Source organism: Carassius carassius, chromosome 25 (assembly GCF_963082965.1).
Source record: "Carassius carassius chromosome 25, fCarCar2.1, whole genome shotgun sequence".
In the NCBI taxonomy this organism is placed as follows: Eukaryota; Metazoa; Chordata; class Actinopteri; order Cypriniformes; family Cyprinidae; genus Carassius; species Carassius carassius.
In genome coordinates, this window is record NC_081779.1 from 21,061,169 (window position 1) to 21,205,347 (window position 144,179).

A 144,179-nucleotide genomic window follows, 5' to 3' on the forward strand; every position below is an offset into this window, starting at 1 on the left:
TAAAAGCATACTTTCCCATTTTTAGTTTAAAAGAAGTATACCAATAGCACACTTGAATAAACTTCTTTTTCGTAAGGGTTGTAGCATTTGACCATAACTAAATTTGTTGAACAGCAATATTGATGACTCATGTTGCACTTATTAGATTATTGTCCAATAGAATGCCCTCTAGGCCAGGCTGGTACGTCCGAGGGTTCCCCTGACCAGGGGAATAGCGGTGGTTGGTAGCCGAGTATGCACTGGAAAGGTGTGAGTCCGGTGGATGGTTGGCGCAGGGAGTTTTGAGCGTACTAGGCCCATTCATACTAGTTCCAAGAGTCCTGATGGCCGTGACAGAAGGAGGAGAAGGAGGAAGCGACCGATCTCTTGGATCTTCCTCTCCATCTGCCCATTAGACTGCAGATGGTACCCCGAAGATAGACTGACGGCCACACCTAGGAGCGAGAAGAAGGCTTTCCAGACTCTTGAGATGAACTGTGGTCCTCTGTCCGACACGATGTCTTCAGGGATGCCAAAGTACCGGAATATGTGGTTGAACATGAGCTCCGCAGTTACCATGGCGGTAGGTAGTCCCTTTAAAGGAATCAGACAACAGTGACAAGTACAACCCTTCGAGAAGGAAGGTCTGTGATGAAATCCACTCTTAGGTGTGACCATGGTCGGTTGGGAACGGGCAGAGTTTGGAGCTTGCCTGATGGTAGATGGCGCGGGCTCTTCGAGATGGCGCATTCCTTACATCCTTGCACATACCTCCTGGTGTCAGATGCCATGTTGGGCCACCAGAAGTGCTCTTTTAGCAGTGAGAGGGTTTCATGGTGAGGATGGTGAGGTTTCAGGAGGGATACGTGGAATGTGGGGTGAATGCGGTACTCAGGTGGGAGTTGAAGTTTATATGTGGCGGGGTTGATCTGCTCCGTGATGGTGAACGAGCCAATGAACCTGGGACTCAGCTTACGGCATGGTAGACACAGGCGAATGTCCCTAGTTGACAGCCAGACCTTCTGTCCTGGTTGATAGGTTGGGTCTTCTGAACGGTGGAGGTCTGCTGTCATCCTGCATCTACGTAGGGCTCGTTGCAGCTGGTGGTGGGCGGAGTCCCAGACCCTCTCGCTCTCTCGGAACCAGTAGTCGATGGCTGGTACGTCCGAGGGTTCCCCTAACCAAAGGGAATAGTGGTGGTTGGTAGCCGAGTATGCACTGGAAAGGTGTGAGTCCGGTGGATGGTTGGCGCAGGGAGTTTTGAGCGTACTCGGCCCATCCATACTGGTTCCAAGAGTCCTGATGGCCATGACAGAAGGTGCGGAGGAAGCGACCGATCTCTTGGATCTTCCTCTCCATCTGCCCGTTAGACTGCGGATGGTACCCCGAAGATAGGCTGACGGCCACACCTAGGAGCGAGAAGAAGGCCTTCCAGACTCTTGAGATGGATGAACTGTGGTCCTCTGTCCGACACGATGTCTTCAGGGATGCCAAAGTACCGGAATATGTGGTTGAACATGAGCTCTGCAGTTTCCATGGTGGTAGGTAGTCCCTTTAAAGGAATCAGACAACAGTGACAAGTACAACCCTTCGAGAAGGAAGGTCTGTGATGAAATCCACTCCTAGGTGTGACCATGGTCGGTTGGGAACGGTCAGAGTTTGGAGCTTGCCTGATGGTAGATGGCGCGGGCTCTTCGAGATGGCTCTTCGACATTCCTTATATCCTTGCACATACCTCCTGATGTCAGATGCCATGTTGGGCCACCAGAAGTGCTCTTTTAGCAGTGAGAGGGTTTCATTGACCCCCAGGTGGCCAGTGCCTAGTGAGGTGTGAGCAGAGTGGATGAGTGGAGTGCGCTAAGTCCTGTTGATGTATAGTCTGGAGGGCAATCCGGCGGAGCATTGGTGGGAGTCTCGGAGGAGGGAAAGGTTTCTGGGGACCAGGAGATCGGGCTGACAATGAGCTTTTCGGGAAGTATTGCGTCGGGTTCTTCAGGGCTTTCTTCGTGTGTGCAGCAACGGGACAGGGTGTCTGCCTTGACGTTCCTGGGTCCGGGACGATAGGAGATCGTGAAGTTGAAAAGGGTAAAGAACAGCGCCCACCGGGCTTGTCGAGGATTGATTCTCTTGGCCATCCGAAGATATTCCAAGTTTTTATGGTCGGTAAGTACCAACAACGGATGTCTTGCTCCCTCCAACCAATGCCTCCGCTCCTCGAGCACTAGCTTGATGGTCAGAAGTTTGCGGTTGCCGATGTCATAGTTGGCCTCCGACGGGTTGAGTTTGTGGGAGAAGAAGGCATATGGGTGGAGTCTGCTAGGACCTGCTGCTGGGAGAGTACCGCTCCAACTCCGGTGGTGGATGCATCGAGTCTCCTGGGATTCCCCTGCTGCTGGGAGAGTACCGCTCCAACTCCAGTGGTGGATGCATCGACTTCCATGGTGAAGGGCTTGTCGGGGTCAGGATGAACCAGGAGCGGAGCGGTAGTAAAAGCTTCTTTCAAGTTGTTGAAGGCTTCATTGGCTGCAGGGGTCCAGGACATAGACTTGGGCTTATTGCGGAGGAGGCAGGTAAGAGGACTGGCAATGGAAATGTAATTTTGGATGAAATGGTAATAGAAGTTAGAGAAACCAAGGAAACGTTGGAGTTTGTTGATGGTTGAAGGAGTTGGCCAGTTTCTGATGGCATACACCTTCCCCTCATCCATCCGGATGCCACTGTTGTCGATGATGTATCCAAGGAACTGCACTGAGGGCTTATGGAAGGAGCATTTTTCCGCTTTCAGGTAGAGTTGGTATTCCCTCAGGTGTTTCCGGACCTCCGCAATGTGGCGACGATGTTCGGTCAAGCTCCGGGAGTAGAGTATGATGTCGTCGATGTACACCAGGACAAATTGTGGAGGAACTCCCGGAGCACCTCATGGATGAAATCCTGGAATAGGGAGGGGGCGTTGACTAGGCCATACGGCATCACCAGATATTCATAATGCTCTGTAGGTGTGATGAAAGCTGTCTTCCACTCGTCCCCCTCACGAATCCGGATGAGGTTGTACATGCTGCGGAGGTCCAACTTGGTAAAAACAGTGGCACCACGGAGATGTTCCAACACTGCTGGGATGAGAGGAAGGGGTTATCTGAATTTGCAGTGATGTTGTTAAGGGGTTTGGTAGTCAATGCATGGCCACAAGCCTCCGTCCTTTTTCTCCACGAAGAAGCAGGGGATGTGGATGGAACGTATGTAACCTTAGGCCAGAGCCTCCTCTATGTATTCCTCCATGGCCTTCTCCTCCGGGATGGAAAGTGGATAGATCATTCCTTTTGGCACTGGCTCACCCAGAAGTAGATCAATGGTGCAGTCCCATGGCCGGTGTGGAGGCAGCTTAGAGGCTGAGGCTCTTAGCGCAGAAGACGTCGCTGAAGGGGCGTAACATGAGGGAATATCCACTGACCATTTCTCCATCGGGCTCTCAATGTAAGTGGCACAGACAGAAAGCTGTTCAGGAGGCGGAGAGGATGGAACAGGAAATCCGGATAGGCATTCCAGGAAACAGTTGTCGCCTCACTTCAGGACTTCCAGGAGATGACTGTGTTGTGCTGCTCCAACCATGGGCGCCCAAGGATCACGTCAGCGGTGTACTCCTCCAGAACCAGTAGTTCTCTTTGTGGAGTATACTGATTGGCAATGTAAGTGGGCCGACCCGACGGCGGACCTGTCTTCTGCTTAGCGGTCGTCCAGTTATGGAGTGGATTTGATCGTGGTTGTAAGGTTAAGCATGTTGATGGCAGAGGGCGCTAGAGATGAAGAATCGAGGAGTGCGTTAACTGGAATGGAAACATCAGCAGCAGTAAGTGTTACAATGGGGGTGAGTGGCTTCATTTGATTTGCGGAAGGGATAATGGCGCTCACCATGGGATGTGGAGGACGAATGGGGCATGTGGAGAGAATATGCCCAGGAGATCCACAGTACAAACACAGATTCTGGGTCAGGATCCAAACGCTGACGGTAGGTGGTGATGAGGGTTGTTCGTTCCACCCGCTTACGGCAGCGAGAGTCCTGAACTTAATCAGGAGCATAATCATTAACAGACATCATGCCTTGTTTTAAATTATATAGTTTCTCACCAATCGATGAATCCCACACGGGTTTTCCAAAGACTTCTCTGAAGAGGTCTACAAAACTGGGGTAAGACTGAATGACAGGGTTATTTTGAGTCCACATAGAATCCGGCCATTGATGAGCTTTACCTTGCAGTTGGGAGATGAGAATCGCCACTTTGCTTGGCTCATGCTTGTGTAAGACGGTCTTGGTCCGCTGTTACAGGAAAGAAGGGTCGGAGACAAGAGATGGCAGGTAATGGTTTTATTTACACAAGCAGATATAAGATGAATGGCTGAGAGGATATCGGGAAGTGATACTGTCATTGGAGAAAGACGATGGTAGAGATGGTGATGAAGACAAGGGAGACACACACACGATATGGTCTTGCAATTATAAAATGCATAGTTGATATCCTACATTCAAAAAATATCTTATACATTTAATAAATATATTCTTAATATTTGTTGTTTTTGTTTTGCTATAGCAATCAGACGGGGTACCTAAACATTGAATGCATACTAAAAAATTTATATTAATGGTTTGTCTGAAAGGGTTAGTTTATAGGCCTTATAATGTGAGTCACATTATCAAATGATCATCAGGATACACATACACCAGTAGGCAGTTGCCCACCTTACCGTGACCACGATGTTTACACTTATAAATGTGTTTATTTATAGTTTACCTACCTATTTTTTTAACACTACACCTCTGTATACAACCCTACCCTAATAGTCAAATAATATTTTTTTGTAATCATACCCTTCATACTCTTATTGGGGGCTGAGCCCCCCTAAAATGAAAATCCTAGAATCGCCCCTGCCTCTAGGACAATGTCCTTCCTCCTAATACCACCGGAATATTATATATATATATATATATATATATATATATACACTGTGTGTGTGTGTGTGTGTGTGTGTAGCTGTTTAAAGAAGAAAGCATCTAATGTAGAGAAAAACTAAATAAGAACAAGAACTGCAGTATTCATGAGGTTTTAAGTACTTAAAATCCTTTAGTTTTAATTGTGATATTGTGATAACTTTTTTATGTCTCTTTAAATTTTTTTACTATTTTTTCTAGTTTAGAAATGCTACATTAAATATAATTCATCTGTTTTGACCTTGTGGCTCACGCAGTCATGCAATCAACATTTTCAACAGTGATAATGAAAATAAATTTTCCCTGAGCAAAAAATCTGTATATTAGAATGATTTCTGAAAGATCATGTGAGTCTAAAGACTGGAGTTATGATGCTGTTTGGATCACAGGAATAAATTACATTTCAAAATATATTAAAATAGAAAACAGTTATTTTAAATAGTAATACTATTTTACATTATTACTGTTTTTAGCCTTCGTGAGCATCAACGTTTTTATGAGCTTGTTGTGCAAAAGTGTTCAATCAAAAATTGTTGTCAATTCTAATTTGTTATATATAACTGTTGAAATCTAAAATTATTAATTAATGGAATTGTAAAAGACCAGGAAATGCTGCATTGACTGATGTAATCAGAGACAGAATCAATATATTCCTCACTATATCGCTGCATCACTTTCCTCTGTGTTTTCTCTGATCTCAGGCTGGATATCTGCTATAAAAAGCTCTCCTCCTGGGGCTGCCTTTTTTTTACTGCAGTAGCAGCAGCAACAGCCGCTGGGTTTCTCTGGTGGCCGCTGGTGCAGAGCGGAGTGCACCTGCCCTCCACACAGCCCTGCATCTGCTCCCACCCATCCAGACCGGGGCTCCGACTGCCAGAGACACCCGCACAAGAGGAGAACAGTGTGCAGAAAGTACTTTAACCTCCCATTTTTCCATCCTTCAGCTGAAGATTGAGACTCAAGGAGAACAGACACATTGTCACAAGGTCTGGGTGTGCATGTCCTGACTATTTCTTTTTGCCAGAAGCTTTGTTCGAGAAAAGGCACAGTAATAATAGAATAATAGAAATGCCCTGCAGTATGATGTTCACTTTCTCCATCCATCTCTCAGTGCCACTCAGTCTTTCACTTTTGACCTTTCTTCTCCTTTTTGACCTCCTTTTTTTATCCTTCTGTTTTCTCTCAGAGCGACGGTCTAAATGAATGAATGGTCCAACTGAATGGACTACAATTCAACAATTTATCTTTGCATGCTCAAAAAGGTAAAGAGATGACCCTAAATAATTGTTACCTGAAGGTCATTACTTAATGACACCTTTTTATTTTGCTGTTAAATATTTTCTCCTATCCTAGCTTAATACTAACATAACATTATTGAAAAAATTGCAACAAAAAAAAAATTCGTGCAGATTCTTGAAAAATAATTTTCTGACTGTTTCTTAGTATGTACAATAGTATGCTTTGACCTCAAAACACTTTTACCATAGTTCATGATTTGCAAACTAATAAAATTTTACATTTGTATAACATAACCAGCTCCAGACATCAGGCTTTCCTGAGGTAGTAAACCTGCTCGGTAGCTCACCTGGTACAGCACTAACTTGAGATGCACTCAGGTAAACAAGACTTGTAAAAAACAAAAACAAAAAAGTTAAAATGTCATGGGTTTCATCAAATGTGTTGTTCTCTCATGTTTTCTTTTGTTTGCACTATCACTTTGGTTTAGGGTAGGGTTTATGTAGGTGATACATTATTTTCAAAAACAACAGAGAATTATCCTTTTAGTGTTACTTACCAGGCACTCGATTTCTGAACTGCCATGATATGTACAACCACCAACATAACAAAACATTGCCAGATTTAAGTTTATCTGTTTTGGAGAAAACTGAATGCACTTTTATTGCTAATCACTGGACATTTTCTGTGGCGCTTCAGACCGAAGCCTGCTTAAGTAAAGAAAGCAGAAAGAAAACCTAATGACAGATGCTGCAGATAATCTGCCCTCACACGCACATAAACAGTTCAAAATCTTTAGCCATCAAAGAGTGAAATACTTTCAATCAGCTGGATCTTGCTGCGGGGGTGTTTTTTCTCCATTCTAGAACTCACTCATGTGGCCTCTGAAGAGCATAATATTTAATTTGGCATTGTCTTTAGAGAGTGTGTATGATTGTGTGACTACTCAACATGTGTCAACATGGACACACATGACCATAACAAAATCTCTGATGTGGCATGGCAGACCTCTCAGAAAAGCCTTTAGGGTTTTAACTGGATGGCCTGAATGCACAGTCCATTATTGTGGACACAGACTAAGCTAGTTATTTTTTAAAATGCACTTTGAAGAGACAAAATCTGAGATTATTATTATTATTATTATTATTATTTAGTAGTGGTGACACTTAATCCTGTTCCAGACAATTCTCCCACATCTTTCTAGAAAATAGTTACTTGAATTACATTTGATTATTTATATATGACTTGAAAAGACTTGATTGAAAAGGCATTTCCATGATTGCTTCAGCTAACTTGTATAGCATTGAGGATCATGATGTATTCAGAAAATCTCAACACTGATTAACACATCTCAATCCATCAATTAATTCTCCCATCACTAACATCAAAATGTATTTTAAAATAAAATACCTTTATTTCAAGTGTATTAAAATAAGCCACAAAATACAGTAGCCACTCCAAGTATCAAAATAAACTACTGTATTTTTGTATTTTAAAAATACTTTTAAAAGGGTGCATGGAATTTCTTTACAAACCTTCCATCAATTGGACTATTTGATTTGTCCCTTCACCTTTAAACTGACTCAGCTGATTAAGTAAACAATGTTTGATATCAACTGCTTTTCTCCTTCCTAGTCATGCAATAAATCTAACATATGCAATCAGTTAACACATCAAATATTCACATATCCCTGTGATCTCCCAAATGAAAGTTAGTTTTAAAGTAACCAACAGTTTATTGTTTAACAGTTTGCGAGTTACTCATAACTGCATCTTAATTTAGTTACTTGGTGATTGGTAATGAGAGCCTACTTTGCATCAGCAACTCAATGACAAACAAATCATTCATAAGAAGACAACTGATGGCGCCTGTATTCATAGCCTGTATTCCCAGATGTCCTTCACTCCGGCGCCGGGACCCCACGGACCCTGGGTGCATCCACAGCGGAGGACACGAGCCAGGCCCCGGGCGACGACTTCTCCCCCTCCGGTCTTCGAGATCTCCACACGGAACCGCTGTGCTCCCCTCAGCGAGACAGGATGCGACGCTGTGATCATCGGAGACTCCATCGTCCAACACGTCCGTGCTACGTTAGTCGAAGGTAAAGTGCACACTCATTGTTTCCCTGGTGCTCGTGTTCTTGATGTTTCTGCGCAGATACCTGCGATTCTGAACGCTGGGGTTAACGACACCACACTGCGGCAGACGGAGATGCTGAAGAGGGACTTCAGCAGCCTGATCGAGACGGTTCGCAGCATGCATGAGCCCCGTCAGACTGGTCGTGGCGGAGGTGTTGCAACAATATATAGTGATATTCTCAATGTTACCCAGAAAACGGGATACAGGTTTAACTCATCGAAATACTTCTGCTTAATGTTACACTGTCAGACATGCAAAAGAATTCTAATGTATCCCTTGCTCTGGCTACTGTGTATAGACCACCAGGGCCGTATACAGAATTCCTCTAAGACCTTCTGGTTACAGTTGATAAGGCGCTAATCATGGGAGATATTAATATTCACTTTGATAATACAAATGATGCATTAGGTCTTGCGTTTACTGACCTAATAAACTCTTTTGGAGTCAAGCAAAATGTCACCCACTCATCGTTTTAATCATACACAAGATTGAATTATATCGCATGGAATCGATCTCATGCTATAGATATCTTACCTCAATATTACAGACCATTTCCTTGTATCGTGCATGCTGCATATCACTGATATTAACTATATGTCTCAGCGTTACTGTTTGGGCAGAACTATTGTTACAGTCACCAAAGACAGATTCGCAAATAACTTGCCTGATCTATCTCAACTGCTATTTGTACCCAAAAATACACATGAATTAGACGAAATGACTGACAACATGGGCACTATTTTCTCTAATAGATTAGAGGCTGTCGCCCCCATCAAATTGAAAAACGTTAGAGAAAAACGTACTGTGCCATGCTATAACAGTAATACTCACTCTCTCAAGAAAGTAACTCGTAGTCTTGAACGCAAATGGAGAAAAACTAACTTGGAAGTTTTTAGAATTGCATGGAAATACAGTATGTCCAGCTATAGACAGGCTCTAAAAACTGCTAGGGCAGAGCATATCCACAAACTCATAGAAAATAACCAAAACAATCCAAGGTTTTTATTTAGCACAGTGGCTAAATTAACAAATTACCAGACGCCACCTGATTCAAATATTCCACCAACGATAAATAGTAATGACTTTATGAATTTCTTCACTGATAAATTTGTTTACATTAGAAATACAATAGCGAATGTAGATCCAACAGCGTCTAACACTCCAGTTTCATCCATCGCACCCAAAGATAAACTGCAGTGCTTTACAAATATAGGACAGGAAGAGCTAAATAAACTTATCACTGTATCTAAACCAACAACATGTTTATTAGATCCTGTACCCACTAAATTACTGAAAGAGTTGTTACCTGTAGCCGAAGAACCGCTTTTCAATATTATTAACTCGTCGTTATCTTTAGGTCACGTCCCAAAACCATTCAAGCTGGCGGTTATTTAGCCTCTTATTAAGAAACCAAAACTAGATCCTAGTGAACTGGCAAATTATAGGCCTATTTCAAATCTTCCATTTATGTCTAAAATTTTTGAAAAAGTTGTGTCTGCTCAATTGAGCACCTTCCTGCACAAAAATGATCTGTATGAAGAATTTCAGTCAGGTTTCAGGCCCCACCATAGCACAGAAACTGCACTTGTTAAAATTACAAATGACCTGCTTCTTGCGTCAGATCAAGGCTGCATCTCATTTCTAGTTTTACTTAATCTTAGTGCTGCGTTCGACACCATAGATCATGACATACTCATAGATCGATTACAAAACTATACAGGTATTCAAGGGCAGGCTCTAAGATGGTTTACATCCTACCTGTACGATCGCTACCATTTTGTTTACTTAAATGGGGAGTCATCTCATTTATCATCAGTAAAATATGGAGTGCCACAAGGATCCGTCCTAGGTCCCCTTCTATTTTCAATATACATGTTGCCCCTTGGTAATATTATTAGAAAATACGGAATTAGCTTCCACTGTTATGCTGATGATACTATATATCTCAACGAGACCAGATGAAACCTCTAAATTATCTAAGCTAACATAGTGTGTTAAATAATGTAAAAGATTGGATGACCAATAATTTTCTCCAATTAAATTCGGATAAGACAGAGATATTAATTATTGGACCAATAAACACTACACAGAATCTTGTAGATTACAATCTGCAACTAGACTGATGTACTGTTACTTCTTATACAGTCAAAAATCTGGGTGTTATATTAGACAGCAACTTGTCTTTTGAAAATCATATTTCCCATGTTACAAAAACTGCATTCTTCCATCTTAGAAACATTGCCAAGCTACGAAACATGTTGTCTGTATCTGATGCAGAAAAGCTAGTTCATGCATTCATGACCTCTAGACTGGACTATTGTAATGCACTTCTAGGTGGTTGTCCTGCTTCTTCAATAAACAAGCTACAGGTAGTCCAAAATGCAGCGGCTAGAGTCCTCACCAGGTCAAGAAAATATGATCATATTACCCCAATTTACACAAAATTGGTCACAAAACGCTGGACTTTTGGTAGTTCCTAGGATAGCAAAGTCCACTAAAGGAGGTAGAGCTTTTTCACATTTGGCTCCCAAGCTCTGGAATAGCCTTCCTGATAATGTTTGGGGTTCAGACACACTCTCTCTGTTTAAATCTAGATTAAAAACGCATCTCTTTCGCCAAGCATTTGAATAATGTATCTTAAATTGTGAGTATAGTTGTATTTGACCAAATGTGCATTCTTATTCTTTAGCTTGGGTTAAACTAATTAATTTTACTTTGTTGGATCAGCAGCTATGCTAATGATGTCTCTATTTGTTTCTATGTTTTGCCACGGGACTAGGATTTACACAAGCTCCAGTCTGAATCCAGAACACCTGAGAAGAGATGATGCTGACTTCAGAGGACCCCAGATGATGCTAACCCTGAATCAACAACAGAACTAACAAATATTGCTACAAGTGTGACAGCATCATATAATAATTATTAATTATTAATAATATTAATAATGTTCATCATCTGGCTGACTACGACTTGTATAAATTTTTCTACAAATCCTGTCATACGTGCACAAACTGACAGTCACCACTTATAAGCTATTACTAAATATTGTAGAAACATAATTTTCTGTAAAGTTGCTTTGTAACAATTTGTATTGTAAAAAGCGCTATACAAATAAACTTGAATTGAATTGAATTGAATAGCAACTAGTTTTTAACTAATTCACCATTCGATTGTTAACCATAAATATAATAATATATTATGTGTCAAGCAGTCATTCATGCAATGGTATGCAAAATCATGATCCTACTCCATAGCTACTCCAATAGGGACATCTATTTGGAAGTTAAAAACTTTAAAAAAAAATTGCATTACGACAATTATTAAATAATCAATATGTTTTGATTTTAAATGTAGCCAGAAATGTCATCAGAAAATTGCAATAGAACTTGTCAAGGAGTACTTACCCAACTACATCTCCTGTTGAAAATGAATGGCCCATAATGAAACGGAAAATCAGACAAAAACAACTATGGACCGTTGAGCAGCTGAAGTCTTGTATTAAACTTAAGAATTAGCATCCATAATTACCAGATTATTTAAACGTGTAATTAAAAGGAACGGTGATTTGACACAGTGGTAAACATGACTCTCTTATCTTATCTGTGTCATGTTGGACATTTGAACTCAACTGCATCTTGGGTCCAAAAAGCATCTTCTTCATAATCTTACATATATAGTTAACTTTTTTCACAATATAGGCCTGTAGAGGGAAGAATGCGCTTTTTAGCATTCAAAATGACAGCTTCACTCAACAAATGCACTCTGGTATAAGACAGTTCAACAGTTCATTATCAATATATGTTTAGTTGTTTTTGTGATATCTGTACAATTAGGAAAATTTGTGTATTTCAGACGGATTCATAAAATGGCATGCTTTCTGTGTCGATTCACAGCACATATGGGTGTGTTATCTAAATGTACATTCATATGTATCCTTTTGCCTCTTGTTTCGGTGTGAAGTATACAGTCACAGATAGGAAATATTGAAGGGTGTTATTTTTCAGCTCAGTGTGATATTCTTGCTTTCCCCGTGTGTCCTACTGAGCCTAACCTGAGGTGTGATTGTTTTTGGAGGTGTCTGGCAGACATTGGGCCGAGACAGTGTCTGGGACTCATGCAGGGCCAGGTGCTGAAGCTTCATTCACTCACCCCACAGTAGAGAGAGACAAACAGCCCAGCACAAGTGACTCATCATTCACACATCCCATAATCATTCACTGCGCTGTGTTTAAGAGGACCAGAGGACTGTGTTTTAGTCCTCTAATACCTGGGTATTCACACACACATACACATCCGAAGAAATGCACACGTAAACACACTCCCACTCACAATGCAGAGTCAGCAGCAATAGAAAGCAGTAAGCTGAAAATATATTCAAACTCCACAGTAATTACAGTGAATATACCTGACGGTGGGCTTTTCAAATAATTAGGGGTTTATTTCTTCTTTGGAACTTTTTGTAATATTTCCAAGAAGTGATAATCTTTTCAGTTTTCAAACTGAATATGAAATATTTTTGAGAACTATTTTCCAGCTGTGAAAATGTCCACTGGTTTTGATTGTAATATTTTGATACACTGGGACATTTATAATTATAATCAAAAACGAATCTATTTTGCATTATGTTCTACAATAATTAATGCAAATGAGTTACTTGAACTCATGTAAATATCAACAGTCTGTATTTGTTGTCAAAACAAACCTTTTGTCTTTGTCACAACAAAACAGTGTCTATGATACAGCATTATGATAAGAACATATACGAGAGAGAGAGAGAGAGAGAGAGAGAGAGAGAGAGAGAGAGAGAGAGAGAGCTTTTAATGATTAAAAACCTCAGCACAGATTGCACATGGTGAGAGAAGAAGTCAAGAAGATGAAAAACAATTAAAAGTCAGATGAAGATAAATACTGAACAGAACAGTCTGGAAAACCTCACAGGTATTGAAATATTTGTTTAGTGAGATTCATTATAAGAGGAATTTACACTAGGTTTTTTTTTTTTCAAAGCAATTTTATCTAGTTTGTCAGTTAAACATAATAAATTGGTTGAGTGAAGCACAACAAAAGTCATTTGAAGGAAGCTGGAGGGAAATTAAGCAAAGCCATCTGACATTGTAATATAACAAAGGGACCTGGGAGTTGACTATACTACAAACCACAAGAGCAAAAATTACATTTAAAGAACAAAAACACCCAAAAACAAACAGTTTGTAATAACCGACTGACCTTCATTTTGTTCCAAACCAGACTTCCTTTGTTCTGTGAAAAAAAAAAAATCATTGCTCTTTTCCATCCAAACACAATGAACAGGGACTGAAGCTTTAAGGACATAAAAGCATAATAAGCTTTATTACGATACCACAGCTTTATATATAAAGCTGTGGTATCGTAGTAAAGCTTAATTTTAGCCACTGATTCTTTATAGCCTCATCCTTTAAAAGTGAAAATAAATCAAATTCATTTTCACAGGGCAGAGCACAGCATATTCTTGATATTATGTTTTCCACATGAGTTACAGTATTTGAAGTTTGTTTTCATGGGATGTCCACACGGAACAATATGTAAGTGCAAATGACAAGTCTCGGTTAACCTAAAACTACACGTAGCAAGGTTGATATATATATATATATATATATATATATATATATATATATATATATATATATATATATATATATATATACTGTATATATAGATTCACACTGAAGGCATCAAAACTATGAATTAACACATGTGGAATTATATATGGAATTATATACATAACAAAAAAGTGTGAAACAACTGAAAAAATGTCATATTCTAGGTTCTTCAAAGTAGCCACCTTTTGCTTTGATTACTGCTTTGCACACTCTTGGCATTCTCTTGATGAGCTTCAAGAGGTAGTCACCTGAAATGGTCTTCCAACAGTCTTGAAGGAGTTCCCCGAGAGATGCTTAGCACTTGTTGGCCCTTTTGCCTTCTGTCTGCGGTCCAGCTCACCCCTAAACCATCTCGATTGGGTTCAGGTCCGGTGACTGTGGAGGCCAGGTCATCTGGCGCAGCACCCCATCACTCTCCTTCTTGGTCAAATAGCCCTTGATGCCTTCAGTGTGACTCTACAATTTTCATAGTCATGAAAATAAAGAAAATATGTACATATAAGGAACAGCTGGAGGACCAATTTGCAACATATTAGGTAAATTGGCAACATGATTGAGTATAAAAAGAGCCTCTCAGAGTGACAGTGTCTCTCAGAAGTCAAGATAGTGAACAGAAAACATTGTGGGTGAACACAATCCACCGTGCCATTCGCCATTGCCGGCTGAAACTCTATAGGTCAAAAAAGAAGCCATATCTAAACATGATCCAGAATCGCAGGCATTTTCTCTGGGCCAAGGCTCATTTAAAATGGACTGTGGCAAAGTGGAAAACTGTTCTATGGTCAGACGAATCAAAATTTGAAGTTCTTTTTGGAAAACTGCGACGCCATGTCATCCGGACTAAAGAGGACAAGGACAACCCAAATTATTATCAGTGCTCAGTTCAGAAGCCTGCATCTCTGATGGTATGGGGTTGCATGAGTGCTTGTAGCATGGACAGCTTACACATCTGGAAAGGTACCATCAATGCTGAAAGGTATATCCAAGTTCTAGAACAACATATGCTCCTATCCAGACGTCGTCTCTTCCAGGGAAGACCTTGTATTTTCCAACATGACAATGCCAGACCACATACTGCATCAATTACAACATCATGGCTGCGTAGAAGAAGGATCCGGGTACTGAAATGGCCAGCCTGCAGTCCAGATCTTTCACCCATAGAAAACATTTGGCACATCATAAAGAAGAAGATGCGACAAAGAAGACCTAAGACAGTTGAGCAGCCTGTATTAGGCAAGAATGGGACAACATTCCTATTCCTAAGCTTGAGCAACTTGTCTCCTCAGTCCCCAGACGTTTGCAAACGGTTATAAAAAGAAGAGGGGATGCTACACAGTGGTAAACATGACCTTGTCCCAACTTTTTTGAGATGTGTTGATGCCATGAAACGTATTTTCCCTTAAAATGATACATTTTCTCCATTTAAACATTTATTATATGTTGTATTCTGAATAAAATATTGAAATTTGAAACTTCACATCATTTAATTCTGTTTTTATTCACAATTTGTACAGTGTCCCAACTTTTTTGGAATCAGGTTTGTGTATATAGTATGTATGTACACAAAGAAAAACAAGTATATAAAATCGAAATAATGAAACTATTTTCATTTTTGTCCGAATGCTCCCTTTAACTATAAATAACATCTGCACTTGGGCTCCCAGGGGATTTGTTTATGGTATCAGAAGACCTTTTACTTTGACAGTATTAGTATTTATAGTCCCATTGATCCTCAGGCTCACAGAGTCTCATATTTGAAGATTCATAATGTTGAAAGAGCCCTGCAGCTGGAGACAAAGGATTCTCAGTATGGATTTATGAGGACTGGCCTGTTTCTAAGGGTCTAGTGATCAGGCAGGACCAGGGTTTGGTCCGGGCGAGACTGATTTAGTGAAGGAAAAAGGAGATGTTGGCCCCAGGCCTCCTGGACTCTCATGTCCACTGATCCAGGATAACTATGAGGATTTATGTGCACAGCCGCCTGACTAGTGCCGCTCAGTGTAATAATGAGATCACCTTCAGGGGCAGCAGCTAAGACTCTTCTCTTTACACACTTCTCTCTTTCTATGTGTTTGGCTTGAGCGGTCCTCCAAATAGATTCTCTTTTATGAACTCTTGACTAATTAGCATGTTTATTGTCTACAGCTGATCCTCTGATATGCATTCACTTTATTCTTTTAGTCAATGCCCTTTAAGTTCACACATTTCTGTTTATTTCTCATTTATAGCAATAATGAATGTCATATTGGCCGTTGCTTTCAATTGAATTAATATGCTTATTTTTCATGAGAGGAAATATAAACTGTAATTTGATAAATTGTCATTTATTAAATGTGCCTGGTCCTTGTATAATAATGTATTAGAGGCCTGCAAAGCAGTGACACTTTCTTAAGGATCTTTATAAATTTTCATTTGTATCCAATAATTGGGCTGCACTGATCTGAGACAGTTAACATAGCTAAGTGTTTTCCGGTGTAAACCCCTCCCTTTGTCGCATCCTGCTGTTTACAGCTTTGAGCTAAGAAAATGTAGCATGAGGAGAAAGTTTTCTTTCACTGTGTATTTTAATCATGGCAATAAAATCTGTGAAAGTGAAAATCAATGCTTCTTTCTTTGGTAAAAGAATTCACTGTAAAAAGGGCAGAAAAGCTCTTTAAATAAAATGCATTATGCAGTATATTTTAAATCTAATGAATCAATGCGTGACTTCAATTAAGTTGTCTATAACTGAAAATCTGAAATGATGCACTGATGCATTATTTTTAGATCACAACAGGGAAGTTTACCAGTTAATAATGACTTAAGTTTCAGTCTGTTCCTCACATAGCGTTCTCATATGACTTTTAAAGATGTGTGATATAACACACAAGTAATATTTATAGTGTTTTACATTAAATAGCCCTTGTGAAAAAGAAGCACACTTAACTGTAGGCCTATTGAAAATGCATTTGTAGTTTGTACTTAAATGTGTACTTTAAATCTCAAAATCTTTAAAATAAATGTTTTTTAAACTGTTTAATTAAATAAAAGCACACTTTCATGACTGTTTCTTAAAGTACATTTTAAATAATTGTTTTAAAGCACATGTAAACTATTTGATTAAAATGTGTAATTACAAATAAATTTAAATACATGACATACAAGTTTCAATAGACTGTAAAAAGGTTAAATAAATAAATAAAATGAACATAGGTTTTACAAGAAAATTCTATTTCAGTTTTTCAAAATTACAAAGTTAATTCAGTGAGTTGCTTGCTGTTTCTTTGTAATTCTTTGTGAAATTTACTAGCAATTTCTGAGTGAAAATTGTTAGTGTAGAAATGGGGGAGAAAAAAAGAAGTATATTTTAGTTAGACAAAAAAAAAAGAAAAAAGGTTTGTAGTACTTTGGACGATACCCTTTAACCATATTTCAAAGACAATATGAAATTACTTATAAAAGTTCTGCATTAGTGGAAAATCACTCTGTAGTAAGTACTCTTTTTAAAGTGTACTTCTTTTTCACAAAAGAATGTCTATATGAACTGTCCTTGAATGTAAAAGAGCGTTTTAAGATTCTTCAGCAGCTCACCTTTTGTGTTCCACAGAAACAAGACAACAGCACACTGGTTTAGAACAGCATGACAAACCTTACAATTTTGGGGGTGAACTATCCCTTTAAATGCAAGCCCTGGAGTTCATCTAAAAACACCCAATTATAGCATCAAAGCCTGTCACTCAAAATGATGGCTCACGTTGTCATATCTGGGTGCCTGGTGGTTGAGAGTGACTCTAGCAAAACTTGCACCTTGCTTTTGTGAAATCTTGCACAGCTGGACCATCTCTCTCTCTCTCTCTCTCTCTCTCTCTCTCTCTGTCTCTCTCTCTTATATTTCTCAACTATACTCTTACAGTGTGCTATCTCTTGTGCCACCTTGCTGGCTCCACATGAAGAGAGACAGATAAAGAGGGAGGTGGGGAGTGAGGAACGGTGTGAATTTAATTTTATGGTTTATTAATAAAGACGTATCACTTTCTCTGTGCCCACACCCACACCTCTGTTGAGTAGCTGCACCTCCCTCTTCTGCTATCTGGATCTTTCTTTATTAGGAAGAGACAAAGCTCTGCTTGCAGGGGATCCAAAGATAGACGTCTGTGTGACAAGCAGTCAACTCTCATTTTGGAGTACGTTAGAGGCTGGTCATTAGCATATGCTGTAAAACTGAATCAGCAAATTAGAAAGTGCATTCACTGTCGTGCCTTCCAAAGTGCTTTCGATGGTTATCTTGTTATTTTGCAAATGATACATTGAAGGCTTGATAAGCCAAAATTAATAAGCAAACTACATGGTCTATGAGGTTGCTTTCATCAACAAGCATACATATACAATAAAAAATGAGAACAGCCGGCATGGTATAATTAAATGAAGTCTAAAGGGAACTTAATCTGTATTTAATCTTAATTACTAGTTGGCTCTGTAATGCTAGATGCCACAGAAGTACTGTCAAGTGTAAATGTGTGTGGACTGGTTATTGATTAGACGTACAAGACAGCTGGCATGCTTAAATAAATATGCAGGAGTCTTACTTCCTTCCTTGGTGTGACTTTATGGCTCTATGAATTCACTGTTAGGGCACAAATGCAAATTTTATCAGAATACAAGATTTAAATCTTTCAAAATGTAAATAACTTTCTATTCGTGGAGCGGAAACAGGGTCTGACAAATGCAGAAAAACTCATTTTTGTATAAACAATAAGAGCTATGTGTGTGCATTGTTACACAGCTTTACTGAAACATATTGCCGGATATAGGAATTTCTTGGGGTCACAGCTTACCTTTTGAAACATGGCACTGATAAATGGCTCTGTATTATTTTCCCATTCTTTTAAACTGCCTAGCTACACAAGATCAGGTTTGAAGGTCCTTAAATTAGGAATTGGTGGAAAACTGTAAAACACTGCAGGAAAACTGACATCAGCAGTGTTTTTCCAGGGTTGCAGATGTGAAGACCCTATACATTTAATTATTTCACATCACACTAAACCAAAGCTTAGTCGCTGTTTTACTATGCATGCTAATGTAAACCCACAGTGTCTCAGCAACATGATGAAAATCTCTCTGTGTGGTGCATCCCCTTTGGGGCCTTCACTGAGTTAATCCAACGTTGCCCCCAAGTGTTCATTGAAAGCAATGGCATCAGGGGCCCAAACACTGGAGCTGTACCATAATTTATCGCTACATGCTTGCAGAGAATTGAGTGCAAGTGCCTCACACTCTGTTATTGCGTCACATTCAATTTGTGCCGAGCCGAGCGCATTAATGGAGTCACAAGTCTGCGAAGACAATCCACTGTGAGCTCCATATTGCCACATTCAGGGCAGAGTAAATGTGTACGGTCTGATGCAGAAAAGAAAGGAAAAAAGAAAGAAAGACTAACATAAGTTCTAATAAAGCCTTATCAAAATATTGCATTATCCACTAATTTTGTGATTGGACCTAATTATAAAGTGATTTAGCCTATTGCAAAACAGAGCCTGTTGAATCAGGCTCATCTTGTACAATATCTTTTCAGTATCTTGGAGATCAGCTGATGATGAATTTTTCATCATTAATAAATAAGTTTCAAGTTCAAGTTAAAATATGTTTTTCAGCAGGCTATTTTCATTATAGATTACATAGATTTATTAAAGATTATATAATTATAATTAGCCTATATAAAGTAATAATAATGACAAAAAGTAGCCTATTTTTTATATTACTGGGGTAATTCCACATAGCCTGCATAAACTGAAAAGTTTGATATGACTTTAAGCAGATATCAAGTCAAGTCAAGTCTGCTTTATTGTCAATTCTTCCACATGTACAGTACATACATACAGAGAATCGAAATTGCATTACTCTCAGACCCCTGGTGCATGCAGATAACATTAATAGTAGAGCCTAAAAATCTAGAACAAAAATATAAAATATAAGATACAGCTATACAATAGGGGCATGTAAAAAAAAGACATATAATAAAATTAAAAATAAAGTTTACTAAAGCAGCACAAGGTACATGGCAGATAGAGTGCAAATCAGTGAAGTGAACAAACAGCGCAGATAAAAAGATTTTTAGTGCAATAAATAAATAAATAAACCTTATTCTGTCTGATTAAAGTGACAAAGGGCTCAAGAGCAGTTATTTTATTTAACTGACCGGTGAGGTAGTAGAATGACGTTAGTTCCATGCTGAATGAGGTAGTGAGCAGACCAATGCTACACAAAGTGACTGGTGCATTTCATCGTATGTCAGTGGGAGGCGGGAAGGACCTGGGGATGTGGGATTTTTTTTTTTTTAAATTTAGCGATTTCAGTTTCCTGACAGCCTGATGGATGAAGCTGTCCTTCAGTCTGCTGGTCCTGGCCTGGAGACTCCACAGTCTCCTCCCTGATGGCAGCAGACTGAAGAAGCTGTGAGACAGAGGGCGATGCAGAGGGCTTTGCGAGTGAGACGGGTTCCATAAATATTCTGCAGGGAGGGGAGAGAGACACCAATGATCTTCTCAGCTGCTCTCACTATGCGCTGCAGAGTATTTCGGCAGGACGTGTTGCAGGCGCCATACTACACAGTGATGCAGCTCGTCAGGATGCTCTCGATGGCTGTAGAAGGTGTACATGGTGGGGGTGGGGCTCTGGCTCTTCTCAGTTTGCGGAGGAAGTAGAGACGCTGTTGTGATTTCTAGGCCAGTGCTGCAGTGTTGTCAGTCCAGGAGAGGTCCTCTGTGATGTGTACACCCAGTAACTTGGTGCTGCTCACTCTCTCCACAGTCGCACCATTGATGGTCAGAGGAACGTGCTGAGTGTGTGCTCTCCTGAAGTCAACAACAATCTCCTTCGTCTTCTCCATGTTCAGAGAGAGATTGTTGTCACTGCACTACCCGGCCAGGCAGCTCACCTCGCTCCTGTAGTTTGTCTCATCTTTGTTGCTATTGAGATCCAATAGGTTGGAGCTGTGTGACGGTGTGCAGTCGTGGGTCAGCAGAGTGAAGAGGAGGGGGCTAAGCACACATCCTTGGGGGGCTCCAGTGTGATGGTGTTGGATGTGTTGCTGCTGACCCGTACTGCCTGAGATCTTCCAGTCAGAAAGTCCAGCAGACAGTATATATATATATATATATATATATATATATATATATATATATATATATATATATATATATATATATATATGTATAGGCTATTATTATAGGCTTCTTCTTTATGCACCTTTTTATGTTTAGGTTTTCTTAGTATTTAATAATTGAACATTTCTCCTGGTGTTTTTTTTTTTTGTTTGTGTGTTAATATGCACAAAATAATAAAAACAATGTTTGCTTTAGCCAATTTTTGTTGACACTATTTGTACTTCGTGTAAGCGTAATTAGCTAAATTGACCATGCAATAAGCCTGTTTTAGGGAGAAATTCATATTTATCCAATAGGTTATTTTCATAATTTGTAATAATTATGTTGCAAATCACCAAAATGTTAGAGAAAATATAAAATATCATTACGATACAACAGTGATATAAATATAATATGGTGTCCGTTAACTTCTGATACATCATGACAACGATGCGCTTGCATTTTGCTCGTTTGCTCAGCGTTTCGTAGAACAGAAATAGGAAACGCTGTCATTAAGTTTGTCTCCGTCGGCTCTCCGTAGATCACCGACATATTGTTTGTGAGAAATACATTCTGGAAGACAAGGAGAGTGTTAAGATTACAACGTTTATATAACCCGTAATCAAAGCGTACATCAGAAAAGAAAGATGGGTAAGTATCAAACCTATACTGTATTTGACGCGTTAGCTCTGCTATTTGCGGGCTTTAGGGACAAAACCCTAGAAAAGCTACATCATGTCAGTTAAAGCATGAGTGTGAAGGGCCAGTTAGCCTAGCATACCGCTGTACTCGACATATGTGTTTACCAGTGAACCTAAGAACAGATACTTGAAGCTAGAACGCCTTTATAACAGGCGCTTATGCGATTTATTGTGAGTTGACTGAGGTGGAAGTAGGTTTGAGTCTTTGTCGATGTAAACGCTTGGTCATGTTCAGCCACAGATTATGAAGTCGTCTCACGTTTGACTCTAGTACACAGTGGACGAAGAGGAAATACTCCGACATTATAAGTGGAAGAACCAAGTGAACTTCATTGTGCACATAAACAATGGCCATAAATGCTGTTTAGGTAGATGGCTGACTAGGTTTAGACAGACAAAACAAATACTCGCCTCCGATTTCAGTGAGTTAACTTAGTCAGCTGTAACATGTGACCAACCCTGATAGCTGATAGTTTCTGTTTTATATGCATTTATCAGATGTTTACTCAAAGGATGTTTCTTGTCAGAAGATGGTTATGTTGTCAGAAGGTGGTTATGTTGTCAGAAGCAATCAAACGTCACTCATGATACATTTAAATATATCTTGGGCCCTCAGTTTTCGGGAATGGTTTGTTTGAAGGTTGGGACAGGAACGATACAGATAGGATGTCAGGATCTTACTGCTGCTGACTTGGTTTTTCATTTCAATGAATCATCAAAGTGGAAATTAATGAGATATCTGACAGGTTATCCATGACAATTCAGTGGATTTCACACACACTGGCATTTCAGTTTGCATTTTTTGAAACCAGGCTCAGTTTAGGCTTCAAGCTGGACTTCTCATCGCTTTCCATGGTGCAAAACTGATACTGAAAAGATTAATTACTTTTACACACTGCTCAATGATGGGGATTTTTGTTGTTGGTCTGGACAGGCCAGTGTTTCAGATTTTTATTTGTTCTTCCAAAATAATCACACACACACACACACAAAAAAAACTTATTTGTTTTGTTTGACCTGTGTAACCCTGAATTCTAATGAATAAGGTTGTACCTGTAACACCAAAATGTTACATAAAAGTTAATTTCTTGAATCTAAATTTCAATACCACCGCAATAACTACTAGCTTAATAGACACTTCAAAAAATTATATAAGAAAAGTAAACAGTCAGTAATGAAATAAGAATAAATTAATTACGAGAAAACGCACAGATACATAGAATGGTACATATAACAGTAATATTTAGAATGGAAATATTAAATTAGAAATCAAATTAAATATAAAACACTGCATAGCACTGTGTAAATTATATAGATGGATCCTTATTAATGCTACACAAGTTTTAGTCAAAGCAGTGTGTGGTTTTGCAGGTTGAACTTTGGATAGTCTAAACCCTGACTGATCCCGTCTGCTGTTTGTCCCTAGTGCTCCGTCTTTAAGCCGTAGCATACACACTTCTTTAAAATAGTTCTGTGACGGGGGCCCAGTCCACACTGCTATTTGTGAGGCCCATGTGATGGGCAACGATGTAATGGAGTACTTGAGTCAGGTTGAGCCACAGCTTGCTTGTCATCCCATCTAAATTTGTAGAACAGCGTCATTATGATGTTCTTTCTCTTCTTAAAGGAATAGCCTAGTTCACCCCAAAAATTAACATCCTTAATGTTGTTCCAGATCCTTATGACCGTCTTTCTTCCATGGAGAACTTAACCTAAATGTAATAAAAGTGAACTGGGGCTGTTAAATTCCAGAATAACAAAAAAGTTGTTCACTGAAAATCATATCATTGCTCTACTTAGCAGTTTGATTTATGAATTATTTTTTCTCCCAGTGATTTGGTCTGAATCTGATTGAGTTGTCAAGTTTAGCTTATGTCTAAAAAAAATATGATCATGATTTTGTGTCCACTTGAAAGGTCCAGTTTCCACTCCCCATTTATTTTAGTTACATGAAAAACATCAACCAGTTACACAAACATTCATACATTGTGGGCTACGTTTTTTTACAATTTATTATTATTTTTAAATATTTTTATTTGACAAGAATGCACTTTAGTCAAAAGTGACAGTAAATACATTTATAATGTAACAAACTATTTTTATTTCAGATAAATGCTATTCTTTTGAAATGTAAAACAAACAGCACAATGGTTTTCAACATTGATTATAAATGTTTCTTTAATCAGCACGGTAGAATGATTTCTGAAGAATCATGTGACACTGAAGACTGGAGTAATGATGTTGAAAATTCAGTTTTGCATCACAGGAATAAAATACATTTTAAAATATATTCAAATAGAAATTGTAATATCTCAACTCACCGAGGACTTGGCAGAAGTGTGCATCGAGGGTGCATAGCGGCCACAAAGGGGGTAGTTGCAAGGACCCTTATGAAAGCTAAAATGAGGAATGGGTAGGGTTGCAAAAAGGTGGAAAATTTCCAGTAAATTTAGAAAACATTCCAGAAATTTGGGAAACTTTTCAGGATTTTTGGGAATATTCCAGGAATTTTTTTGGAAAGTTTCCGGAATGGGACACCTTATGGTCTCATGGACTTAACAGACACACGTACGCAGTGTTTGCAGCAGTGCAGAGATTGTTAACATACTGAGTCTATTTTTGCTGTGCTGCAGGCGCTGAATTAAAGTGAAAGCGCATTGTTCGTGGGAAAAATGAACATGGATTGACATGGAAACGCAGCCACATGGGTTCTTGGCTAGGTTTAAAACAAGAAAAAGAGCACTTTTAGACAAACAATGAAAACAATATATATATGTTCACTTTTAAGGAAGCAGAAAAACAAAGTTCATTAAGACTCGTGGGATTGCTTGTGATAAAGATTTAAATGCAAAATGCACGAGACTGTTTCTGTCTGTAGTGTTTTAATTTTAAATATTTTAACAAGAAAATTAGGCTAATTATTGTGTTTAAATGTTTTGCCGCTTGCTTGAGCAGCTTATTATACAAACCTAGAAGTAAAATGCATGAATAATGCGTTGTTTATATTTATTGAGTTTAAACTAATGTCTATATGAAATATTGTTACTGTTCTGTGATAAAAGACTTATGATGCTGAAAAAAAAAATTTTTTTTTTTTACATGATATGAAATCAAAACAATGAACAAATGTTGTGTTTGTGGACTAAACCGAAGCAGATCAGTAGCGGACAGCAAACGCGTCCTGTGTGAAAGCACAATGAGTCCGTGCTGCGGACTGCATATGCACTGCAGGCAGATTATGCATATGTAATATCATTTTTATGCAAGTGCTGTCGGGCTTAAATTGTCCCCAAAGGCGCAACTCGAGCAATTTACTCCAGCACCTTAGCCGCAAGCACGTCTTGGAATATCAACCAGCAGAAAATGCATTGTACACCTGATTATGCATGAAAAAAAACGTCATAAACCGGAAAACCGGTATAATTTTGAAAAAAAAAATGGTATATACATTTTTGGTCAAACAGCCCAGCACTACGATAAAGGATAATATTGTCCTTCTAAGACCAGTTTCAACTAATATAATAATAATGGCATAATAACGCAGGTACACCTTTTCAAAGATCAAGAAACTTTTATTTTATTTTATGACAGATTCAGAGCAAGAAATACCAACATGTTGACTTTGCTTAAAATTAATTAATTTTGTATGTTATATTATGTTTATGTGCCAGTTAAGGATGCTCATATTAACCGTTAACCGAAAGTAAACATTTTGACAGATGAAGGGGCTGTAAACATATTGCGTGTTTTGGGTGCCCAAGTTCGTTATTTCAAATACGGTATGCGCGCTCATAATGGAAGCGACGCGCTCGTTTTTTCCAGGCGACTCCGCACCGCATCTAGTTAAAAACGTACTCGGTTACTAACGTAACCTCGGTTCCCTGAGATGAGGGAACGAGTACTGCGTAAGCTAGCTTATGCTATGGGAAAAGGTCCCCTTTTCTCGAGAATATGAAGCCAAAAATTATCCTTAATTTTTAAATAATGTAAAACGCAGTGCTGCAGCACAGCAGACCCAAGCGAAGCGGCTCGCGCGCTTATTGGCTGTGCTGCGGCAACTGCAGCAACCTATGGTGAGGCGGCGGAGAGTAACGAACCAATGGGGGCGCTTCGCGCCCATTGGACGTCAGTGCGCGCCAAAATAGGCGTGGCTGGAACTATAAAAGCCACCGCTTCACCATAGGGATCAGGTTTTAAATCGACTGAAGCGATCACCCGGTCCGAGCACATAGCACGGCAGGTTACGCAGTACTCGTTCCCTCATCTCAGGGAACCGAGGTTACGTTAGTAACCGAGTACGTTCCCTTTCGAGAGTACTCTCGTACTGCGTAAGCTAGCTTACGCTATGGGAACACAATGTAAAACGCCGTGCGTGCTCGGGAACTTCGACCTGTCACAGCCCGAGGCGAGAGCTCGGGGCTTTATAGCAGGAGAAATCCCAGTCCCAACAGCCAACCTTAGTGAGCTTTATATAGGGAACGAAAAAAGGGGGACGTGATAAGGCTTAGCACGTCTATATAGAAAGTACCCTGGCCTGCAGGGCAGGGACTTGCAGATTACAGAATCTAATAAATGTGGACGGAGAGGCCCAGCCTGCCGCCGCACAGATATCATCCAGTGGTATCCCGCAGGACCACGCCCATGACGAGGCCATACCTCGGGTGGAATGGGCTCTGATGCCGAACGGGCAGTGAAGGCCCTTAGATTTGTAAGCCAGCGAGATAGTGTCTACTATCCATCGCGATAGGCTTTGCTTCGTGGTGGCGAGACCTCGGGTGCGCCCACCAAAGCATATGAAGAGCTGGTCCGACCTCCTGAATAAGGCGGAGCGCGCAATATAGGTTTTAAGAGCCCTGACGGGGCAGATGAAGCTCGCGTTGCTTTCGTCGCTTTGCGAGGAAAGGGCTGACAGCGAGATGACCTGCGCTCTGAACGGTGTTGAGAGCACCTTGGGGACATAGCCGTGTCTTGGTCTGAGAATGACTCTGGAGTCATTAGGCCCAAACTCGAGACAGTCAGCGCTTACAGATAGCGCATGTAAATCCCCCACTCGCTTGACTGAGGCCAGAGCCAGTAGAAAAGCGGTTTTGAACGAAAGAAGCTTCATATCGACAGACTGAAGCGGTTCAAAAGGGGGGCCCCTTAAGGCCTCTAGGACCGTAGACAGGTCCCAGGAAGGGATTGAAGGGGGTCGGGGAGGGTTCATCCGACGAGCTCCCTTAAGGAAACGAATGACCAGTTCGTTTTTTCCCAGTGATAGGCCGGCCACCGGAGCATGAGAAGCTGCAATGGCTGCCACATACACTTTGAGCGTAGACGGGGATCTGCCCGCATCTAAACGCTCCTGTAGGAAGGAGAGTATCTCCGTCACGTCACATAAGTGAGGGTCTAGGTTCCGTGTCCCGCACCAGGTGGAGAACACTGACCATTTCTGCGCGTATAGGCGCCTGGTTGAGGGCGCTCTGGCTTCCGTAATGGTCTTTAACACTCCCTCAGGGAGGTTCCCGGGTACCCGTTGAGGGGCCATACATGAAGGGCCCAAAGTTCGGGGTGGGGATGCCAGAGCGCGCCCTTCAGCTGCGTGAGGAGATCTTTCCGCAGCGGTATTGGCCATGGGGCTGTACTGGACAGCTGCATCAGCTCGGAGAACCAAGGTTGGGTCGTCCAGAGTGGGGCTACTAGCAGCATAGCACATCTGCTCTTCCTGACCCGATCGATGACCTGCGGTAGCATCGCGACCGGTGGGAAGGCATAAAGCGGGCTTCTGGGCCAATCGAGAGCCCTGCTCTTTGAAAAATATATTGGGCAATGAGCGTTGTCTTCTGAGGCGAAGAGGTCGACCTCTGCCCTGCCGAAGATGCTCCACATCAACTGAACCGTCTGTGGGTGAAGAGACCACTCCCCAGGGGGAACATTCGCCCTGGAAAGCATGTCCGGGCCCCGGTTCAGGATGCCAGGTACATGCGCTGCCTTTAGCGAGCGCAGATTGTAATGTGCCCATGTCAGAAGACGCTCGGTCAGGGTGTGCAAGGTTTCTGACCTGACACCACCCTGGCGATTTATGTAGGCCACCACTGACATGCTGTCTGATCTGACCAGAACGTGGTGGCCCTTTAAAAATGGGAGGAAAGCTTTCAGGGATAGTTCGACCGCTATCATCTCCAGACAGTTTATGTGTAACAGTCGCTCCGGGCTCGACCAGAGGCCGGAGGCAGACCTGCCCTCGTACAGGGCGCCCCAACCGAGGTTGGATGCATCTGTCGAGACTACTTTCCATTTCGAGACAGCGCCCGTGCTTACGCCTAACTGATACCAGTTGGCTATTTTCCAAGGGGCCAGAGCTGTGATGCAGCCGTGGGTCACCCTGATGCTCGCGCGGCCGGAAATCCAGGCGCGCGCTGGAACACGGTCTCTCAGCCAGCGCTGTAGTGGGCGCATGCGCAGCAGGCCCAGTTTGAGAACCGCAGAGGCTGATGCCATCAGACCTAGCATTTCCTGAAATCGTTTGAGCGGGTAAAGAGACCTGGCTTTGAACGACACGGCTAAATGCTGAATAGTGAGAGCGCGCTGTGACGTCAGACGCGCTGTACATCTCACAGAGTCTATGTCTATCCCCAAAAAGGAAATCCTCTGGCTGGGAGACAGAGCGCTCTTGACAGTGTTGATCGTGAGACCCAGGCATTCTAAATGGCTGAGGATCCAGGATCTGTGTGTCGTCAGTAGTTCCTCGGAATGGGCTAAAACTAGCCAGTCGTCGAGGTAGTTCAATACTCGCACTCCCCGCATTCTCAGGGGTGCGAGAGCGGCATCCATGCACCGTGTAAACGTACGGGGCGCTACGGAGAGGCCGAATGGAAGAACCATGTACTGATAAGTCTGCCCCTCGAAGGCGAATCTCAAGAATGGCCTGTGATGGGGTGCTATTTGAATGTGATAGTAAGCGTCTTTCAGATCCACTGAGAAAAACCAATCCCTCGGGCGAATTTGCGCGAGTATTTGTTTGGTAGTTAACATTTTGAACGATCGCGTCATAAGCGCTTTGTTCAAACGTCTGAGATCTAGGATGGGTCTGAGACCGCCATCCTTTTTTGGTACGAGGAAGTAGTGGCTGTAAAAGCCTGACTCGCGCTGCGCAGGGGGGACAGTTTCTATCGCCCCTTTTGCAAGAAGGTTTATCAGTTCGGCGCGAAGGGCGTGTGTCATTTCGCTTTTCACTTTCGTTTCGACCACGGCGCGAAAGCGCGGCGGTCTGCGAGCGAACTGGAGCGAGTAACCTCGTTTTATTATATTCAAAACCCAATTTGATATGCCGGGGATGGCCTGCCATGCAGCGGCTCGTGCGGCTATGGGTTGAATGTGCTTCGGGCACTGGCCGCCTGTTATGAGGGGACCAGTAGCTCGAGTATGCTGTGCTTGTGACACTGTGGTGACAGCGCTACATTTAGAGCACCTCCGGCGCGAGCGGGAAGGTGGGCATGAAAGGAGACCCGAGTGAGTCTTTGTGACACTTGGGGGAGTGTGTATACATGTAGGGGTGCGTACTGTGTAGTGGGCACACTGCCTACATAGAAAAAGCTCTTCTTGTGCTTTATTGAGGTCGCCGTGAAAACGGCGTTTGTGTGCAGGCGTGCGTGCATTGTAACAGGCTCGTTTACTGCAGTATAGACATCTCCAACCGCCTTTAGTGAGGGGATTGGAGGAAGCATGTGAGGTTTCTTGTGTGGTGGTCCGGCCGCAGCGGGACTTAACCACGGTCTTTTCAGCCCGAAGGTCAGGAGGGCTTCGGAGGCTCGGGGTTCAGCACAATCCTGGGCCGAGGTCCCCGTCTCTCTGGCGGTTTGCGGCTCGTAGAGCGAGAGCGGTGCTGGGTTTTGGTCGCTGGGCGAGACTGTAAGTCTGGCTGCGATGGCTTCGAGGTCTGAGGGGGTGGCGCATTTCTACGGCGTCCCGCAGCAGAGCTAGAGCGTTTCGGCAGGAAGTGTCTCATTGCCTGTGACGTTTTCTGAGCCTCAGTGAAGCGTTCAGCGAAACCCTTAACCGACTGGCCAAAGAGGCCGGAAGGCGAGATAGGAGAGTCGAGAAAGGCGGATTTGTCGGCGTCTTTCATCTCCGTGAGCGTGAGCCAGAGGTGTCGCTCTAAAACAGCGAGGCTTGCCATGCTTCGGCCGATCGCTTGTGCTGTGGTCTTTGTCGCACGCAGGGCTAGATCAGTAGCGCTGCGGAGATCTTTAAAGTCATAGGTATCTGGGGTAGACTCGTCCAGGTTACGGAGAAGTCTGGCCTGAAAAACCTGCAGCACAGCCATGGTGTGTAGAGCCGAAGCAGCTTGACCAGTGGAGGTGTAAGCTCGGCCAGCGAGAGCTGAGGTGGTGCGGCACGGCTTGGATGGATGCACAGGCTTCGACCGCCATCCAGCGGCTGAGGGCGGGCAGAGGTGTGCAGCAATAGCCTCCTCGAGAGGGGGGAGGCTCTCGTAACCGTGGTCTCGGGCGCCGTCGACAGAGGAGAGCGCTGACGAGACAGAAGTCTTCAAGCGTGCGGAGAATGGGGCTTTCCACGACTTCGTGAGTTCATTGTGAACTTCCGGGAAGAAGGGGGCGTTTCTTTGCGGAGGGGCCGAAGGGCGCCCCTGCAGGAACCATTCATCCAGCCTGCTTTTAGCGGGCTCGTCTGGAGGAGACCAGTCGAGCTGAAGGTCGCTGACAGCCCTTGTAAGCACGCGAGTAAGCTCCGCGTCGATATCGGCGCGTTGTCCGGTGCAGCTGGGTGCTGTAGAGGGGGGGGGGGGGGTCCGCAATGGAGCCCGACCATTCCTCACTACTGGACGCGGCGAGAGAAAGGCTGTCGTGTCTGTCCTCTTCCGCCTCAGGCGCTCCGAAGGAGAAGGGGGCGCTGGTGAGCAGGGACTGGCGCTGCTCGTCCACGAAGAGGACAGGCGAAGGAGAGAGAGCGGGCGAGGCACGCGGGGAGTGTTCCGGCGTGAGCTCGCGTGTAGCAGTATGCTCAGGCATTCTCTGATCGCGGCGTTTCTTACGCGGCACTTGAGAGAGAAGAGGCGGAGCGGGTGGAGCATCGTGGCTGGTTTGAGCTAATCGAGCCCGCAGGGTCGATATAGCCATGTCGTCGCACTCAGGGCAGCCGCCCTTGAAGAGTGCGCTCTCAGCATGCTCGCGGCCCAGGCAGGAGACACAGATGATGTGGCGGTCCTCGCTGGGCAGAGGGCCTCGGCAGGAAGCGCAGGCCCGAGGCATTTGAAACAACGCCTCGAATTCTGGAGGAAAAAAGTGTGATGCAGCGGCAAACACACTAGCTTTGAAAAGGATATAGTCACGCCGGATGGCGCAGCAGGAAGCAAGTGCTGAAGGCGGCGTCGAGATGAAGCACGAGCCGGCGTCCTCAGATCTGCGTTGCAGTGCTATCCCGCTGAGAGGCTTTTCGACGGCCTGTAGAGGCTTCTCCGGAGAAGACAGCGAAGTGCAGGTGAGATCGCTGAAGGAGATGAAATCTGATCCCTATGGTGAAGCGGTGGCTTATATAGTTCCAGCCACGCCTATTTTGGCGCGCTCTGACGTCCAATGGGCGCGAAGCGCCCCCATTGGTTCGTTACTCTCCGCCGCCTCACCATAGGTTGCTGCAGTTGCCGCAGCACAGCCAATAAGCGCGCGAGCCGCTTCGCTTGGGTCTGCTGTGCTGCAGCACTGCGTTTTACATTATTTAAAAATTAAGGATAATTTTTGGCTTCATATTCTCGAGAAAAGGGGACCTTTTCCCATAGCGTAAGCTAGCTTACGCAGTACGAGAGTACTCTCGAAAGGGAACATCAGCTTTGCAGAATGACGCAAGCGCACCAGCTTATGTGACAAGAACCGACTCAATTAGCTTCCTTCGGGGGTGAAATTTCCCATTGTTTTTGAAAAATGGGGTGCACCCAAACACTGCAGAGTTTTTTACTTTTCTTCGTAAATAAATCTTGTAGCAGAGTTACAGCAAGGGTTTTTCGGTGGTGGAAATCCATTACTGAAATTTCCTTGTTGTAACGGATATCGCAGCTGATGCTTAGCAATGATAGATGCCTCAGGAGCGCAACTGCCCGAGCGCTTTGGAAAGAAGGAGAAAGTGTGTGTGTACACACGCAAGTACACGCCAACAGACATATTTAGCTGAGCAAGCCTAATGAAGTGAGCGAAAAGTAGGCCCATTTCGGAGGAAAGGGCAACAAAGTTACTTGCAAAATATGTTACGCGGTATTAAAATAAAGCAGTAGTGCTAGTACAATGCAATATCACTTGAGAAGCAAACATTTTGGAGATGTCTGTAAAGTGTTACTAATTCATTATGTTCTGCAGAGCCTTCAGGAAGTCCTGCAAAGGATAATTTCAGAATGAACCGCTACAAGAACAAAGCGCTCAACCTGGAGGAGATGCGTCGGAGAAGGGAGGAGGAAGGCGTTCAGCTGAGGAAACAGAAACGAGAGCAACAGGTGACTGTCCACTTGCTTTGTTTATTTGGTTTCATGTTCCCTATATGACCTTTCCTTTAAAGGTAACCTGAAAATATAATGAACCCCCATTTAATTAAACATATGTTTTTGGTTTTATTTTGCACCGTTAGGCGGTGCATGTTATTAAAAAAAAAACATAATTATCCACCGATAATATGACTTATACCACTATTCAAAACTTTGGGGTTTGTAATTTTGTGAAATATTATTTTGTAACATTATCCCATTCATTCTTTTCACATTGACTTTGCTGATTCAGATGTTAAATGCAGGGCTTAAAGTTCTCCGGCACCATGCTGGATTTCTGGCGTGCAGCGTTTAATCCTACATTATTATTATTATTATTATTATTAATGTTGATTGATATCACTCTTGAGTCCATGCGTTCGCCTACCCATGGTATGAGAGGTGCAACTTTCACTCTTAACCAAACTAACATTAGTAGCCAGTCAGAATGTTTTGTTTTTATAAACATGAGACGCGCATAATAGTATTCAATTGCAGAATCGCAGCCCTAATGAATAGAGAAGCAACACAAAAAGCTGTGAGGCGAAATGGTCAAATATATCCATATAGCGCGTATTTACATAGGAAAGCAAACTATATAGCAGCGGAGCTTTGTAAACAGCTCAGAGTAATCATGTCATCTCCATAAGAATGATATGACTGCCAAAACACATTTACCGGGATTTCTGAAAAGGTCCTGTTCACACATGACCGATTAATGGTAACTTTACCTGTAATTTACCAGTAAAGACTGTATGTGTAAAAGGGGGTAAACTCTTCCTCTGTATACACTGTGAATTTTAATTGCTTATCGTAATCTGGAAATACTGTGTGCATTCTCACTAGATTTGTAACGTAAATCATTTATAAACCTTTGCCAACACAGAAGATACATCAACCTATTTCTAAATATGCCATTGCGATTTCAAAATAAATCTTTCTGCACGTGGCCAAATATTTAAATTTAATTGATTTAAACATCATTTAATCAAGCTGTTAAGGGAAACGTCACCAGGCCGTTGGCGCCCTCTGCAGGTATGTTTTAATACATAATGTACTTAAAGGGATAGTTCACCCAAATAGCAAAATTATGTCATTAATAATACCCTTACCCTCATGTTGTTCCAAACCCGTAAGACCTCCGTTTATCTTTGGAACACAGTTTAAAGGTCCCGTTTTTCGTGCTTTTTTGAAGCTTTATGTTTACAGTGCGCAATATAACGTGTTCATGTTTTACATGTAAAAAAACACAGTATTTTTCACACAATTCACCTATCTGTATACCGCTGTTTTCACTGTCATAAAAACGGGCTGATGTCTTCCTTGTTCTATGAAGTCCCTCCTTCAGAAATACGTAACGAGTTCTGATTGTGCCAGCGGTTCCTGTGTTGTGATTCGACAGCAGCTGACCGCACGCTGCCCTCCTGGAAACGCGATTGGGCTAGTTTTGGAGCAGTTTTGAGAAGCAAGTGGGCAGGATTTGTTTTGAAAACCTGGCCATCCTGATCTGAACGCACATGCTGGAGATGTACTTATAATCACAGGAGCGGTTTTACTGACGAGATGCGCATGACAATTTTTTTTGCACAGCCCTAACATCTAGTTAACCAAGCTAAACAGCGTTGGCCTTTGTGTAATAAGTTACAGAAACTGTTAAACGCACCAACTTAAATAATAAAATACACTTACCGGTTGTGGTCCATAAACAACGCCTTCTCCAGACAAAGAGGGAACTGCTCCATTTTTCAGGAATAATCTTTGTGCGAATCCAGCATTAAACTGATTGAGATTGAAGAAGCTGTCCTCAGCAAAATGTGCTGCACATAGTTTTACATGTGGATTATAATTTTCGGGAACCGAGTTAAACATAAGTTCTAAGCATTGATCTCTAAGTACAGCGTCCCTGGGAAGCCCAAACAAAGATGATTGGACTCCGAGATGAAAAAATAAGTGTTTCAACGACATGGCGACAAAAGCACTCTTCAAACGACTCTCTCTTACTCTTCTTACTCTTTCTCCGTGCGAGCGCAACAAGACCACGCCCCCTTTTTTGTGTATTCATGTGGGTGGAGGTTAGTCACTGTTTTAGTGACGTCATTACTGCAGGAACTAGAGGGATGCAGTCCAAATGGGTCGTTCGTTGTATGCGAATTCTGTTAAATAAAATATCTTGCTTGGCATTGAACTTTGAGCTTTAGAATTTTACAGATATTATTTATACTCTAACAACAACATTACACACTAACTAAAGTTTAAAACATGGGATCACGAAGAACGGGACCTTTTAAGATATTTTAGATTTAGTCTGAGAGCTCTCAGTCCCTCCATTGAAGCTGTGTGTACGGTATACTGTCCATGTCCAGAAAGGTAAGAAAAACATCATCAAAGTAATCCATGTGACATCAGAGGGTCAGTTAGAATTTTTTGAAGCATCGAAAATACATTTTGGTCCAAAAATAGCAAAAACTACGACTTCATTCAGCATTGTCTTCTCTTCCGTGTCTGTTGTGAGAGAGTTCAAAACACAGCAGTTTGTGATATCCGGTTCGCGAACGAATCATTCGATGTAACCGGATCTTTTTGAACCAGTTCACCAAATTGAACTTTTAAACTGTTCAGTTCAGTTCATCAAAGATGTCACGTGGACTACTTTGATGTTTTTCTTACCTTTCTGGACATGGACAGTATACCGTACACACAGCTTCAATGGAGGGACTGAGAGCTCTCAGACTAAATCTAAAATATCTTAAACTGTGTTCCGAAGATAAACGGTGGTCTTACGGGTTTGGAACAACATGAGGGTAAGTTATTAAATTAAATTAAATTTTATGCATTTAGCAGACGCTTTTATCCAAAGCGACTTACAGTGCATTCAGGCTATCAATTTTTACCTATCAAGTGTTCCCGGGGATTCGAACCCCCAACCTTGCGCTTGACAGCGCCGTGCTCTACCAATTGAGCTATAGGAACACAATTATTAATGACATAATTTTGCTATTTGGGTGAACTATCCCTTTAAGTTATGTTCATGTTATAGGCATATTACATTATGTATTTTAACAATGTTGTTCAATACAATCTTGTAATTTCTTGGTTTTGATGTTTTATTTGAGCCAATTATTATTTTCTCTTTGTTAGTTTATATATAAATAGTCATACTAAAGCCTGGTTTTCACTTAGATCTGTTTGTTAATTAAAAAAATAGGATTACTCAGTTGTCAAAATAATCAGTAGATAAATTGATTACCAAAATAATTAGTTACAGCCCTAGATTAGTTAAAATATTTCTAAATACAACTGCATTGTTTTACTTTTTGTAATAAAAAGACAAACATTTTATTGAAAACTTCTTAAAAACAGTATTACAATATTGTCACAATCTAGTGAACCAAGTATCTGTACTTCATCTCATCTCATTAGCTAAGTGTATTGTCACACCCCTAGTGTCTATAAGCTATGATATAGCTCATAATTTTCCAAGTGTATGATACAGTTTTCATTCTGCAGTTCAATCATATATTCATAAAAAAAAAGAAGATCAGTTTGAATAAAGAAAGCAATAACTTTGCCATAGTATCCTTTCAAATGTTAAAGTTGTCAAAGTCATTGCATGCTTTGCATGTGCTGCCCCGCCCCGCCCCCGGAAAAATGTTCAGGCTCAGGATTTTTTTTGCTCTAACCACTGTAAATGGTCTGAATGCGGTTTCATGTTAACTTTAACTGATCAAATTATTGATTCTCTCTTTTTCTTTTGGCAGCTGTTTAAGAGGAGAAATGTGGAGCTGCTGGGTGAAGAAGGGGGAATGTTTGACAGTCCACTTACAGATTCCTCCATCTCCTCCACCACAGCACCAGTGAGTTCAAACCCAAACGCATAGTTTGCTTTCTCCCATTGTCACTTTCAGGGTCTGTTGTTAGTAGTGCATTATGACCCAGTAATTCAACAAGTCAACTATTGATTTGGAGTTCTCACAGGTGCAAACCTGGGTCGAAAACAAATTGTGGGCATTGCTCTAGACCAAATTTGTCCGGTTTTTCTTTTCTTTTTTTTTAAGGATGGAGTAATTACAAGAGACATGGTTGAAATGCTCTTCTCAGAAGATCCTGAACTACAACTGGTCATAACGCAGAGATTCAGAAAACTGCTTTCCAAAGGTATCTGGCACAAACACATGTCTGGAGTTGCCTAGAAGCGTGTCTGAGTTTTAATAAATCAATCTTTGTGGTGTTCAGAACCAAACCCTCCTATTGACGAGGTGATAAGCACTCCTGGAGTTGTGAATAGATTCGTAGAGTTCCTTCAGAAAAGTACCAATTGCACATTACAGGTGAGATGTGATGAACTAAAACTAAATTAGTTTCTCCATTTAAAGTTTTAAAATCAGATCCTTTCAATGTTTTTTTTTTCCCCTTAGTTTGAGGCCGCTTGGGCACTGACCAACATCGCATCTGGAACATCTCAACAGACAAAGTTTGTGATCGAGGCCGGTGCTGTACCTGTCTTTATTGAGCTTCTCAACTCCGAGTTTGAAGACGTGCAGGAGCAGGTACAAGTTATAAAGCTGCAAGGGATAAGTTACCTTGTTTTGTTTGTGCTAAATGAGTATATATCCCATGTGGTTATGTTACTGAATCTTTGTGTCACAGGCTGTTTGGGCTTTGGGGAACATTGCGGGAGACAGCGCTGTGTGCAGAGATTATGTGCTAAACTGTAATATCCTTTCTCCTCTACTAATGTGAGTACTCAGTTTTTCTGTTGACCTTACACAAGACCACAGTATTGTCATTTATCTGACAAAGCAATGATATTAACATCATCTGCAGAAGAAAAAAACTTTTTTTTCCCTTAATGATACTTTTTCCCCCAGGCTGCTGACCAAATCAACTCGTCTCACAATGACCAGGAATGCTGTGTGGGCCTTGTCCAACCTCTGCAGAGGCAAAAGTCCTCCCCCAGACTTTGAGAAGGTCTGTACTGCTTGTCTGTCCCTTGACAACACTCTTTATTTTCCTTATGTTTAAGAAGGCACTTTATGCTTTCAAAAGGTCTCATGTGTCATAGTGTCTCATATACAAGTGAAGAATGGAGTAATGGCTGCTGAAAATTTAGCTTTACCATCGCATGAATAAATTGCGTATTAAAGGGGACATCGGTTAAAATATTTACTTTTTAGCAGTTTTTGCATTTAGTTAGGTTTCTGGCATGTCTGCCAGCTCAGAAAAGCTGAAAAGATAACAGGCAGCCAGTTTATGTACTGTCTTGAGTCTGAAACTGTCATCCAGCAAGCTTTCAGTTTCAGTTTGTAGCCGGTTTCTATGTAGATTGGTAGTTATTTGAATAAGACTTCCTCCGAGCCATTAACAGAGTCCAAGGCAGCAATTCAGGTGTCTTGGAAGACAGGGGTGGGGTGAACAGTAGCTCATTATCATTTAAAGAGAAATGCACTGAAATGAGTCGCTGTGATCATGTTTTACATGGGGAAAAAGGGTGTTGTTTTACATGTCCATTGAGGAAGTTTAACTAAAGTTATTTTTATAAATCAGTCTAGACGCTAAGTGCCACTTAATCCACAGACTTCATATTGAAAGCTGTCTTTTGCTCTTGCAGGTGTCTCCATGCCTGCCTGTGCTGTCCCGTCTTTTGTTCAGCAGTGATTCAGACCTGCTGGCTGATGCATGTTGGGCCTTGTCCTATCTCTCTGATGGGCCCAATGAGAAGATCCAAGCAGTTATTGATTCAGGGGTCTGCAGGAGACTGGTGGAGCTGCTTATGTGAGTCCACTATTGTGACTAAATTAATATTTCTAAATCATATTGAAACTACTACACTTTTAAGTTCCATAATGACATATTTCAATGTGAATCTGAATTTTCAACAGGACATTAGGCCAAGGTGTCATAATTGACTTATGAGCTGTATTTCAAATGATTTTGAAAACAAACTTTAAATTAGTATTTGATTTGATATCACATTATTTTTCTAGCTTAGTATTACAGTAGCAGAATGTGTATCGACAGATTTTTTTTTTTTTAACTTTATTTGAGCTTTACCTAAGCCAATGGTTCTCAGAAAACATCTAACAGGTCCGCCAGCTGTATTACTAGTAATAATTTAAATAAAGAAATTCTAATTTGTATTAAAATGCGGGGGAAAAAAACAGATGCATACTGAAATTATTTTTCTTATGGATAACTGTTTATATTGGGGATTTTTTTCTATATATATATATATATATATATATATATTTGGCCCAGCCTCGACTTTTAATTTCAATCTTTCTTAAAATCCTGCGTCAAAGTGTGCCTTGTTTGTAAATTCTTACTGACGGTGTGGATCTTCATTCAAATAAACTTCATCCACATTCCTAATAGGTTATTTCGCACTGCAGGAACTTTTTCATAGTACCAGAACTAATTGTGGAACTACCCACTTTTTGGTGTTTTCGCACCGCCTGAACTGGGTGCGATTTTTAGTACTGTACTGCATTTTTCGAGAACTAAATTAGCTCCTACTCCGGAGCAGGGTCTAAACAGCACAACTAGTATTACCTGTGACATAAGTAGACATTGATTGGCCAAACGCGCTCACCTGCCATGATTTAAAACACTGTGTAACATACTGTAAACATTGTCAACTTATTTCACAAGTATGGTGAACAGCGATAGATGGACGGTATGCACTTGTAGCAAATGTAGCATTGCCAGTTGTCATTGGAGATTCTTATTCCTCCTTTCCATTCTTTCAATCACTTTACGTATACCTCAACATTCCATGTAAATTATTGTGAAACCCACGAGACACAACAAAAACACAGCTCCGATCACAGCGTCTTCCATCCTTCTGTTGTTAACATTGTTGAACGCCGTGAACAAATGACGTCACTGTCGACCGCCTTACGTCACTTCCTAGTACACACTGTCGGTGCGAATGCAACCCTTTAAATTGTACTGGAAAATGGTTCACACAAAATTATCCCACTACTTTAGTACTGTAAATTTAGTTCTGGAACTAAAGCAGTGCAAAAGGCCCTAATATTGGGATCAGAATGAAGGTGATCAGAAAGACCGTTTTGTTAACTTCAGTGCATCTTTATCATTTGGTTTCTGTGCAGACTTGCGTTTGCCTCTCTCTTTATTTACACGACATACGTGAATTGGTAGGCGGGGCTGAGGAGGCAGTGCTGTAGAAGCAGGCGTTGATCATCTTCTGTGGAAGCGGGGTGTAGCCACACTATTACATCATGAAGTGGCACATTCCACAACCTGTCATTTTGAGAGATTGGCATCAATATAAGCTGTTTTTTTTTATTAACGAGGAAGTTTTGAGTTCTGAAATGTACAGTATGTTTTTTGTTTTAGTACAGTGATCTCTGTCAAAAGATCAAGGGAATTTTGATTTCTTAGTTCATGACCCCTTTAACATGAATTTGAAAGCATGAACATGAAGTCTGTGATGGATATACTTGCAGTCTTTATAATGGCATGCTCTGTATAAAGGATTCTAAAACATGTAATTTTCACAACTCGCACCTTTCGTAACTGTTTTATGGAGTTTTTGAGACGTTTTTTTTTTTTTCAGAAAGATGTTTCATCAGCTGAATAATCAGTATATCGTTTAATAAAAGAACACACTGTACTGCTATACTTTACAGCCTTGTTTTCATTCCTGTCAAAAATTAAATATGGCACTACCCTGACTAAGGTCTTTATCAGAGGACTTCAAATATTGTGTTGGACAACCGGAGACCTTTGAGTCAAAAAGTTTGATAACTGCTGTTCTTAATGATCTATTTCCTCTTGTAGGCATACGGATTACAAGGTGGCCTCTCCTGCTCTGAGGGCTGTTGGAAACATTGTTACAGGAGATGACATTCAGACACAGGTATGTTAGTATATGAGCAGATATGTTTCTTCATCTTCATGTATGATTATCTCTGGTTTCGAACAGTAGATGGATGAATTCCTTAAGCTTCAATTCTCTCTGCCCAAGGTGGTGTTGAACTGCTCCGCTCTCCCCTGCCTCCTGCACCTGCTCAGTAGCGCCAAGGAATCCATCAGGAAGGAGGCCTGCTGGACTATCTCCAATGTCACAGCGGGAAACAGAGCGCAAATCCAGGTACACCCTGACCCACACTCCACTTCCGCTACCAAGATGCACACTCACAGGGATCAGCTTGTTTATCATGTGTGGCAGGTTTGCACGGCTGTGCTCTCAAACCTTCAAAGGAGTGGTCCTGTTTATAGTGCCTATTTGGGATTTATTTTTGGATTTAAGGATAATTTTAATCCTCTGTTCTTTTTCTCACCCATCGTCATCATCTTCTGCAGGCCGTAATAGATGCAAACATCTTCCCAGTCTTGATAGATATCCTACAGAAAGCAGAATTCCGCACCAGGAAGGAGGCGGCGTGGGCGATCACTAATGCCACTTCAGGTGGCACACCTGAGCAGATCCGGTGAGCTCTGAGCATGTGCAGACAGCTTGCTTTAAGCATCTTAAGCATTCAGACTTCTGAAAAATGTGTCACAAAAAGCCCTTTCACACATACAGACTTTTCTGGAAAATTACCGGTAAATTGCCGTAAAGAGATCATGTGTGAACAGGATCTTTTAAAAAATACCAGTAAATTTGTTCCGGCAATTTACCGGTATGAGAAGTTGTAACATTACCAGTAAATTGCCGGAATTCTGCTGTGTGTGAACGCAGAAGGAAAATAACTAGGGATGCACCGGTTGACCGGCCAGGCCGGTTTTTGGTCTTTTTTCAGCCGATTTTTCCGGAAGTGCGCTCGCGTGCACAGACTACATTGTAATCGTTTGCTATGTCATTTGTGTGGAAGAGTATTTCGAAATCTGTGCGCAGGGCACATGCAGCCGATCAGTACTGGAAATGCAGAGTTTCATGTCTGAGGCACAAAAAGGAGGAAGCGAACAGGCTTTGGTGTACTGGCGCACAAATAAGAGCCTTTCCTGCGCACTGAAGCTGCACGAGCTTATACTGTACCGGTCCACGCCCTGAACACGAGTAGACCGTGAAGAGATGTTCAGATCAACTTTTCACGTGTTGGATGAGAAACGAAACGGACTAAACTGTGACAAAACTGAAATGTTTATTTATTTATTTATTTTTTAATTAGAACTTGCATACACGTTTGAAAAGCCAGAAATAAACGCCAGTTCTGCATTAGAATGATTATTTTTATTTTACCTTAAAATTACATCGACTTAATTTGATTTAAAAATCAACTGCTGTAGCACACTGAAAAAAAGTGTTTCATTCATCCAATTAAAACATTTTAGGGTAATGATTCACATCTATATTTTTTTACTTGAGACAATAAGTTAAAATTTATTTTTCATTGGCTCAAGTAAAAAAATATAGATGTGAATCATTACCCTAATTTTTTTTTTTTTAATTGGATGAATGAAACACTTTGCATCTTTGTTTTATTCGCACCAACAATTATTTATATAGCATACTTTTGTTTAGTCTCACTGGTAAAGACCTTTTTTTTATTTAAAACCAAATTTAAAAACAAATACTGAATGCTGATTAAGAAACCTCTTATTGAATGTGTGTTGATTGTGTTGTTTGGATTGTAGAACTATGCAGTTGTTGCCTTTAATTTCACATGGTTACAGTTAATCTTTTCATTTAAGGCCAGTTCTTTGTACTTTCAACCCAATTAAAAAACAAAAGCTAAATACTGATGTCTTTACCATCTATGTTTGTACTGAATGTAGGCTACTTATTGTGCAGTTACTGCTGTTAATTTCAGATGGTTACATTTATTGTTTTCAATAGCCAAAAGCAAGTTTGGCCTATTAAATACCCAATAGCTTGTTTATGCACACTTTCCTCCTTTCTTGTTTGTTGCTTAAAATAAAAAATCGGAAATCGGTATCGGAATCGGCCAGTTTGCTTGTAAAAAATCGGTATCGGAATCTGCCATGAAAAATCATGATCGGTGCATCCCTAAAAATTACCGGTATGAGCACGTACGAGTTCAGAACGCGGTGACATAAGACATCTACTCCAGGCCAATCATAACAATGTGCGCAGTCAAGCACTGTTTACGAAAAAGTGTGAAGAAGAAATGTGTCATCATCTGAGAGGAACTGTTAGTGATGCAGTAACGTATGATAAAATAACTAACTGTTAACTTTCTCCGAGAGCAACGCATTCACAGGAGTCAGATCATCAATAAACTGAAAACATTGCGTCTTAAATATCTTACAAAAGGCTTACAAAAATGAACCAAAACTCAGTGAATACATGACTCACAGACATGATCAATATATGTATAGAAAGCTATAAATTACTACTTAACGAAATAAAACAAATAAAAAAAATATTTCATTACAATCATAATCCTAATAGAAGGCGCGTCTAATGAGGAGATGACAAGTCAGGCAACTTCATCCTTGGCAGACAGACTCAGAAAACACTAGTTTATTGGTAAATAATTCAAATATCTCCTTATTATTTCCCCCGACACATTCATGGTAATAACATTTGCCGGTGCTTTGCGCCATCTTTTGAACTCAATTTTGAACGCAGAACTGTTCAGCTGCGCTGATGGCACATAGATTTTTTTGATATTAATTTGGATCAGCAAAGGCTACATTTGTGAACGCACCTTTTCTGCGATGTCGCGCGTCTTACAGACTGCAATTTACAATCGCAACTTTGTTGTGCTATTATTCCTTTCAAGCCGAATTTCACTAAATTGGTCGGCTCCCGACAGCATCAGGTGTTTTATTAATGGTGAGTATAATTATTTATATATTTATTTCAATGAATGTAATCGATTAGATACCATAATATTTAGGCTATAATGGTCTATTATAAAGCTGGTTGGTTTGTATCGGTGACATAATATGAAATATGCGTGTGGCCCATGAGTCTTGCACTTGGACCATAGTGCTGATCATGGGGAAATAAAAAGGAATTCAGAGGAACCCCAAACTAGTGTCGCCGAGGACGCATGTGATGAAGCACGTTGAGTCAGTCGGCCGACACTGATGCACCAACTTTTTTTTAGCTGCAGGTAGCTGCCTTCGGATGCTAGCGACAACAGACAAAAATTTTTCTCCTATAGTTCAGTATTTTGGTTTGAAGTCGTCTATTGCGATGTCTCTGTAACAAAAGCAGTTGCATGAATGCTAAAGTTTGAAACAAAAATGTAACATCAACAAAATTACTAACTGCATATACCCCTTCATGTTTACAAATACAAGCGCAGCTGTTTAGAGGTTAATGACGTCACAGAATTTACCGGTATTTTGGAATGGATATGTGAATGGTGCTTTTCCGGAAAAAAGACGTAATGTAAAGACGTAAAGACGTCAAATACACTGCTTGACAATAATCAATCATTTGTAATCGATATTTTTTTCCTAATGGCAATTTTATGATTGTTTTATATACTAGGCTACATTTAATTAGCAATTATTTCAATTTTTTTGCACAGAATAAGGTAGAAAATATACTTTATAGTTTCTGCTACTGTAATAAATGTCAATTAGCACTGCATCATTCATAAATTGTTTGTGGGGTTTTTTTAGTTTCATCAGTTCATTCTGCTTTTATTCAGTTTAGCTGCAGATATAGCCTGGCACGTCTATGAGAGCGAGATCGCTTCTCTTTCAGTGTGAAAACGTCTTCATCTCTATTTAACTTTTCCTCTCCATCAGCGAATGATTCTGAGAGAAAACGCGCCAGATGTCTGTTTGCTAATTAAACAAACGCTACTTTCATGCATCTGATTATCAGATAAATCTCGCGCTCTTATTTCAAGGTCGTTGTTAATGCTGTGGTTAATTTTAAAAGTTTCCTTCGTATATTCGGTTTATCCGCATTGTTTAAAAACATTTATCATTCAATGGATCTGTGCGTATGATTTAGACACTTACATTTCTGCTCCGTCCATGCAATAAATACAGCTGTCGACGGCTCCGGTAACTCCGTCGGTAAAATGCAGAGAGCCATTGACAAACTACAGAAAAGTAAAACTACTTCACGTTAGCATTACTGGCCACGAGTCCTATAGATCACACGTCAGCTGCGTCAGAGACGAACGGAGCGCGAGCGCAATCCTGTGACAGTCTCAGTCGGTAAACAGTGGAGCGCGTGAAGGACAGATAAGAGGCACGATTCACGAACACTCTTCAAGATCTCCATTAAATCGTGCGTGTAGTAATTTAATGTGTATACATTTTGAAAGCACTGAATCGCTATAGAAATCGCGATTCATTCGATTCTTAGCATTTTGAATCGATTACTGTCCAAGATCAGTGATTCACGATTCAAAAATCGTGTTTCAAGATCGATGCATATGAATCGTCAGGGTTTGTAATCGATGCATAGAGAGAACGAGTGAATCGTTACACCCCTAGTTTATATATATATATATATATATGTATGTATATACACACACACACACACACACACACACACACACACACACACACACATATATATATATATATATATATATATATATATATATATAATACACACATACACACATATATATATATATATATATATATAATACACACACACACATAAATATATATGAGGGGCCGTGCAAGACTTAATTCATTCTGGTACTCTCACACACTTACATTCTCCTTTCACATACATATATTCTTGCTTTCACACACTTACATTCTCCTTTCAGATACATATATTCTTGCTTTCACACACTTTCATTTTTCTTACACATGCATACATTTCTACTCTTACACACACATATATTCTCCTTTCATATGCATATATTTTTGCTTTCACACTCATACATTCTCCTTACACATACATATATTTCTACTCTCACATAAGAGAAGAATGTATGTATGTGCGAGAGAGAGTATAGTGGAAACGGAAGGCAGGTTAGGCGCGATCAGGGTCACCGGTACAGGTCTTGATCAGCAAGGCTGAGGCAGATGAGGCAGCCGCAGAAGTATTTCAGCAAGCTATCTTGGATTTTAAAAAATAAATAAATATTATTATTGTGAAAACTTTACATGGCCTCGTACTGTGTGCGAGTTGTGATTGAAGACGCGAGCTCAGCCTCAGTCGTGTTGCCAGATAGACGAATTATAAGCGTACAAGGTTTTTTTTCCCATTTAATTTAGGAAGTTAATTAAGTGGGATGTTGCAAGTTAGGGACAGCGATATCTTTGTTTAAATAACTCAAGACTCATTGCGGTTTATTTATTTTTAGATTTTCATTTACTTAATTTTTTTTTTCAATTGCAGCTCTGCATGCACTCAGTGCTAGACTAGTGTTCTATAAGCGCCACCTGCTGTCAGAGATTGAATTAGCAATTTTCATTAGAATCAGAAAGAGCTTTATTGCCAAGTGTTTACACACAGAAGAAATTTCGTCAGGAGCTTCCAGTACAGAAAGTACAAACATAGTGCAGACACACATATAATTAAGGAAATAAAACTAATAATAATAAATAGTAATAAAATAATATTCATTAAGCCAATCTGATGTTTTTGTTTTGTGCACTAGCTTCATGTTGCATATATTTTTTTGTTTGTTTGTTTGTTTGCTCAAGGTTAGTATGGCCAGTAAAAGAGCAAAATAAACATTTAATACATGTAAAAAAGAAAAAAAAAAGAAGAACTAAATAAATTGGCAACAAGAATGGGAATCGGCTCATTTGATTGTAAAATAAATAAAATCCTGATCAGTGCATCCTTAACTGGAATAGTTAGGCCTACCTGAAAGACCCGAAAAAGCATGGTTTATTTATTTGTGCAAAATGGTTATTTATTACAATACAATGTTACAGTCAACAATGAAAACAATAAGTCTTATTGATTGATTGATTGATTGTGGCAAGTCCTGTGAAATTTTGCTAGGGCAAGTAAAAAATAAACCACTGGCCGAACCGGACCAGTTGAAAATGTCTTTAGCATTAAGCCCTGTTAATACGATCAAAATCAGTGTCTTAGAACTTGTACACAGATCTTTAGAACACGTTGATACATAATGATATGTTAAAAATAAAAACTTAAAATATGTACTTGAAAAGAAAACAGGATGACTTTGAATAGCATAACTGTAAAATTGTGAGGAAGAGCTGAGCAGGTCTTGCTCATGTATTTCCTGGTCTGAGAGTGACGTCCTGCTTAAACAGGAAGTAATGGATACCAAAAAAGGTGTATATATATATATATATATATATATATATATATATATATATATATATATATATATATATATATGTATATATATATATATATATATATGTATATATAATGTATGTATATATATATACATGTATATGTATGTATGTAAAAGGAGAATGCATGTGTGTGAAAGCAAAAAAAAAATATGTATGTGTAAGGAAAATGTATGTGTGTAAAGCAAGAATATATGTATGTGAAAGGATAATGTAAGTGTGTGAGAGACAGTAGAAATGTATGTATGTGTAAGGAGAGTGTATGTGTGTGAGAGTAGAAATGTACTGTATGTGAAAGGAGAATTTAAGTTTGTGAAAGCAAGAATATATGTATGTGTAAGGAGAGTGTATGTGTGTGAGAGTAGAAATGTACGTGAATGGAGAATGTATGTGTGTGAGAGTGCCAGAATGAATTATGGCTTATATGGCCCCCCATACATACATACATACATACATACATATGTGTATATATATATATATATATATATATATATATATATATATATATATATATATATATATACGGTAGAAAATGTACAAAATATCTTCATCGAACATGATCTTTACTTAAAGGCAGGGTAGGTAATACATGTATAAACAACTTTCTTCCAAATTTGTTTTAAACTTTTTATATATATCAATGCATAATTAAAATGTAAGTACTCTGATAAAAAGAGTATAAAAATCGAGTGTCTCTAGACCGTTTAATCTGTATTAAACACAGCTCATTATTTCCATTTCGGGACGAAACATAGGATTGGCTTAGGCGACTCTCACTCTCTCGCAACCATGGCAACCACCCTTTTGCCACACATGACCTGCCCACTTCCGCGTGCACGTTTGATTTGAGGAAACAGCACGTTTGATTCAACAGGCACGGATCCTAGGAATACCAAAACAATGGCAGAGAAACAGCAAGCAAAATTCACAGTACCAGCCTATGCAGTTAGTGAAGGCAAACCAGGCAAAAAAAGGAAGACAGTAACAGTACAAGAAAAGGCAATGAACAAAAAGTCTTTGGATAAACAAAGAAATAAAACGCGAGTTAAAATCGGCGTGGCTTTCCAGCGATGGCGAGAACTGAGGGAACTCAAGGGGCTGAAAAGTGACTCCTTGATGGCTTTATTTCTGCTGGACAGGTAAATCTTTCTTTTTGTATTTTGATCATACATATTTTTTTCATGAAGCATGTGTCATTAGCACACGTAGCTGCGTAATATAGCTAACATAACATTACTTAGCGAGCCATAGTAGAGGCTTTGGAAGGAGCCCAGAAGGGAGGGGGTGGAGTGAATGGAAATAATGAGCTGTCTTTAAAACAGTCGTGAGAGGTCTACAGTCACTCAATTTTTATACTTTCTTTTTCAGAGTACTTACATTTTAATTATGTATTGATATATAAATAAAGTTTAAACAAATTTGGAAAAAAAGTTTTTTATACATTTCTTTACCTACCCTGCCTTTAATATCCTAATGAATATGCTAAGAAAAATTTATAATTTTGACCCATACAATGTTTTTTTGGAAATTGCTAAAAAATATACCACAGCGGCTTAAGACTGGTTTAAGGTTTTGTGGTTCAGGGTCACAAATAACAAGATAATACTTGATATCATGTAGAGGACCCCTGCTGACACTTATGAAGGTCAATAATTCACCTACAATATCAGATCATTTGACTCTATTATGACAAGACCTGGGTAGTTCAGGCTGTGAAATGTCATGTGGTGCTACTTCCAAGAGAATTACAATCTTTGAAATATTCAAAGTTGAATGAAATGTAAATTCATTCTCTGACACTTGGGGATTAGAAGCGATACAAGAAAATGCAAAAAAATTCCAGACAGTAATTTCTCTTAAGGGGGTGCATTCATATAAACCTCCACCCCAGTTTAATAATTATAATTTTCTTTAGAGCTTGTTCTGCCTGGTACAGTATTTTCTGTGCTGGCGTGTCTTTGTGTCCATCTTCAATGTGTCCCATCTCTGGCCTCTGTTAACAGACTTTGTAATATTTCTTTTACGATCTCTTGAAAACAATTGCAATGCCATTTATAAGCAAGTCTGTAACCGAGATTGGACAAAATAAATCAAACCAAAAATCAGTTGTGTGTTTAGAGCAAAAAAATGGTCAGTCGACTAGTGCATCTTGAATATGTACCCTCTTTACATGCATGTCAGACAGCCTCATTTTGTCTGTGCAGGTGATTCTTGGTCAAAATAAGCATATAATTGAGTTGGACCTGACCTCAGAAATAAATTCTCAAGATAGTTTAAGTTTAGCATGGGAGCACATTTAAGCCCATCTGGCCAAGTTGGGTCTTCTCAGAAGGCTATTAGCACAGCACAAGTGCTAATATTGGAGAAGTTGTCTTGATCATCAGGGAGCACTTGTGATGTGTTTATCCAGATTGAATTGCAGTGTGGTTTTCATGCCGTCTAGTGAGATCACACAGTCTGGAAGTATCACTATGCACACTTATAGCAAATGGATGCAGTTTTTATCAGACATGCACTTATGGTACTTAGCCACAGCCAAAGCTTCATTAAATGTATCAGTCTATAATTTGTATTTACTGAGTGCTTCCTTTGGCATAAGCGTAGCAACAACTTACCATCTAATATCTCATCTAATTGTTTATAATGTACAAGACCTGTTTTTAACTGGATTGTTGCATAAGTGTACTGTTATGACTTGACATTATTATTGATGTTTTCTTAATAAGCTTTACATTTGGATTGAGTCCAAAGCATTTTATTGAATTGTTTATTTAATTTGTTTCTTAATCTACTTTTAGACTGAAAGATTAGATTCTGGTTTTGCTTTCCTGTCCTTTCACGTTCCACATTGCTTAAATGATTTTTTTTCTAGAATGAGTGAATAAGAAAGGAAACTTGAGCCAGTTGCTTGCCTGATTTTGTTAATGTTCTCTTGCTGAACTTGGGATGTTTGACCCGTGCTCATGGCATCATCGTGTGTCTAAATCTGAAATGCAAATTCTGTTTCACAATGATTTGATGGGTATGGCTTGCCAAATATAAATCCCCTCATCTTCAGTTATTTGTATTGAGGGAAATTTAATTATGATGTTTATTTTCTGAGAAATTAAGTACTGAAGGACAAATATTGTCCCAGTCATACTGGTGCATGGCTAGTTTTACAAATTGATTCATTCCACGAATTTCACCAAGCAGCAGAGGAGGGAATACATAATATTCTGTTCCAAAAAATAAATCAGTTATTTGACTTTATTATCGAGGGCAGTACTCCAAGCACAATGTTGTTGAATTTCATTTCCTATTGAGTTAAGACAGAATATGGTGGCATACATTGCTTATTATTCCCTTACCTGTTTCTTTTCTGTAGGTATATGGTGAATTTGGGCTGCATTAAACCTCTTTGTGATCTTTTGACTGTGATGGACTCCAAGATCGTACAGGTGGCTTTGAATGGTCTGGAGAACATTCTCAGACTGGGCGAGCAGGAGGCCAAACAGAACGGCAGCGGCCTCAACCCTTACTGCAGTCTTATTGAGGAAGCCTATGGTAACATTTATTTTCACCAAACAATTGCTACAACTGCATTTTTTTTTTGAGACATCATGTCAAAGGATTTGGGGAACGGGCTCTATTTTTGGAATAAGCAGCCCAAAATTAGAGAACGCTATTGACTATTAATTAATTGTTTATTAGCATGAATATTAACAGCATATTGAATGTTTATTAGTGCTTATAAAGAACATATTAATGTTTTATTCCGCATGACCATATTTTAGATCCCTTAATTATTATTGTTGTTTCACTTTCACAGCACGTTAAAACATCACACTCTTACTGACTGTGCATCATTCGAAAGATTAAAGACTCTAGCTTCGATATGTGACCACTGTTTTGATAAAACGTTGTTGCAGTGACAGTAATTTTAAAATTTATGTCAGGAGTGCAAAATAATAAATCCGTATGTCAAATTTGGAATAGAAATTCACAAGTTCATATTGAGTCACATATGCAGGTCCCTGGGCTGTCTCTGTGTCTTTACTCATCCGTGCTCGAGCTCCGACTCAGAGGAACCTCATTCGTCTGTCAACCCGTCAATCATATTGCATCTAATAACAAGCCCCGTCTCATCCTGTCAAGCACTTCGCCGTTCATTTCTGACCGTAACAAACACAGAGAAACATCTTTACCCACAAAATATCCAAATAATAAACACACAATTACGATAGAATATGGTTTATATGTGACTTATATGGGGTGATTTCATAACATTAAAGAGTGTGTACATCTCAAATGCTAATTTGTGCAGCGATATAAAAGGCTATAAATAGCATATTTTAACATCAATAAACAACGAAATTTCACACGAGATTGCAAAATGAAGTTATTACAAAACACTCAGTGGTGGTTTAAAGTAAGTTTTGAGTAAAAGTGTACTAATAATCTCATAAATTGTCTTATGTAGCTAACGTTAGCTGTAATGCAGCTGCAGAGCAGGTGCAATTCTTCTTCATAATGTGTTTTGTCAATTCGCATCGTAAGAAAATATTTGTTGTATTGTTTTAGAAATACTTTTGATAATAGTTGGGTAAATGTATACTGGGATTGAAGCGATGTGGCTTGGTAAACCTTGTAATGCCAGAATAAAGGCTAATAATGGCTGAATAAAAACAAAAGAATAATGATAAAGGAATTATGAGGATAATGTCTCATACCTGGCGGAGGTGTGAAAGGTTCACCAAATGAGAACAATAGCATCATGAATGGGGCAGTTTGCTGGAACAGAAATTAGATGATAACACGCAGAAGAGTTTGCAAAGGGCCATAAATCTATTTCATTAGCCATCTCTAAAAACACACAACATGGTCTTAGAAAATGTTTCATAAAATTCATAGTTTTAGAGATTATGACCTGAAATTTAAAATTAAGCATAAGTAGACTTGTGGCTTTAGCTTCACCATTTTTCTAAAATCAATTTACCACAGCAACATTTTTTATACAATTAAATTTATATATATAACAGTCTGAGTAATTCTGATTCCTGAACAGTAAACATTGAAGTCTCAGCTTTGTGAACTCTATGTTGATCATTTGTCTAGTCAGAAAGACTCATAAGCAGCATCCTTATTATTTTGGGTATGTCATTTGTTTCTCCATGCCGAAAATGGGGGGTGACAGCAAAGGGGTTAACCCTACACTATACCTAAACAACTACCTCACTATCAACAAGCAGTAATTAGGAGTTGAAGGAAAACTTGTAAAGTGAGTGTGTTCCCTGATCTAAAGTGTTTCCATCAATGTTAAAAAGAGTTCTTTTTTTGTGTGTATGGTAAAAACAAATCTTTGGAGCTTTCTGTTTATCAATGTACAAGTCTTGACTGGGACTTTTTATAAATTTAGTGCATCCTTGCTGAATAAAAAAAATAAAATGAACTATCAAAGAAATCTATGCAACTCCCGCTGTCTTTCTCCTCTTGCCAGGTTTGGACAAAATCGAGTTCCTACAGAGTCATGAAAATCAGGAGATCTACCAGAAAGCCTTTGACCTCATCGAGCACTACTTTGGTGCTGAGGACGAGGATGCCAGTCTGGCACCACAGGTGGATGAGAACCAGCAGCAGTTTCTTTTCCCGCAGCAGGAGGCCCCCATGGAGGGCTTCCAGCTATAACCAGCCTTCAGACTCTTCCCGGCCGCCCCTTCCCTTTACACCCATCCCTACACCTCATACCGGTACTAAAACGCATGTCGGAATATATCTGGGTGAACCAAATTTCGACTTGACACAGACTGATTTATTTATTCACTGAGGTGTGTTTTACACAGGGGAACATATCCACTGCCCTATCACACACAAGAGAGTTGGATTTTAGGTTTGGCTAAATAATCATCGCCCTCAGGTAGAGATCGTGGCGCTGTGGCCCTTTAATTTTTTTTTCTTTTTCTTTTTTTCTCCTAAAGGGAGGTATGCCCTTTCACTAAAAGATGAGAATTTTCTCATTTCAAATCAGAAAATCTTGATCTTCATCCTTATTCTATTGATCCTGGTTTGAATTTCATTATTTTGTGTTTATAGAATTCCTTTTTTTTTCATTATTCATATCCTACTTATTAAAAAAGCATCGTTGTTTGATATGCCCATTCTTTATAAACAAATCTCATAATACGCATAATATCTCCAGATGCGTTTCATGAGGATTTAAGCACTCTTCAAAGGATTTCTTAAGCCGTTTGATTTCTCTAGTATTAGTATTTATATCAGACCATGCTGGGTGTGGAGTTTATGTAGTCTATTTGACGAGGTGGTGGGTGGTGTTGAAATAATCCAGGTATTTTATTAAGAGTATACTAACAAAGTCATTACTGTTAAGAGAAAATGACTGGAAAAGTGGGGCCCAGAGAGCCCAATTAGTAAAGATAATGGGCAGGTTTTTTTTTTTTTTTTTTTTTTTCTAGTCAGAGGTGAAATATCTAGTTGTAGGGTGTTCGTGGTGTGCAGTGTTTAACTTTGCTTTAACTTTGAAATGTGATCTGGGGGAAGTAGCGCACATCTGAGGGCCGGAGTGATGCTTAGGATGGAGTCTTAATTCTGCTCTGTTATTCTCGTCATTAATTGGAGCATTGTAAATCTGGGTGGTTCACGGTGTTTGTTCGGGGCAGCCCTCAGTATGTGCATGTTGGGGTTTTGCATGGTGTTCTGTTGGTATCAACAATCAGTTTGTATCCCTTGCCAGATCTTCATTCAATAATTAGCTTGCGCTTATTAGATAGAGTAGTTCCGGTTTCTTTAGTTTTTGCAGGTGCTGTCGGTATGGCAAGGAATACTTATTTAAATAATGAAATATGTGGGGGAAAAAAAAAAAAATATATATATATATATATATATATATAGATATTCTATATTTGCACACACCTTGCACACATGCATACAACCAGCATACACTTCATAAACGTACACAAACAGATTGGCATAAAACTGAGGGGAAATGACTTCCATAATCTCCAAAAATCATTTCTTTTTTTCTCACGTATACAAGTACGTTAATGTTGATTTGTTCCACCTTTTAGCACTTTTTGTGTTGATGCACTAAAAGTTAAACACACCTGGGTTTGATGTTGGACTGCTGTGGTTTTCAGACAGCGGGAATGAAAAGTTTCAATATTAACCTCTCACCCTGTATAAAAATTACTGTGGTTTACTTAAAACTGTGAGTAAACTTTTCATGTCGTTACGGAAGAATTTTTCCTCTACCTCCATAATACACTGACCGAAGGGTGCTTCTCTGGGTGAATGCTAGGAGTCATTAGATTTAAGATGGGCATGTATCTATGAAAACAAAGTGAGTCGTTGACTTACGAATGATCTGTGAAGTAAAAGCTCAGATCAGCATTTGTTCTTAACAGAGCAGCATCCTGTGTTTGGTTGACTAGTATCTAGAAGTCTTTTCCTTCTATAAATGTCAAGCTGATGCAATTCCTGATCAGAACTGATAACCAAAAGGAGGTTTCCATTCTAGTTCTTGTTCAAGAATCTTTTTGAAATTGAGACTTGAATTGGACTCTTTGAAAACAACTCTCCACAATCTGATGTACTTTAACAACAGATCAACAGGGTTTTATTTCATATCGGTTCAAATCCTAGTTCTGCGTGATATTAGAGGACATTTGCTGCATTTATAGGTAGTCCATCTCAGAACAAAGATTCTGTGGTCATCCAGAATTCCATACACATCAGAAAAATAAGAGCATGGGGGAAGGTTAAGCTATGCTTATTAAAATATATCTAATGGTCTACAAGACCACTGAGTGGGTTCATATGTTGATCAAATAAAAGCAAAAAAAAAACTATTAATGGAAATGCACTCCTATTCACAAAAGTGCCAATCAGACCAACAAAGACAAGAGGCTGATGCATATCAGTCTGTCTTTGATTTTTTTTTTTTATTCCATTTTATTTACTTGAATGTGCACATATATTGTGCAAATATTGCTGCTCTGTTTTATTATCTTACAAATTGGAGGTTATATTGCCTGACACAGTTTCATTAGAGATGTGATGGTCTGCTATTCGTACACCAAATTGGTAAACTCAAAGGTATAACGATAAAAATACTTAATTTATTGTGCTGGTTTAACTAATTCTTTAAACCATGGCCAATGCAATGTTAAAATGTCTCATTGTGTACTGTTTGCTTAGCTTGTTACTTTTGGATGTAGTTTAATTGGCAGAGAGGAAGTGAGAAGGATACTAACGATTGAAGGAGAAACTCCGTATATTCTTTTCTTTCTTGTTTTTGTCCTGTTCATAAGCACACTATGAGCTGAACATGTAGACCCAACTATGTTGTTTCAAGTCTGACTTCCCTCTGTAAGTAACCGTAGCACAATTACAGCAAATCCAAATCAGTTCAGGCCTCTTTCACAAATGTTTTGTTCTCATTTAAGGACATTCGCTTTAAGAAGCTAAAAGTATAAATATACATACACACACAGAGAAATCTGGTTGTCATATGATCTGTGTGCTACATTTAAACCAGAAATGTAACTGTTATATCGGCACAGTTTAAAGTTGCAGTCCCTGTACTGCTCTTAACTCCTTAAAATAACTTCTGAGAAGTGCAGAAAACAATAAAATGTTTACAAAAGGCCACAAATAAGTGAAATTGGGTCTTCTCTCCTAGATCTTGTAGATGTTGACGTTTGAAGACTTTTTGTCTCTTCCAAACCTGGAGCCGATGCATATGGCTGTGTCTAGTGAAGCTGACTCACCTGTGTTTACAGTGCTACATGTTTAAGTACTTTTCATACACAATATTAAGACTTGCCCAGGTGGATATTGTATCCTGGTTTGGTCATTTATTTCCTTTTAAATGTGTTTATATTTAAAAAAAAAAAAAAAATATTTTCCTCCTCTGCTTACAATTGCCTATACTGTGACTGACTTGACTTTACCGACAATATGAATGAGTGACCGACACACAAACTGAACGTCACAGAAACATATACATGAACAATTCTGAACAAATGTTTAAGAGGGTTTTTTTTCTCCTTTTTTGTCCAGATACAAATAAAATGATAAAACACCTGGTTTGTAAACTCATTTCTGTGAAGTCAATATAGGAGTGGTGAATACAGCCGTGCAAGAAGGAAGGAAGCATGTTTAATAACATGTATACTGCAAAATAAATTATATATTATATATATTTATAAAGGCAGTGTAGAGAAAAGAAATCTCTGATAGCCGAGGCACTCCTTAATTAAAATGTCTTTAATGAAAAAATGACATGTCCTAAATGGACAACTTTAAAATGCCCACGCGTAGCGGCATGAGGCCTTCTTCAGGGCATAGTGAAGCAGATAAAAAACTGATCTTATAATGATAAAGACACACAGGTAGAAGCAAACACACAGGTCCTGACAATCAATGTTGAAGGTCTGCAGGTAATTGCTAGGACACGCCTCTCACACGGTTCTCAGCACTAAAGCTATTAGTCACAATAATAAAACAGAAACACAGGCAACAGATAACATGCATATGTTCCAAAATCACAGAAAAGGTCTATAATCTATCTCCTCATTTAATCCTGGATAGTGGACAGAGGAGATAGATTATAGACCTTTTCTGTGATTTTGGAACATTGTTCTTTCCTGTGATTACTCACTTTTCATATGTATATGTGTATGCATTTGTATGCATGAATGTGTATACATGAATATATGCATGCTACCTGTTGCTTGTGTTTTTTCTTACATTGTGACCAACAGCTTTAGTACTGAGAATCAGGTGGGAGGCGTGCCCTAGTAATATATTGCATGAATATGCATGCTGCTGCTTCTTTGTTTAGTATTGTGACCAATAGCTTCTGTGTTGAGAACCATGTGAGAGGTATGCATGAATGTATATGCATGTTATCTGTTGCCTGTGTTTCTGTTTTATTATTGTGACTAATAGCTTTAGTGCTGAGAACCGTGTGAGAGGCGTGTCCTAGCAATTACCTGCAGACCTTCAACATTGATTGTCAGCACCTGTGTGTTTGCTTCTACCTGTGTGTCTTTATCATTATAAGATCAGTTTTTTTATCTGCTTCACTATGCCCTGAAGAAGGCCTCATGCCGCTACGCGTGGGCATTTTAAAGTTGTCCATTTAGGACATGTCATTTTTTCATTAAAGACATTTTAATTAAGGAGTGCCTCGGCTATCAGAGATTTCTTTTCTCTACACTGCCTTTTTAAATGTTCTACCTTGGACCGAAGAGCACCCAAATCAAACCTAAAAGGAATTGAGCATGCCATTCATCTTGAATCGAAAAAATTATATATATTTATATTATATTTATTTACGGTACACATAACCTTGCCTGCTCTCAAATAATGGATGTACTTCTGGCTGAATTAGTTTAGACATTGCAGATCGAGCCTACAACCCTTGAATGGGCATATGGTCTGGCACTGAGACTTAAGCACAGATCCTCTATAGATCATGGTTGTCCTGCAGAGTTTAGCTCCAATTAAACACCTGAACCAGCCAAATAAGGTCTTCCGACTGCCTAGAAATATCCAGGCAAATGTTTTGGAACTGGTTGAAGCTGAAGCCTGCAGGACATTGGCCCTCCAGAAGCAGGATTTGACACCCAGGCTAGTCATCTAGCCACCACTATTTGGTCCTTGTCAAAGTCTCAGATCTTTTTGTTTGCCTGTTTTCCCTGCTTCCAACACAAAGTTTGAGAATGCAGGTTCTCGAGAATGCAGGTTCTCGTGCTGCCTACCATAAACCACCCCTTGATAGGTGCTGTTGTAACAATATAATCAATTCACTTATTGAGGATGATCAGTGTTATATATAGAATAGTTTCCATATATGGAAATAATATGAACATGTTTTCCATTGCTTTGTTATTATGGCATATTAAGTACTGCAGTTTTTCTACACATTTCCTGAAATATATCAATTACAAAATTATAACCCTCAAATTTAAACCTTCAGATACACTGAAGACCCATGTCACTATTTTTCTCAAAATTTAACGGTTCCTCAATTTTAGTTTAATGCTAACTGTATATATATATATATATATATATATGTATATGTATATGTATATACAGGTGCATCTCAATAAATTAAAATGTCATGGAAAACTTCATTTCATTTATTTCAGTACTTCAACTCAAGTTGTGAAACTCGTGTATTAAATTCAATGCACACAGACTGAAGTAGTTTAAGTTTTTGGTTCTTTTATTTGTGATGATTTTTGCTCACATTTAACTAAAACCCACCAATTCACAATTTAAATCAATCTCAACAAATTAGAATATGGTGACATTCCAATCAGCTGAAAACACCTGCAAAGGTTTCCTGACCCTTCAAAATGGTCTCTCAGTTTGGTTCACTAGGCTACACAATCATGGGGGAGACTGCTGATCTGATAGTTGTCCAGAAGACAATCATTGACACCCTTCACAAGGAGTGTAAGCCACAAACATTCATTGCCAAAGAAGCTGGCTGTTCACAGAGTTCTGTATCCAAGCATGTTAACAGAAAGTTGAATGGAAGAAAAAAAAAATACAGAAGAATGCCTGAAAAAGGCATACAGACGTGTCAAGGAATTTGGCAACAGTTGTCATATTCCTCTTGTTAAGCCACTCCTGAACCACAGACAAAGTCTGAGGCGTCTTACCTGAGCTTAGGATAAGAAGAACTGCACTGTTGCCTAGTGGTCCAAAGTCCTCTTTTCTTATGAAGAGCAAGTTTTGTATTACATTTGGAAACCAAGGTCCTAGAGTTTGGAGGAAGAGTGGAGAAGCACATAGCTCCAGCAAGTCCAGTGTTAAGTTTCCACAATCTGTGATGATCTGGGGTGCAATGTCATCTGCTGGTGTTGGTCCATTGTGTTTTTTGAAGTCACTGCACCCGTTTACCAAGAAATTTTGGAGCACCTCATGCTTCCTTCTGCTGACCAGCTTTTTGAAGATGCTGATTTCATTTTCCAGCAGGATTTGGCACCTGCCCAAACTGTCAAAAGCACCAAAAGTTGGTTAAATGACCATAGTGTTGGTGTGCTTGACTAGCCAGCAAACTCACCAGACCTGAACCCCATAGAGAATCTATGGGCTATTGTAAAGAGGAAAATGAGAAACAAGAGACCAAACAATGCAGATGAGCTGAAGGCCACTGTCAAAGAAACCTGGGCTTCCACACCACCTCAGCAGTGCCACAAACTGATCACCTCCATGCCACGCCGAATTGAGGCAGTAATTAAAGAAAAAGGACCCCCTACCAAGTATTGAGTACAGTCGTGGCCAAAAGTTTTCATTAGTTTTCAAAAAGTTTGCTGCTAAACTGCTTTGTTTCAGTTGTTTCTGTGATGTACTGAAATATAATTACAAGCACTTCATGCGTTTCAAAGGCTTTTATTGACAATTACATGACATTTACAGGGCTTAAAGTATTCCGGCACCGTGCCGGATCTCCGGCGTGTGGCCGTGAGGGGAAACAAATTATATAATATTTGAGAGCCTGCGCATGCAGTTTAATATTTTCGAGCCAATTTATTTCTTATACCAATCATATGAGTGGAACGCAGCTTTAACTAACGTTACAAGCCTATCAGAAGCAGAGAAGGGCGTGAAGGATGATTGACGCCCATGCATCAATGTCACGTTAGCGTTGTCGGAGAAAACAAAAATGGAGCGCAAGTTTATGAAGCCTTGGGATGATGTCCTAGACTCCTAGCAATAGATAAAGGACTCAAAAATAAATGGCGCTTTTTGGCAGTTGGTACAAGAAACTGAGAGAGCCCGGGGCTTGTTTCTGCATGATTTGCTCGAGGAATTACTGTATGCCAGCAGCGGTAAGAAAGTGCTTGCTCGTTATTATTTATGTCGCGTTCCAGGCAACCCGTGTTTTCCAACCTTAAACCTGTGAAACAACAGCCAGTGTTTATGCAAGTGGTACATGTTGAAAAATAGATTTTAGGACAGTGTAACGTTGCAATAAAATTAATAATCTAGCTAAATTTCCCTGCGCTCAGAAGTCAAAAGTCGTTAGTCGTGGTTTGAAATAGTGACTTGCGAGCTAAAACCTGCCTGGAAAGCAGCACCAGACTCCGGTCATAGAGCCGCTGCCTGTGCACTCAAACTTACCACGACGTTGCTGGGAGTAGAGACCTGCGCGGGAGGGATTTTTCCGTCCCGCTCCCGCAAAAATATGTTATTTTCTCCCGCTCCCGTCCGCAAACAATAAAGTTTCGTCCCGCTCCCGTCCGCAAAATCCCGCGGGTAAACGTATAGCCTACAGTAGTTTTTCTTTTTTTTTATTCATTGCATATTCTGCCTGCTACTCTTATTTTTTCACTTGCTCCCCTGTTGAATATAAATTTAAAAAGAAACGGAAAATAAACAAATGTTTCGTATTATTTGCGTTTAATTAAAAGTATGAACATGAACAAGGAACTTAGAACATATACAATAAAAAAAGTAAGAAATGTAAATAAATATATATATATAGGCCTACCTATAATAATTAGGCTATATAGCCTTATAAATTATATAATAATAATAAACCTGGATTTATTTAAGTTTCAAAGGAAAAGTATCTTATGGGGCCTGAGCAATTCATTCAAACATTTAACAAAAAATATCCTTATTCCTCAATAACAAAATAGACCAATTTGAAATATTAAGCTAAATAAAAATAAACTGAATTGACTAAAAAAAACTGTACGACTACTTAATGTGCCCATGCAGGAATATCATGTCGTTCTCTGTTGAGAGCTTCAGTTTAATCCGTCTCTGCTCCAGTATGCGACCGCAAATACTGAAAACCCTCTCCGATGGTGCGCTGGAATACAAAGTACATGGCGTGTTTGCTTAATCTCGGAAATTCGTCTTTTCCACCACTGGAGGACATCATCCGGTCTGTGTGCTTCTAATCCATCCAATTTGACATTTAAATATATCGCTATTACGGAATCGAATTACACGTCGCTGTCTATGGTATCATCCGCATCCTCCCATTCCGCAAAGTCTATTTAATTTTATTATAAACAAAGGTCTATTTGTTTCTAGTTATTTTGTTTTGTTATTTTGTCTTTTATTTGTCCCGCAAATAATTTTATTTTCCCGCAACCCGCACACAATAATATCTTGCCGCCCGCTTCCGCATTCACCCATCAAATATTGTCCCGCGCCGCACTCGGTGGCGCTGGGTCCCGCGGTACTCCCGCGGGAGTGCAGGTCTCCAGCCGGGAGCAACTATTAGCTGACACACACCTTTGTCTATGACTGACCATGTCTGCGATTAAAAAATACGTGTGTGCACATTTATAGCAGAAAATGATTTGTCATTCAGAATTTCGCAGCCACTGGTCACCCTGTGTAGAAAACTGGCAGAAGACAAAAAAAGCGTTCAGCCTGTTGGTTTCAAATCAACATGCGAGTTACATCCCAGAAAAAAAAGTGATAATAGCCTTGATTTCATTTCTAATCTTCAGTTTAGCAGTTCAGTTCTTCAGCACTTTGAGCACTTAATTATTTAAGCACTTGTTATTGTTTAGAAGAAAACACTTTATTTGACATAGTACTTTTAAATAAATGGTGCCAAACATAATCATTGAAGAGATTCATGTCTATCTCAGTCTGTTTACCATTTTCTAAGCACTTTAAGCTCTTGTTACTGTATTTTTGTTACTATAGTCAATATTTGAATTAAGTCTGTCTGTGGAGTTTCTCTCCAAACACCCCCCCCCCCCACCCCCCAAAAAAAGTTCAGGCTCAGGATTTTTTTCCACTTTAACCCCTGCATTTATACAAAGAGTCAGTTTTTGCAGTGTTGGCCCTTCTTTTTCAGGACCTCTGCAATTCGACTGGGAATGCTCTCAATCAACTTCTGGGCCAAATCCTGACTGATAGCAACCCATTCTTTCATAATCACTTCTTGGAGTTTGTCAGAATTAGTGGGTTTTTGTTTGTCCACCCGCTTCTTGAGGATTGACCACAAGTTCTCAATGGGATTAAGATCTGGGGAGTTTCCAGGCCATGGACCCAAAATTTCAACATTCTGGTCCCCAAGCCACTTAGTTATCACTTTTGCCTTATGGCACGGTGCTCCATCGTGCTGGAAAATGCATTGTTCTTCACCAAACTGTTGTTGGATTGTTGGAAGAAGTTGCTGTTGGAGGGTGTTTTGGTACCATTCTTTATTCATGGCTGTGTTTTTGGGCAGAATTGTGAGTAGGCCCACTCCCTTGGATGAGAAGCAACCCCACACATGAATGGTGTCAGGATGCTTTACTGTTGGCATGACACAGGACTGATGGTAGCGCTCACCTTTTCTTCTCCGGACAAGCCTTTTTCCAGATGCCCCAAATAATCGGAAAGGGGCTTCATCGGAGAATATGACTTTGCCCCAGTCCTCAGCAGTCCATTCACTATACTTTCTGCAGAAGATCAATCTGTCCCTGATGTTTTTTTTTTTGGAGAGAAGTGGCTTCTTTGCTGCCCTTCTTGACACCAGGCCATCTTCCAAAAGTCTTGGCCTCACTGTGCGTGCAGATGCGCTCACACCTGCCTGCTGCCATTCCTGAGCAAGCTCTGCACTGGTGGCACTCCGATCCCGCAGCTGAAACCTCTTTAGATGACGATACTGGCGCTTGCTGGACATTCTTGGACTTTCCTTGAAGTTCTTGATGATCCTATAAATTGTTTATTTAGGTGCAATCTTAGTAGCCACAATATCCTTGCCTGTGAAGCCATTTTTATGCAACGCAATGATGGCTGCACGCGTTTCTTTGCAGGTCACCATGGTTAACAATGGAAGAACAATGATTTCAAGCATCACCCTCCTTTTAACATGTCAAGTCTGCCATTCTAACCCAATCGGCCTGACATAATGATCTCCAGCCTTGTGCTCGTCAACATTGTACTGTATATATATTTATACATTGCTGTATACATGATAATAAAAAAATACACAAAAATGTAATGCATGACCAAGATATGGCTGACAAATTGTCACGAAATAAATTAATTTACACAACACTGAAGATTAAAGTCTTTTCCCACCAAACCGCTGCACTGGAACTATAGACAAATCTAATATACATATCAACATTTCTAATATCATCATTTGAAAGCCAGGCTTGGCATCCCTGAAAATCATCCGCCATACAGTTCAACATTTTATTTTCCTTTTCCCTGAGTAGAAACTGATCTTGTGTTTCAGTTCTTCATCAATGAAGTTCTTTCCATTCAGGTCCTCTAGAAGAGCAAGCACCATTCTTCTTTCTTTGCACTCTGCTCTCGTTTCTTCATGCCTCGCTCCAATCTATCCACTCTAACCAAGACTTCACTGAGTCAGGCCTTTAGACCACTGGGATCTGCAGGCAATGCATAGAAGAGGTCCTAGGAGAAATAAGGATGAAAATGTTTATATTATAATGTTTATTTCACATCACTCATAGTCATAGCTGTTTGGTGCATAATCCATGCAAATACTCACAACATTAGGCAGAGGTTTAGTCTCTTGTAAGTTGTAACTGCTGAGAACAGTCCACTGGCAGACTCTTTTCAGCTTTTCTCGAGGTTCTTGTTGTCCTGGTTGCCACTGGTTCCTTTCTCCTTAGGAAACCTTCAAGTGTGAGAAAAGCCAGCCAACATCAGATTCACAATGTCACTCACTCACCCAAAAAAAGTCATAAAAGTTGCTTTACAGCAAAATGCCAATATCGATGAAAAGTCTTGGGCAATTTGTATTACAGTATAAACCAGGGCTACTCTGAGTTTCAACAGGTTCATTATACAATTTCTTCCTAAGGTCCACACTGAAATAACTTGCTTGGTGTCAGTATTCAGTACAAATGGTAGGAAAATATTTTTTGAATTATTAGACATTTCAAAGTTTTCAGTCACGTAAATAAAAGTCTTTTTAGCCTTTCCTAAAAGGCTGTGAATGTCACATGAAAACTATGAACAGAATTTTGTATTTGTAATAGTTTTTATTTTTATTATTCAAATATTTCTCAGAGTTACTACTGAATATGAAAATATCAGATCAAACTTTTATGTTTAAGAAAGCAATCAATACATTTTCTACATTAAGTATGTTTTACTGTAATTATAATTTGATATTCAGAAACCTAAGGTCATATGAAGTCTTATGGCTAGTTCAAAGGTGTCCCCTGAGAGAAAATATAGAAGATTTCATGTTGTAGACCATTTATAAAACAATTATAAGTATGAATTTTCATACATTAAACAAGTAACCCAGGAGGCACCTTGATATTAAATCAAATATTAGTCAAGACTCGATCAAGATGCTTGTTGACATCTGCAAGATGTATTTTTTAAGAGTATTTGCTCATCTGTAATACATCTATAGGATGTTTCCTATCAGATGCCAAATAGACATCAAGAAATGTCATTAAGATGTTTATGATTTAGAATGTAAAACTGATGTCTTATAGATGACTGTACAAAGCAGATGCTTTCCAGACAAGAGATCTTTAACACATCTTGCAGACATGTGTGTGCTTTCTGGGATGGCATGTCAAGTTTTTGTCCTCCGGTTGATTTGCATATCTGACGTCAATTTTGATGTCTTTCCAAAATATGTTGCCCACAGGGAACTGACATTACAACAGTGCATCTACTAATACTGTTATTGTCAAGTGCTCTCATAAGCAGTAGAAACACTAATTAGAAATAGTAAGAAAAAAATACTGATAACAAATCATTTAAGTAATTAACTTCAAAAAATATGTTTCTTGTTATTGTGTTATTAGCCGAAATAGTAAGAAAATGAAAGTTTAATTTTTTATTTATTATTATCATCAGATTGTATAGTTAGCTGTCGTTATCGTTAGCGGTTATTAGTCTGGCTCTGTTAACGCTTTAATGGCCTAACCATTTTATCATTACATAACACACAATATTATTAATATTATTATTAGCATTTTGCACTGGGAAACAGACTGTTAAAGTACAGTGACAATCAGAATATCTGTTCACAGATGACTCAATTATCTTATTTAAAATCTAGTATGTTTTAACTGCTTTTTTTGTTTCTGTTTATTTTAAACAGGGAAGCTGCAAAACTTTTACATTCAGAGCAACATACAAAACAATTTGGTTTAGAAGCTGTATCTTAAGATTTGTGAATATGACCTTTTCCAAGCAAGCACACGATTTTAACATAATTATTTAAAAGAACAGAGCCAGTGTTACAATCTAGAAACAGGACAATTTACAATAATGCAACTGTTATAATACAACTGTTCAGTCTTACTTTTGAAAAGTAATTCCCCAGTATCTGTTTGAATTGTGCGGTGGTTTTTACAGCACCAAGCAGCACAGGAATCAGACATATTTTCTCCAGACGAGTCTTGTGACAAACACGCTGACCAACGATGATCGGCGCTTTAAATATGAAGTTTCGAAACAGTTTGTTCGAATCTTTTGTTCTGAATCAGTGGTTCGGAACTTGTGATTTCAGAAAATGAGGCTTCGGGTTTCGAAACGAAACACTTTAATCTTGTTATTTCGTTTTTAGACTGAAATTTTTTGCATTTTTTATGTTTTTATGTTTTTTATATTTTTGTATTTTTCAGTCTTTCGAGCGCTTCGAAACTGTGAATCATTTTGCGGAGCAATGGATTCAATTAATGCTTCAATTGACTCAAAGCCTCGGCTAATATTTTGAAGAAATATTAATTCAAAGCTAACATAAAAACAAAACAATAATAATAATGAGAAGAAGAAGAAACCACTGCCATATTACAATATTATAACGTTAATAAAATAACATTACACCGGAAGTTTGCAAAGGTTCGACCAATCATATTCGGTTGTTCCCCTGGCATTTCCTGTGTCAGTTGGAAGCAGCAGTGGAAAAGGTAAACTGGGTGATAAACGTCAGGAGTCGTTTCTTTGACCAAACTAAACACTGGTAATAGTTTAAACGATATTAGCTGACAGCACAGGTGCATTCAAGGTGTTTGTTTTGTGAAACTGTAAAACGGTAGAGCGCGTCGAGCTAGTAAGCAGACGTTTAACTGAGCGTGTGGTTAGCCATGACTGCTAAACTAGTCGAGCGAGATGTTGCACAGCTACAGCTCTCAGTTACACTTCTAGTTTATCTACAGTTATAAACTGTCAGTTAAAAGTAACACGTGCTCTTTGTTTTGGACGTCTGTAAGCTGTTGACTAATGTTTGCAGGAAGCGTTTTATGATTGACAATCGTTTGAATTTCCTAGATGTGATCTGAAGTCGTTGTTTAGTGATTAGCGTGTTATGATATTATAAAGCCAATCATCTTAGTTTGTTTTTCCAGTCTCTCACACGGCAGATTCGTTCTGAAACCGGAACTGTTCAAGCTTTTAGATGCAGTGTGCCTTCTTGCATTCGTTTACCTGTGTGCTTTTGTGCCTTTTAGTATTTGTTCATAGATCAGCAATGCAGAAGATGGAGATGGAGGATCCAGTAGCTGATAGCAGTACAGATGATACAGAGGAGAGCACCGCTGCATCTGAGATGACCAACAGCCCCAAAGAAACCGTAGCACAGCCGGATGGCACACTAACCAACAAATCTCAGACAGAGGAAGTCTGTAAGTACACAAAACCCTAGTGTGTTGACTTATTCATTGCCATATTTCTTCCCACTCATTTTCTGTTTCTTGTGTTCAGTGGCAGAGGTAGAGGCTGGAGCGCATTCTGAATCTGTTTCCCGGGACATGGCTGAGGAACTGAGCAGACAACTGGAGGACATCCTCAGCACCTATTGTCATGAGGAAGGTGGTGTTGGTGGCGAGGACGTGGTGGTGGCCAACGGTCAGCCTGATGGCGTGGAAGTGAACGGACTGTCAGAGAAGGAGGATGGCAAGCAGGAGGAGGCCAAGCTGAATGGCAGTGGATTGACGGAGAAGGACCAGAAAAAGCTGCTGGAGAAGAAGAAAGTGAAGGGGCTGGGTGAGTCAGTGTGTTTGCCTGAACATGCCTTTTAATGCTCTTTTTGTGTGTGAAATCCAGTCTTTACAATAAGATCAAGTATTCCCCATACAAGTTTTACCTATTTTCAAGTTGGTCTTGTGAATTCATAATGTTGAGCAACAAAAACCTGTTTAGAAAGTGACTTATGTGTGAGCAGTGCTTCTTACATCTCTACGCTGTTGGAAAGAGACAGTTGACCACGATTTCCAAGTAGATATAACTGCAGCCCCGAGATCTCCAAAACTGGGCATGAACTCCAAAAGGAGATGGAGTCTCGACTGCGAAAGTTTAGATAAACAATGCTTCTTGCATGAAGTTAAATTAATCTTACATAAAGTTTAAGCATATGTGGATATGAAGTTATAAAATATGCTATATAACACATTTGCAAATATAACCTTTTTAAATATAAAAAGTTTTAAGTAGGGATGCACCGATAATTATATTTCATGGCCGATTCCGATACCGATTTTTTTAACAACCAAACTGGCCGATTCTGATTTTTTTTTCTTTTAGCAACAAACAAGAAAGAAGGAAAGTATGCATAAACAAGATGTTTATTTGGTATTTATTAAGCCAAAATGTCTTTTGGGTATTGAAAACAATAACCATAACCATCTGAAATTAACGCCAGTAACTGCACAGTAAGTAGCCTACATTCAATACAAACATAGATGGTACAGACCAGATCAGCATTTAGCTTTTGTTTTGAATTGGGTTGAAACTACAGAGAACTGGCCGTGTGATCATGTGAAATGAAAGTCAACAACTGAATAGTTCTACAATCCAAACAACACAATCAACACACATTCAATAAGATGTTTCTTAATCAGCATTCAGTATTTGTTTTAGTTTTTAAATTTGGTTTTAAATTAAAATAAAAAGGTCTTTACCAGTGAGACTAAATAAAAGTATGCTATATAAATAATTCCAAAATGTTAAAATCAAATAATGTTGGTGCGAATAAAACAAAGATGCAAAGTGTTTCATTCATCCAATTAAAAAAGAAAAAAGAAAATTAGGGTAATGAATGATTCACATCTATATTTTTTTAACCTGATCCAATGAAAAATAAATAACTATTGTCTCAAGTTAAAAAATATAGATGTGAATTTTTTAATTGGATGAATGCAACACTTTTTTTTCAGTGTGCTACAGCAGCTGATTTTTTTAAATCAAATTACCTTAACTCGATGTAATTTTAAGGTTAAATAAAAATAATCAACCTATACAGAACTGACTACTTCTGAAAAAGCATTTCAGTTTTGACACAGTTTAGTCTGTTTTGTTCCTCATCCAACACATGAGAAGTTGATCTGAACATCCCTTCACTGTCTCCGCTTGTGCAGGGTGCGGACAGTTAAAGTACACGCACGTAGCTTCACTGAGGGCAGGAAAGTGACTCTTTATTTTGTACAGTCGGCTGTTCGCTTCCTGCTATCTGTGCCTCAGACGTGTAGCTCTGCACTCCCAGTGCTGAACGGCTGCCCGTGTCTTGCGCACAGATTTCGAAATACTTCCACACAAATTACATGATAGCGAATGATTACAATGTAGTCTGTGCACGCGATATGAATAATACGATATGAAATACGATACACGAAAAAAAGACCGAAAAAAGACCAAAAACTGGCCGATTGCCGATGGCGTATTTTAAACAAAAACCGTCCGTTTCTGATTTATGGCCGGTCAACTGGTGCATCACTAGTTTTAAGTGAGCATAAGCCACTTATTTCTTACTGACTCCAAACTTTTGAATGGTAGTGTAAATAAGATACAATAAAGTGCTATGAAAAGTGCTGTAATGTTAAGTTACAGACAGTTGCATTATGTGCTGGATTCGATAATTGTGAAATTAGAAATAATTGTGAGATTGTTCAATATGGTGAGACGTGTGTTATTTGTTTGTTATTTGTCTTTGCTTACATGTGTTAGTGTCTGTTATTTTACTGCAAAAATATGACATCACTTACAAAATTACAGTTCATATTCAAGTCCTATGAAGTCCCTTTCTTTGTGATTCAGCGCAATTCAAAGTGAAATCACACACTTGATCTAAATGCATTTGGGCATTCAAAATGTGCTTTTCTACCTCCATTCACAGTGTAGTATTGTAAATATCATATATATGTATGTGTACAGTCGTGGCCAAAAGTTTTGAGAATTACATAAATATTGGAAATTGGAAAAGTTGCTGCTTAAGTATTTATAATAGCAATTTGCATATACTCCAGAATGTTATGAAGATTGATCAGATGAATTGCATAGTCCTTCTTTGCCATGAAAATTAACTTAATCCCAAAAAAACCTTTCCACTGCATTTCATTGCTGTCATTAAAGGACCTTCTGAGATCATTTCAGTAATCGTCTTGTTAACTCAGGTGAGAATGTTGACGAGCACAAGGCTGGAGATCATTATGTCAGGCTGATGGGGTTAGAATGGCAGACTTGACATGTTAAAAGGAGGGTGATGCTTGAAATCATTGTTCTTCCATTGTTAACCATGGTGACCTGCAAAGAAATGTGTGCAGCCATCATTGCGTTGCATAAAAATGGCTTCACAGGCAAGGATATTGTGTCTACTAAGATTGCACCTAAATCAACAATTTATAGGATCTTTAAGAACTTCAAGGAAAGAGGTGAGGCCAAGACTTTTGGAAGATGGCCTGGTGTCAAGAAGGGCAGCAAAGAAGCCACTTCTCTCCAAAAAAAAATATCATGGACAGATTGATCTTCTGCAGAAAGTATAGTGAATGGACTGCTGAGGACTGGGGCAAAGTCATATTCTCTGATGAAATCCCTTTCCGATTGTTTGGGGCATCTGGAAAAAGGCTTGTCCAGAGAAGAAAAGGTGAGCGCTACCATCAGTCCTGTGTCATGCCAACAGTAAAGCATCCTGAGTCCAAAAGTGATAACTAAGTGGCTCGGGGGCCAGAATGTTGAAATTTTGGGTCCATGGCCTGGAAACTCCCTCAGATCTTAATCCCATTGAGAACTTGTGGTCAATCCTCAAGAGGCGGGTGGACAAACAAAAATCCACGAATTATGACAAACTCCAAGAAGTGATTATGAAAGAATGGGTTGCTATCAGTCAGGATTTGGCCCAGAAGTTGATTGAGAGCATGCCCAGTCGAATTGCAGAGGTCCTGAAAAAGAAGGGCCAACACTGCAAATACTGACTCTTTGCATAAATGTCATGTAATTGTCGATAAAAGCCTTTGAAACGTATGAAGTGCTTGTAATTATATTTCAGTACATCACAGAAACAACTGAAACAAAGATCTAAAAGCAATTTAGCAGCAAACTTTTTGAAAACTAATATTTATGTAATTCTCAAAACTTTTGGCCACGACTGTATAGTGTGTGTGTGTGTGGAGAGAGAGATAATGCCAAAATATAAATTCATCTAATAATGTGTTCAAAAAAAAAAATATATAGATAGATATAGATAGATAAATAAATAAAAAAATAAATAAAAAAAAACATATATATATATATATGGGATTGTGTTGGGCAGGTCATTCCACCAGGAGGGAACATTTATTTTAAAAGTCTGTAAAAGTGACTGTGCTTCTTTGGGATGGCACAATCAAGCGACGTTCACTTGCAGGATGCAAGCTTCTAGAGGACACATAAGTCTGAAGTAATAAATTTAGGTAAATGGGTGCAGAGCCAGTGGTAGTTTTGTAGGCAAATATTAATGCCTTGAATTTCATTCGAGCAGCTATTGGTAGCCAGTGCAAATTGATAAACAGAGGTGTGACGTGTATTCTTTTTGGCTCATTAAAAATTAATCTTGCTGCCGCGTTTTGGATTAATTGTAAAGGTTTGATAGAACTGGCTGGAAGACCTGCCAAGAGAGCATTGCAATAGTCCAGACTGGACAGAACAAGAGCTTGAACAAGGAGTTGTGCAGCATGTTTCAAAATAAAGGGTCTGATCTTCTTGATGTTGATTTTATACCATGTAGTTTGCATAATGTAGATTTTATTTTATTTTTTTTTACCTGAAAATATTTCTTACCTGAAACATTTCTGATCATCATCTGAATCGAAATGAATCAAGGGCTTGAGATTCCAGGAATCAAATCAAATAGTGAAATCTGTGTCAATAACCAGCCCTATGCTTAATTTAGAGTATGTTTTCTACTTTGTGTTTTAGGCAAGGAGATAACCCTTCTAATGCAGACCTTCAACACACTGAGCACTCCAGAGGAGAAGTTGGGTGGCCTCTGTAAGAAGTATGCTGAGCTGGTAAGACACGACGATGATGATCAAAAGATGTCAACTTCTCAGATCATTTGTTGTATAAAGAGAAAATATCACTCTTATAGAAGGTCGAAAAAAGTCATGATGAAAAAAAAAAATCCTGTACTAACCTAAAAAAGGCTAATTTTGAGTTAATTGCACAAAAGACTGGTTTCATGTAGTGCTAGAAAAGTTTTCTGTGTGTCCTGACAGAGATTAGATAAAGTGATGACGTCATTGCTCCCCACAGCCTTTGGCAGACAGTTTGTTGCCATTGACAGCCTTGATTTAGACAAATTATAACAATGCTCCTGTCCTGCTTTGTTTGATTCAGCTAGAGGAGAACCGTAATGCTCAGAAACAAATGCGGTCCCTGCAGAAGAAGCAGACGCAGCTGATCCAGGAGAAAGACAACCTAAGAAACGAGCACAGCAAAGCCATCCTGGCACGCAGCAAGCTGGAGAGTCTCTGTCGAGAACTGCAGAGACACAACCGCACACTTAAGGTACACTAATTTGATATTAGTGGCCGATATTTGGCATTTTTGAAATATCGGCATCGGACAATAATATTTCTGCTAGGCCAATGTGTTCGAGGTGGGACTTTTATTTTGACTGTGCTGAAAAAGGCAGCGCCTGAGCACACAGTGCTCACATTCTCCCTCTTGTTCGTCGTCGTCATTAACCGTTCTGTCTAATATGAATAGAGGTCTGTCTAATAATCAGATAGAATAGTTAAACAAAGGAATTAATGTATATAAAAAGTATTATAACGATTGCTTTTATATTATTAGTAATAGGAAGGCAAACACTGTAATACTTTCTCGTTTGTCGTCAGCTTATATAATTTAAACAAATCTTTGAATGACTAATGAACATTTAATTTCTTGTGAATCTTGTGAAGGGTCATTTTTATCAAGCATGATCTCTGTGTGATGGTCGGTCCGTGTAAATTGAATGCTTTAAACTTTGAACTCGTGATTTCAATTTATGCTGCACTTTATGCATTTGCCCACGGTCATATTCATGTCATTTTCTCTGTGTGCTGTATGTAAAATGAGGGTTTCACTGGCTTTATATGAAAAATATGATTCCCAATGCACACAAACTTCCCAAAATACTGAGTGCCCTGTAGGGATGGGATGGTATGAAAATTTAATATCACGATTATAGTGACTAAAATGATCACGATTATCAATATTATCACGGTTTTGTTGAAACAAGATGAAAGTGTTCAAAAATAGTTGATGCTCACACTGAAAACATTTCAGCAAGTTTTATATTTAATAATCAACAAACAACTAATAAAAAAAGCAACTCTATGCACTTAATTTAAAGAAAGATTAAATTCTGTGGCATTTCCTTCCTTACAATGAAAAGTGTAGAAGCATAGAAAAGCATAGAAAAGTCACTGACTTTCACCATTCCTTCTCGAAAAAAAAAAACAAAAAAACATTGTGCGCTGCGCTTGCATCAGACTGTTGCTGGCTGGACATGATTTAATAGCGAGTTATTAAAACCGCGATAATCAAACACGGTTTTAATGATAATTCATTTTTAAACGATATTACTAACCTTCAGCACATTTTATCACGGTTATCAATAAAACCGGTTATCGTCCCATCCCTAGTGCCCTGTTGGTTAGAGTGTTTACTTTCTTTTTAATTGGTATGTTTTTATAAAATATTTATTTATGTTGCCTAATGAGATAAATGGATCGATGGTTGCTGTGCTTGGCAGGAGGATGGTGTGCAGCGTGCCCGATTGGAGGAGGAGAAAAGGAAGGAAGTGACCTCACATTTCCAGGTGACACTGAACGACATCCAAGCTCAGATGGAGCAGCACAACAAGCGTAATGCAAACCTAAGGCAGGAGAACATGGAGCTGGCTGACAAACTGAAGAAGCTTATTGAGCAGTATGAGCTCAGAGAGGAGGTGAGAAGGGAAAAAAACATTTTAATAAGTTATAATGGAAGTTGTCTGTTAATCAGTACCATATTTGTTAGGCTTTAAATGATAAAAAAAAGAGAATTTACAGTGCTGTTCATAATGAAGACAAATTATGTGGATTCTTTTCAAATATATGTTAATGTGACTAGTCAACATTACTGTGTACACCAGCTAAAACAAGCTAAATTTGTATTCAGGTGACACTTGGTTTTATATTGCATACTGTAGAATGCAATGATATCCATATATTTTTAAGTATGACTAGTGTTGTTTTGAAGCCACTGTACCTAAGAGAGTTGTTTTCTCTCTTAGCATATTGACAAGGTGTTCAAGCAGAAAGATCTGCAGCAACAGCTGGTAGATGCAAAGCTTCATCAGGCACAAGCACTGCTCAAGGCCTCGGAGGAACGGCATCAGAAGGAGAAAGACTTTGTGAGTTTCTACATCCTTAACACTGTACAGCAAACATGCAGTCAGCTGAAGTTACAGAAACAAACATATATGCTAACTGAGGAGATGAATGTACCATAACTGTACTTTGAGACTTGCACTTTATATCTGCCAGTGTGGTTACGTCCTCTGGGTAAGAGTTACGTCCTCTGAGTAATTTCTTCCTTTTTCAGCTCCTGAAAGAGGCAGCTGAGTCCCAGAGGATGTATGAGCTCATGAAACAGCAGGAAGTCCATCTGAAACAGCAGGTGAAGAACATAGGATAGATCACAACATATTAGACTTCATGTGACGATGAAGACTGGAGTAATGATGCAGAAAATTCAGCTTTGCATCACAGGCATAAGCTCAATTTTAAAATATATTAAAACGGGAGACAGTCCTTTTATATTGTAACAATATTACTTTATTTTTCATCAAATCAATGCAACCTCGGTGAGCAAAATATACTTTTTTTTCAAAAACATTAAAGGTTTATTTCACCCAAAAATGAAAATGTAAATATCGTTCCAAACCCGTAAGATTTTCGTTCATCTTCATAAAATAAATTAAGATATATTTGGTGAAATCCGAGAGCTTTCTGACCCTTCGTAGACTGCAAGGGATCTACCAAATTCAAGGCCAAGACCGGTAGAAAGGACATTGTTAAAACAGTCCATGTGACATCAGTGGTTCAACCTTAATTTTATGAATCTATGATAATACTTTTTGTGCACAAAGAAAACAAAAATAGCGACTTTATTCAACAAATTCTTCTCTTCCATGTCAGTTATGTAGAGTGTGCATCTTCTTATGTACAGTGAGACTTATGTACAGTGTGCATCTTCTACTTGTAAACAAGGCGCAGCGCATACATGTTCTGTGTCAGAATGGTGGTTTTCTTCGTGCTCAAAGTATTTTTGTAGATTCATAAAAATAAGGTTGAACCGCTGATGTCACATGGACTGTTTTAACGATGTCCTTTCTACCATTCTGGGCCTTGAAAAGTTACGTTGCTGTCTATTGAGGGTCAGAAAGCTCTGGTGTAGTGTATATGTACATTGAATTCGGGATCTAGCAACTGCCCAGAACTCCCCAGCGTGATTCTTTACACAGTCAAGCGGTAATTAGAAAAATGTGTTTGAGGCTAAAATGTCTTTTTTGTTTTTTACAGCTCTCACTGTACACAGAGAAGTTTGAAGAGTTTCAAAGCACACTTTCCAAAAGCAACGAGGTGTTCACAACATTCAAACAAGAGATGGAAAAGGTAAATGACTTTAATAATAATTATTAGAGGCTGTGGACTTCATGCCCCGACAAAGAAACTGTTAGATAGGTCATCTTGGGCATTGTTACATATTTAACAACATGAAACATAAATCTCTAAAGTCTGTATGTGAAGGGGATTTAATCTGTATTTGTATTGTGCCGCAGATGACAAAGAAGATTAAGAAGCTGGAGAAGGAAACGACCATGTACAGATCACGATGGGAAAGTAGTAACAAAACCCTGCTGGAAATGGCAGAGGAGGTGATTGTTGTACTCCGATCTCTGAACTCAGACGTATTTGTTAGTTAAAGCTTTGTTGCACCAGCTGAAAATCTTAGTTTTATATCATATCTCTCTGTGTCCACTGTAGAAAACGGTACGAGACAAGGAGTACGAAAGCGTGCAAGTGAAGGTGCAGAGACTGGAAAAGCTCTGTCGTGCGTTACAGATAGAACGCAACGAGCTGAGTAAGAAGGTTCAGGGTGTCTCCACAGGCATTGAGAGTAAGCCAGAACCCGAGACGGGGTCACCATCAGAAGCCACAGACACGGAGGAGGGCAGCCCTGTCCATCAGAACAGCCCAGAGACTCCACAGACCGCTTGTAGCCCGGCCTGCCACTGCACTGCAGAACTAGAGTCCGAGACACACAGAGAGGTTTGCTTGGCCCAGGATTGAGTCTTGTTGTTTCTGGGCGGCCAGGACACACACAATCCTTCCCACCTCTACCCGACCCTCCGTCGCCTGTCAGCCTCTGTTGTTTTCTGCATCTGTGTCCACAACGGAACCACTGACTTGGCTGCTCCTGGGGGGTTTCATTGTGTCAGGGAAGATTGTGCCTTCAACATGATTCCTATGCTGCGTTTATATTCTTTTGTTTTTATTTGGCTTGCTTTATCCTACCTTTATTCCCCTAAAAAATCCCATATTTGCATTTAGAGGGGCATTGGTGTTGCTGCTGTGTTGGAATCCTCAGTGTTTGATCACTAAATGCTTGTCTCTTTTCAGTTTGGCTGAAGAATCTTAACAGGTGGATTGCTGAAATCTGTGAAACATTCTTTGCCATGAAACAGCAGTTAGGTGATGCGATTTCTGTGGGTGTTTTTATTTAATTTCTCGCCTTAAGTTGTTGCATCAGGAAAACTCTGCTTGTACACTTTCCAGCCACCCTCTCTCTTCGTTTTATCCCCCACAAATCATAGTTTGCACCTAATAAAAAAGCATGTATGATTTGTTATTCATCTTCACTACTCAGAGTTTAGAATTGTAGGCGTACAGTTAAGACTAAAATAGTTTTTTGCGTTTAAGGTTCATGTGATCAGAACTTAGATTTTCTTTTATGCTTTTGCACAGCACTTGAATTTGTCACATGTATCTTTTAGTTTTCACCGTCTTAGAGCACCACTAGCTTCTTGAAGTTTATATAGCCACCATTATAGATGTATTCCTTTAACCCAGTTCCATCAGTTTCTAATTAGGAATGTGCACTTGAATGATGTCGTGACCAATTCTCATTCTGTGTGTGAGTTCAGTCGGACAGGTTTTTTTTTTTTTCACTCTCAGATACTGATCACATGATTGTTTTTCTTACTAAATGTGTTATTCAAAATGTAAAAATAAATAAACGGTTACATTAAACATCAGATTAAACAGGAAGATTCAAGTACACTCTATGCAATTCTAGCTGTGTTCATGTCATCTCAGTGTTGAGCATGTGAGCAAAGCACTGACATGCTGTGAAATGAATGTACGTTCCACACAAAGTGACTTAGTTCTGTGATGTCAGTAAATTTCAGCACTCTTTTGAAATTAATAAATTTTTCCTCCATTACTTTGACAAATTATTGTTGTGCCCCTTCAATATTAGTAAAGTGTTGACATGTAGTGCATCAAGTCATCAGCTGACCTTGTAAATCCTTCCATATTTCATTCCAGTCAGTCAAGGTTTCTGCACAGGTTTATATTTTTACGTTTCAAAATGTTTGTCAAATGGTATTTTATTTTATTTGCTGGCCATTCAAATTTGACATTCCCATTACATAAGAAGGTACCAAAGATGTTTCTTGACCCTGTGTGATTACTGTTGTTTATTGTTGAAAAATTGATACATCAAACATGATAATGTAAACTAATAACTTTGCCTGTATGGTTGAGGAACAAAACTAAAGATAAGTCAAAGTTGTTGATGATGATTTTAAAATAGGATAAAATCCCTATTGATTTTATCTGGAAAAACAAGCCTCATTAACTGAGAAAAGAAATGTTATGCAACTCCAAAGATCATGGTGGTCTAGAGGTGTTGAGTTTAACAATGTACTTACAATAAATTGGCTTATTCAGTATTTAAAAAAAATAAAGACAGTATTTGGAACTCTTTTCCCAACTATCTGTTCAAGCAATTGGCTGACCTCAAATTTTTGTTGAAGTGCAATTATTCAATAAAAAAAAAAATACCGGTGAAGTTTGCAAAATTTCATATACAAGCTCTTATGGCATGGACTCTGGCCTACAAACATAATTTCTCACCAAGGAGGTATTATATTTGGACAAAGACATCTTATACAAAAATAAATCTTTATATTTTAATTTACTTTAAAACAATATTATAGTGGTTGGCCAGCTCCTAAGCAATGATGGAGTTCTATTAACGTATAAATAATTTTTGAATAACTTTAAAATACCATTTTGGAGTTTGCCATTATAATGGATTTTGCAGTTGTAATGGATGCAATCCCTCAAAAAGTTTTGTTCCTTCTCAGAAATGCATCACAGTAGAAAGAATGGAATTTGGAAGAGATCAAGAGTAAAATATTTATTGGTAAGTTAAATATTATGAAAAATAGAGTTTCAAATACAACCCGAATTCCGGAAAAGTTGGGACGTTTTTTAAATTTTAATAAAATGAAAACTAAAGGAATTTCAAATCACATGAGCCAATATTTTATTCACAATAGAACATAGATAACGTAGCAAATGTTTAAACTGAGAACTTTTACACTTTTATCCACTTAATTAGCTCATTTAAAATTTAATGCCTGCTACAGGTCTCAAAAAAGTTGGCACGGGGGCAACAAATGGCTAAAAAAGCAAGCAGTTTTTAAAAGATTCAGCTGGGAGAACATCTAGTGATTAATTAAGTTAATTGATATCAGGTCTGTAACATGATTAGCTATAAAAGCTTTGTCTTAGAGAAGCAGAGTCTCTCAGAAGTAAAGATGGGCAGAGGCTTGTGGAAAACTTTAAAAACAATGTTCCTCAACGTCAAATTGCAAAGGCTTTGCAAATCTCATCATCTACAGTGCATAACATCATCAAAAGATTCAGAGAAACTGGAGAAATCTCTGTGCGTAAGGGACAAGGCCGGAGACCTTTATTGGATGCCCGTGGTCTTCGGGCTCTCAGACGACACTGCATCACTCATCGGCATGATTGTGTCAATGACATTACTAAATGGGCCCAGGAATACTTTCAGAAACCACTGTCGGTAAACACAATCCGCCGTGCCATCAGCAGATGCCAACTAAAGCTCTATCATGCAAAAAGGAAGCCATATGTGAACATGGTCCAGAAGCGCCGTCGTGTCCTGTGGGCCAAGGCTCATTTAAAATGGACTATTTCAAAGTGGAATAGTGTTTTATGGTCAGACGAGTCCAAATTTGACATTCTTGTTGGAAATCACGGACGCCGTGTCCTCCGGGCTAAAGAGGAGGGAGACCTTCCAGCATGTTATCAGCGTTCAGTTCAAAAGCCAGCATCTCTGATGGTATGGGGGTGCATAAGTGCATACGGTATGGGCAGCTTGCATGTTTTGGAAGGCTCTGTGAATGCTGAAATGTATATAAAGGTTTTAGAGCAACATATGCTTCCCTCCAAACAACGTCTATTTCAGGGAAGGCCTTGTTTATTTCAGCAGGACAATGCAAAACCACATACTGCAGCTATAACAACAGCATGGCTTCGTCGTAGAAGAGTCCGGGTGCTAACCTGGCCTGCCTGCAGTCCAGATCTTTCACCCATGCGCGTAATTTGCACGGGGGTTACGGGGGTCATGACCCCCCCAAAAATCAGATCCAGCTAATAAAACCCACCCAATATCATCACATCATTCAGATTAAAATAGATATGAAATATTCAGAATGAATACTTTTGTTCATTTTCTTTATTAATTTCATTTGCCAGTAAGAAAGATAGTATCATATTTTAAATAATCTGTAATGTACCCCCCGCCCACCGCACCGATTTGGTATTACCAAAGTCTCTGGTATTACCCAACCCGCTTTCTGTACCAAGTTTGTTCACTATTTTGCGCAGTCGATGGGATGAATGGTTGGAGAAAGCTGACGGAAAGATGAAAAGGACACTGAAAGGCAGCCAGACAACGATTTTTTATGGTTTGTCGACACCAGCCAAAAAAAAAAGAAAAAAGAAAAAAAAAAGAAAAACGAAAAATCCTGACCAAACGGAGGTACCCTTAAGTTAGCTGTTAAATTAGCTCTCAAAGTGTGGGGAATAGAAACATGACAAACAGGTTTTGTGCCCATCTTTTAAATTCCGTTATTTATTGACCATACACTCAAAACAAAGACACATTTAAATGTAAGCCTTGACGTTACTTAACCTCTTCACACGTAAGTTTAAAAGTATTTCAAGGCTACCGTTATTGATCGTAGTATCGCTTTATGGTTCCCATGGAGACGCGCCATTAATTGCTTGTCACACCGTAGCCACAATAGTGCTGAATGACTGATGATCTGCTTTTATTTCCTTTTTTATTCAAAATTTCACAAATGTGTTAGCTATAGCAGGATATATCTGATATTCCGATTGTCAAATATGTGCAAGTGGATGTGTTTTGTTGTTCAAACACCTTTATAACGATCGCATTAGTTGAGCTGTATGCGCAACGTATTTTAGGTATCTATCTTATTAAAATACCTAAAAAAAATACGTACATTATTAGGAATTTACCACCTCTGGTTCAATTTGAGATTATTTTTATTTTTGTTTGTTTGTTTGTTTTTTTGTTGTTCTTTTTGCATGGATTTTGCAAAGTGTCAAAATGAATCAAAGCACAACTAGGTTAATGTTAGTCCACACTTGTATTGATGTTATCAGAAGCTAAATGCAAACACAATTATTATTCTTTTTTAATCTAATTTTGAGTCTTATTTCATGCAAAGTGATAATATAATTGCACTTTCATTTTCTTTATTTGAAATTTTTTAATGCTGTTATTTGATGTTAAGTTTTTAAAATGTGATGTTAATAAAATACATTTTAACAGTTAAACTTAAAGCCTAGTTTATTAACATTTTGTTGGGGTGATTGGGGACAGGTGGGGCTCGGAACCCTTTCCTACCTCTGAAGTGGGGAATGGCAGAAAAGTTTGAGAAACACTGAGTTAGCTGATGATTTGTTTTGTTGACTGGAGTTGGCTGGCTAGATGTTCGTTTGCCAGTGTCCTATGAGGTAAAGCCAGAGGGTGCCAGGGACTGTGTAGAACCAATGTCACTGAATTGTAACTGCTGTTTGCTCCAATACAGTCACCCGTTTTGGGGGGGATTGCATAATTAAATTATGCAAATTAGCATGTTACCTTTTACACAAGAAAATAATACAATAAATTAATAAATAAATAAATATGCCGCGAGTTTAACCCCCCCAATGGTAGACCCAAAGTTACGCCCTTGCTTTCACCTATAGAGAACATTTGGCGCATCATTAAACGAAAAATACGTCAAAGACGACCACAAACTCTTCAGCAGCTGGAAATCTATATAAGGCAAGAATGGGACAAAATTCCAACAGCAAAACTCCAGCATAGCCTCAATGCCCAGACGTCTTCAAACTGTTTTGAAAAGAAAAGGAGATGCTACACCATGGTAAACATGCCCCGTCCCAACTATTTTGAGACCTGTAGCAGAAATCAAAATTGAAATGAGCTCATTTTGTGCATAAAATTGTAAACTTTCTCAGTTTAAACATTTGCTATGTTATCTATGTTCTATTGTGAATAAAATATTGGCTCATGTGATTTGAAAGTCTTTTAGTTTTCATTTTATTAAAATTTAAAAAACGTCCCAACTTTTCCGGAATTCGGGTTGTAGCTATATCAGGAATATACTTAATAACATTGTTTATCCTCTAAAAACGCTTTTCCTGGGCTTCTGTATTTGGAGATGTGAATTGGTGTAAAGCTTGGTGAACAGTAGACAAATTCTATATTAATAATAAAATAAAAGAGGTTTCTTTTAGATTAAAACATAGAATATATCAAGTTAAACGCGCTGGAACACTTTAAATTAGAAATGGATTACTGTTGTAATTTCTGTAAAGAAATGAATTTCTTTTCTTACAATGAATTTTTTTCATTGTATACATACAAAAATATTTTAGATTGATGTGGAGTTTTTTTTTTTAAGATAATATAAATCTTAATCCAATTAATATTGGACATTTCTTTGCAGCGGAGTGAATTTTATGTAATAGCCTAATATACTTCAGTGATCATGGATTTGACAAAGAGAAAGCATATTTCATACAACAGTGAATTTTAATGGTGAAGTTTCATATTCATAAAATGAAGTGGCCAGGCTCTAAACCAAACTTTTCTCATGTAATTGCACAAGCAAAAAAAGCTATTCAAACTCGTATTGTAAACGGGTATGATATTGTATAAAGTGACGCTCCAAATTTTTTTTTACTTTTTATTTTGTTACTGTGCTCTGGCAGTTTCATATTATAATGTTGTTCATCTCTTTCTATTTATCCTTTACATTTGAATGTTTCTCGTTCTCGAACATATTAAGTAAAAATAAACGTTTATACTGTGTAAATTTAAGTATTAAATTAATAGTATATATATATATATATATATATATATATATATAAATATGTGTGTGTGTGTGTGTGTGTGTGTGTGTGTGTGTGTGTGTGTGTGTGTGTGTGTGTGTGTGTTAATAAATTTATTTATTTATTAATAGTAAAGCTCAATGTTTCAACTCGATTTAACAGCTTTCGATATTCGAGAGACATAATAATAAGAAGAAAACAATAAACCTTTCATTTACCGGCCATTCTAATAAAACTGACATGCTGAATTCAGTTGTGTAACTAAAGACAGTAAATGTACCGTATTCTTTTGTTGTTATTTAAGACCGGACCGTTCGAATTGTCTATCGTTCTGCGGGGACCTGTTTTTGTCTGTACCGGAAGTGAACTCCGTCTTTTCCGTTTATAACCGGGAGCAGTTGAGCACGCGTACGGCGCGCTGTTGTTTTCCTACGGCAGATTTAAATATAATTTCTGTTATATTCTGTCGATACAAAACCGGAGATAATGGTAAGCCTAGATATATGTAGTTTCTGAGCTATTAAAGGAATTGCATACACACCGGAAGTCTGTTGACCGCCTGTTTTTAGTAGCTAACAGATGCTAAGTTTAAAATTTGGCGAAATGTTACGTTAGATCCTTTATATGATTGTAAAATTTCATCAGTGACTGCATTGTGACAATACGAGGGAAACAAGAATACGTACAGCAGTGCATACAATCTTGTGTAACTACAGTGACTGAGACTGTATAATAAATGAACGTTAACGCGCTCGTGCTTCATGTTTTGCACAGAGACCGATTCTGCTCCAGGGCCACGAGAGGTCCATCACCCAGATAAAATACAACAGAGAAGGAGATCTCTTGTTCTCAGTAGCCAAGGATCCAGTAAGTAATAAACTACTAAAAAATGTGTAATCCCAGTCTGGTTGTGTTATGTTTCTCATGTATATTGTCATCCCAGATTGCAAATGTGTGGTACTCGGTCAATGGAGAAAGGCTCGGCACTTACAATGGACACACAGGGGCCGTCTGGTGTGTGGATGTCGACTGTATCCTTCCTAAAAGATCTTCTGGACTGTTTGAGCGATACTAAATCTCATTCATGTGTGTGTTAACTAAATTAATTTGGATAAAGGTGGATTTTTCACATGCACTCATTTGTTTCTGGAAAAGTTGTTCTTGACACGTTTCGAAGGGGACACCAAGAACGTATTGACGGGATCTGCTGATAACAGCTGCAGGCTCTGGGACTGCGAGACAGGTTGGCAGTTTAGTACAATATCAAATACACGCGCACCTCTCTGTTCCTTTCTTGACACATGACAGATGGATAGATTTATTACAATTTTAAAGAAATCTAAATTTGTCACACACACCTTTAGTCTTCTTGGATGAATGAGGTTGTGTGTTGACTTGTTCAGGAAAGCAGCTGGCTCTGCTGGAGACAAACTCGGCGGTGAGGACGTGTGGCTTTGACTTCAGTGGGAACATCATTATGTTCTCCACAGACAAGCAGATGGGCTACCAGTGCTTTCTCAACTATTTTGACCTGCGAGACCCCCAACAGATCGGTTAGTATTTGACCACTGGTGATTAAAGCAACATTGGTGATGCATTCCTGGCAAAGATATTTAATATAGTTTCTTTCCCACAGAGGACAACCAGCCGTATCTGTCTGTGCCCTGCAATGAGTCAAAGATCACCAGCGCTGTGTGGGGTCCGCTGGGAGAGTTTGTGATTGCCGGACATGAGAATGGAGAAATTAACCAGTTCAGTGCTAAGGTTTGTGCCTTTTGTTTCTCTCGCTTTACCATTCACAATTTGGGGGTCATTTAAAAAAATTGACCAAAAAAAGGAAAACCGTGAATATGTCTGTTTTTACTGTATTTTCAATAAAATAAATGCAGTCTTCAAAAACATTAGAAATCTTAGAGAGATGTTGGTTGTCTAATATGTGATTCTTCAGTCAGGGGAGATTTTGAAGACCGCAAAGGAGCACACCAAACAGATCAATGACATCCAGTCGTCTGTGGATCTCACCATGCTCATCAGTGCCTCCAAGGACTGTACAGCCAAGGTTTGTTGAAAAGCGAATGGTAAACTGTGTCAGGAGTGATGTTGGGTTAGTCTGACTCACATAGCCTTTCATTCATTGTGCAGATGTTCGACTCCACAAGCCTCGAACACATCAAAACCTTCAAGACCGAGCGACCTGTTAACTCCGCCGCTATCTCGCCCATCATGGACCATGTACGTCTTTGAAATCTACTGTAGTGTCTCCCATGCTGAACTTCAGTTCATTTGTGTAACTTCAAGCAAACTGTGTTGCTCAGGTGGTGATGGGAGGTGGTCAGGAGGCCATGGAAGTCACAACCACCTCTACAAGGATCGGTAAATTCGAGGCCAGGTTAGTGCGTTTAGCTGTGATTCACGCATGCATGGGAAATGTCATTCGCAGGCCTGGTAAAGTAATGGCAATTTATCATAAATCATGAAAATGCATTGATTTGAAGGAAAATGAATCCTTATCTGGAATTGTCACACTCTTCTAGGTTCTTCCATGCAGCTTATGAAGAGGAGTTTGGCCGTGTGAAAGGACACTTCGGCCCCATTAACTGCGTGGCCTTCCATCCAGATGGAAAAAGGTTAGTTACTTCATTTGTTATCTTAGAGCATTTACTTTGATTTAACAGTCATGTAAATCTTGCTTTCAATATCTGTCCTTCATAATTGAATCAAGCATCCCTCACACTCTTTTGCACCCACAGTTACAGCAGTGGAGGAGAGGATGGTTACACCAGAATTCATTACTTTGATCCCCAGTATTTTGATTTTGAGCTCGAGGCGTAATAACCAGAACATCCAGGACAGATCACCATCTGAACACCATAGTAAAACCTGATCCACTTCACAAGGCTGAACATGGAGGTTGTGTTATACAATGATCTACATACAAATATTGCATTTAAACTGATAAGTAATGAATGGAACATTATGAATAAACTGGGTTTGAGATTAAGAGGCCTGTTTGTGTTACTGCTTGTCTTTTCACACTTTGGTGCCGATACTATAGAAATACTAAAATGCATATGCTTGGTTTAACTAATACAAGTTTTTTTTTTCCTACAATTAATCTAGGTTTTGATATTGTTCATTATACATTACATTTAAGGGATATTTCATTTTACAGTGAAAACGTGGTCATTATCTCACCTGAATTTATTTTAGAGGTTATATATATATATATATATATATACACACACACACACACATCACCTTATGGGCTGCAGCAGATTTGATAATTTTTGCAGTGAGAGATGTTCCTTCACTCTTTCACCAAGATACTTGCATGTTCTCAAACTTCTTTTGGGGCACATGGTTACATTTGGGGTTACCACTGCAAGCATGAACCGTCATCTCCCTGTAGCACTGTCTTAGGTATCTAACATTACAGACACTGCCTTCTTGCAGCAGGACTACGGCATATGGCACGATCAACAGGTGATTCATGGTTCATTGCTAGTACACTAAATCCAAATATTTTGGGACAGTAGAAGTTCAAATGCTGTTATACCTGTGTAAACAAACTATAGACTGTAAAGTGTTACCAGTGTTTCACTTCCAAATATAAAACCTAATTCGACCAGTGATAATCACACATACTATACAGTTACTGCTAGACAATCTGTGAACATGAAGAAATTGTGTTTGTGCAAGATTAATGAAACCCACAAAATGTAACAATTTTATTTCTTTTTTATTTATCAAAGTCATTGTTATAATAAGGACATTTCATAACCACTGAACTCCAAACGGCTATATCTGGTCAGCCGTGTGACTGACGTGCTAGCGTAACCACAACAGAAAAGAATCTGAATCTAACAGCAATACAGCAAGTCTTTGACATGCCCCACCAGCCAGGGGAAAGTTCAATACAGAGCCATCAAGACAGACATCTTAATAAAAACAAACATTTAACGCTTAAAAACGAGGTAAAGGATACCATACACAAACAGCATCCGCAGAGAAAACCAAATAGGAGCGGCCAATAAGTGTGTCAATGCATGATTAAAAACAAATCCAAGGGGAGAGCTTCCCATGATGGGAGAGAAAAGATATGTGCTATCTCTGGTCCTGTTTCAGGTACTAACGTTGGTATACAGTAACATAAGGATTAAAAGGTGGGAGGCAAATAAACATGGTTTCAAAAAAATAAAAAAAGTCAAATAAATTGTCATTTCACACTTGTAAATGTAAAAACTTTTATACCGCTTCATTAGATTACAAATAGTAAAACGAGTTTTACAAAATAATTTACAGTCCTTAGCTCAGGACTAGAGCTAACATCTAGCATGTGAATGTAGGTTTGACGTTTGACAAGATGAGAGTGTGACAAGAAGTTCATGCATCCGTGAGGAACACATGTCCTTTCCTCAGACTGGTTTTAATTCTTCTTTTGGCCTGTAAATAAAAAAAATATACATATAGTTGGAGTGTTACGAACATTCAAGAAAATATGGGATAAATTCTATGCAAATATTAAAAACTAGAAAAACTGCGATATACAGTACGGTTAAGAACTTTGGTGTTGGTGAGATTTGGTGTTTTGAAAGTCTCATGCTCAAGCTACATTTATTTGAACAGAGTAAAAACAGTATTTTGTGTGTGTGCCTCTCTCAGTGGTAGAGAATTGCATAAGTAGCACAAAAGGTTGTAGGTTTGATTCCCAGGGAGCACATGTTAGGTAAAAAAAGTTAGCCTGAATGCACGCTTTGGTCGCTTTTGGACAAAAGCGTCTGCTAAATGCATAAATTTACATTTATATATATACACACACACATTTTAATATATTTTAAAATAATGTATTCCTGTGATGGCAAAACTTTTTTAGCATCATTACAACAGTCTTCAGTGCTGATTTGCAGCTCAAGAAAGAGTTATCAATATGAAAAGCAGTTGTGCAGTTCAATATTTGTGGAAACCATGATTTTTTTTTTTTAGAAAATGCTTTGAATAAGTTCTAAAGAACAACATTTATTTGAAGATACGTAACATTATACAGTTTTTACAATAACTTTTGATAAATGTAATTCTCTGATGGAAAAAAAAAAACTTATTAAATTAATAAAGTAACAACTGCAATTTACAATGAGGTTTATACAGCCAGAAAACCTGAGCACATATTTCATAATCCATGATGTGACATAACTTACCCCTTTGTGTCCATTTTTTCCTCTGAAGCTTTCTCCTCTTCTTTAACATCTGCTATTGAATGAGAGGGACAGCGTGTCAATCTCACGTCTCTTAACTAGAATACAGTGCTTTTATACAATTTGTGAACAATCAGCCCAATGCATTTTCAGAAGTTCAACTGTTGTTCTTACTGAAGTGAAAGAAACGGTCTGTACCTGTTGGCTCACCTTTCTTCTCTTCTCCATCCTTCTCTTCTTCAGTCTTCACTCGCTTAGGCTTTTTGTAACTGGCTGCATTTCTCCGGCCGCCCTGTCCTTCGTCCTCAGAGTCCGAGAACTCCTCGTCACAGGCTATCCGCTTGTCATGGGCACGGACTATAGATGAGAAAAACACCTGTCACGCTCTGCAGAACTCAGATCTCAAACTAAACTTATATGTGTCAGTATCAGTAAGCATCAAAAGGGTCCACAATGACAAGTCAAGGTGTTTCAATGTTTGGGAGTATGCAATTAAAGAAAAAGCTGCCAACAAGTGAATAAAGGTGGCACTCACTGGAGATGCGTTTGTCAGGGTCTTCCTCTTCATCTCCGCTGTCTTCCTGAACAGCATCCTCTGGGATCGCCTGCATCTGAACCCCTGGGGCATGAGGCAACATCCGCAGATTCTCAAACAGACGCTGCCTGAATATAACAAAAAAGAGGGAGGAGACATACAAATTACTTAAGAGGAGACAAATAAACCATTTCAATGTATACCTTGCAAAAATTGGTCGCTTTTGTTTTGCAATATAAAATCCAATATTTACAAACCTAGTGCAATTTACATTCATACATGGTTTCTCGTTATTCTGAATGAAACGTTTGGCCCTTCATCCCACTTACTTGATCTTTTCCAGATAGTCATTTGTATTCTGATTGGTCATGTTGGAGGGGCTGATGTGAAGCTTGAAATCAGGTCCAAAATACTCAAAGTAGTCATTGTACGGGAGCTCTGATGGAACGAAACAAGTTAAATGGTGTTCACCACGGAGAGAACAAAACATGTGATAATCTAACACAATCAGAGTGTCTCACCATTGGGAATGGTGCTGTCCAGCGCTACAGCCGTCTCATAGGTCCAGCAGCGGGCCACGTTCCTGATGGTGTAGCCTCCACCTCCCAGCATGAGCAGGGGCAGGTTAAAGCTCTTTATGTACTCCACACACTTAGCATGACCTGAGGAACACACAAGGGTTTGGTTAGACACAAATCCCACTCACTTTGGAAATGCTCGTGTGGTTTGTGTGTGATACCTTTGATGGTGAGGTTAAAGCAGCCCAATCGGTCTCCAGACAGAGAGTCAGCACCACACTGGAGCACCACAGCACTGGGCTGGTACATCTCCATCACTTTGGCCATGATCTGCAGGACATTCAGAAACAGGAGATTTTCAAGACTCAAATATCACTGCAATTTTGACTTTTTTTTTTTTTTTTTTTACACATGGCTAAGTTTACAGACTTACAGGTTTGAATATGGCTTCATATGACTCATCATCAATACCATCTCTGAGCGGGTAGTTCACTGCATAGTACTTTCCCTTCCCTGCACCAATATCCTGCAAAAAACAAAAACTTCAACCTCCCTTTTCACCAAAAAAGTATTTATTTAACTTGCAAGTACTTACTCGGAGGTCTCCAGTGCCAGGGAAATACTCTCCATACTTGTGGAAGGACACGGTCATGACACGGTCTGTTGTGTAGAAAGCTTCCTCCACTCCATCGCCGTGATGGATGTCAATGTCGATGTAAAGCACTCTTTGATGGTACCTAAAAAGATTTGAGGCCTTCGGTTAAAATGTTTTTTGTTCTAAAGTAATCCCAAATGTTTCTTTAATAGACATTCCCGGTAAAAAGCTTCAATAATTACTAGGTTGTAAAGATTTTTATAATGAAACACTTCCTATTAATATTGAATAATGATTATGCTGCTTAATATTTTGTGGAAACCTTGACACTACATTCAGAAAACTTGGAATGAATAAAAGCAGCGAAAACTGTTTTCAGCTTTGCATCAAAAAATAAAATTACATTTGAATATTCCGGTTTCACTGTATTTTTGATTAAATAAATAAAATGAAAGTGAAAGTGACATGACATTCAGCCAAGTATAGTGACCCATACTCAGAATTCGTGCTCTGCATTTAACCCATCCGAAATGCACACAGACAGAGCAGTGAACACACACACACACACTGTGAGCACACACCCGGAGCAGTGGGCAGCCATTTATGCTGCGGCGCCCGGGGAGCAGTTGGGGGTTCGATGCCTTGCTCAAGGGCACCTCAGTCGTGGTATTGAGGCTGGAGAGAGCACTGTACATGCACTCCCCCCACCCACAATTCCTGCCGGCCCGAGACTCGAACTCACAACCCTTCGATTGCGAGTCCGACTCTCTAACCATTAGGCCACGACTTCCCTTTAAATGTAGCACTGGTGAGCATAAGAGATTAATTTCAAAAACAATAACCAGACTTTTGACTGGTTATTGTGTGTATAAATAACAACAAATGAATAAAAGTATTGCTATCTGTAGTGTATGTTTCAGTTTTTAGTTAAAGGGCATACTTGAGCAGCTCCAGAATGGCGAGAACGATGTCATTGACATAGCAGAAACCAGACGCCTCAGATTTCTTGGCATGATGAAGGCCTCCTGCCCAGTTAATGGCAATGTCTGTCTGCTGTTTGTTGAGTTTCACAGCTCCAGCTGAAAATTATTAGCATATACAATTAGAAAAAAAAACATTTAACTGTACAAACCATAAAAAGATTCTGTAAACTTCATTAAATACACTTACCAACAGATCCACCAGTTGAAAGCTGACAGAACTCAAATAAGCCGTCAAAGACAGGACAATCCTCCCCTACGTTAACTGCACAGACAATAAAACATGCTCACAGTCCAAAGTAAAGCAACCTGCATCGCAAATCAATTTTACTGCACTCCCTTTTTTTTTTTTTTTTTTTTTTTTTTAAGACCTCATATTTAAACATATTGATTTATATAAAAAAAATCATCAACTTACATCTCTGCATCTGCTTGCTGTACTCAGACATGTTGTCTGGGCGGATGGAAAAGAGGAACTTGATGTAATCGTCACTGTGATACTTGGTCATTTCTTCAGCATTGGCTTTATGAGGCCGCTAAACACGCAAACAAGTGAAGAAATTGGCTTAGCTGAATAAACAAATAATGCAAAACCATGATTAATTTCCCTTACATAAATTTCCATTTTCCTATACAGCCCATAGTTGAGCAGGAGGTTGTGGGTCATGCGGATTCTGTGGGGCTTCATGGGATGACCCTGGCCATAGTAGTAATTCCCAACATCCCCTGGGAAAGAAGGAAAACAATCATTATTAATAAATAAATAAAAATATATAAAATTTAACAATATTACTAGAGACACTTCAAGATGAACTATAAAAACTTTATAAAACTATGCTGTAAAAAAAAATCTGAATTGTTGCTTAGTTTACGGATCAATCAATTTTTGCAACAGGCCTGGAGTTAGACACGAAGCCAGCTGCATGGTTCAAACTGATCATTAATATCCACAACATTCTGTTCATACGTGATTATAAAGGAAGATACGTGCAAAAAGCAGGGGGGAACGACAAAACAGCCCGCGCTATGAAGCAGAGCATCATTCAGACACGCTCGGAGTGATGAGTTACTGCTGCTAACACTGAACACATGAACAACAGCGCGAGCTCAATTCATACCAACTCTTACGGTCCATAATGTGAAGCTAATTTTATATATGTTATATGTGGGAAATAAAGAACACTCGCGGTTAAGTGTACGCAGATATACTGCACTTGCAAAAAAAAATTATATATATAAAAGTGTGTAAATTGTGCTGGTGTTAACTCCATGCTGTGTTCTTGATGCTAACCGTGAATAAGAAGAACAACAGGATGAAGAGGTGCTAGCACGCTAAGCTAACACTAGCATTAGCGCCGTGCGGCTAACAATTAGGCTGCACTCAGGAACTTAAGCGTGATGCGGAATTTATCCAAAGCAGACCCTGCGTTACATTTCTCTGGTAATAACAGCTCGATATAACGCCAGTAAAAACACCATTCTTACCGTCATAATAATAGCAAACTTTCTTCTTTGTTCCTTGAGAACTCAGCGCCATTTTACCCTCCAATTACAGCCTGCGCCTGTCAGGCTTTCGGCGCACTGAGGAAGTTCAATAGCAACTTGTCTCGGTGAGCTTTCAGCCAATCACAGTTCAGATTCCATCAAAGAGGGCGTTGCTACTGCGCGTCTCCGCCAATCATTGTAATCAAGTATTTAGGTTTAGTTCTATTTACTTCACAGCTGTTTTAACGTCCGCCAATATACGTATAGACCGAGAATAAAACAATCACGAAAAAACAAACACTTCTGATAGGTTACTTCTGATTTTTATTACCTTGTCATTAACTCATAAACAGAAATTACGAATGTAAGTTGCCTCCTCAAAGTCTTTTTCCTCAACAATGATAATAACTGATAGATCTCCCACTGCCAGCAGTGCTCTGCTCTGCTCTGTGCTGTTACTGATTACGTGATGAAAACTATAGTCACAGATGTAATCTAGACTCTACTTTTGGATTACTTCAGGCTATATTATTTTTGACCTTACTTGTTTATAGATTGGAATAGGATTATTGTTATAAAAGAGAGAAATAATATGTGTGTGTGTGTGTGTTTTGTGTGTGTGTGTATATATATATATTGTATATATATATATATATATATATATATATATATATATACAAGTCATATACGTTTTCTCCAGGGTTTCCCAAACTGGGGTAAATAAAAGAACAGCAGTGGTTTTATGGTTTGATGAAAAGATCATAATTAATTAATAACAATTGAACATTTTAATGAATAAATTAAACTTTATTACTATTATTTTTTATTTATCCTTCCATCTTAGAAACATTGCCAAGCTATGAAACATGTTAAATTAAATGAATTTAAATGAAAACAGTCAATATAAACCACTTGAACACTGAAAATATTTAATATTTCATTTGTTTAGCTGGATGTCAATATATCACTATTAACTAAGTTTAAAAAATAGGTTTTTACATTTTGTTTTTCAGGACATAATAATTGGTAAAAGTCACTGGATATTTTGATGGCATAGCATTTCTAGCTAAACACCATTTTAGTAACTTGCATAATTATTAATCTAATACAATCTAATTGAATAAATGGTCCTTTTGTCCCAAAAATCAGAAGCATGGATTGTATTTATATGGTTTATATTTTTACAAATTACATTACAAATGCCATCCATGTGTGTTAACAGATCAGACCTGGTATAAACGGTCTAAAAGTTTTCACAAAAGTGCATTTGTGATTTTTTTTTTTTATTTAACAGAATACAATACCAAATCACAAAACTAAAAATAGCTGATTTAACTGATTCTGTAAATTGTAATGTGTTTAAAAGACAAAAGCCTTCCAAACATAGAAATACATGGTTAAATAATTAATTGACTGCTTAAGGTTGATTAGATATGACTTTTTTTCTTTTATTTTTTTTTTCTGTAGTAGGAATATACTTTGCTTTTGATTTTAAGTAAATAAGTAGATTATAACTGCTTTATAGGGAATAAAAGATAGCCTAAAAACAATAAATCAGGTATATTTATACATCTTAGGTTATCTATCAAAGATATTGTTTTGGTATAATCTGAAAGCAACTGAATTTTAAATAATGATAACAAAGTTTATTTATATTGCACTTCTCAAGGTTACTCAGACACAAAGAGATGAATAAACACATATAACAAACACATAAAAATAACAAAAGTAATATAATAAAACCAATATCATGCAACATTAATCATATTAAAAGCAATCATATTAATTTTTTTTTTTAATTTGAATTTGAACATAGACATATCAGTAGACTATCAGATATATATTTTTCCATTTATGTAATTCAATTATTTTAGAGTGAATTCTGCCAGATGATGAATGCATAAACCTCATTAAGAAAAAAAGTGCCAAAAAGTAAGGAGAGTGGGTTAAATGTTTTAATCCAGTAATGTTGGCTCAACACACATATGACAAAAGTGTTTGTCGGAATAGAGATGCAATGAAACAAACAGAAACCCAAGACAATGTGCATTAAATATTTCTAAACCTTTGCAATGGTGCTGCTCATGTGAAACTGGAAAATGTTGCAAGTGTGACTGTAGGACTTCAATTCAACACATGATGGAGCCATATGCTTATATTTGAGCCTTTACCATCCAGACACAGACAGAAAAAAATAAAATAAAATTATATATATATATATATATATATACACACACACACTTTTTGCGTAAAATGTAATAGTTATCTTTTCAAGAACGTGTAAGAAAAAACTGCACAGTAAAGCAATTAACTCATTAATTTACATGCCTATTTTCGTATATTAATCGGTCCATCACCAGATACCTCCATACCATACCTTCCTAAAAAATCTTAAGGTTTTTTTATGTTTATTTTTTTTTAAGAAAAAGTGCAATGTAATTCATCATTAATAAACAAGCAAAATCTTCAAGCAAAATCGATGAAATGTGAAGCATAAGCATGTAATAAAATAGAAAGAGACTATTGATTATATCATTAGATATTTCTGAGCGGAAATGAGCTTTTCCTTTGGTACCCCAGTTTTATATTAAGTTATTTTCATTTGAAGTGAAGTAAATTTCAGTGGTTATAATATTAGAATGTATATTATATACAGTAACTGTATGTAAACACTGCCACATTACTGATTAGGTTTCAGTGTGGCTTGTTGCATGTATCTGCCATATAGTACAAATAGGATGTTTTCTTTTTCTTTTTACATGTATAAATGTAGGTAAAGTGGCTTATGAGTGACGTGCAAAAACATTAATATGTTCTAAACATATTAATAAATACAAAATTGATGTCACTTCCTGTTTGTTGTTGTCCTGTGTTTTGAGTTTGAGCTCTGTCAAGCTAATTCATCATCTTTTTTTTAAATCTTAAAATCAATTTTATACACCATCATTTTCATTTCTATAATGTGTGAATATATCCCCTCATATTCTACAACAAAAACAAAGTGCCTTGTTATCACTAGTTTTATTTTGATTTCCCAAGCCACTATTAGCCCATTAACATCATCAGCGTGGTGGCCGCTAATCTCACTCAAATTACTAATACTCTATTCACACACATTACCATTGTTTTACTCACTACATGCATTAATGGCGGGTGTGTGTCTACCTTGAGTGCAGATGAGGACACGTTTGAGCTGCATTTGGCAGAGGCCGTGGAGAAGCAGATCAGTGACCTGGAGGTGAGGCAGGCTCAGCTGAGAGAGTGGAGAGCCACGCTGGAAACCTCCTGGGCTGATGCTCATAAGACCGGGGTAAGTATACAGCATGCTGCTGACTCTCCCACCACCTCTACTCCATGCGTTTCCAGGATACAATCTTCCCAGATGTCCTTCTTTCTGGCGCCGGGACACCACTGACCCTGGGTGCACCAGCAGCAGAAGACGCAAGCCAGGCCCCGGGCGAAGACCTCTCCCCCTCTGCCGCCTCCAGTCTTCAAGATCTCCATCCAAAACCACTTTGCTCCCCTCTGTGAGACAGAATGCAATGCTGTGCTCATCGGAGACTCCATCGTCTGGCACGTCCATGCTAGGTTTGCTGAAGGTAAAGTGCACACTCACTGTTTCCCTGGTGCTCATGTTCTCGATGTTTCTGTGCAGATACCCACGATCCTGAAGGCCGACAAGAGCCCCAGAGCGGTCGCACTTCATGCCGGGGTTAACAACTCTAAGCTGCGGCAGACGGAGACACTGAAGAGGGACTTCAGGAGCCTGATCGAGACGCCCTCAGCGACGATCATTGTGTCAGGACCACTCCCCAAGTATTGATGAGGACATGAAAGGTGCAGTAGGCTTTTTGCTTTAAATAAATGGTTATTGTCATGGTGTAAAAAAACAGAAACTGCTCTTTGTTAATAATTTAAAACTTTTCTAGGAGCGTCCTAGGCTTTTTTGTGCTGATGGCCAGCACCCCAGGAGAGTCTGAGCAGAACTCCTGTCGGACAACATCTCCAAGATGTTACAGTCCATATGACTAGTATTCCAATTCTCAAATAAATGAACAAAAACAACTTTTGAAGTTTGGGCTTCTAAACATTAGATCACCCACACCCAAAGTAGTTATTGTAAATTAAATGATCACAGATAATAGTTTTGATGTACTCTGCTTGACTGAAACCTGGCTCAAACCAAATGAATATAGGCTTATTGGTCTAACTTAGCCTCCACCATGCTACTGTTATATGCATGAGCTTATCTCAATGTTACCAAGAAAACAGGATACAGGTTTAACTCATTCCATATACTTCTGCTTAATGTTACTGTGACGAGTGGGGCGGGGCCGAGGGACATGGGAGCGAGGCCGGTGGAGTGATTGGAGATGAGCTACACCTGTTCGACCCACCGGTCTCGAGGCCCACGGAGGAGATGGAAGGATATAAAACTGGAGCGACGACAGTGAAGGACGAGAGAGGACCAGGCCTGGGCTTTTAGTTGTGTTTTGGTTTTTATTTGCGCACACCAGTCGTCCGTGAGGGGCTGGTAAGCTGTTTTGTGTTTGTTTTGTAATTAAAGTTTCATTTTGATTGTCCGCCGGTTCCCGCCTCCTTCTTCCCGATGATTAGCAAGGTTGAATTCATTACAGTGGTGCCGAGGCCCGGGAGAGGGAGGGACGCGCTGCTGGGGATCCCTCGCCGCTGTGGTGAATCCGCGGTGCCAACGAGCAGGCGAGGAGTGTGCCGCCATGGACGCTTGAGGCGGTGGACTGGAGTGAGTTGCAGGGTACGGGCGAGCTCGCTACCGGCCGCCCACGATAGGGAGGGGCGGCTGCCGTCCGTGAGGGAGCGGAGGAGTCTGCGCCGTTCGCCAGGGGGCCGGAGCCTGCTGCCATCCGCCGGAACGGGGAGGAGCAGGGAACGGGGGACTCCTGCCGGCTGCCCAAAATCGGAGGAGCCGTCGCCGTCCACCGGGCGGCGGAGGAGTGTCGTGCCGTCTGCCGAGGGCCGTCCAGTGCCACCGCCAGGCACCGCGGAGGAGATCGCCCAGCTGGTGGAGGGCCGAGCAGCGGTGCGTCTGGGAACCGGATTTTTTTTTTCTCCTCTCTCCCCTCTCTCGTCTCTGTCGCTCCTCCTTCCATCTCCTTTTCTCTCGCCTCGCCTGTCCTACCCCCAGGTTCCCGCAGGTCCCCGTGAGCGGTCCCCCAGGAGGGAGGGGGGGGGGGAGTAGAGTGCAGTCTCGGGAGTACCCCCCGGCCTGCGAGGGGCGATGGGGGTATGTGACGAGTGGGGCGGGGCCGAGGGACATGGGAGCGAGGCCGGTGGAGTGATTGGAGATGAGCTACACCTGTTCGACCCACCGGTCTCGAGGCCCACAGAGGAGATGGAAGGATATAAAACTGGAGCGACGACAGTGAAGGACGAGAGAGGACCAGGCCTGGGCTTTTAGTTGTGTTTTGGTTTTTATTTGCGCGCACCAGTCGTCCGTGAGGGGCTAGTGCGCTGTTTTTTGTTTGTTTTGTAATTAAAGTTTCATTTTGATTGTCCGCCGGTTCCCGCCTCCTTCTTCCCGATGATTAGCAAGGTTTATTTCATTACAGTTACACTGTCAGATATGCAAAAGAAATCTTTTGTATCTCTTGCTCTGGCTACTGTGTACAGACCGTACGGACAGATTTCCTAAAAGAATTTGCAGATTTCCTCTCAGACCTATTGGTTACTGTTAAAACGCTAATTGTCTAAGATTTTATCACTCACATAATCCAAATGATGTATTAGGACTTGCGTTTAATGACCTAATAAACTTTTGGAGTCAAGCAAAATGTCACCGGGCCCACTCATTGTCAACATCATACTCTAGATTTAATTATATTGCATGGAATCAATCTTAATGATATAGATCTCGTACCTCAAAGTGATGATGTTACTGACTGTTTCCTTGTTTGGTACATGCTGTGTATTACTGTTATAAACTATATGGCTCTGCGTTATCATCCAGGAAGAACTATTGTTCCAACCACTAAAGATAGATTCACAAATAACCTGCCTAATTTATCTCAACTGCTCTGTGTACCCAAAAATATCCGCAAAATCATAGAAAATAACCAAACCAATCCAATTTTTTATTTAGCACAGTGGCTATATTAACAAAATAACCAGACACCACCCGATCTAAATATTCCCTCACAGTTTATAGAAATTACTTTATGAATTTATTCACTGATAAAATAGATAGCATCAAAAATACAAAAACAAATGTAGAATCTGCAGCATCGTGTAATTTCTAATGTAATATCTAAATTAGTATTCAAGGTATTCAAGGGCAGGCTGGTTTAGATCCTACCTGTCCGATCGTTACAACTTTGTTTATTTAAACGTGGAGTCATCTCATTTATCACCAGTAAAGTATAAAGCACCACATGGATCTGTCCTAGGTCCCCTGCTATTTTCAATATACAGTTGCCCCTTGGTAATATTAATAGAAAATACGGGATTAGTTTCCACTGTTATGCTGATGATACTCAACTATATATTTTAACAAGACCAGATGAAACTTCTAAATTATCTAAGCTAACAGAGTATAAAAAATTTAAAAGATTGGATGAAAAAATGATTTTCAATTAAATTTGGATAAGACAGATATTACTTGTCCAAAAAAAATCATATTTCCCATGTTACAAAAACAGCATTCTTCCATCTTTTTCAAACATTGCCATGCTACGAAACATGTTACCTGTTTCTGATGCAGAAAAGCTTGTTCATGCATTCATGACCTCTAGACTGGACTGCTGTAATGCACTTCTAGGTTGTTGTCCTGCATCTTCAATAAACAAGCTACAGGTAGTCCAAAATGCACTGGCTAGAGTCCTTACCAGGTCAAGAAAATCTAAACATATTACCTCAATTTTACAGTCTCTGCACTGACTAACTATTAAGTTCCTTATCATTTACAAAATACTCTGGACTTTTGGTATCTAGGATAGCAAAGTTCTCTAAAGGAGGTAGAACTTTTTTGCATTTGGCTCCCAAACTCTGGAATAGCCTTCTGATAGCGTTCAGGGTTCAGACACACTCTCTCTGATTGAATTTATGTTAAAGACACCTCTCTTTGGCCAAGCATTCAAATAATGCATCTCATAACCTGAACTGCAGTTATATCTATTCAGATGCACATTATTATTATTTAGCTTGGGTAAAAAAAAAATTGTATTTTGCTTTGTTGGAACAGCAACTACTCTAATCATGTCTCTATTTCTTTCTCTGTTGCTGCCGTGGGTTTTACATCCCGTTGTATCTAGGATTTACCCAAGCTTCAGTCTGGATCCAGAACACCTGAGAAGAGATGAGAGATGCCAACCCCTCAGAGGACCCCAGATGATGCCAACCCCCAAACCACATACAGAACTACCAAATTTTGCTATAACTTGGATTGCAACATATAATAATTGTTGTTAATAGTGTTCATTATCTGTTTGATTACATCTTCCATTGCTTTTTCTGTACATTTTGTGCCATATGTTCAATAACTGAGATAATCACCACTGATAAGCTACTACTAAATATATTCTAGAAACCTAATTTTCTGTAAAGCAATGATTTGAATCGTGAAAAGCACTATACGAATAAACTTGAATTTCATTGAATTCTGGGGGACTTTACCTTGGAAAGCAGCCACTGTGAAGAAGGACAAACACAAAGTGCGTATCTGTAGGTAACCAACATTTATTTACCATTATCAACTTTACAATAAAACCAGTAACATCTTTAAACATTAGCAAAATAAAGAACAAAATTGGTCAAATGTATTTACAGAGACCAAAAAGCAGATCAAGGCTCACATTTAACACATAACAACTCTGCTTCTTTTAAAACTTCAAATGTGAACATAGCAAGCTCAAATGTGTTTTTATTTTGTTTTGTATTTTTTTTTTAAAGCCAAGATGAAAATTAAAATGCGATTTCAAAGAAACGAGACAAAGCCTTCTGGATATTTAAAATGGTTCTCTATACACCACAAAATACTTAAATTTGGGTTAAAATATAGGAATGTAGAAAGTTGGCAAGTCTTTTTCGATTTCCTTTTTTTTAACAGTCATTTTATGTGGTGATGTTGATCTTGCACAATTCATTGGTAAAGTTGCATCTATTCTGTGGTGGGCTTGAAAGATGCTCCTCCTTGATCCCATCCTCAACTCACTCTTGTGTTGACATCCCGCTTCCAAGAGGTTTCGGCCTTCCACATCTTTGAGCCATTATCAGGGAAGTGAACTAGTGAATCTAGTCTGTCATTTGTTGTTAATCTTGAAGAAAGTGGCACGAGGAGTCTTTTTTTTCACATACATGTGTATATATACATATACATATATCCATGTATATATACATATGTATACATATACACATATATATAAATATATATTTTTTCTTGGAAAAACAGTTCACAAAGTCCTTTGTGAAGTACAATCACTCCTTCTGTTCGGATGGTGCGGGTGTTGAGCCGGTCTCCTCTGTTGGTTTTGTGGGCTCTGCAGCAGGTGCAGCAGCCTCTTCCTTGGGGGCAGCCGGTTCCTCAGCCTTGGCAGCGGGTTCCTCGGCCTTGGGGGTCTCTGCCGGGGCGGGTGTCTCCTCAGCCTTGGCCTCCTCCTCTTTCTTCTCCTCAGCGGCCGCCCCGTTCTCCTCGGGCTTCTCTTCGGTGACCGGAGCGGCATCAGCGGCGGCCTCTTCCTTCACCTCGGCGCTCTTCTTGTTCTTCTTCAGCGAGATGCCCTTGAATTTGAAGGAGTTCTTAAGGGAGAACTTCTTCTTCTTCTTTTTGGGGGTCTCCTTGGTTGCCTCGCCCTCAGGTTTGGCAGCCTCTCCCTCAGCGGCAGGTGCTGGCTCGATGGCATCACCGGCTCCAGCCTCAGATTCCTTGGCTGCCTCCGCAGAACCGTTGGTGGTGGCGGCATCTCCCTCTGCCTTGGCAGAGACGTCACCATTGGTCTTAACGTGGCCGTTCTCCTGAGAAAGGAAAATGAAATTGTCAGTTTAAAAATGCAGCACAAACCAATATAGATCAATATTTACTATGGGTCTACTATATATGTAGCAGGGCATTCCTTGAATCGTCGACGGACACATCAGTGACTCGTCACGTAAATAATGCATGTCTTCGAGGTGACGCCTTGCAGTAGCGCGCACCGCCGAGCGAGGGCGGTAGAAACACACACAACTCACACAATGCCGACCGAGACAGACGGCAGCTTTGGAACAAAAGACTGAGATCGAAAAAATTTCATTGAGCTTAATTCACTATTTACTCATCGACGATGGAATAACTACAAACATCGAATTAAAAAAGTGACTTGAAATATAAGTACATTCATTGATAAGAATGGGTTTTTGTCACATATAACCCCAAAAGCTTGACCAAATGTCGACTCTCGTCTGAGTGTCTAGACTTTAAAGCCCGAGCGTCTGCAAATTAAGACTCCACAAGATTCACAAAAAAAGCACAATCCGATATAATATAATTTAGAATGTAAAGAATAAAACAAAAATCATAATAAATAAATAATAAACAAAACATAACATGATATATGTATCCATTTTAATATAAGAATACTATAATAAATATAAAGAAAAAAGGGAAATGCTTTTAAAACATGACACTATATTCTCAAATACCAATTACAACCAAATTTTCCAAATTGATCGCAACCCCCTGCTGTTAACCCATGCATAGTGAATACGTGCAGCATCCTCCTACACGGGCATTAAATGGAGATCTCATGGCAACAACACCGACCTTCTCCGAGCGCTAGAAACAGACTTGAAAGACCAAAATAAATAGTGAACAAGCATTAAAAAAGCATCCATTTTTCAGCTCGAGACAGAAAACCGTGTCTGGTCAGCCCCAATGTAAATTGCGTAATGAAATCATTAGGTTTTCCAGCGTGCCACGAGACATGAAATAATAAATAAGAGCGTGCATGAATGGCAAACTAACATTTCCTTCTTTTTCACTACAAATCACCGCCTTCACTCTTTTCACCGCACTCGGAGCGATGGTTAAATCGCAACTCTCGCTGAAGCACTTGTTGGTCAGATGTGGGTGTGTCGCAGATGAAGATGAATTACCTGTCCGTTAGTCTTGACGGCAGCCGGGTCAGCATCGGCGGCTTTCCCCTCCACAGCCACTCCTCCCTTTGATGCCTGGGATCCCATTATGCTTAATGTGGTTTTAAAGTAAATTAAAAAGAACTCAAATTCAGGAAGGTGGGGAAAAAAATAATCCAGACCAACGGGTGTAGCGTGCATCCAAGGGCACAAGGAAAGCGTGATTTATTTTTTTCCCTTTAATAAGGAAACCTCGAGATGATCCACTCCTGCCTTCCAGCCGTGAGCGTCGAGGGCGACCTACTATTACCAGTCTTGGTGTACAGCGCTTCAAGACAACCAAAGCCCCGCCCATGGGCGTGCCTCAGTAACGCCAACCAATCTGAAACACCGCCCCGCCCACTTATTTTACAGTCCATGTCCCACCTCTTTTGACTTCGCATTATGTCCAAAGAAAAAAAAAAATGGCACCAGACTGGAAAGAAGATGGACCCGACAGGGTGACTTGTTGAATTGTCTGGTTACTGAGAGCAATGGGGTTTCAGTTTAACTGAACCCATTGAACTACACCCTAAAACTAAAGCATTTAGGACTGGTGAATATGCCTGTAGTTCATTATACTCGAGTGACTGTCTTCAAAGACGACACTAGCCTACCATTTAATGATCAATATCAGTGCATACTTTCACCCACTTCTCTGATAAACAACCTGAATGCGTCATTAAACTGTTCATGGCCAATAGTGAATGCAGTGTTTACTACAGAACAGAATTAGCTAACTGTTTAGATTACACTGTAAGCTATCTTTTACATTCTGTTTTTTTTTCATTAATAATTTCTATTCTGTATAATGGTAATATGAACACAACATTTATACCTGTGGTAGCAATACAGCAGCTCATTCCAGTGTTGAATTAGAAATCAATGTATGTGACAAATATTTTATGCTTGAAATGTTTAAATGTATTGTTTTTTACAATGAACTGCATAACATGACAAATCATAAATGTGAATAAACAACAGCAAAAGTGTGATTTACAACACATGGAATAAATACTGCACCAAATAATGTTTTCATGTCACATTAATAAGTAACAGATGAATTTGCACCAGACTGCCATAAACTTTGATTGGACTCATGACCTTTGGCAATAAGAAAAGATAGTGACATCTCCTCTCTTTTAACAGTTGATAAGCCGATTTATTTTATGACCTCATCTATACACGATTTTATGGTTAGTGCATTTTATTATTTGCATTTAGCACGAGAACAGACCTGTGACCCATTTTGAGGCTTGAATCCATCAGCTGAGAAAAGCTGTTTTATTGGGTCTCACTGTTTGTATTGATGATTAGATCTTCTCAACGTGCCACCAAGGATTCCCTGAGATATACTGTATTATATAACATATAAATCTTTATCCATTTTTTTAACATTCTCTTTCTCCTCCATTCACATATCCTTGTTATTTTTTTTTTTTTTTAATAATTTCTCTTTGGCCTTGTAAATGACATAAAGTCTAAACTGTTAGTGGTGGAATGCGAGGCATGTAAACGCTCATGAAGAATGTTTCACCGTATCTGCATCTCGCCACTTTCTCAGAATGTCCAGAACCTCAGGGAGGGGGAACGGGGCAGAATACAGTTTTTGTGTGTGTCAGATGAGAGAATCTAATGAATAAGCTCATGTATTGAAACAGTCTCCTCTTCTTCCCCAGGGAGAGAGTCAGGGGGGTTGGGTGTGATGGAGTGTGTGTGTGTGTGTATGGGGGGGGGGGCTTTTGTGATGTGGTTCATTTTCTTGATGATGGGTCAGGACACATCACCTCATCATCCATGCATCAGACTCTTGCTTTCCCCTTTCCTAATGACTGAAAGGCCAATATTGTCACCAGATCATTTGAAAGTTGGAGGGAAGAGTAAATGGTAAATCGACAGTGAAACCTGCAGTTCACACCTTCCATACAACAGAGAATCTGTTTTGGTCTTGGTTTTTTAATCCCTGTGAAGATGGGTTCAATTCCCAGGGAACATACATACTGGTAAAAATATGTATAGCCTTAATGCACTGTAAGTCGCTTTGGATAAAAGCGTGTAAATGCATAAATGTAAATGCATGGCCAGCTCCTGCAGGAGCAACATATTGCATATGAATGTCAATGGGTGTGTTGTTATGCCAATAATAGGCCCATCAGGCTGTGCAGGGCAGGGCAGGTGAGAACTGGTTTTCAGTCACCGTTGAGCCCTGTGACTGTTTTGACCACAGCAGGGAGCGAGAGATGAGGATGGTGATGGTGTAAATTTGGGGGTTGATTGCCCTACAGCATTATGGACTCAAATGACTCTAGATGCTGACTTTACAGAATCCAGTTCAGGGGACACTGGGGGAAATTTGCCAAGGAAGGAATAAATGACACATTCAAGTCTCATAGAATTGTTCCCAACCATAGCAGGGGTTTTTTTTTTTTTGGTAGGCTCAATGGTCATCACTTTGACCTTTAGGTCAAGTGAGCAGAGTTCACATTCCTCTGAGTTTCCCTGATCCCCCTTGGTGCCTTTAACAGGCTTCTGAGCTGATGTGCTGCCCATCTCAGTGGAAATATCTCAGCATTTATCAGCCTTTTGTTACACGTGCCATGTTAAATCTAAATAACCATGGGATGTTATCCCATACTGGTATTACTTATTTTAATTTATATGCACAAATAGAGCAATACATAATATTAAATAGCAATTAATCTACAATCAAAAATGCGGTGTCAGAAAGGTTTTTTGATGTTTTTGAAGGAAGGAAGTCTTTTATGCTCTCCAAGGCTACATTTATTTGATCAAAAGTACGGCAAAACAGTAATGTGAATTATGATTGCAATTAAAAATAACTGTTTTCTATTTGAATTTTCAGCATCATTACTCTTGTCTCCAGTTTTCATACAATACAGTTTTCTTCTTTGATGATTATAAAGTTTTAACTGCATTTATGTTAATTGTTTTTTTTACTTTAAAGATGTCTTTGCTCTCACATTTGATATGCAATCCACATTTAAAAAAAACATAAAAAAACATAAATTGTACATTTTATTAATTCATTGGAAAAATCTTTAAAATATGAATAATGTTACACTGAAATGTGATATTCTTGAGAGATGACAAAAGTTGTCAGAGATCAAAGATCAAATGTGTGACACGCTGTGAACTGATTCATAGAAATGAATCAAACTTGAACAGTTTAAACATTTAAGGTTTCATTCTGAGGTGCTACTGAAACATCTAAACTCCTTCTCACACTTGGGAGTCACGAGACAAGGAAGAACTGTCAAACTATATTCTAATGAATGGGCTGTTAGAAAACCTTTAACTTTAAAGTAATAGGCATTGTTTTTCTGTGCATCTAGAATTTGTAATTTCTTCATTTTGATCTTGGAGAGATTGTGGAGAGAATCATTCCATCCACAGTGAGGGAAACAACTATAGATAGGCAGATAACAGAAAACATGTCTGTGTGTGTCATGGAGGAAACATGGACTAAACAACAGCATGCTCTCAGGAGCATGTGAGCTCTAGCGTGTGATCGATTCGAGCCATGATAATTGTATAGAGTATGTTATTTTGCATAAGACCAAGGGCAAGATTCCATGACAGCAGCACTCAGGGTCTCTTTCGGGTGTGAGAGGCGAGAGCTTTGAGACAGTGCACTTTTAAACTTTAAACTCAGCTGTCTGGAAGAGAAGTCAGCACATGTTTTTGCTCCAGTGTCCCCTGAGCAAACTTCCCCCCCGATTAAGGGGAGGTGCATGACCCACTCCAAACTCTGTCTATTTCTTATGCTTAATAGCATATCTCTTTCTCTCTAAGATATGGCCTATGGGCAGTTGACTGGTTTCTGCCATACTTAACGTGGGGCATCTTATCTTTTTCTTATTTTTTTTTCTCTTCAAAACACTCAATGGGCCTTTTTGTGTGGTTGCCCAGATTTCATGCCTGAACACAGAGTGAGATTTATATCCTCAAAGGCCCTATTGTTCTCCATTCAGAAGGCAACTGATGAGCATCACAAGCTGGGATGAGGGGAGGGAAGAGAGAGAGAGAGAGAGAGAGAGAGAGAGAGAGAGAGAACCAGAAGAGAGATGTAACATTGTATTGCTTAATAAATCGATTTATTACAAATTACTCACTCAATACAGTTTCAGACATAGTCAACTTTACACAAACATCCCTTTTTCTTCTTCCTATTAGCCGAGAAATCTGACTAAACCGTTTTGCCAACAGTGAAAATGTCTGCTTTTACAAAAGAATGTTGCCAACTAGATTTTTTTTCTTTTTCAGAATTTTCTGGTTTTCGCATGTTTCCACATCAGAGGTGACTTTCAGCTCATTAAACGCACTCTGCAATTATCTAAAACGTCTGCTGCTTTAATCTGGACGCCGTCCTTGATCAGTAAGACAAGATAAGAATCTCCGGAGACAATGGCAGCATATGGCATCGCTTTTTATGAGACAGATGTTCAACTCAGGCAAGAAAATAATTGTGATTTTAGCTTTGAGCTTTAGTATCCTGGAGGGTCAAAAGGCTAAAATGTCACTCAGCTCTGGGACATTTTTCTAGATGTTTCGTATAAGGACTGACTAGCATAATAATCAATATAATAAACTATCTAGTCTGGATAGAGTCACAACACAACACAAAGTCAATGGGATTTAATGTTTCATTTACATTTATGCATTTATCAGACACTTTTATCCAAACAAAAAACATATTTCTAAATAGTTTTGTTCTCCCCAGAACAAAGTCATATAGGATAAGATAGGAAAGAAATAAGGGCAAGTAAATGATTATTCTCTCTTCTCTCTCTCTCTCTCTCTCTCTCTCTCTCTCTCTCTCTCTCTCACACACAAACACAAACACACTCACACAATTCATATTTTTCTTTACATTTTGTTATGATTATAGCACTAGATTATAACACTATAGATTATAACACTATTCACGAATAACTAGTTGCTTATTAGCATGCTTATTACTTGAATATGGCTGTTTATTATAACTTATAAAGCACTTTGTTTCACCATGTTCTACATCCCTTGATCCTACCCACCCAGTAGTTAAACATAACTACTACAACAACTACATTACTAAATAGTAATAAGCAACAAATTAGGAGTTTATTGAGGGAAAACTCTGTATTGAAATGAATATGTGTTCTCTAATCTAAAGTCTTTTGTTGAACTTCCCCTTTAAGCCAGGACTTTTTACCATCACCAACAGTAAAGTCCCTAAACAAGGGACTTTAATCCATCAAACATTCCCTACAGTTGGCAAATGTTAGTTCTGTATCGCCACTGACCCTGGAAAACACCTGCTGTACCCACATGTACAATAAGAAGCATTGGTGATGCTTTGACAGATACACACCCCACCTGTGTTTGCAAACTAACTAGCATGTGGTAGAGCCTAAGGTGCTTTCTGCACTGTGACAGTCACTGGGAATCCCTCAGATGAGATCATTATTTCAACATATACTCTCAGAGCGTGGCTTTCAAATTCGCTTGTGTCACATCACAGCCATGTCAGTTTCTGCTTTTACTTTCCCTTTTTGTGTAACCTCCCTACAACAGGCTACATCAGCAGTATCTGAGAAATTCCAGAGTGCAAATTCCAACAAATAGGCCAATTAGCCATTAAACAGAGTGAGATCAAATTTACACGGGCATTTCTGCTTCGGTAAGTACCCAGCTATTCATTGAGTGGAAGGTCCTATATTACATTAGAGGTGACTGTTGACCATCTAATAGTGTTTGCTTCGTATTTGCGTGCTCATTCTGCAAGAGCCGAGCCCTTCTTGATAACCCAGCTGTTTAAATCACAACAAGGTGGATTTGTTATTTAAATGTTATTATCTACCACCTATCACACATTCTCCTGACCACTAATGAGCCGGACAATGGCCCTCATGTCCTTTAGCATGGAGACACTGAAATGTCTGTCTTTCTGCAATCTCCAAATGAGAAAAATGGTTTGTTTACTGCATGGAGGAGAGATACTGTGAATTGAATTACGACACTGCTTAAGCTGTCTGCGCATTGTGAACAGATGCATGTCTTTCGAATGCTGCTGCTCTCTGGCCCCCTTCACACCTGGATTTTGGTGATTGGTTCATAATCGGATTTAGCTGCATTAAAAGCCAGGTCACAGCATAGTGTGATCGAATCACTGAAACCACATTCACTTATACAATTATGAGTAAAAGCAAATGCATTTTCAGTATCTGCATGTACAGCGGTTCTAGAAAATAATCACCTCCCTTTAAAATAAGCACATTTTGTTGCTTTGCAGCCTGAAATAAAGACAGACACAGTTGTTTTGTCCAGCTGTATTTACTCTGTGCAACTTATAACATTCAAGTGATTGAACACCAACAAATCAGAAAAAATAAATAAAAAATAACAGAAACACTGAGTTTGAAAAGTATCATACTCCCCTCCTAAAAATTACATCTAAACTAGGGTGTAGCTAATCACCTTTGCAATGGCACACAACGCAATTTGACATTCAACTGTGATCAGCTATGCTCATTTTGATTAGCTGAGCATGAAAAGAGCTTTACTAGAGCATTTCAGTTCTTGTAGTGCAACTGAAGCAAACAATCAACTATGGGTGACAAGGCATTGTCAAAAGATCCCTGGGATAAAGTTGTGGGCAGGCACAATTTAGAAGATTGAAACAATAAAAAAATATATATATAATGCTTTATTAATGCATAGAAGCACATTGAAGTATTTTTGTTGACACAGACCTTCCCTAATCAGGATGTTGCTCCAAACTAGATGAAAGAGGCAGAAGGAAACTGGTCGGAGAAGCAACCAAGAGGCCTAAAGCAACTCTGAAGCAGTCACAGGGATTTATGACAAAGACTGATCATTGTGTGCCTGTGACGACATTATCACAAATCATCCACACATGTGGCTTGTATAGGAGGGTTGCAAGAAAAAAGCAAGGAGCAAGGAGGACTGCCACATGCAGTCACGGCTGAGCTTTGCCAAAATGCACCTTGAAGATTCTGAAGCAGATGAGACTAAAATTTAATTTAATTGAAATTATTAATACACCAAACTAAATGTCTGGCGGAAATCCAAAAAAGTTCACCATCCAAATAACAGCATTCCTCCAGTAAAGCAGGTTTCTCTGCAGCAGGGACTGGAGCACTTGTCAGGATAGAAGGAAAAATTGATGGTGAAAAATACTGTCAAATTCTTGAGAAAAATCTGCTGCCTTCAGCCAGAAAGTTGTCAACTTGAAGAAGGTTTACCTTCTAACATGACAATGACCCAAAGCACAGAGCAAAACTGACCACACAATGGTTGAAGGAGAAAAAGGTGAATGTCCTTGAAGGCCTAGTTACTGTAAACTCAATTGAAAATCTGTGTAATGACTTGAAGACTGCAGTCCACAAACACTCACCATCAAATTTAACCGAACTTGAGCAGTTCTGTACAGAAGAGTGGGAAAATATTGCACAATCTAGATGTGCAAAGTAAGAAGAGACTTAGTAGAGACTAAAGGCTGTAATTAAAGCAAAAGGTGATTCAACAAAACACAAGGGGTTAAATAATTTTTGCTTTGCAGCCTAAAATGGTATTAAAATAGTACTGTAAAATATTTAAATTACCTGTCAATGGTTTTTATATCATGTAAATTATTATTTTGAATTTTTACGTCAATGTTTTTAATATTATGTAGATGATGAATTACTAATGATAAAACACAAGCACCTAAATATTGTTTTACACATTGTTAGGTAAGTAAGATTGTATCTTGAAATGCAATATGTAAATACAATACACTGGAGCTAAAGAATATCTATGTACTATTGAGATACAAAATGCATGCTTATGTCAGGCATAAAATGGACTTCTCCTTGTCTCAGAAACCTCACACACCTCTGATTTCACCTACCACATGAAACCACTGTATTCAGAGTGTAATTCAGAGAACTGTGATTCTCTCTGTGTATAGATTCCACGAATAGCCTAAGGCTAGAGATTGATACAAGGAGCACAATGCAGACACAGGTGAGTCGGGAGATAACATGCAAGCCAGCCAGATTGTTCCAACCACTGTCATTTTGATGGACAGTGAGCAGAATAGATTTAGGTGCACTGTCCAACCATCTTCCAAAACCCTTGAATTTAATAATAATAATAATAATAATAATAATAATAATAATAATATATATTAAAAAATATCCCTGTCCATCTTTGGTCTATCACCGTTCTCCTTCTATTAATGGCTTCGCTCCTGTCCCCAATTTTCATTCTGTTTTCTCCTCTCAGCTTCTCATCTTGGACTAGAACTGGGAGAGCAAGAGAGAAACGTGAGGACGTGGGCTAAATCTACTCACATGTATCTAAAGGATATTTTTATATTCAAGCGTGGGGCAGAGCTCCCCCCACACACACATTCACCCACACACACAAGCACATGAGGAAGTGAATGAGCCATTATAGGAAACACATCCGCATTCAGTAGACACATCTGATCAAAGACAGTTGGCATAACAAATTATCATTTTGAGTTTTCCAATTATAAGCAAATTTTACAGTTAAATTAAATTAATATTGTTTATATAAATAAGTATTATATCAACCACCTATTACAATCTAGTGATGGCTTAGCATCTAAACACCCTAAAGACAGCCTAGTAATACCTTAGCAACTATCCAGAACACCATAGAATGACCCCATGTAATGTTTTTGCAAAATCAGAACCAGAACACCCAAGTAATGCCTTATCAACCACCCAAAATATCCTAGAAACGTCCTAATATTGTCCTAGCATCCACACAGAGCTCAATTAATGACAAAACAATCACTCACAGCAATCTAGTAATGCCTTAGCAACCACTAAACACACCTTAGAAACACATTAGTAATGCCTTAATAACTACCAATAACACCCCAACAACACTACAGCAAAAATCCAGAACACCTACAAAGTGTAATGTCGCAAGCAACCAGTCTGAGTCAGTCATTCTGGACACTTCTACACTGTCAAACGGGAGTCATGCTTACTCACTGTTGATCACTTATAAAATGATGCACAACTTTTTGTTTTCAAGACTATATGGGTTGAAACGCACAACTGATTCATTTTAAACACATCAACCTGTTGTTCAGTTTTCGATTACGCTGTGTGTTTTGGGTTGGTGCAGTTACACGGCTCACACAAACAAGCCTGTTCACAGGTTTGTCGTATTAATATGGTCAGTGGTGCGTTCTCGTGTCAGAAAGGAATTGTACTCTTCGTTGCTTAACAGCGCTGTGGACACAGAATTGTGTAACCCAGTTTGTGAATGTGTGATCGTGTGTGGGTATGTGTAGAGCACTAACACTTATGCTAGCAGATATACAGGCTACATTCTCATTTTGCTATTACTGGATGAGACAAAATGACCAGATGAAAGACACTGTAAAATATTTCAAGGTTATAAATATAACAATGATTAAGTTCATTTTAAAAGATAACAACATTTCAGTCATTCTATTTAGAATTTCACACGCAATTCAATGTTACTTCCATGTTCCTTGTAAATATTAGTGAAACGTACTAGCAATGTCCGATCAAAAAGTGTTTTACAATTTTTTTTCTTCAATATCAGGCACATACAAGAACCGAAGCAGCCGGTTCTCTCTAACCCTGGAGGTTGCAGACACCTTCATCGACAGAAAAGAAGAAAGCACTCCTGCTGACTGCATTGCATGGTGCTTCACTGGCCAGCACAGTTTGGCATTTTTAAGGGTGATGTCCAACATGAAAGCATGTGTGAGGGAGGAAGGGAGATTTAGAGAGAGAGAACAGTGATGGTGAATAACACGATGGCACACTGACCCAGTAATGCTGCAGCTGCACTGCCAGTGGGCCTGCTCTGCCCTACTGAACCGCAATGATTCTCCCCCATACTAAACCCATGCACACACATTCACACCCAGCTGTCGCTTATTTTGTCTGCTCATAATAACCCCCTAGTACATGCACAATGATGAAGATAGAGTAAAGACAAGACAGAGCTGTTTATGAGCGGAAAACATGCTTTAACAAAGCGCAGACAGTGTAGACGCGGGACACACAGCCTCCTTTTCCACCCGCAGCACAAAGAAACAAAATGGAGGAGCGACATGCAGAAAAGGCAGGCATTTAAATGATGGAGCTGTGGCTTTTGAGTTTGAATGCTCAGATAGAGAATAGTGTGCTTTGGCAACCGCACTATGGGCTTTCTGGACAGAGAGATAAGCTCGATTTTGGTTGACAGAGGCTAAATCTAATTAATGTCAAATGAACAGAGCGGTAACCCTCCCTTGTATATGGCGTGGTGTGTGTGTAAGAGAGCAGGAGGATGGTGTCACATGATTCTGAGGTGAAGAGCATCATCTCTCCTGCCAAGAGCAGTAATGAGGAAGTAATGAGAGATAGTTTCTCTCTGTTCTTGTCTTGTCTTGTTATCGTGTCATTCTTATGCTTTTGAAATAAGACTCTTATATTTCTCCAAAGCAGCATTTATGTGATCAAAGATACAGTGAAAATGAAATATGATTCCAATTTAAAACAGTTTTCTAGTTTTAATGTATTTTAAAATTTAATTTATTTCTGCAAAGCTGAATTCTCAGAGTCACCGCTCCAGTCTTTAATGTCACATGTTCCTTCAGAAATCATTGCAATATGCTGATTTGCTTCTCAAGATTTTTATTTATTTATTTTATAAATGTTTAAAACAGTTGTGCTGCTTATTGTTTCTTGCTTTTATATCCTTCTTTAAAAAAGAAGCAATCAACTATTAACCCATTAATGCCTGCATATTTCCTCAGATATGTCTTTGTGGGCATACATCTCTTTATGGACACTGTCATTGACATCTGACAATGTTCACTAAAGTCTCTAAATGACTACATAAGGCAGCATAAAAAAAATAAAAATACACTATACAGCACATCCCTAAGATTGTCAGCCTGCTAGTTGTTGACAATATCTCTAGTATCTGTAGTTGCCCATCATATAGTTACAGATGGAAAAAGAACAGTGAAGCCTTTGGCAACTTTAGTGAGCTTCAAAAGGTTAGGGCTGCAGGCAACTGAAATTTCCAAAGAGATTTTCTTCCAATCTATCATGCCACTTTTCCAGTAACAGGATGCTGAGGGCTAATCCAGTGCCCGATTCAATGCATTTCCTATGAAGAGGCTGGAAAAGCTGGCCCAATACAAGCACCATCTCAGATGCCTGAAACTGATGCAACACAAAACTAGATATCTTTCATTTATAATATATGATCAAAAGACTAGAGAAAGTGCAGAGAGTGTAGAAAAGTTGAGAAATGCTTAACTTTATGCAAAAATGGAGTGGAATGCCAGTCAGCTACAAATAACAGGTAATGATTGTCTTCAAGAGCTTTTGCTAGATTTAGTGCATAAAACAATGTGTGTTCTAAAATTGGCCTAAAAATATTAAACATGTTTGATATCCTGCAACAGGATGGGATCAAAGTCTAAAGCAAAAAATTTGGAGTCTGTGACCATCATACACTACATGATTTACTGTGAAATCTGTCAATTCAAATAAACATACTGGCTCTGAATTTGGCAACTAGTGTCGACTTAAACTGTGAATCGGGGGAAAATCAGGGTAAAAGTTGTGTAGTGTATTCCAACCTTACGTTCTTCAGGATCACTTGATAAATCACAGGCTGGTGTGTTGAAGTAGGTTGGAAAACGACTTTGCAGGACAGTGGGTCTCCAGGAGCAGGTTTGAAGGTCTAGGGTTTACACATTGGATGCACTGCAGCTGTTCTCAAAACTAATTAATAAATAACTAGTAAATAACTTGTAGATAATAATTTTGCTGTGTGAGTAGGTTATGTATCATTGTTCAGCTCTCAAGTCAGTGAAAACACAGGCCATTTTCTGAGAGAGGTTCTGTCAGGTGCTCCAGGACAATTTTGGTTGCTTACTCTGGCTTTTTCCTGAGCACACATAGTTAATTTAGTTTTCAAACTCCACCAATAGTCTTTTTCTATAAAGTGCATAGTAAATTTCCACATGAGCAGCATTCAGTTTTTAGGATGAGCGGCACCAGCGCTCCCTTTGCTTCTTTTTGCTTTCCTCAAAGAAATGCAGAACAAATGAAGCAGTGGAAGCAGGCCATTATTTGCTCTTTTGTGCAGATGAAAACTATATTAAAGGTTCTCTCTCTAACTCAATGTGAATGGCAGCCAAAATAGGTCACCATGCAACCAAAATTTGAGGGAGAACAACCCTCATGGCAAAGGAACTCGAGAGATGAGCCAGGAGATGTCTGGAAAGCCGCCCCGTCCCACTGCGTTGGAGGACATCACAAACCATTGCTGCATATTAACCCTGAAATGACACTGAAGCCTTTGGGATGAGTTCCTCTCACTTATTGTGTATGCTGCAATAACAAAACAGCTGTTATGACTCAGTATGGCACGGTGCCATCACCAAAATAGTCAGCTTAGAAGAGGAAGTGGCTACATGGAGGATCTGAGGAAGTAGCCTTGTTGGGGACTGTCACAACAGCTTGCTATTTTCATAATGTTTGTAGGCCTACAGTATCTGCAGATGCAAATGCTGCTTCAAAGTGACCGCTTGCTGACTGCGTCTAAAAACTGGCCTCGTTAACCCCGCTCTTCACAGGGGTGCGAGACTGAGCACAACCAGCCAGAGCAGGATTTGGTTGATCAGTGGTGACCTGGGCAAATTTGAGAATTGGATGAATGCTTATGTGGCATTATGTGGCAGTTCTGGGCGATTTGCACTTTTCCTTCTCTGCCAGCACATGGGTTTGACCTCTCTAAAAGCCATGGTCATAGCCTCATTGTCGATACAGTTGCCCTAATTAGACAACAGCTCAATCCAAATGACTGTTTACCAAAGCTTATAGATTTAATTAAATGTTCATGTCCTTTTCAATGGCAATGATTGTGCAGAGCTGGTACAACAGTATGCTTTGTGAGACAGTCATTAAAACTCTTTATGGGACAGTTAGTGGGGGTAGATGCAACAGCGGTTGAGCTCTCCGGGTTCGGAGCAAGCCTTAAACAAGTCAGGCTTTGTGAAGTTGCAGTCTTTGAAGTAAGCGAGATGCACTGACAGTCCCGTGCAGGAAGGCTGCCACGAGCTCGTCCCTGTTTTGTCCCTCCCACTACCCTTTGCTCCTCAGATAAGATTGCTTGATGACAGATATTGTCACAATGCCCTGTCAGAATCTCACTGTCCTACTGGGGTTAATAATAACATCTGTGGATTGTGTTCAGGCTCATCAAATCATAAAAAGGGGCTGGGTGCAGGCATGTTCAGAGTGCAGGATAAGAAAGATAAGAAAAACAGAGTAATATAAAATGGAAGCATAGAAATTGCAATAGTTGGGTCATGCTATAAAACTGGTGCATGAAATGTGTTTTTACATGTTTAAACATTCAGTCAAATAACGTCACAAAGTGATATTAAATTATGCTGTGCAATTTCAAGTAAAAAAAATAAATAAATAAATGGATGTAATAATGTCTTCACATAAGTAACAGGGCTGAGAGTTTTACAGTGTAATTTTAAATTACAAAACTTGTGCTTTAGGCTATGAAACTACAAAATACTTATTAGAAATAATATTTTATACTGACTTTCCACTGAAATCCACTTTTAAGTTATTATTTGCTTACTATACAGAATTATGGTAACAGGGCTGACATTTTAGGATCACATTTACTTATGCTTTAAGAGCTCACTCCTTGAAAGTATCATAATGTCATTATGAAAAGTATTTTTTTTCTCTGTGAAGTACTTTAATAACTGTCACTCACATTTTTTTAACAAAATATATACTCGGAAGTCTTAGACCTTTCCAACGATATATAGTTTGTCAAGATTAGATTAGATTTAATTGTAATATAGTGAAGTAAATGTAGGCGTCCCTTATACGGGACGGGGTGACAGTTAAAGGGTTAAATAGGGGAAAAATTATAGTAACTGGGTTGACATGTTTCCCAGGGAAGAAAAGACTATTAGTAATGCAAATAAAATCGAATTATGTATACAGAGAAAATCAAATCAAAATGTTTGCTGTTATTAAAATAGAGATATGTACAACTGTTTGAAAGTTTGGGGCCAGTAAGATTTTCATTGAAAGAAAAGGACACAATAAATTGATAAAAAAATGACAGTAAAGACCTTTATACTATTTCAAATAAATTATATATTTCAAATTTAAATTTTCAAAAATCATACTGACCCGATCTTTTTAACATTGGTGTATGTTTAGAAAAATGCATATATATATATATATATATATATATATATATATATATATATATATATATATATATATATATATATTTTTTTTACACATGTATGAAAGACATTAATGTATAGAAGTATATATCAAATTGCATGAATATGGTAAGATATTCCTTTAACAAAAACACTGATAATATAGTGAACACTAAATTGTAGCTATAAAATGTGCAATACAGTCCAAATGGAAACAGCACAGCAGAGAATCAGAGAATGCCGCTACAGTATGTGTTGACCAGTGAGCCACTATATTCGTCTCTCTTTAAGGAAAACAGGACTGATAGACTTTTGTCTTGCCTCATTAGCACTCTATACAATTTAAAGTAGGCCATGTTTACTTTCGATGGGCTGATAAGAACATAAATGAATTCCTTCACTCCTAGTCATAAATAAACGGCAATGACTACAAACCATTCAATGGCTCAACAAAAAGACTTCAATGACTAAATAGCTCTATTAATTATTTTAGCCACTGACAGAGCCTCATTGTGCTATTTCTCTCATACAGTTTAAATCCTGTGTTTGTATTTGCCTATCCATGGGAGAGAATCTTTTTGGATTGCTTGATCAATATCTGTCTGCAAAAAAAAAAAGATTTCTTGCCAGAGTTTGTTTGTGATTCTTTGGTATTAAGCAACACTGTAACTGTAATGTCAATAAAATCCATGGGCATATGTGTGTTCAGAACATAGAATGAAACATTTTGAGGGACTCTAGGGAATTTCTGGAATTCTCTTGAAATGCCAGGCATTTTAAGGGAGGAGTGAATGAAATCTACCCAGATGAAGATTTCATAGCTCACAAGACATAACGGAGCGCTCATGTTTCATTGTATAAACGTTATCTTAGATGTTTCTCCTAAAATTAATTCGTCAGATGACAGAAGACATGTAGTGGATTGTTTACAACAGCAAAGTTTGTTATTTAGAGGCCTATTTGCATATCAAATCCAACACATTAGGCTTTAGAGTTAAAAAACAACATTTAATAAAGCCCTCCAAAATAATTGAATGTAAAATCTCCTGAAGAGTAACCCCCTCCCACATTCCCTCTCTCTCAGCAGTGTCTCTGCAGTGGGGTGGTGTCCATGGGAGACATGCGGGGGGCTTTGTCTGACTTCTCATAGTCACTATCCCCCACTCACAGAGCTGCCATTAGAGCCCCTTCACCCAGCACAGACTAATCACTCAGTCCAGTCACCGCTTACACACTATTCCTCTCCTGCTCACTTTCTCTCCCTGAGTCTCTTCGAAATCTCATCACTTCTCCACCACCTTCCTATCTCTCAGTCATCATGTCATTTGGCAGACATTTATATAGGCTGTTTACTCATCTGACTGACAATCCGCTATTATTTGGATGTCTGATAATACTGCACGCTCTCTCTATTTTGTCCTTCATATCTCCTCTTTCCTTTTCACTCTGTACTCTCACCCTTGGGCATCCGTCCCTCCCCCTCCATGTGCCAGTTGGTGGTGGAGTGTGTGGAGAAGGAAGAGGGGAATGGCGGAGAGTGTTAGTGGGGTGTGTTGTTGATGGTAGTATTGAAGCGAGACCAGGCAGTGGTCAGTGTGTGTGCTGAGTCAATAACACTGGTCCCTGTTTTCAATAGGAACAATAGGAGGGGCAAGTGTGTGTGTGTGTGTGTATGTGAGGGATAGCGAGTGGGGGTAGGGATTGGGTAGCAATCCGACTGCTGGGATCGAGGTTTGGGTGTTGCAGACGTAATAGCGCACACACATTTTGTGTGTCTGTTTGTGGAGATAAAAGAGGAACACTTTTATAGAGAAATGTTTAATACCACAGAAATTTCATGGTGGAAAATGAATCGATTGCTTGTTCCTCTATTGAATTATCTTCCCCTCACTGATGAGCGAGGGATTTTGACTGCTAAATGCCACCAGCCCAAAGTGGCTGCCACACTGACGTACCCCACTGTCTGGGTTACAATGGGAAAGCCGGCTGAGCTCATCCTATCAGGAACTGTCAAGTCAGTAAATGCTTTTTGCCTGTTGATGTGTTGGCCAATCAGAGATGGTCCACCTAGTTAATGCTGAGCAACCAAAGACTGCAGAGCTGCTGGGGGCAAGACTGCTACACACCCCTTACTTAAGCACATCTCACCTTCAAAGCATCGGTTCCACCTTCAAAAAAATGGATCTTTGGCTTGAAGAAATAACGACTACAGAGGTGTTTCTAAGGTTTATGTAAATGTATTGCAGGAGAGTTGCCTTTTTTTAATTTAATTGTTTACGAAAGTAATGAAAAAGGTCATCTCAGATGATGTATTGTCTTTATCAACAATTTTGGAATAAAATGGTCAATCCCATAGTCTTGCTATACAGCTAATTTTTAACAACGAAATTTTTTTTGTATTATAAAACAGTTTACGAAATTATTACTGTGACGAGTGGGGCGGGGCCGAGAGCCATAGGAACAGAGCGAGGCCGGTGGAGTGATTGGAAATGAACACCTGCTCGACCCACCGGTCTCGAGTCCCACGGAGGAGATGGAAGGATATAAAACAGGAGCGACGAAAGTGATGGACGAGAGAGGACCAGGCCTGGATTTTAGTTTGTGTTTTGGTTTTGTTTTTGCGGCAGTCGGCCGTGAGGGGCTGCCGTGCTGTTTTGTCTTTATTTTGTTATTAAAGTCTTATTTGATTGTCCACCGGTTCCCGCCTCCTTCTTCCCATGAATATGAAGTTTTAATGCGTTACAATTACATGCAGTTAATTTGACAAAATCACATCTTGATTAGAAATGTAAAAAAAGAAATAATAATAAAAAAAAATTATACTATTAAATAATAAATATTTTAGCTTTTTTATTTATTTATTTTTTTACGCCTGATATTTACCTTGGTAAATAAATGGTAGAAATTACCACCCACCCAAAAAAAATATATTTAAATGTTTTATGTTTATTACATTTTCAAAATGTAATAATAAAAAGCATTTAAACAAAAAATTGTATGATGGATGTTCATAGAAAGAATTGGCCCAAGATGTAAAAAATAAATAAATAAATAAATAAATAAGAAAACATAAAAGGCATTTGAAAAACACCAAATATAAATGAAGGTATAATTTAAATAATAATATTCATCTTCATCATCTTCTGAAACATAAAAGTGCCTGAACAAATACCCATACATTTTGCTTTTGAGGAATATTCCTGGTCAATTGCAAGCTGTACAGACATTATATGATGTCTCAAACTGCTGCTGATGCTGTCAAAAGAGCTTTTTTTTCCTTTCTTTTTTTCATAGATCTAATGATCATTTTACCACTGAGTGTACAAAAATATTTTAATATTATACAACTGAGAATGTCCTCTATAAATAAACCTCATGGTGGTAGACCTATGCTAATATACAGTGAGCTGCTAAATCTAGACACTAGCCTCTAAGGAGCAAGAATGGACAGCTCTGACCTACATTAGCATCAGCGCTAACATCTGAAAACAGCGTGGGCTGAGTAGGCGTTCATTTTTAACTGGAATGCTTCCCATGTCCCACATTTCCACCTCACCAAACATATCCACCCAGGAATCCCTAGTGAACAAGATGTTTAAGATGAAAAGGCCAGGTGAGATTTTCCTCAAGTGCCAAAGAGAATAAAAGCAGAGCCAGTATTAGTTACTAGTGCTGCTGGCTAAGGCAAACATCACTCTTGCTACTACTCATACTCTCCAGCACTTGTACTACAGGCATGAATGATACCTCAAAACTTTTAGTTTATTGAGGAAAGGTATGCTATTTTCTAAATGTTCAGTGTTTGCATGGAAGGGAAGTGAAGGTATCTAAAATGCAGTCATATCTAGAAACTAGAATACAGTATATTCGGTAAGCACATAGCACACCAAATACCTTTAAAACCACACAGAAACAACCTGGCAACCACGCACAACATTTTCATTCTGCACAGCAAAAGCAGCACTCCGATTTAAACAAAAATCTAGTTTGAAATCATGTGCAGTCACACGTTATGTAAAATAATTCAGCTAGCATTATTGCACAGATAAAGATTCGGAAGCTATGGTTTACATTTTCTCTCTGCAGTCACACACCATCCTGTCTCTGTTTTTCTTTATGCCTTTCTCTTTCCTAATAGTCAAGAAGAACCCACGCTGTGATGTGAGATACAAAAGCCTGATGAGATGTGTGATAAATAAAGACAGATGAATAAAAGACTGAATACCACATCTATAACTGATTATAATGACCTTTTGATGCATTTCGCACCAGAAAAGCATCAGCATAATAGACAGAAGGGGAGTTGTGCTTCATAGTGTCTTATTTTAGCTCCAAATTCAATAACAGAATTATGCTAATGTTGCAATGGCACACACATGCTCACAAAAAATGCATATTTATGGGTGATTCTGAGCACTAGATTGTAGAGGATACAGCAGACCAACGCAATCTGGCGTACTACATTGGGACTGTGATCCACGCACCTAAATCAGCTGTTTAAAATGCAGAAAGTGTTCTTGACTGCAGTGTCTCTGGATATATGGCCAGTTATTATGGTCTTCTCCATCATTTGATCATCATTTGATGAATTGCTGCTGCCATGGTCAATAGAAAATGTATGTAAACATCTCAATACAATTCTGTGTGTAAAAGTGGCCTCATTGTGTTTGCCCTAGTGCCATAGCTTTTCTAAACGCTATTTCAACCTGTCGTTTCAGTCCATCTCTCCTGTATGGCAGGAAAACCGTGAGAAAGAGAGAGGAAGAGAGTGAAGGGAAGAAAAAAGAGGGACTGAAATGACAGATCACCCAACACTGCACTCAGCTGTGCCAGCTCTCATAAATCATACATGTCTCTCTTTATTCACTCAACTCCTTCTCCCATGATTCCTTTCTTTAAAGGTTTCACAGCTCTCAAAGCACCAATGTACGCTGGAATACAGTATATTTTGGTATTTTTATGTGCTAGGTTTACGGCAGATATTTCAACAAGCCTCAGGTGTTAGATACACGTTTTCTCAAGAAAGCCATTGTGAGATTGATGTATTCTATGTATAGGAACTAACACATTTGAAATGATAGTTGGCCGATGTAACAAATGCTGTCCCAGCAAGATTTGACCTTGACCGAGTTACTCAGTGATTTGCCAAGAAGATTTACAAAACAGCAAGCGGATAGTATGTAACCACCGCATAGCAATGCTTGCATAAGTTCTGCATGGACCAACACTACTCACATTTTCTTCAGTTTTTTTCTGGTATTATTAATGTATGTTTTTTTTCTTTTCTTTTTTTCTGGTGTCTTTTCTCATTTGTAAAACCCTCTTTCCTTTTGCCCAGCATGCGCCTGCTTCTGTGCCTGCTGTTCTGATGAAGAGTGGCAGGGTTTGAAAGCAACTCTCTCCTCCATGCATTAATGACACTAGCATCTCACACGTGAGGGAGACAGACTTGAGAAGTTGTATTCTACTGTTCTCTCTCCCATTCCACTGCCAGCTGCTTTTATGATGTGAAAGAGAATTTATAATCGGGTGGCTGAGGAGAAGAGACGAGTGGAGAGATAGTGGGAGAGAGAGAGGGAGGAAGGGAGGGGAAGGAGTGGAGGAGAAAGTGTTGACCTAATTCTGTGCAAATGGTGGCTCTGCTCTGCTGTGGTAGGCAGCTCTCTCTTTCCCTCTTTATCTCTCTCTCTTTGTAAATGTATTGCCCGAAAGTAGACTTCAGAGGGCATGGAGCTTCTGCCTAGTCTTCCTTTGGGTTTTCTCCTAACAGTGTTTCTTGAAGGCTTTAAGCTTCTCTTCTGCCATTACATTTCTGCATGCTATGCATTTGAAGACTCTTCATACACCACAAACATGAAGACACACAATATATGCAATAAAATAGGCCACTGTAAAAATGTGAAAACATCTAGATGTGTATTTTTATAAACCTGTTCATACTCAAAGAGAATACAAAAAAGATAAAAGTAAAAAAAGTAAAAAAGCACTTTGGCCAGAACAGACTGACAATGATAATTATACAACAATATCTAAAATGAGGTCATAAACGCCTCATATTTGACTTGTCTCTAGGGGTTACAAAGGAAAGTTTGAATAATGAAGAAGATTACACAGCGGCTAGTGAAAATGAAGGTCAAGGCATCAACTCTCAATATGAGGAGTCTTTGGAGCACAAAGCATTTGTAAACATACCGCAAAGAGCCATTCACTTCCCATGATCCCATTTCCACATCTAAACCAATGGACTGCTCTCATTCAGAGATAGAAAGAATTAGATAGACAGATGAGCAGACAATTAGACATGTAAATAGGCAAATAGATAGATGAGCATATAGACACAATGAAATAGACAGCCAGCCAGGCAGGTAGACAGACAGACAGACAGACAGACAGACAGACAGACGAGTAGATACATAGACAGCCAGCCAGTCAGGCAGACAGACAGAAAAACAGATAGAAAGATGGCAGATGGAAAGGCAGATGGACGGACGGACAGACAGACAGACACACAGACAGACAGACAGACAGATAGATAGATAGATAGATAGATAGATAGATAGATAGATAGATAGATAGATAGATAGATAGATAGATAGATAGATAGATAGATAGATAGATAGATAGATAGATAGATAGATAGATAGCATTTGTAAACATAACGCAAAGAGTCATTTACTTCACATAATCCCATTTTCACATGCAAACCAATGGACTACTCTCATTCTGAGATAGAAAGAATTAGATAGACAGCCAGTCAGGCAGGCATACAGAAAAACAGACAGACAGATGGACAGCCAGATAGATAGATTAACAGATAGATCCTGACCACAACATTCTTTTGCATAGATTAGAAAACTTTGTTGCCATCAATTTGTTGCAGTGAATGACGAGGTATCATATCGATCACAAGTGCAGTATGGAGTACCTCAAGGCTCAGTACTAGGGCCGTTACTCTTCATGCTTTACATGTTACCCTTGGGAGATATCATCAGAAAACACGGTGTTAGCTTTCACTGTTATGCTGATGATACTCAGCTCTATATTTCTTTGCTGCCTGGCGAAACATACCAATTTGAAAAAACTATGGGAATGCATAGTCTACATAAAAACTGGATGAATAGTAATTTCTTACTGCTAAATTCGGAAAAAACAGAGGTGTTAATTATAAGCCCTAAAAAGCCTTCATGTAATAACCTAGAACGCTGTCTAAGACTTGATGGCTGCTCTGTCAATTCTTTGTCATCAGTTAGGAATCTAGGTGTGCTATTTGATATCAATCTTTCCTTAGCATTTGTAAAACTGCATTTTTCCATCTCAAAATTATATCTAAATTACGACCTATGCTCTCAATGTCAAATGCAGAAATGTTAATCTGTGCGTTTATGACCTTAAGGTTAGATTATTGTAATGCTTTATTGGGTGGTTGTTCTGCACGCTTAACAAACAAACTCCAGATAGTCCAAAATGCAGCAGCTAGAGTTCTTACTAGAACCAGGAAGTATGACCAAATTAGTCTGGTAACTGGCTCCCTATTAAAAATCGCAAAGATTTTTTTTAAAATCTTGCTCATTACTTTATAGCCCTGAATGGTTTAGCACCTTAGTATTTGAATGAGCTCTTGTTACTTTATAGTCTTCCACATCTGCTGCGTTCTCAAAACTCTGGCAACTTGATAATGCCTAGAATATCAAAATCAACTGTGGGTGGCAGATCCCTTTCCTATTTAATGCCTAAACTCTGGAATAATGTTGTTCGGGAGGCAGACACACTCTTGCAGTTTAAATCTAGATTAAAGACCCATCGTTTTACACATAACACACTAATATGCTTCTAATATCCAAATCCGGTAAAGGATTTTTAGGCTGCATTAATTAAGTAAACCAGAACTGGGGACACTTCTCATAAAACCTGATGTACTTGCTACAACGTTAGAAGAATGGCATCTACACTAATATTAGTCTGTTTTTCTCTTATTCTGAGGTCACCGTAGCCACCAGATCCAGTCTGTATCCAGATCAAATAGTCACTGCAGTCACCCGGATCCAGTATGTATCCACCCCAGATGGTGGATCAGCACCTAGAAAGGACCTCTACAGCCCTGAAAGACCCTGAAAGAGACCAGGACAACTAGAGCCCAAGATACAGATCCCCTGTAAAGACCTTGTCTCAGATGACCACCAGGACAAGACCACAGGAAACAGATGATTCTTGTGCACAATCTGACTTTGCTGCAACCTGGAATTGAACTGCTGGTTTCATCTGGCCAGAGGAAAACTGCCCCCCCCCCCCCCCCCCCCGACTGAGCCTGGTTTTTCCCAATGTTTTTTTCTCCATTCTGCCACCGATGGAATTTTGGTTCCTTGCTGCTGTAGCCTCTGGCTTGCTTGGGGACACTTCATTTACAGTGACATCGTTAACTTGATTGCAAATGATTGCACAGATACTTTTTTCACTGAACTGAGCTGCGAGATGACATCACTGAATTCAATGATGAACTGCCTTTAACTGTCATTTTGCATTATTGACACACTGTTTTCCTAATTGATGTTGTTCACTATCTTTGACACAGTCGATTTTGTTTAAAGCGCTATATAAATAAAAGTTAACTTGATTTGACTTGACTATAGACTAGACTAGACTAGACTAGACTAGACTAGACTTGACTTGACTTGACTTGATAGACAGACGGATGGATGGACGGACAGACAGACAGACTGACTGACAGACGGACAGATAGACGGACAGAAAGACAAATGTGTACAGTGTGACCCTTGAAAATAAAGCATAAGGCAGCAGGAGATGAGCTTGTGTTGTGGTGTGGGTTATAAAGGTGAATATCTGCCTCATCTGTGTCAACTCTTTCCTTGTGTTGACAGGTGCTGTCTGGGGGTAATTGGTTCCCATCAAAGTGCTACTCAGCACAGGGTCAAGCACAGGAAGAGGAGACATGACTTACCCCTCTGTCACAGTCTGTCACTGATCCCACAGTGGGGTGAGAACAGAGACGGCAACAACAATTTCTGAAAGGACAAACAGGGATTGCTTTTGTTATCAAATTAAGTTGTACACACTAGATTAACAGCAGACAGACTGACACATTGCTGGCATCCTGGCCATCTGTAGTTCCTGCTTCTATGAGTTTTTTAATTTTATAGAGAAAATGTAGTGGTGGTAGCGCTTGTAAAACTCTCTGTCATTGTGCTAGGGTGTTGTTAAGGGTTGCCAAGGCATTGCTATGTGGATTCTTTAGAGATTTTATTTATTTATTTTAGCATGGTTCTATATGAATGTTGTGTTCTACATAACATATTTACATACAAAGTGTATGAGTCACTTGTTTTTCTAAAGTAAGTAAGTTAGAGCAGAGACTTGCCTCTCCTGAGTCCATGTACTATTAACGAAGACCTCATAGCATGCCGTGACTTTCCTGGGGGGTAATTAAGAGTTGATGGGGGAAAATCATGTGAGAGAAGGCAATGCCTCCATCACAATATGATTGGATCTGACTTGTTATGTTCAACTGTGATTGGTTCATGCAATAAATCCAGAGGTGGGTAGTAACGAGTTACATTTACTTCGTTACATTTACTTGAGTAATTTTTTGGGGTAACATACTTTTCGGAGTACATTTAAAGATGGGTACTTTATACTCTTACTTGAGTAAATATTGGGGGAAATATCTGTACTTTTACTTCGTTACTGTGGGCGAGGCTCCTCTCGTTACTTTATCTTAATGCAATAAATGTTAAAAATGCTTCAGTTTATTCCAAACGCGCCGTCTACTTTTCTCAGGGCAATGAACGATGCCCATTAGCGAATGATTCATTCTTTTGAGTCAATTCTGTTCAAAGGCTTGATCAAACCAATTGGCAAACGAGTGAATTGGTTCATGAATCAGTTTGAATGAGTCGTTCAGTTCCCTGCCGCGCGCGCTGAGTGTCTGAAGTGGTTCACTCGGAGTTGTAACGTTTAAGAACATCAGCAGCGTTGAAAACGGGGCTATGGAACTGCACTGAATTGAAAGCAAATCTGCAAAGGCTATTATTTGCTAGCGATGGAGATCCTTATTAGATGAACACCGCGTGTGCTGTCTACTGTTCAGCAGGTAATAACTTGGGCTACATTCGATTACATTACACGATACCACTGTGACATTAGTTTGTTGTATGTGTGTGGCTTATAACAGAGGGGAGTCATGTTGAATGCAACTTCCAAAAGACAAAAAATAGCCGATTAAGATTTTATTAATTGTAATACAGTCACACCGCTGCGAGTACGATCAGCAAGTCCAGCTGCTAAATTCAGATCTGTGATCGCTTGCTGGCGCTGAGCCAGAGCTAGATGCGTTTATACAGCGCTGCGCATTATAACCAATCACACATGATTCTTTTTGAGCTTATTAAAGCAATGGCCAATCAGAGGTGTTCCGATGAGTCATCGCTAAAATGCCGGTGCTTCCTTCACTCGCTCCTGACTGAATACCTCTTTCTGGCGAATTCTCTCGTCAGAAACAACAAAGTGCAGATGTGTGTACGAATCTTTAATTAAGATATTGATTTCACAGTGTTAACAGTTTCAGTGATTTTAATGGGAGTTTCTGAGAGTGATTGAAATCTAGACTGTCAGTGAAAATGATCATAACATAATTCAACATAATTATGCTTTAATGGGAAGACTCATTTTAAAAAATTAAAATAAGTAAACAACACACATACTTAGATATAGCCAATTTATTAAATCAAAATAAGACTAAAAATGGCATGAAAACATGATCTGTTGGAGTTTTTAGTGAACAATCAGCTTGGTGGAATTTGATGACTGGTGACTTGAAAAATTAGTTAAACGTTAACTATTAAGAAGACTTGCTGAACATATGTTCACAATTAAAATATATTGTTTAAATTATACTGCTGTGACTATTTTAATAAATGTAAAATGCTTAAAAAACACTAACTTGATGAGATTAATACATGGCTTTAATAAACATAATATTGATTGCATTGTTGTTAATGTAAAAATTTAACATTGTCATTATAGACAATAAATAAAAATACATTTCTTCAAATGTGACATGTGAATTAATATTTTTACATTTAATAATAATAATAATAATAATAATATACATACAGTACTGTGCTAAAGACTAAAGGCTAAAGGCCACTAGTATTTTCACCAACAAAACAATGGTTTTAAGTCAGTAATTTCTATCTTTTGCTGTAGTGTGTCAGTAAAAATTATCAGTTCCCTTTTGAAAAATAAGTGCCACTTAAGTATACTTTTATAAAGTGTTCTTATTGCAGAAATAATACACTTTAATATACTTTAAAAGAAAATATGTTGTTTTTGATGCTTAAATGCATTGTATTTGTAATTAACTACAGATGTATCACATTTTAAAGTGATAATAAATGCAATTAGTTGAACTTTTGAGTGATTTTTTTAACCACTTAAGTGGAACTTTTTAGTACATCTTCATATGTACTTTCATAATTGCTTCTAGTTACTTTAAAATATAGTTATAGTATATAGAGTGTTTATTATATATATATATATTGTGACGAGTGGGGCGGGGCCGAGGGACGTGGGAACGAGGAGTGAGGCCAGTGGAGTGATTGGAGATGAGCTACACCTGCGACCCCCCACCGGTCTCGAGTCCCACGTAGGAGATGGAAGGATATAAAACTAGAGCGACGATAGTGAAGGACGAGAGAGGACCAGGCCTGGGCTATAGTTTATGTTTGCTTTTTATTTCTGTTTTGTGTTTATTTTTGATTATTAAAGTTTCATTTGATTGTCCGCCGGTTCCCGCCTCATTCTTCCCGATGATTATGGAGTTTTAATTATTACAGTGGTGCCGAAGCCCGGGAGAAGGAGGGACGCGCTGCTGAAGATCCCTCGCCGCTGTGATGAATCCACGGTGCCATCCAGCAGGCGAGGAGGATGCCGCCATGGATGCTCGAGGCGGTGGGCTGGAGTGAGTTGCCGGGGACGGCGAGCTCGCTACCGGCCACCCGCGATGTGGAGGGGCGGCTGCCGTCCGTGAGGGAGCGGAGGAGTCGGCACCGTTCGCCAGGGGGCCGGAGCCTGCTTCCTCTGTGAAGGTATCCGGGGGAGCAGGGAACGGGGGACTCCTGCCGGCTGCCCAAAACCGGAGGAGCCGTCGCCGTCCACCGGGCGGCGGAGGAGTGTCGTGCCGTCCGCCGAGGGCCGTCCAGTGCCACTGCCAGGCACCACGGAGGAGATCACCCAGTTGGTGGAGGGCCGAGCAGCAGTGCGTCTGGGAACCTGAATTTTTTTTTTCCCTCTCTCCCCTCTCTCGTCTCTGTCACTCCTCCTTCCATCTCCTTTTCTCTCGCCTCGTCTGTCCTACCCCCAGGTTCCTGCAGGTCCCCGTGAGCGATCCCCCCCGGAAGGAGGAGGGGGGGGGGTAGAGCGCAGTCTCGAGGGTACCCCCCGGCCTGCGAGGGGCGATGGGGGTATGTGACGAGTGGGGCGGGGCCGAGGGACATGGGAACGAGGAGTGAGGCCGGTGGAGTGATTGGAGATGAGCTACACCTGCAACCCCCCACCGCTCTCGAGTCCCACGTAGGAGATGGAAGGATATAAAACTGGAGCGACGACAGCGAAGGACGAGAGAGGACCAGGCCTGGGCTTTAGTTTATGTTTGCTTTTTATTTCTGTTTTGTGTTTATTTTTGATTATTAAAGTTTCATTTGATTGTCCGCCGGTTCCCGCCTCGTTCTTCCCGATGATTATGGAGTTTTAATTATTACATATACATATACACTAATGTACTGACAAGCAATTAATGTTAACTAAAATATAGGCTACTTTAATGGCAGTTAACAATACACTTAAGCCACCTAAATGTATCTTATTTGTAATTGATTTCAAATATATTACAGTTAGAAATTACATTAAATGCAATTGCTTGAACTTTAGTTGAACACACAAAACTAAAACCAAAAAAATAAATAAATAAAGTAAAACAAATGAGACCTTATTGTATAACATTACCAAACTGTGTTAGTGGTAACCCGATTTCACAGACAAGGCTCAATACCAGCCCCAGACTAAAATGTAATTCTATAATTATGCTTTGGTAATACTATGCAAGTAATGACAATATAGCTCATTTGAACTGAACTGAATGTAATTCTGAGCTGTTTCAACTGAAAGAAACTGGCACTGACTGAACCTTAAAATGTCAGTGCCTTTGTTGTTTCTCAAGATGCACACCAGTAATGTTTTTTTCTAAGGTATTTTAATGAAAATGACTTAAATGTCCTAATTGAACTATGGCCTAATCTTGGCTTATAGTCTAAGACCTGTATGTGAAACCAGACCATATATTCTCAAACCTTTTCTAACATTAAACAGGACCGAAAGGTTTCTTCTAAAATCTGAACTAATTAATTAATTATTAATAAAAAAAAAAACTCCAAATGAACTTGCTGGGAAGAGCTGTTTGAGTTTGTCTCAGAAGCTCTCCTTCAGCAGTAAACTTCAAATATCTTGAAGCTGCACACCATCTCTCCACAGTCTGTGTGAATGGAAACATTCTAAAAAGTCATTCCATGGGGAAAGAAAGTAGAACAATTGTTAAAAAACATATCCAGTCATTATAAATGGTTTAGTTGAGTGAAAGCAATAGACACAGTTGCAGTCCAAAGTATATACACCTTGCAGTCTCTGCAAAATGTTTATAATTTAAGCAGTAAGAGGGTTGAGGGGTAGAATCATTAAAAAATTGCAATTTCTGCTCTGATGAAGCAGTTAATTCTGCAAGGTGTATGTCAACTTTTGACCACGTCTGCATCACCTAAGAGCTGAATTTCCTCATCATCAGGGAAACATCATTGTAGAATGTTCCTTCAGATTTCCAAACACCAGATTTCCTGATCACACCATTCACTGAAACTGGACTTTAAAAATAGATAACATTTTTACAAACATTTTTTATTCCTACTTTACAAGGAATAAAATATAACTTTATCAATTACCTAAATGTAGATAAATATACCAATACTATTGAAAATGAAAAAAGGTACAACTATTGAAAAAAAAGCTATATATATATAGCAAAATTGCAAAATGTAATACCTGATGTTATGGGTTTGTTTAAATTCCCAACTCTACGTATGTGTTATAATAATAGAGATGCTTGCCTAAGCAAACACCACTAACTACAAAAGCTCACTTCTACTAAAAGCCAGTTGTGTTTTTACTGCAAATGGCCTCTTTGCATTCCTGAGTGACTCTGAAGCACTTTGGATTGACGGAATAGTCTCACCACAAATAAAGGAAAAGAAACAAACAAGGCCTATGTGATGAAGAGCTTTTCTCAGCCATGTGTTTGTTATCAAGCACCAATTAAGCTCCTTATTGCGCTTTATGATGCAAATCACATTGGACCAATAGACTTGTACTTACCCTATCAGAAACCCCCTGACATCCGTGATTACTGCCCCTGGGACCAATCAAATATAGACAGGAATCTCCTCTCTGCAAACATCCCATTCACACACAAACACACAACTAAAAAAACAAAAAAACATTTACATTGAAGGCACTTAGCCGGCGCGGTCTTGCAAAGTGGCACAGAAAAAGTGCTTTTGTTTTGAATGTAAGAGTGCAATGAAAAACAGTTTAGATTCAGTGTGGTTGCTCATTTCGAACCAGCATTTGATATCAAAGTAAGACAGCTGAGTGAGCATGCTGAGAAGTCTCCAACTCCAAACAAACAGACAAATTGGCAATAAGGCCGGCTGATCAGAAACAAACAGCGCTGACCAAAGATGGGGGTTTAGATTCCTGAGAGGCCTTTCAGCGGTGGGTGGTCACATCTCATCAGTATGGGGTCAAAGAACCGTGATGAGTGACGGGCAACCTGTGCGGGGTAAATAAAAGGGGTGGATACAGGGAGATGGCCACCATACGGCCACATTAGCAAAAGTAAGTATTGCTTCTAAATCAAAACCACACAGGGCTGATAACAGGCAGTTCAACTAGAGAGCGATATGATAAACCACTGCCTGACTCTCCCTGAAGGTATTTCTGCATGAGGTGTGGGGGATATACAAACTGCACACTCAAAGCAGTGCAAAAATGTGGGTTTGCATACAAGCGGAGAGTCAGTTTTAGTTTTGTTTGCAGTTTTAGGATTTTGAACAGATTTTCAACTTAATAATAATAAATGTTTCTTTAGCAAATCAGTATAAAAGAATGATTTATACTGAAGACTGGAGTAATGATGCTGAAGATTCAGCTTACAAATGATGATGAGATTATTACATGGCTTTAATAAATAGAATATTGATTACATTGTTGTTAATGTAAAAATATGACATAGAAAAAATATACAATTCCCATTTTGCAAGGACAGTCTGGCACTTCTGACTCACAACCTGTTAGTACATTTTCACATGTAAAGGATTTGCCACTGGTGATTCAAACGTGGGTTTTAAGCAGTGTAGAGTAGCGCTTGTTGTTCGTCATTTCTCCGATCACAAATTTGTAAATAGATTTGTAAAAAAATGCCCCTCAGAAAGTCTGGCGAGGTGGTACTTTTTCAAAGTTCCTGAACTTTCGGGGGCGGGACTTGGCCGCTAAACATCCTGATTGGTTGAGTTCACGCAGCATTGGTTGAGTTCAACCACCATTTATTTGGATCAACATTTTCAAAATATTACTGTTATTGTGTCATGAAATGTAATTTTAAAAGTATTTCAGGCGAGAATGTAGTTGTTTAAAATTAAAATCTGTGGTTTATTTATAAAGACAGCGCCTATTTAAAAATGTGTTTCGCCGATCTCAGAGCCGGTCAGCTCGACGCGATCAGCGGGAGCTCAGTGATCATCTATCCGCCGAGAAGCAGCCTCACCTCGGCTAGACCTTCTGATATGTGCCGCTGGCTCTGATGTCTCTTTAGTGGTTAAACATAAAATATAATTCAGCTGCGGGGTAAATCTAACAGGTTTTCTTTGGTCTGTATTCAATTTATCTATATGTTAAAATGAAAATAAAAAAGGCAAATCTATATAATATTTCGTTTCATTGTAATGGCTGTATATCCCTGAACTAAGTACATTTATGCAGCTGTTATTATGTTTAAATGAAAACGAAAGGAGGCAGTGGTATTTGATATCCTATTTCGTTTTATTGTAAATATACTGAGAGGAAAATTGCAGTAGCCAAAGCGAGTTGACTTCGACAGCATTGATTGAGTTCAACCACCATTTCAATAGTTCACGCTTACATATAATTAGCTGAGGTATGGAATGCGTATTTGGCGTGCTGTCCGGGGAAGGGCTCCGAGCTCGGGAATGGCCCGAACCTAGAGTACCCCCCCCCTTCCCCGTCTATTTATAAAGTGAACTTGAAGTGAGGAGATGGGGTGGAGGAGGGATGCTGATAAACCGTCAATGGATAGAGGTAAGTCAGCGATATTTATACTATGGGATTGATTACTTGATTATGGTCCACCTGTGTTGATTAGGCTAAGTATCTGACGCGCTCCTCCCGAATCTTATTAATAAAATTACATTTATTCGGATCATGTTCAAAATATTACTGTTTTATTGTGTCATGAAATGTAATTTTAAAAGTATTTCAGGCGAGAATGTAGTTGTTTAAAACTCAAATCTGTGGTTTATTTATAAAGACAGTGCCTATTTAAAAATGTGTTTCGCCGATCTCAGAGACGGTGAACTCCACGCGATCAGCGGGAGATCAGTCCTCATGTATCCGCCGAGAAGCAGCCTCAACTCGGCTAGACCTTCTGATGTGTGCCGCTGGCTCTGATGTCTCTTTAGTGGTTAAACATAAAATATAATTCGTTTTGGGTAAATCTAACAGGTTATCTTTGGTCTGTATTCAATTTATCTATATGTTAAAATGAAAATAAAAAAGGCAAATCTATATAATATGTTGTTTCATTGTAATGGCTGTATATATACACATATCCCAGTACATTTCTGCAGCTGTTATTATGCCTAAATGAAAACGAAAGGAGGCAGTGGTATTTGATATCCTATTTCGTTTTATTGTAAATATAGAGAGGAAAATAGTAGCCATGGTCAGCTGACTGAAGTTATCAAGTATATGCTGCTGTTTGCAGATTAACTGGATTTGTGTCGTCGCGGACATCCCACTCCCGAGTCGAATGCAAAAAGTCTGCACTACCGAGAATGCACGTCCAAAATCAGCGTACTTTGTATTGAGAAACGCGCGCAGACCTACGTCACCAGTCTATTTGCCTAATCTTCCCGGTACTTTACACCGCGGTGGAAACGCAGAAAGCAACAGGTCTGGGGGGAAAAAGTTCCTGGTACAAATGTTCCGGGTAATTTCGGTGGAAACGCAGCACTTAAAAAGCCTTTGCTTTGAGACCGGTAACCCTCTGGCGCGGTTTCCAAAGCATATGAAGAGCTGCTCTGATCGCCTTATTGGCGCAGAACGCTCTATGTAGACTTTTAGAGCCCTCACTGGGCAAAGCTGATTCAGCTATCGATCGTCCTCTGTGTTTTGTAATGCAGAGAGAGTGACCACTTGTGCTCTGAAAGGTGTGGAGAGCACCTTTGGTACATAGCCATGCCTTGATTTCAGGATGACCTTGGTTCTGACCTTGGTCAGGATGGTCCCTTCTCCAAGAGCTCTTGTAAAAATGACAGTATCACTGATACGTCACAGGAGGTCGGGTTTTCACCATGGTCTGAGCACCATGTGGAGAACACAGACCATTTGGAGGCATAGAGGCGTTGTGTAGACGGAGCTCTAGCCTGTGAAATTGTGTTTAGCACACGCTCAGGCAGTCCCGTGGGTTCCCGTCGAGGGACCAAAGGTGCAGAGACCACATCTCTGGGTGCGGATGCCAAATCGCTCCGTCCGCCTGAGAAAGGAGGTCCCGTCTCAGAGGAATGGGCCATGGGGCCGCAGTGAGCATCTGTGACAGGTCGGCTATCCAATGCTGATTTTCCCAGTGTAGGGCTACAAAAAGAACCCTGCATCTCTGGTCCCTGACCCGCCTGATTACTTGGGGAATCAGAGGAACCGGAGGAAAAGCGTAAAGAAGACGGTTGGGCCAGTCCTGGGACAACGCGTCCTCGATCTTGGAAAAATATGTTGGGCAATGAAAGTTGTCTTTTGAGGTGAAGAGGTCTATTTCCGCTTTGCCAAAGACGTCCCATATCTTCTGAACTGTCTGCCGGTGGAGCCTCCACTCTTCTGAGGAGACTCCGCTTCTTGACAGCATATCCGTGCCCTTGTTCAGTTTGCCCAGTAGATGCACTGCTCTCAGAGACCCTAAGTTGCTCTGGGTCCATTCCAGCAGTCGCGATGTTAGTCTGAAGAGACGCGTCGATGACAGCCCACCTTGGTGATTAATGTAAGAGACCACTGTCATGCTGTTTGATCTGACCAGCACATGGTGGCTCTTTAGGTCTGACAGGAAGCTCTGGCAGGCTCGTTGAACTGCAATCATATCGAGGCAGTTGATGTGTAGCCTGTTCTCCTCTTTCGACCATCGCCGAAAGTGGGTTTCCCTTCGCACAGTGTGCCCCAACCTTTGTTGGACGCGTCTGTGGAGATCACTTTCCTTCTGCAAACCATACCAAGTGGGGCACCCCGTTCCATCCATTGCATGTTCCTCCAAGGGGTCAGGGCCAAAATGCAGTCCTGACTCACCTTGATATTCAGGCGTCTGTGACACCACGCATGAGGTGGAACACGTGGTTTCAGCCAATATTGGAGGGGGCGCATGCGTAGCAGCCCGAACTCCAGCACCGGCGATGCTGCTGCCATAAGACCCAGCAAATTCTGGAATGTTTTAAGGGGGCGAGAAGCACCTATTTTGAAAGAGGCTGCGAGTCGCTGTAGAGCCGCGGCGCGCACCTTCACCATTGTTGCCCTCATTGTAACTGAGTCTAACACTGTTCCACCAGTGCGAGGTGTGTCAACGGCCAATATATATCCAGATTCCCGCCCATTTTGGCGGGCTTCGCTGCCATAGGTTCGTGCAGCACCGCTGCCGAGCCATTGGTTTGTTTTAATAACACTGCACGAACCAATGGCCGTGCCGTTTCACTGCGTGATTGAATAAGGCTTCAGTTCAGGAGAAAAAAAGGAGTTTTTCCCCATAAGCGTCTTCGACACAGTACGAGTGAAGTATTGAAAGGGAACAGTTGTTTTAAATTGTAATAATATTTCACAATATTACTGTATCTTTAACCAAATAGACAAATAGACCAGACTTCTTTAAAATAATAATAATAATAATAATAATAATAAAAATAAAGTAAATTTACAACCCCAAACATTTAAAGGTTGTGTATATGAATGTCACTGAATTTTGATCAGTCCATAAAGTGTGTTCCTGTTGTTGTGTGGTTTGCTTGAAAGGTTTTTTTTATTTTTTAGAATAAATACCACTGATATTTAGTTATATAATCGGATATATTTTAAGTGTCGCTAATTTTACTATAAACATGTTCACATGATCACTCAGTATGTTTACATGGACAACAATACTCAGATTTTAATACAGTTTATACAATACTCTGATTAAGAATCCGGCTAAAGTCATAATCTAAGTAAACACTAATCGAATTAAGACGTGGAGTATTCCTATTTTAGTTGCATTATTGAAGGGCAGAAAAGACATGTACACACCTTAAATCACACGTGTAGGACTTTTCACCGCATTTTGTGACAGGATACACACATGGCACTGGTCAACCATTTGAGGGCAAACATAAGAATGGCTTCATCTGTTTGCACGTATAGCATAACAAAATAACGAACTGCACTTGAAGCTTTCAGTAAATTAAAAATGAAACACCCGAAACTGTATATGGCACCATAATGAAGACTAACTATATGTTTTCATGTGAAATTGAAATTGAGGGGACGTTGGATGGCGTTGCGTGGTGACATAATGACGTGTGCCATTAATTGATCTATGTACTATAACATGTAAATCAGGAACGTGAAAAGAATATTCTAAAAGCAACTCATGTAACGTTAAACACTTTAGTCGCAACATTGTCTTATTCAGAATAAGGTGAATAATTAGATTATTGATGTACATGTGAACATATTCACTTATTTAATTATTAGTGACCTACAAATAATCCAAAATATTACTTATTATTTTATATGCATAATGTTTCTTTGTTTATATTAATAATAATAATAATAATAATAATAATAATTATTATTATTATTATGTTACTGTAATAAAGAAAGCATTTTCTCCATGCCAATGAGCCAGAGAAAAAGTATATAGCTGAGGTTGAGTAGGACCTCATTAACTTCACAGAAACACATGCAGTGTTTGTGTGTGTGTGTGTGTGTGTGTGTGTGTAAGAGAGAGATATGGCACTATGTATTTTCCCTTGTGCATGGCTCATATATAAACGGCGCCTCACCTACACACACTTTCCAGTAATATGATCTGATGTGACAGCTGACAGTGACAGCGGCAGGAAAACGAGAGATTAGGGCAGTGCAGGCGAAGAGAAGAGAGAGAGAGAGAGAGAGAGAGAGAGAGAGAGAGAGAGAGAGAGAGAGAGAGAGAAAACTAAGATACACTGTGGAGGAAAGAGAGGAAGCTGGATGTGGGGTTAAAAAAGCTTCAGCATCATTATTTCATCTGCCTGCCTGCATAAATATTTTAAACACACACACACGCACGCACGCGCACACACACACACACACACACACACACACACACACACAGCAGGAGCTGGTGTGACTGACATGTGCTTATGTCAATATCTTCTTATGCTCAGTTTTATAGCAAAAACCTGTGTGTTGTCTAGATGAATACACTACCTTTAATTTAAAATTGACTCAATACTTTACGTCTAGATTACATAATGTGGAATTATAGCTGCAATATGCAGCACAATAAACTATTTTTCATCCAGATGCTCAATAATTTACCTTAATAAATCAGACGATCAAATTTATTTTACAGAAAACTAGTAAGAGACTGAAGTGAATTTAGAACATTTTCTACAAACATTTAGCTACCACGAAAACACTACATCTAAGTAATATGCATTTGCAGACAAGTTTGAGGAGCCATTTTGTTAGCCAAGCCAGCTAAGTCTGTGCTAACTCCTCCCATGTGACTGTTAGCATCATTTATTCAAAACACTTCAAGTGTTAAGGCAACAGGTGTGTTTACATGCACAAATTTACATGCACACCCATCATCTCCTCCTGCAGGCAGCGCTCAGCCGGGTGGACCAGTGCATGCAGCGACCGTGATTAGAATGTAATGAACAGTCTAGACAGTTTTCAGCTGGATTTGGTGACTTGCAGAGGTCACTTAAGCCTGGGTAGCATTAGCAGAGCAATGCTGTCCTGCTAGCTGTGCACAGAAATGTTTGGGACAGAGTCTGGACAGGGTAAAAAGGAGGTCAGGAATCCTCTAGTCTAAATCGTGTGGTGGATTGCAAGAAGGGGTGATTAGGATGTTAGTACAGGGGTCTGACATTTAAACAAAGGGTGAAGGAGGAAGAGTGTTACAGCTGACATTTGGACTACAACACCCAATTGCAATTTCCCTCAAAAACTACAATTGACAGAGATTTCAGCACATCTTTTAAAAGTGATTTTTTTTTCTGTTCTTTATTTCAGAGTCCCACACATAAAGTGGAAGACAAATTAGATAGCAAAAAAAATAAAAAAACTTTTTTACCATTACTTAGTCTTAGTAAATCATATGGCCAAGTTACACTACTTTGTTTTCTCGTTTTAGTTAAACTGTGGCCAAGTTGCACTAACTGCTTCAAAGTAGTTAAAATGACACTTGAATTCATTATTTAAATTGTGGTCATGTTGCACTAATTGTTCTCTCATTTTTAGTTAAATCACATTGCACTACTTTGTTCTCTTGTTTTAGTTAAACTGCAGCAATGTTGCACTAATTCATTCCCTTGTTTTAGTTAAATCAAAGCCAAGTTGTATTTATTTGCAAATTGCACTAATTTGTTAGATTTTTTCAAATGGTGTTACTAATTAGTTCAATTTTGGCCATGTTGCATTAATTGGATTCTTGTTTTAGTTAAACCATGGCCACATTTGCAATAATTCAATCTTTCGTTTTAGTTAAACCATGACCACATTCCATTAAATTGTTCACCCATTTTGGATAAAACCTGGCCATGTTGCACTTGGTTTAAATTTGTTCTAATGGCAATCAAATTCATTAGTTAAATTGTGGCTGTACTGCACTAATTAATTCTCTCATTTTAGTCAATCTCTCGTGTTAGTTAAATCATTACCACACTGCTTTAAAATGTTCTCTTGTAGTTAAACTGCGATCACATTGCATCACTGTGATCACATCAGATTTATTTTCTTTTTTAGTTAAATCATATACATGCTTCACTAATTTGTTCCCTTATTTTAGTTAAAACATAGCCGCATTGCACTAATTCATTCTCTGGTCATGATTTAACTAAAATCAGCAAACAAATTAATAAATTCTCAATCTGTGTCCACAGTCTTCTGTTGTTGTTTTTTTGTATATAGGGGTTCCAAGCTTTTTGACTGTTTGCTTTTCATACAATATACACACAGTGAGATCTCAACAACAGCATCAACTGTAGACTGTAGAATGCATATTAGCTAAGACTTTGTTCACAATCTACAGCACTGACTGGGTGATCAATCGTGGCACGTTGTGACATCCTCATTAACATGCAAATTTGATATGGTACCACACAAAACCAAGCACCATGTTAGCATACTTTGTCTGGAATAAAAAAAAAATAGAAGAGTTGTCATGACTAGGCAAAAGGGGCATTCTTCAAGGCAAATTTCAGGATGCTGAATGCTGAATAACTTGAAATGACTTAATAATATCGCTTTTTAACGCAGTGGTATTCATACTTATTTTGTGGTGCATTCTAAGTGTCCCCACTTTTTGGGGTAACTGTACATGTACTCACACATGGTGAGAGAGAAACCCTAGTTGTGTTTGCTTTGAAAGTGACAGGGGTGGATTCAGAATGACCATTGACATTTCTGGCACAGGAAGAGGAAGTGATCCATAGTGGTCACAAACAGGGATTGGGTGAATGTGTGCACACGGAAAGACAGAGACGCCGAGAGACAGTGTATGCTCCCATAATAAGCAGTATCCAATGTTGGTGGAACTGAAGCCCAGGACACAAAGTATATTCACTTAAACAACATCCCAATGAGAGATAACAGCTGAACATCAGCCACTAATCACATAATATCAGCGTCATCTGTGTTTACCCAAATTGCCCTTACATTCTCTTCAGCCGTAATGCAAACATGCACGATTTCAGAGTCTTCGGGAAGTTAACAAAGCAATGTCATGGAAAATTCTAGCTCAAACCCTGCACTGATTCTTGAGGAGATGAATAAAATATTGTAGAATGCAGTTACATGAAGAGCACTGAAGTACCTTCTTCAAGTATGACAGATCTGTGGTGACATCACAGTGAACAAGGCGTCTGATTGGCTAAGGGTGCTCAATCGCTGTTATTTTTCATCAACTTGCATCACACACTTACTGAACCCCATTCCTACACATGCACAGAGTCTTCTTTTATCATCCCACATCATCAGACTTTTAATTAAGCTAATGCGCTAACCTAAATGGTGTTTGTGATCTTTAGTTTTTGTTGCATTTCTTGAGGTTGCTTTTATGTGAGACTGTTTAACAGTCTGTTACACACACAAATATGGAAAATGGAAAATGTAGACTCATACAGTACTACACGACCCACTCTTCTCATGCTCTGTGGGAGCAGACTGAGGGAGGGGAGGGGTGGGGGCATGCAAAGCGATCTGAAACAGTCTGAAATATTCATGTATATGTGCTTACCTCTCAGTGTGACAGAATGTGCACGTGGACTGGCAAGTGTGTGATGGAATAATATTTGCTAAGGATACAGATGTGTATATCAGAAAAACAAATGTGATCACAAATACGTTAACACAATACAAAGTAGTGGTGAATCTTGTGAAAACTCTGTGACAATAAACGAAGTCCATTCAATTCAATTCAATTCAATTTTATTTGTATAGCGCTTTTTACAATACAAATCGTTACAAAGCAACTTTACAGAAAATTATGTTTCTACAATATTTAGTAGTAGCTTATAAGTGGTGACTGTCAGTTTGTGCACATATGACAGGATTTGTAGAAAAATTAATACAAGACGTAGTCAGCCAGATGATGAACATTATTAATATTATTAATAATTATTATATGATGCAGTCACACTTGTAGCAATATTTGTTAGTTCTGTTTGTTGATTCAGGGTTAGCATCATCTGGGGTCCTCTGAAGTCAGCATCATCTCTTCTCAGGTGTTCTGGATCCAGACTGGAGCTTGTGTAAATCCCTTGTGTAAATCCCGTGGCAAAACATAGAAACAAATAGAGACATCATTAGCATAGCTGCTGATCCAACAAAGTAAAATTAATTAGTTTAACTCAAAATGCGCATTTGATCAGATGCAACTATACTCACAATTTAAGAGTAAGATCTATTCCATGCGATATAATTAAATCTAGTGTATGATTAAAACGATGAGTGGGCCCGGTGACATTTTGCTTGACTCCAAAAGAGTTTATTAGGTCAGTAAACGCAAGTCCTAATGTATCATTTGCATTATCAACGTGAATATTAAAATCTCCCATGATTAGCGCCTTATCAACTGTAACCAGAAGGTCTGAGAGGAAATCTGCAAATTCTTTTAGGAATTCTGCATACGGCCCTGGTGGTCTATACACAGTAGCCAGAGCAAGAGATACATTAGACTTCTTTTGCATGTCTGGCAGTGTAACATTAAGCAGAAGTATTTCAAAAGAGTTAAACCTGTATCCTGTTTTCTGGGTAACATTGAGAATATCACTATATATTGTTGCAACACCTCTGCCACGACAAGTCTGACGAGGCTCATGCTTATAACTGTAGTTTGGTGGAGTCGACTCATTTAGACCAAAATAATAATTTGGTTTTAGCCAGGTTTCAGTCAAGCAGAGTACATAAACTATTATCTGTGATTATTTCATTTACAATAACTGCTTTGGGTGTGAGTGATCTAATATTTATGAGCCCAAACTTTAAAGATTGTTTTTGTTCATTTACTTTACATGTTTCTGGTTTAATCACAATAAGATTTTTTCTAGATCCTACATTAAATTTGTATTTTGACCTCACTATTCGGGGAACAGACACAGTCTTAATTTATTTTACAGCGCAAGTACTTTTGTCATTTAAACGGGTGGAACAAAAGTCATCATAATAGTTATTAGAGAATTGTCTTACTAGTCACATGGAGCGAAGTGTCCTGGAGATGTTGTCAGAGAGCAGCTCCGCTCTGCCTCTGCTGGGGTGTAATCCATCAGCGCGAAACAGCCTAGGATGCTCCCAGAAAAGATTCCAGTTATCAACAAATAGCAGTTTCTGTTCTTTACACCATGACAACAACCATTCATTTAAAGCAAAAAGTCTACTGAACCTTTTGTGTCCTCGTCGATACGTGGGCAGTGGTCCTGACACGACGATCGTCGCCGTGGGCGTCGTGCTGCGAACCGTCTCGATCAGGCTCCTGAAGTCCCTCTTCAGCGTCTCCGTCTGCCGCAGCGTGGTGTCGTTAACCCCGGCGTGAAGCACGACCGCTCTGGGGCTCTCGTCGGCCTTCAGGATCGCGGGTATCTGCGCAGAAACATAGAGAACACGAGCACCAGGGAAACAATGAGTGTGCACTTTACCTTCGACTAACATAGCACGGACGTGTCGGACGATGGAGTCTCCGATGATCACAGCGTCGCGTCCTGTCTCGCGGAGGGGAGCGAAGCGGTTCCGTGTGGAGATCTCGAAGACCGGAGGGGGAGAAGTCGTCGCCCGGGGCCTGGCTCGCGTCCTCCGCTGTGGATGCACCCAGGGTCCGTGGTGTCCCGGCGTCGCATCGAAGGACATCTGGGAAGATCGCGTCCTGGGTGCACCGGGCCTGTGCAGAGAAACTCAAGGAGTAGACGTGGTGGGACTGTTAACAGCACGCTGTATACTTACCCCGGACTTGTGAGCGTCAGCCCGGGATGATTCCAGCGCGGCTATCCGATCTCTCAGCTGGGCCTGCCTCACCTCCAGGTCGCAAATCTGCTTCTCCACGGCCTCGAGCTCGAGCAGCACCGAATGCAGCTCGAACGTGTCCTCGCCTGCAATCAAAGGTAGACATTCATCCGCCATTAAAGAAAGTAACAGTGAGTACAGCAATGGTAATGTGTGTGAATAAAGTATTAGCAATGTAAGCGCAGTTAGCAGCAACCACGCCGCTGATGCTAACGGGCTATAAGCTAATAGCGGATCCAGGAGATCAAAATAAAACTAGTGATAACGAGGCTCTCTGATTGTTTTTGTTGTAGAATACAATAGAGGATATATTCACACGTTATATAAACGTGTGATGCAAAGCGATCTGAAACAGTCTGAAATATTCATGTATATGTGCTTACCTCTCAGTGTGACAGAATGTGCACGTGGACTGGCAAGTGTGTGATGGAATAATATTTGCTAAGGATACAGATGTGTATATCAGAAAAACAAATGTGATCACAAATACGTTAACACAATACAAAGTAGTGGTGAATCTTGTGAAAACTCTGTGACAATAAACGAAGTCCATTCAATTCAATTCAATTCAATTTTATTTGTATAGCGCTTTTTACAATACAAATCGTTACAAAGCAACTTTACAGAAAATTATGTTTCTACAATATTTAGTAGTAGCTTATAAGTGGTGACTGTCAGTTTGTGCACATATGACAGGATTTGTAGAAAAATTAATACAAGACGTAGTCAGCCAGATGATGAACATTATTAATATTATTAATAATTATTATATGATGCAGTCACACTTGTAGCAATATTTGTTAGTTCTGTTTGTTGATTCAGGGTTAGCATCATCTGGGGTCCTCTGAAGTCAGCATCATCTCTTCTCAGGTGTTCTGGATCCAGACTGGAGCTTGTGTAAATCCCTTGTGTAAATCCCGTGGCAAAACATAGAAACAAATAGAGACATCATTAGCATAGCTGCTGATCCAACAAAGTAAAATTAATTAGTTTAACTCAAAATGCGCATTTGATCAGATGCAACTATACTCACAATTTAAGAGTAAGATCTATTCCATGCGATATAATTAAATCTAGTGTATGATTAAAACGATGAGTGGGCCCGGTGACATTTTGCTTGACTCCAAAAGAGTTTATTAGGTCAGTAAACGCAAGTCCTAATGTATCATTTGCATTATCAACGTGAATATTAAAATCTCCCATGATTAGCGCCTTATCAACTGTAACCAGAAGGTCTGAGAGGAAATCTGCAAATTCTTTTAGGAATTCTGCATACGGCCCTGGTGGTCTATACACAGTAGCCAGAGCAAGAGATACATTAGACTTCTTTTGCATGTCTGGCAGTGTAACATTAAGCAGAAGTATTTCAAAAGAGTTAAACCTGTATCCTGTTTTCTGGGTAACATTGAGAATATCACTATATATTGTTGCAACACCTCTGCCACGACAAGTCTGACGAGGCTCATGCTTATAACTGTAGTTTGGTGGAGTCGACTCATTTAGACCAAAATAATAATTTGGTTTTAGCCAGGTTTCAGTCAAGCAGAGTACATAAACTATTATCTGTGATTATTTCATTTACAATAACTGCTTTGGGTGTGAGTGATCTAATATTTATGAGCCCAAACTTTAAAGATTGTTTTTGTTCATTTACTTTACATGTTTCTGGTTTAATCACAATAAGATTTTTTCTAGATCCTACATTAAATTTGTATTTTGACCTCACTATTCGGGGAACAGACACAGTCTTAATTTATTTTACAGCGCAAGTACTTTTGTCATTTAAACGGGTGGAACAAAAGTCATCATAATAGTTATTAGAGAATTGTCTTACTAGTCACATGGAGCGAAGTGTCCTGGAGATGTTGTCAGAGAGCAGCTCCGCTCTGCCTCTGCTGGGGTGTAATCCATCAGCGCGAAACAGCCTAGGATGCTCCCAGAAAAGATTCCAGTTATCAACAAATAGCAGTTTCTGTTCTTTACACCATGACAACAACCATTCATTTAAAGCAAAAAGTCTACTGAACCTTTTGTGTCCTCGTCGATACGTGGGCAGTGGTCCTGACACGACGATCGTCGCCGTGGGCGTCGTGCTGCGAACCGTCTCGATCAGGCTCCTGAAGTCCCTCTTCAGCGTCTCCGTCTGCCGCAGCGTGGTGTCGTTAACCCCGGCGTGAAGCACGACCGCTCTGGGGCTCTCGTCGGCCTTCAGGATCGCGGGTATCTGCGCAGAAACATAGAGAACACGAGCACCAGGGAAACAATGAGTGTGCACTTTACCTTCGACTAACATAGCACGGACGTGTCGGACGATGGAGTCTCCGATGATCACAGCGTCGCGTCCTGTCTCGCGGAGGGGAGCGAAGCGGTTCCGTGTGGAGATCTCGAAGACCGGAGGGGGAGAAGTCGTCGCCCGGGGCCTGGCTCGCGTCCTCCGCTGTGGATGCACCCAGGGTCCGTGGTGTCCCGGCGTCGCATCGAAGGACATCTGGGAAGATCGCGTCCTGGGTGCACCGGGCCTGTGCAGAGAAACTCAAGGAGTAGACGTGGTGGGACTGTTAACAGCACGCTGTATACTTACCCCGGACTTGTGAGCGTCAGCCCGGGATGATTCCAGCGCGGCTATCCGATCTCTCAGCTGGGCCTGCCTCACCTCCAGGTCGCAAATCTGCTTCTCCACGGCCTCGAGCTCGAGCAGCACCGAATGCAGCTCGAACGTGTCCTCGCCTGCAATCAAAGGTAGACATTCATCCGCCATTAAAGAAAGTAACAGTGAGTACAGCAATGGTAATGTGTGTGAATAAAGTATTAGCAATGTAAGCGCAGTTAGCAGCAACCACGCCGCTGATGCTAACGGGCTATAAGCTAATAGCGGATCCAGGAGATCAAAATAAAACTAGTGATAACGAGGCTCTCTGATTGTTTTTGTTGTAGAATACAATAGAGGATATATTCACACGTTATATAAACGGAAACAATTGATTTTTATAAAATTGATTTTTAAGATAAAAATAGTCGATAAAAAGAATATAGTGACGGAGCTCAAACGCAGTACAGATACCAACAACAAACAGGAAGTGACGTAATTGGTTTGTGGTCCTGTGCAGT

The 144,179-nt window shown here is 39.3% G+C and overlaps 5 protein-coding genes and 1 long non-coding RNA gene across 9 annotated transcripts; 3 read left to right on the forward strand and 3 right to left on the reverse strand.

Annotated features, from left to right (window-relative positions):
* The first annotated feature begins 21,743 nt into the window (after positions 1-21,743).
* On the forward strand, positions 21,744-52,275 carry LOC132104811 (importin subunit alpha-7-like). Its single transcript, XM_059510344.1, has 14 exons — positions 21,744-21,747; positions 32,144-32,277; positions 36,063-36,158; positions 36,360-36,459; positions 36,538-36,632; positions 36,720-36,851; positions 36,952-37,040; positions 37,173-37,272; positions 37,913-38,076; positions 40,108-40,186; positions 40,295-40,420; positions 40,633-40,760; positions 49,874-50,052; positions 51,986-52,275. The coding sequence occupies exons 1-14, from the start codon at positions 21,744-21,746 to the stop codon at positions 52,171-52,173; spliced, it is 1,614 nt and encodes a 537-aa protein (XP_059366327.1). The 3' UTR covers positions 52,174-52,275.
* A 10,805-nt stretch (positions 52,276-63,080) lies between these two features.
* Positions 63,081-65,199, reverse strand: LOC132104401 (uncharacterized). Its single transcript, XR_009423536.1, has 2 exons — positions 64,784-65,199; positions 63,081-63,127 (listed from the first exon to the last, which is right to left on the reverse strand). It is a non-coding gene; the product is annotated as an uncharacterized LOC132104401 (long non-coding RNA).
* Positions 65,200-65,317: 118 nt separating this feature from the next.
* LOC132104400 (alpha-taxilin-like) lies at positions 65,318-75,924 on the forward strand. The gene is made up of 11 exons (XM_059509844.1): positions 65,318-65,443; positions 65,931-66,104; positions 66,184-66,465; positions 70,648-70,739; positions 71,068-71,238; positions 72,473-72,667; positions 72,995-73,114; positions 73,306-73,380; positions 74,286-74,378; positions 74,546-74,641; positions 74,751-75,924. Exons 2-11 carry the CDS (start codon positions 65,951-65,953, stop codon positions 75,054-75,056), a joined length of 1,584 nt encoding a protein of 527 aa, XP_059365827.1. The 5' UTR covers positions 65,318-65,443; positions 65,931-65,950; the 3' UTR covers positions 75,057-75,924.
* Positions 75,925-81,559: 5,635 nt separating this feature from the next.
* eif3i (eukaryotic translation initiation factor 3, subunit I) lies at positions 81,560-84,231 on the forward strand. Its single transcript, XM_059510300.1, has 11 exons — positions 81,560-81,719; positions 82,005-82,097; positions 82,174-82,261; positions 82,408-82,473; positions 82,634-82,783; positions 82,867-82,994; positions 83,179-83,289; positions 83,373-83,462; positions 83,546-83,619; positions 83,765-83,857; positions 83,981-84,231. The coding sequence occupies exons 1-11, from the start codon at positions 81,717-81,719 to the stop codon at positions 84,060-84,062; spliced, it is 978 nt and encodes a 325-aa protein (XP_059366283.1). The 5' UTR covers positions 81,560-81,716; the 3' UTR covers positions 84,063-84,231.
* A 1,226-nt stretch (positions 84,232-85,457) lies between these two features.
* Positions 85,458-90,694, reverse strand: LOC132104402 (probable histone deacetylase 1-B). Of its 4 annotated transcripts, none has more exons than XM_059509849.1 (14): positions 90,536-90,694; positions 89,664-89,776; positions 89,469-89,586; positions 89,241-89,315; positions 89,011-89,149; positions 88,071-88,212; positions 87,909-88,001; positions 87,697-87,805; positions 87,479-87,619; positions 87,287-87,395; positions 86,958-87,085; positions 86,633-86,779; positions 86,426-86,474; positions 85,458-85,673 (listed from the first exon to the last, which is right to left on the reverse strand). In XM_059509849.1, the coding sequence occupies exons 1-14, from the start codon at positions 90,585-90,587 to the stop codon at positions 85,646-85,648; spliced, it is 1,443 nt and encodes a 480-aa protein (XP_059365832.1). In that variant the 5' UTR covers positions 90,588-90,694; the 3' UTR covers positions 85,458-85,645. The 4 variants fall into 4 exon arrangements, with proteins under 4 accessions (XP_059365832.1, XP_059365831.1, XP_059365830.1 ...); XM_059509848.1 differs by having other exon boundaries at positions 86,426-86,477; XM_059509847.1 differs by having other exon boundaries at positions 86,621-86,779.
* Positions 90,695-98,225: 7,531 nt separating this feature from the next.
* On the reverse strand, positions 98,226-100,933 carry LOC132104403 (MARCKS-related protein 1-B). Its single transcript, XM_059509850.1, has 2 exons — positions 100,640-100,933; positions 98,226-99,520 (listed from the first exon to the last, which is right to left on the reverse strand). The coding sequence occupies exons 1-2, from the start codon at positions 100,817-100,819 to the stop codon at positions 98,984-98,986; spliced, it is 717 nt and encodes a 238-aa protein (XP_059365833.1). The 5' UTR covers positions 100,820-100,933; the 3' UTR covers positions 98,226-98,983.
* Between the last annotated feature and the right edge of the window lie 43,246 nt (positions 100,934-144,179).

Bases quoted from the DNA above. Each gene is read 5' to 3' on its own strand.
- LOC132104403 (XM_059509850.1), bottom strand. From the start codon at position 100,819: ATGCACGCTACACCCGTTGGTCTGGATTATTTTTTTCCCCACCTTCCT. The intron at 99,521-100,639 runs GTAATTCATCTT...TTCCTTTCTCAG, and splicing joins CCGTCAAGACTAACGGACAG to GAGAACGGCCACGTTAAGAC.
- eif3i (XM_059510300.1), top strand. The intron at 82,474-82,633 runs GTTGGCAGTTTA...TGACTTGTTCAG, and splicing joins GCTCTGGGACTGCGAGACAG to GAAAGCAGCTGGCTCTGCTG. The intron at 83,858-83,980 runs GTTAGTTACTTC...TTGCACCCACAG, and splicing joins TTCCATCCAGATGGAAAAAG to TTACAGCAGTGGAGGAGAGG.
- LOC132104402 (XM_059509846.1), bottom strand. From the start codon at position 90,587: ATGGCGCTGAGTTCTCAAGGAACAAAGAAGAAAGTTTGCTATTATTAT. The intron at 89,777-90,535 runs GTAAGAATGGTG...CTTCTTTCCCAG, and splicing joins AGTTTGCTATTATTATGACG to GGGATGTTGGGAATTACTAC. The intron at 89,316-89,468 runs GTAAGTTGATGA...TTGTCTGTGCAG, and splicing joins CAGCAAGCAGATGCAGAGAT to TTAACGTAGGGGAGGATTGT.
- LOC132104811 (XM_059510344.1), top strand. The intron at 36,633-36,719 runs GTGAGATGTGAT...TTTTCCCCTTAG, and splicing joins GTACCAATTGCACATTACAG to TTTGAGGCCGCTTGGGCACT. The intron at 40,187-40,294 runs GTATGTTAGTAT...TCTCTGCCCAAG, and splicing joins GAGATGACATTCAGACACAG to GTGGTGTTGAACTGCTCCGC.
- LOC132104400 (XM_059509844.1), top strand. From the start codon at position 65,951: ATGCAGAAGATGGAGATGGAGGATCCAGTAGCTGATAGCAGTACAGAT. The intron at 66,105-66,183 runs GTAAGTACACAA...TCTTGTGTTCAG, and splicing joins ATCTCAGACAGAGGAAGTCT to TGGCAGAGGTAGAGGCTGGA. The intron at 71,239-72,472 runs GTACACTAATTT...TGTGCTTGGCAG, and splicing joins GACACAACCGCACACTTAAG to GAGGATGGTGTGCAGCGTGC.